General features: G+C 33.3%; 13 protein-coding genes across 30 annotated transcripts; 11 read left to right on the top strand and 2 right to left on the bottom strand.

The window, feature by feature from the left end:
- The first annotated feature begins 2,377 nt into the window (after positions 1-2,377).
- Positions 2,378-9,068, top strand: LOC105318939 (putative ankyrin repeat protein RF_1087). Of its 7 annotated transcripts, none has more exons than XM_066084685.1 (2): positions 2,378-2,482; positions 8,060-9,068. In XM_066084685.1, exons 1-2 carry the CDS (start codon positions 2,480-2,482, stop codon positions 8,669-8,671), a joined length of 615 nt encoding a protein of 204 aa, XP_065940757.1. In that variant the 5' UTR covers positions 2,378-2,479; the 3' UTR covers positions 8,672-9,068. The 7 variants fall into 7 exon arrangements, with proteins under 7 accessions (XP_065940757.1, XP_011414580.3, XP_065940758.1 ...); XM_011416278.4 differs by lacking the exon at positions 2,378-2,482 and adding an exon at positions 5,885-6,076; XM_066084686.1 differs by lacking the exon at positions 2,378-2,482 and adding an exon at positions 6,626-6,797.
- Positions 9,069-13,313: 4,245 nt separating this feature from the next.
- LOC105318976 (bifunctional arginine demethylase and lysyl-hydroxylase JMJD6-like) lies at positions 13,314-18,508 on the bottom strand. Its single transcript, NM_001305303.1, is given in 9 exon segments — positions 13,314-13,443; positions 13,742-13,911; positions 14,090-14,278; positions 14,502-14,649; positions 15,076-15,171; positions 15,305-15,405; positions 15,653-15,805; positions 16,157-16,368; positions 18,454-18,508. Coding segments are annotated over 9 exon segments (1,254 nt in total).
- Positions 18,509-20,210: 1,702 nt separating this feature from the next.
- LOC105318987 (uncharacterized) lies at positions 20,211-23,675 on the bottom strand. 3 transcript variants are annotated; one of them, XM_011416335.4, is made up of 7 exons: positions 23,435-23,661; positions 22,861-22,954; positions 22,264-22,337; positions 21,820-21,960; positions 21,364-21,478; positions 21,204-21,282; positions 20,211-20,829 (listed from the first exon to the last, which is right to left on the bottom strand). In XM_011416335.4, exons 2-7 carry the CDS (start codon positions 22,945-22,947, stop codon positions 20,708-20,710), a joined length of 618 nt encoding a protein of 205 aa, XP_011414637.3. In that variant the 5' UTR covers positions 22,948-22,954; positions 23,435-23,661; the 3' UTR covers positions 20,211-20,707. The 3 variants fall into 3 exon arrangements, with proteins under 3 accessions (XP_011414637.3, XP_011414631.1, XP_065941979.1); XM_011416329.3 differs by having other exon boundaries at positions 22,861-22,958; positions 23,435-23,657; XM_066085907.1 differs by lacking the exon at positions 21,204-21,282 and having other exon boundaries at positions 22,861-22,958; positions 23,435-23,675.
- A 60-nt stretch (positions 23,676-23,735) lies between these two features.
- LOC105319006 (uncharacterized) lies at positions 23,736-29,227 on the top strand. Its single transcript, XM_011416355.4, has 5 exons — positions 23,736-23,900; positions 24,705-24,998; positions 25,301-25,432; positions 25,712-25,852; positions 26,610-29,227. Exons 1-5 carry the CDS (start codon positions 23,843-23,845, stop codon positions 27,764-27,766), a joined length of 1,782 nt encoding a protein of 593 aa, XP_011414657.3. The 5' UTR covers positions 23,736-23,842; the 3' UTR covers positions 27,767-29,227.
- Positions 29,228-29,368: 141 nt separating this feature from the next.
- On the top strand, positions 29,369-36,326 carry LOC105319012 (A disintegrin and metalloproteinase with thrombospondin motifs 16). 3 transcript variants are annotated; one of them, XM_066085904.1, is made up of 16 exons: positions 29,369-31,135; positions 31,287-31,389; positions 31,712-31,805; positions 32,286-32,357; positions 32,493-32,632; positions 32,947-32,984; positions 33,190-33,295; positions 33,382-33,543; positions 33,663-33,789; positions 33,961-34,077; positions 34,200-34,251; positions 34,347-34,493; positions 34,819-34,920; positions 35,152-35,530; positions 35,688-35,818; positions 36,003-36,326. In XM_066085904.1, the coding sequence occupies exons 1-16, from the start codon at positions 31,039-31,041 to the stop codon at positions 36,149-36,151; spliced, it is 2,016 nt and encodes a 671-aa protein (XP_065941976.1). In that variant the 5' UTR covers positions 29,369-31,038; the 3' UTR covers positions 36,152-36,326. The 3 variants fall into 3 exon arrangements, with proteins under 3 accessions (XP_065941976.1, XP_065941975.1, XP_065941974.1); XM_066085903.1 differs by having other exon boundaries at positions 34,819-35,019; positions 35,691-35,818; positions 36,003-36,321; XM_066085902.1 differs by having other exon boundaries at positions 34,819-35,019; positions 36,003-36,321.
- Positions 36,327-39,138: 2,812 nt separating this feature from the next.
- LOC105319020 (proline-rich transmembrane protein 1) lies at positions 39,139-46,739 on the top strand. The gene is made up of 5 exons (XM_066085901.1): positions 39,139-39,529; positions 43,405-43,560; positions 44,034-44,167; positions 44,723-44,848; positions 45,624-46,739. The coding sequence occupies exons 2-5, from the start codon at positions 43,557-43,559 to the stop codon at positions 45,807-45,809; spliced, it is 450 nt and encodes a 149-aa protein (XP_065941973.1). The 5' UTR covers positions 39,139-39,529; positions 43,405-43,556; the 3' UTR covers positions 45,810-46,739.
- On the top strand, positions 40,013-42,890 carry LOC117680370 (proline-rich transmembrane protein 1). The gene is made up of 4 exons (XM_011416400.4): positions 40,013-40,120; positions 40,702-40,832; positions 41,173-41,295; positions 41,743-42,890. Exons 1-4 carry the CDS (start codon positions 40,102-40,104, stop codon positions 41,905-41,907), a joined length of 438 nt encoding a protein of 145 aa, XP_011414702.1. The 5' UTR covers positions 40,013-40,101; the 3' UTR covers positions 41,908-42,890.
- A 147-nt stretch (positions 46,740-46,886) lies between the features above and the next one.
- Positions 46,887-52,245, top strand: LOC136269448 (proline-rich transmembrane protein 1-like). Of its 4 annotated transcripts, none has more exons than XM_066085900.1 (5): positions 46,887-47,271; positions 48,451-48,533; positions 48,918-49,007; positions 50,592-50,714; positions 50,933-51,203. In XM_066085900.1, exons 1-5 carry the CDS (start codon positions 47,268-47,270, stop codon positions 51,083-51,085), a joined length of 453 nt encoding a protein of 150 aa, XP_065941972.1. In that variant the 5' UTR covers positions 46,887-47,267; the 3' UTR covers positions 51,086-51,203. The 4 variants fall into 4 exon arrangements, with proteins under 4 accessions (XP_065941972.1, XP_065941970.1, XP_065941971.1 ...); XM_066085898.1 differs by having other exon boundaries at positions 48,451-48,932; positions 48,969-49,007; XM_066085899.1 differs by lacking the exon at positions 50,933-51,203 and adding an exon at positions 51,598-52,245 and having other exon boundaries at positions 48,451-49,007.
- A 2,752-nt stretch (positions 52,246-54,997) lies between these two features.
- LOC117684855 (trafficking regulator of GLUT4 1) lies at positions 54,998-73,151 on the top strand. Of its 2 annotated transcripts, none has more exons than XR_010713951.1 (4): positions 54,998-55,456; positions 70,555-70,604; positions 71,447-71,575; positions 71,872-73,151. XR_010713951.1 is itself a non-coding variant. In XM_066084455.1 (4 exons), the coding sequence occupies exons 1-4, from the start codon at positions 67,449-67,451 to the stop codon at positions 72,037-72,039; spliced, it is 354 nt and encodes a 117-aa protein (XP_065940527.1). In that variant the 5' UTR covers positions 67,348-67,448; the 3' UTR covers positions 72,040-73,151. The 2 variants fall into 2 exon arrangements, 1 of the variants encoding a protein (XP_065940527.1); XM_066084455.1 differs by lacking the exon at positions 54,998-55,456 and adding an exon at positions 67,348-67,455.
- LOC105345571 (synapse differentiation-inducing gene protein 1-like) lies at positions 56,706-61,287 on the top strand. The gene is made up of 4 exons (XM_066084454.1): positions 56,706-57,640; positions 59,482-59,531; positions 60,270-60,398; positions 60,672-61,287. The coding sequence occupies exons 1-4, from the start codon at positions 57,634-57,636 to the stop codon at positions 60,837-60,839; spliced, it is 354 nt and encodes a 117-aa protein (XP_065940526.1). The 5' UTR covers positions 56,706-57,633; the 3' UTR covers positions 60,840-61,287.
- A 9,380-nt stretch (positions 73,152-82,531) lies between the features above and the next one.
- Positions 82,532-85,984, top strand: LOC105342481 (proline-rich transmembrane protein 1). Its single transcript, XM_011449444.4, has 4 exons — positions 82,532-82,640; positions 83,779-83,816; positions 84,963-85,091; positions 85,754-85,984. The coding sequence occupies exons 1-4, from the start codon at positions 82,634-82,636 to the stop codon at positions 85,907-85,909; spliced, it is 330 nt and encodes a 109-aa protein (XP_011447746.2). The 5' UTR covers positions 82,532-82,633; the 3' UTR covers positions 85,910-85,984.
- A 694-nt stretch (positions 85,985-86,678) lies between these two features.
- LOC105342483 (trafficking regulator of GLUT4 1-like) lies at positions 86,679-89,059 on the top strand. The gene is made up of 4 exons (XM_011449445.4): positions 86,679-86,903; positions 88,137-88,336; positions 88,504-88,626; positions 88,777-89,059. Exons 1-4 carry the CDS (start codon positions 86,888-86,890, stop codon positions 88,954-88,956), a joined length of 519 nt encoding a protein of 172 aa, XP_011447747.2. The 5' UTR covers positions 86,679-86,887; the 3' UTR covers positions 88,957-89,059.
- A 9,505-nt stretch (positions 89,060-98,564) lies between these two features.
- Positions 98,565-115,266, top strand: LOC117686486 (uncharacterized). Of its 4 annotated transcripts, none has more exons than XM_066084874.1 (12): positions 98,565-98,678; positions 100,068-100,200; positions 100,626-100,687; positions 103,550-103,765; positions 104,091-104,195; positions 104,412-104,463; positions 104,635-104,831; positions 106,960-107,034; positions 111,501-111,545; positions 111,749-111,829; positions 112,415-112,465; positions 114,325-115,266. In XM_066084874.1, coding segments are annotated over exons 3-12 (1,221 nt in total). In that variant the 5' UTR covers positions 98,565-98,678; positions 100,068-100,200; positions 100,626-100,686; the 3' UTR covers positions 114,723-115,266. The 4 variants fall into 4 exon arrangements, with proteins under 4 accessions (XP_065940946.1, XP_065940945.1, XP_065940943.1 ...); XM_066084873.1 differs by having other exon boundaries at positions 104,578-104,831; positions 111,749-111,799; XM_066084871.1 differs by having other exon boundaries at positions 104,578-104,831.
- The last annotated feature ends 4,962 nt before the right edge of the window (positions 115,267-120,228 follow it).

Here is a 120,228-nt window from a genome sequence, read left to right as displayed (position 1 = left end):
GTTTTAATGCTATATAAGACTAGCCATGGCCACGAATTTACGGACTTTCATGTATATTATTTTTCTAACACGTTCAAATGTTGGGATAAAAAAATAGACATTTTAAAAGCAAACTGGGTCATCTCTCCACGTTCTTGTTGACTGAAATCGGTTTGATTACCATTAAACCTTATTCAAGACAATATATTATTTAACGAAATTATGGAGCTCAGACTCACTCTATAAAAGAAAAAGCATCGAAGTTCTAAAAACGCCACCATTTTGAGGTTTTGACACGCATTTGCTAGTAAAAATCAACCTATTCCAAATATTTAACATGTAAAGGTTACAAACCGATGTTCTGTTAAATACACATTTTTTTTCAAAAATTTATAGAAAAATTATCAGATTTGCTGATATTCTAATTTTGCAGTATCTTAATTGTCTGTCCCCTTAAAGGCATTTTGCACGCCTTATTCACTCGCCTTCTCTACAAAAATTGGTTATGAATTAATATCGTTAGAGTCGGCTCAGTGAGATCTATCTACCTATGATGTCATATATAAAATTGTTTCGTGAATACAAGAATGTTCATCTCCCTTGACCAATCAAACTGTTTACTAGCGGTCACATGGATAATGATATCTATGTTTAGCAATTCGTAATGTTCTATCAACAAACCCACTTAAATTCCGAGTTCCAGAATTTTCAGATATTTCCATATAAATTGTTCTATGTCCATGTTAACTCTCTTGATTTACATAGTAGATTTAAACAAATTAATGCAATGTTTTAACAACAATTAATGGGATAAATTTTATCGCAGAACAAGTGCCCGTGATCTGGAACTGAAGAAGAGCCGTATATGAATAGGATATATATATAGTATATTCTTCAGTATATTTGATTTTACTTTTGGTGATTTCATTTTGTAAGTGGATGTAATATAGCTTTTTTAAAAATACAGTCTTCTTAAAATCTATACATTTACACTGTAATATCTATAAGTTTACTGACTGTAAGTTAAAAATATTGAGAAAGATAAAATCGGGGATTCAATTTTTATATCCTGCATAATTTGGCAATGTGAAAGAATAATGATTTGACAATAAATAAATTAGTAAAAAAAAAATGACACAAACTGATTTTTGAAAATTTCACTTTTTCTACATCTCTTAATGCATAGGAACAAATATTAAATAAAGTATAATATATAAATAAAAAAAAAACAACAACAACCCCCCACCCCCCCAAAAAAATGTATCAAAAAACACACCAGAAAACCAATATAATATATAAACTACATATAAAACAAATAAGAAAAAAACCCACCAGTAAACCAGAGAAAACCTTGTCATATTGCTTTTAAATAATTGATGTAATTTAACAAATATTTTTATTGTGCAAATAAGTACATAATAAGATTGGACATCAGTCTGTGTTCCTGTGATGTGTGTTAGTCCTCTCCCCAATGATCAAAGTTACAAATGATATTTCAATTACATTTGAATTATATAAGTATATTAGTATAATAGGTATATAATGTTATAAATTCATACTAGTAATATTCAGTTCAATTCATTTATTCTTTTAAAACCACGTAAATGGTACAAGAGGTACATTATAAATATATAACATGTATACATATGTACAAAGTCTGAATGAGCAGTGCTAGCTCATTTTGCTTATTGAGAACAGATCTCATAAAGCTTTGTATATAATGAAAATTAAAAGTTTGGGGTTTTTTTAATTAAAGAATTGGTATTTGTCAATAGATTAACTGAAGACTTTAAGGAGTTGGAATTCATGTAGGATAAAGAACAGAGAGGAAAATAATTGTTTTTAGTGTTATAAAAGTTATTGGATTGAAAGCCAATAGGTATTTCATGATTAGATAAATGGAAAAAAAGAAAAGAAAGCCAAAGCCCTTTAAAAGTAATGAACGGTATATATTGGATTTTATTGCATTCTAGTTTCTTGACGAGATTTCCGCACTAGTAAAAAAAAAGTACGCGTTGTTCTTAATCTTTATACATTCATTTATTGCTTTCATTCTTTTTAGGAAAAAAAATTAGTTTTGCGGATAAAAGAATTTCCTGTTTATGTTGTTTTAATAAAAATATGTGATGATGGATCATGATAAAAAAGGTAACAGGTACGTATGTTTGAAAAATGATTCTCTCGTAGATGTTTTAAAGTATATTTCTAACCAACATTAATTTCAGTGACTTCACAGGTTAAGCATGCCCGATATAGCCATGACAACGTGACCTTTAACAGGAAATTGGGATTCCCGGCGGGATAGGTCAAGATTTCAATTCAATTCAGTGACACGCATGCGTGGATTTGGTTTTTCCCGACTTTTGTAAACAGTGTGTAATTTCGAAATAGTTAGCTATATAGGATGGAACAGTCTATGTAAACGGTTGTCAAATAAATCTATGCATCCTCGTTAATCAACTACATTAAATATATAGGACTGTTATATATAGCAAAATTAATGGTAAGTGAGACTAAGTAAACCATTGAAATTGATCTCAGTTGAAGTTCGATGATAGAATCAATTAATGACATATGTCTGCGTTATCCGTATTTTGGCATCTTAATCAATTATAATGGCAAAAAATGTATCACAAAAATTTAGAATATTAACATTGAAAAAGGCAGGCACAATAATGTACTAGTAATGAGAAGGCGGATGTTTTGTAATACAATGCATGTGTAATCAAAATGATAAATGGGGGGGGGGGGCTATTTTATTTTGAGACGGCCAATTTATGAGGAATTAAGAAAGAAATATATTAAGCAATATTACTATGTAAAACATAACGTGTATAAACTAGTTTTTACTTAGTGTAGACAATACTTGTAAAAGAACTGAATAACTATGGTAAATTCCTAATACAAGCTGTAAGGTTAAGAAGTTTATCACTGTAATATCATAATGTCAAAATGCACTCGTATAATATTTTGTAAAATATAATATAATAGTTATAAAATAATTATATTCCTTCTGTTTTCTGTTCATTCACCGATTGTAATTCACAGTATGTAAATACATTGTATATAATGTTATTTATATTCCGATGAGCTGTACAGTTTGATTAATTTGAAATTGAATGATAGATTAATTAATTACTAGCTACTAAGAAATCTGGTTTTTGTGATCAAAATATAAACATGTTAACCTTGCATTCTGTTTAGTACTGTTATGTCACTTATCATCGTCGGAAATGATGCGCAATTATTATAAAATTGGAGATGCATCTGTCTTCAGATGAGATAAAATTCGAAGGATAAAAAAAAAACAAAACAAAAAAAAAACAAAAAAAAAAACAAAATAGAAAAACTAAATTAACACCGCAGACACCCCCCCCCTCCAAAAAAGCCCCTAAATCCCAAAACAAAAACATCCCAACAGTATTGTTAGGAAACAAAGAAAAAAAATAAACTTCCTAGTGAACGACCAGTATAGCTATGGGGTGCAAAATACCGGTATCCGAACATGCTTTCATGTCTTTCATATTGCACTTTGTATTTGAACAATTTGACAACTCAGAAAAAAAATCTAAAGTAAATGTGAACAAATATATTGTATATATCAGCAGTGGCGTAGATTAATCCATACATGTATATTGCCAAGAGTTATAGGTGAAAAACCTTCTAATGTAGCTTTTCGTGGATTTGAGTTAACACTTTTAATTTACAATCTCGTGTCTATTGTAATACTTTAGCGTCAATGATCTGATGGCTTCTAAGTAATAGAGTTGGAAAGCTTTGTGAACAGGTAACAGATTTAATGTCAATTTTGTTTAATTAAGATTTAAAAGAAGGTGTTGCAGTTCCTATGCTATTTTTCCTAAAGGAGTTGCAGATAAAATGGAAAAATTTTAGTTAGAGAATTCGATATAAATCTTTCAATTTTTTTTGGTATGCAACGCATTGTACATAAAGCAGTGTAGAATTTTATCTGAAATTTTTACTAACTTTTATAAGACCATAAAATAAATTTGAATTTACACAGAAAAATTAAATGTGGCAGATTCTATGCTTTATAAGAGGGGAATCCTCATTGTTCCTCATCATTCCACATGCTGAACTTCAATTTTGTTCGGGCGACAGCGGCAGCATACTTCCGATCCATAACAGTTGCCACTTCCGCTACTACCTGATCCACTTCAAGGCTATTACCCCTATGGGACACTGTAAATAACTTTTTCTCTTGTTTTCATTTTCATCTATGTGTACATGTAATGTGTGTGTGTGTGTGTGTGCGCGCGCGCATATATAAATTGTATATAATCATATGCTAGTTGTATGTTGTCATATCTCTTAACAGAGGAAATAAAGTATGATTGATTGATGGGATGATTATAATTACAACTCTGGCGGTTTTGAAGTGCCAGAATCAGATTTATTCATGTAGCTCCAAAGAGTGATATTATAAACACGTTTGATACACGGGCACCTGACGTTATATATTTTTCACATACATGAATAAAAAAATCATTTATACCCTCTACCTAAAAAGTACACTAATAGGTAAAGGATATATTTTTTTATAATGAGAAAAATACATAACGTCAGGCGGTGCCTGTGGCTGGACAGTAGAAATCAAACTGATATATTTTAACATAAATGTAAGTCTAAGTGTGTTTTTTTTTTAAATGAAAATCAAATAGTGGTCGCCGTGTTCGATAGAAATGCTCGTAAAATGTTTGTGGATTTTGCCCACATACGGAACATACCCGCTTTGTAAATATCGTCGTCTTCGTAAAATGTCTATGTTTAGATATGACTCTTAAAACGATACGAATATTTAAAGGTCCATTCAAATCCCGCTTTTTTGCAAAACCTTCTTTCTACACAAAGAGGGATTTTCAAAACTGAAAAATGCATAAATAATAATGCATCTATTTAATTCTTATTTTAAAAGATTATAAACTGGTTGATAACTTCAACTTGGTATTACTGAAATCTACACTTGATTCAAGAATGTTTTGAACAGCTGATAAATGTTAATTCGAACTTCTTTAATGCTACAATAACATGTTTCATATTATGCTATGAATTTATTATATTCTATATCTATTATACTCATATAATTCAAATGTAATTGAAATATCAGTTGTAACTTTGATCCTTGGGGAGAGGACTAATATAGGCACAGCCTGATGTCCAATCCTTTTATGAACTTATTTATTTCTTCATAATAAAATATTTGTATAATTAAATAAACGAAACAGCTAGTATCATAAGCTAGAACATTGCCGCCTCATAGAATAAAACATTTAATGTTTTATTGTTTTTAACTATTGAGAATTTGTATTATTTAACAATAAAGGAAAAATTATAGATGTTTAATTACAATTTTAATCATTTGTAAAAAAAAAAAAAAAAAACAAACAAAAAAACCAAATCTTTGAATTTTAAAACAAGAAAGAATTAAAATTTATTTGCATGCTTGTCTTAATTATATTACAATTATGTTGAAAAGCTACTATATACACATGTATATAAGCAAATTTTAATAAAAGGATTAAAAAGACCTAAATATACAACATGTTAATTTTCTTATTTCACACATATTCTTTACGGTATAACTATTAAAAAGAGAAAAAGCAGACTAGGGAAGAAAATCGCATAGACAACCTTAGTTTGGCGATGTCAAGAAATATACATGTACATATACATTAACGGAATAAATTCTTATATATTACAACAAAAGAAATTTTTTAAAATAATTAAAAACGTACGTAAAAATTGATCTTTTAATTAATCAGTTTAATCTAAATATAACGTTTGTTAACATGGCATATGCCCTTTAAGTTACGGTAGTAACGCACAGGTATCGACATGCTCATTTTTAGGTCACATATTCGGAAAGTAGGTCATGTATACACTCGCATGTTGGGTTACGGATCATGGTGCTACGCGTGGTTTGTTGTGATTCTGTATGGCCTGATCGGTCGCGTGAGGATATGTGACGTCACAAAGCTTAGAATTTGAAGGTTTTCGTTATAAATCTTAACAATTTCCTGAGAAAACGAACATTACTAAAGAGCTCTAAACATTTTCTATGGATTATGTTATAAAGGTAAGAGTTAAGATATCGACTTCTTCCTTGTTTAACAAGTTGCATTTTTGAAATGTTGATTTGCTACCATCGCGTGTCAGCTAAGGATAACAACACTATACAGAGCAACTTAAAATAAAATTCTATTCCATTCGTTTCGTTTCTCACATATGCAGTTTAGCTAGTCTTTGTGATATCATGCATAAATAGAGTGAACGGTATGTGGAATGTGGTTACAAATGCTGTTATACAATTATAAATGATCATTATAGCAAGCAAATAACAAAACAAAAAATACTGTGATAAATTTAAAAAAGAAAACAACAAAAATTAGTTACAATTAAAGTTCCTTATTTTTTTTTTTTAAATAGCTCTTTTTAGCCTGTACACGCACCTATGAAAATAGTTGCAGTACTTAAGCTCCCGATCTGAAAAAAGGGCGTCCATCCGAATTTCTTCAGACTGGGAGCTACAGACATGTAGCTACTATGCAGGCCCAGAAAATCCCCACGGAGATAATTTTATTTTCCTTTCTTTAAGAAGGCGGTTCGGGACCTCCCACCCCCACCCATCAGGACCGCGCATGCATAAATCATGCATGTATAGCTCAGCTAAAAGCAGATGTTTCGGACAGTGTTCAATGCTACCGTCCAACCACGGAGCTACCGGCGTGAAATAAAGCAAATAATTCACATACCCTGGCTTTTTTTATGAAGAGAAAGCCCCTGTCGATCAATACATGGTACATGTAGCTTATAAAGCTAGTTTTCTCTTTATTTATTGATTTGATTGGGTATTATATAACCAGATTATACACCCCAGTACAGAGTTTGAATATTTTTCAATAATCTGATTCAATGCCTTGTTTGTTCAATATTAATCTGCAAAATATATAAAAATTTAAAATTTCAAACGTTTAAACGGGTCGGGTCTTTAATTATTATGACGTAACAGGCACCTTATAAAATAGGTAATGTATATTATATTCTTCATAAACAATGGTCCTATAGGATATACCTACATGTAGATGCTCCCTACTGACGCGTGTGTGTCGTCTCGGCGACCCCCAGAAAACATGCGTGGACTTTTTTGTACGGGCATTTAAATTAATGCAGGCAACTGTATCGATTATAGAGATTTTGAAACGACCAAAAAAAGTGTACTAGATATTTAACGGTTCTGTCTTGAGCAATGGGAAATATATTTGAAATGCAGCGTTACGACACAGTCAATTAAGTTATTTGTTAATTTCAAGACATTCCAAGGAGCCCCTTCGATAGAATGGAGGTAAGGTTTACTGAAGCTTTCAGATAATGTATAGACATTGGATTCTTTGATGTTTTGGATCGTATATCTGTGATTACTCGAACTGATTGATTCAACAACCTTGACAATAAGGTAATTTCAACGTCGCAAATATTTCATTCACGATATCTGGAATATATTTTTATTTGCGAAGTTTGAATAACACTTTGCTTGAACCATTGCTAAGATTTGATGGACCCCCGTTTAAACATTTTAAGACTTTTAAATTTATTGCTTTTCTCTCAATGTCGAATAAAACCACTTCCAATATTTTTTTAACGCGAAATTCAAAAGCATTGTCAATATTTTGTCAACACGAACAATCCCCTATGCAATCTCCAATGCAACACTGTAAATTAGTTTGGAGGATTAATTTCAAATGATTTCAAAAGTCCCCCGCTGTCCTGGATTGTGAACTTGTTCGATTATAGAAAGATTGGATTAAATAACGCAATCGAAGATTACCCTGATTACATGATATATTTTGTGGTTGGGGTTTCAAACTAGTTACATGCTTTTATTAGGTAAGTAAAGGGGAATCACGAAAATTAAATGGAAGTCATTTTGACTCTGTCACAGTGCAGCCTCTTGTTGGAACGAGTATGTGGTCCCTTACACGTTCATCACATTATATAGCTATCCATTCCCGTTCTTTCAGATCACGTCAATTCAAACTCTTGGGTTTTTTGTTCTTTACAGGTTGGATTAAGAGCTAAGGCAGTGATAGGATATTTTCACAAGAGTCTGTTCATAGAGCGAGCTGGAGCCCAAATGACAGAGAATGACATTCAAGAAAAAGCCGTTGCTTACTTAGCGTTGTTGAAGAAGGACGAGGACGCTTTAGTGAAAGAAGTGAAAACACTGGTGAAATCCAACAAAGACCTCGTAAGGAGTGTGTTCAGTGCAGAGATAGACGGGTGGACTTTGTTCCATGCCTGCGCTTTACGTGGATGTAGAAAGTTGTTGAAGTATGCCATCAGATCGAGTGTGGACGTTAATCTCAGGATGGGCGAGCCCGAGGGAGTGCCCGGGGGGTGTAGCGCTTTACACATGGCGGCCCACAGAGGGGACGTCAGTGTAATCGAGATTTTGACCAGCTCCAGGGCGGATTTAGACCTCCGGGACAAAGAGGAGAGGACCCCCGTGTTTTATGCCCATCGTGCCAATAACTCCTTAGCAGTGAAGACCCTCAGAAAACTAGGGGCCGACATGTCGAGCTGTGATAACGGTACTTTTAAAGAAAGCCAAGAAAGGTCGCTTCTTAACTTCCGGTTGTTGCCATTTCCGGGTTGTTCCGGGTCTAGGAGGTGATAAATATGAACGTTTAGGAATTCCGTCCATTAATCAAAATTCTCACACGTGTTCAAAATACGAGACTTCCAGACAAAGAACATGCATTCTGGTGATACATGCATACACTAGTATTTTTTGCTCTTTAGCCAAAGTGCCTTTTGTAACCGGTAACCGGTATTTTTTATCGCTGAAAGATCTTTTTATGTGTGTTTTATACCCTCATTGCAAAGCATATTTTAAGACAATCCAATATGATTGAAACACTTGTTAATATCAGTATGAGATTGCAAATGAACAAACCCGCTTTAAAGAATGATGACTTGTTTGACAAATATCATTATATTTATTACATGTAGATAATTTGTATTTATACGGCGATTTTTCGCAACAAATAAACCAAAGAAATCCCATGAAATCTTTGATTTTGTTACACTCATTTCCGATTAAGGTTTTACTATATTAATTCACTCTGCTGTGAGATGTTTATTATTTTTGTTAACTGGCTTCTACCACGATTAAATTTGCCACGCAGCATTTTAAAATTTGTATGCACATCTTGGTGTGTTATACAACAGATGTTATCCATTAGTAAACAAAAAGTTATAATGAACCCATATGAATTTTTTTTATTCGACGATTTATCCACAGGGGCCAAGCCCGTTATAACATTAATTTCAATTATGGTTACATTGAAATTAATTTTAAAACGGGCTTGGCCCCTGTGGATTTATCACATGAAAGTGTTTTAAGTTTAAATAGCTAAATTTCAGCACAAAGTATTTTGTTCAAATAATCTCATGTTTTCTTTTCAATTGATCCTCCATTGAAAAATTAATGAAACTTTGAAGCCATGATGTTGTGGATATAGGCGGTAACACGTGTCCGCTGTACTTCTTCTCGCGTTATATGATCATACTATGTGTAGTTACTAGATAGTTGTAATTTATTTAGTTAACAGTCCTTAGAACCATTTTAACAAGAGCTTGGACTTTAGGTAGTTGTGTTAAACAGCAATGTGACGCAGGTCTGTCTATTTCATTGTCAGCCACTCAGCCTAGGCTCTCTGAAATCAACAAGATTTGTCTAGCTTTTGAGCTAAGACTACACAATCGGTGCATATTTCGCTTGAAACCGCGTCATTTTCAACTTGTTTTGACGCAAGAAATAAGCTACGTCCTACTGAAAGTTCAAGGTCTTGTTAAAATGGTTCTAAATCAAGTTATATTGCTGAGATAAAGGTTATTAATTAGTCAAATTTTATTAATTAGTCAAATTTTAAAATTAAGGAAACAAGTGCCTGTTGTCAACGTAGAACACATGGGCCAAGTCCGTTTTTTAGATTTATTTCATTACATTGAAATTAATGGCTTTGTGATATAGAGTATCTCTAATATGCTAAACATTAAATCCATTCTCTCGCCAGGCTCGAATACACATATTTGAATGTGTATTTAAAAAGAACCTCCTGACGAAGCAAATATACTTATAGATCTATTTCATGTTAAAAGCCAACGTCTTGGAGCTCTGAATAACAAGTTGTTCCGAGTAAAGTCCCACAGAGTCAGATTACTGGATGACCTCGCCAAAGGTTTGTTAAATCTATACAGCAAATTGTGAATAAGCCATTCACAGCTGAATGCTCTTTTAATAAATATATTTGAGATCCTTGGCACTATTTACGCAAAGGAAGCACGCTGTGCAGGTCAATTCTGCCATACGTTATGCACGTGTAGTTCTAAATTCTCCCTCGATATACTGTTCAAAGTGTTATAACTACAATTACTGACCAAAGTGTTATAACTACAATTACTGGCCAAAGTGTTATAACTACAATTACTGACCAAAGTGTTATAACTACAATTACTGACCAATCATGGTCTCCAAGGCATTTCAACGTATATAAATTTGAATGGTTTTTTTTTTCAAACTGTGATATATTTTACATATAAATTTGAAAAAGTATGCACGTACATTAATACAATGACAGACATATCTATACTTGGTTCTTTTACCTCTTTCAAAAATTGATTTTCCAAGTGAGCATAATTTTTTTTTATTTTGTACCATGTATCCAATGATACATTCATGTATTAACCTCATGATTAAAAAATATCATACCTAATAAGGCATGATGGTAAATTCGTCATTAAGAGAAAAATATACGACGTCACGTGCATGTTGACACGTTTATGTGAGGACGCAAATGCTAGGGATTGATAAGAGCTGTACGTATCTCCTCAGTGAATAATGTATCATTGGGGAAACAGATCACCGATCAGCTCGACTGGACATACACTTTCCTCTCATCGTCAGAAGTACAGTCAAAGCTCTACGCGAGACCGACCATGGATTTCCGACGATGACCAATGACTCTGAAATCCCCAAACATTTAAGCTTTTTAAAATTAAATATTAGGATTTCATTTTGCATCATGCTGCAAATTATGTTGTGGTTTCACAGGCACTTGTTTCTGAGAAAATTTTTTTTACCCTATAGTCATCCTCACAATGTCAGGGGTCCTGAGTCCACTCGTGTCCGTGGGACGGACACGAGTGGACTCAGGACCCCTGACATTGTGAGGATGCCCTATAGTATAATAATAACAATTATTAGTGTTATTATTATACTATAGGGTAAATTTTTTTTCTCAGAAACAAGTGCCTGTGTGTGGTTTGCCGAATGCTGTACATTTTACTAACACTTCACAATGAAGATGACTATTTTTATAATATTTTGCGTATTTTTTAGAAATGTGTTCTTCTACAAAAAAATAATAGGTACACGTAAAACTAAATATAATACTGTACATGCATGAAATAAGGGCAGCATGTTGAAATTTTAATATCTTGAACAAATGTTGTTCTTAAGTAAACAACCAATTTTTCCTCTTTAGCAAAATCTTTGCACTACTAGTATGTCATATTGTCAACTGCGATCTCAATTTCCCGGGCCCTACTAACCATTAGCTCTGTTTTTTTTTCAAAACAGTGTGTCTACATTTTCATTGATGAGACAATACCTATACACAGATCCAGAAAATGTTTCTAGGGGGGGGGGGGGGTCTGAGTGATAGATATGACATAGGGTGAGTGATCCTAAACCCATTTTTGGTAACTTTATAGTCTTATATTAGTAAATTTGAGTTTCCCAGAGGGGGTGTTGGAGGACACCCTCTCCCCCTTAATTCAATCAGTGCATGATACTCCACTACAAGAAAATAATAAAATGAGGCCAAAGGGTCATGTTGCTCACTTGCAATTGAACAACAAATGTCAACGTTGATTCAAGCAGCCATCTTTCTCTTTGTTTTGTTTATTTGCATATATTATCTGCATATTTTTCTATAAAACTTGAAACTGCTTTGTATAACCTAACTTCCACCCTAAACTCTCTATTGTACATATTTTATAATAATTATTTTATTAAAAAAACTTCTATATGAAATATTTTAAGACACTTTCAGTCTAAGATATATCTAAAAAATATTCATAGTCTCTCTTCAACAGGACCTGCCTCAAGTGAGCTAAAACAACACCATAAACTCATCAATGCCAACAATCCTTTAATCATGGAAAAATAAGTTATAAACATGACCAACTTCTTTACAAACAAACATTGATGTCATTGTAGGTTTCATTCACTGCAAAATACAAAACTCTGATGTATTGATTCAAATAATGCATTTTTTATATAAAGTATTAAATGTATAAAATGATATTTAAGCAAATTCTTCCTTCAGTAATGGGTTTTTGTTGACATGTCCTTTTCCCACTAAATCTAATCCGGCACTCTTCCTGAACATATTTGCAACATTTTTTTAAAAGAAAAAAATTCAATAAACTGAATCAGAAAACCATTGCATGATTCCTACTATAATAACTGATACAAACTAAGATATTCCTGACAACTCTACAAATGGAATCATAGTAATTCATTATAATTTCATTAATAAAAAATTCCAAACACAAAAAGCCCTTCTGTTGTGATAAAAATCAAAAATCATATAATACACATTTCTATATAAATAGAGAAACCACATATTACATATATACATTGTATTTCAAATATTATAATGAACAGAAGCTTTAGTGTGAGAGAAGTCATAAATCTGATAGAGGTTAACAAGAATGAACACTACTTGTGGCTTTGGTTTAACAGCTGACAGCAGACAAGAAATAATTTAGCTTGAAGCCAGTTAATGCTAAGTAAAAGTTTTGTTTATGTTAACATGGCTGGGCGGTTCATCCATTCTATAATAAATTTCTACAAGCAAATAATGAGTTTCATGATTTTTATTAACAACTGGTATATATGGTGTTGAACAAAATTAACAATTCAACAAAATGCAAATGATTTTTACTACGTTATGGTAACAGTTGAAAACAATGCAGTAATTTTAAGTAAGCTTAAGGATGATTGTGTGGACTGAAAGCTGACCTCCAACCCTCCTTTAAAACATTCAATCCACAAGAAAAAGGACATTAATGGAAGAGCAAAAGTATTGCGATACACAATTTTGTTTTTTAAGATTATCATTTTTGATTGGACATAAAGTACTTCTTTTAGAAATCTATCTAAAATGTCAGTGTGTTGGTTTTGCCATTTGATGCTAGAGTTCCTGTAATTGTGGTTCTAAGTAAGGATGCTAGTTCCCTGGGTGTCATCTACAGTTCTTTGGAGTACTGGAAATGCTGCGGTGACTGTGTTTTTCGTCACTCGAGGAAGAAGACGAATGACGACGGCGACGCCCACCATTGGGAGTCATCGATCTCTGCTTGCTGGTTTTCCTTCTGAAATTACAAACATACTGGTATAATTAAATACTTGGGACAAATATGCATGCTTATTAGATTTTTTTCAGCATAGTATAACTATTTTAAATAATGTTGCTGTAAGGTAATGACTGTAAAATAAAAGGATTTATGTTTATTAAATTACACCTGTTCACTATTTGTTTTGAAATACCCGTAAATGTTTTGCAATGTTTTGCATTTTTTCTTTTTTTTCATTTGACATATACTAGTTTATGTCTCTAAGAAGTAATCAATAACTGATGTACATTTGAAATAACAGAGATTTAAGTACCACCTTTTACTTTTGGACTTCTGAGAATCGTCCTCTGAGTCTGAGCTCTCACAGGTGCTGCACTCACTGGAACTCGAGCTAGATGACCCAGAACTTGAACTGTCCGAGTTGAAGCCGGTCGGTTTGTTCAGATCTACTTTATCCGCTATGGCTGCCACATCAGAACGCTCCTTCTATAAAATAAATATTCACACTTTGAAATAAAAAAAGAAAGTTACAGCAAATTAAAATGAAAATTCGATATACAGTGTTTAACATTTCTTGAATTTTCTTGTACATTTGTATGATGTTAGTTGTGTATAATTTTACCTCATTCTCTTTAAAAAGCAAAAATTTAGACATAACTCTCACCTTGAGAACCTTGTACCACTTTTTGGACAGCTTAGGTCTTCCTCTCACTGTTTTGTGCCAAACAATTGGAAAATTCACAACACTACAAAAGTTCTGGGTGACAGCTATTGTACTGTCCAAATTCAGAACCACATGCCACCATCCCCCGGGCACAAACACAGTCTCTCCTGGTCCCTGAAGAATCTCCAACTGTCATTCATAGAAAAAAATCCTGATCAGGGCATTTAATCATGTCCAATTTTAATGTCTTAATTCAATGTTCATTTGAACATTTCCTGAGGACATTTTCTGTGACAAAAAAGGTTAGCATATTCCATGAAGCTCTTTTGTTTCTTAAATTGTTTTCCTTTCTCTCTATGACGATATATTTTTAGACATAATTTTTATATCTTAATTCTAATACATGTCTTACTGGGGCATACTCCTTTGGCCAGGATGGATCCTTGACTCGTGGGTACACATACTTGAACCAGGACACAGCCTCATCTCTCTGCTTCCCTCCCTCCCCAGGCCGGGGTTTCACCAGTTCTTTGGGGGTATTTGTTGGCAGTAAGCACCATCTGTAAAACAATTTAAACTCTGGTTACCTGGTAAGTATTGAGCTCTATAGACCAATTCACTAAACTGTTTTTAAGGCTATATTTATACATGATCATTGTCTCCGAATCATTGTTCACTACCAAATACTCCACATACAGGTACATTATACATAGAACCATATTAAGAGGAGCTTGGACTTTGAGTAGTTGTGTTAAACAGCAATGTGACATAGATCTGTCTATTTCATTGCTGGCCACTCAGCCATAGCTCATTGAAATCAACAAGATTTGTCTGGCTTTTGAGCTAAGACTCAGCAATCTGTGTATATTTCACTTCAAACCAGCATAATTTTTAACTTGTTTTGATGCAAGAAAAGGATAGTTACATACTACAGAAAGTCCAAGGTCTTGTTAAAATGGTTTTAAAGAGAAGTCTCATTAACAAACCTCTTGTGTCCTGAAACAAGGGCATTCCAAGCACTGGTTCCTAGAGGGTCGATGTGTATGCCAGTCCCAGAACGTGCAGGTCCCATCACAAACCAGCTGTAACACAGAGCAGATGGTAGGCTAATCTACAGAATGATTATACACACACCCAAGCCTGATAGGGTTATCAAGAGGACCAAGTCTGATTCTCTCTATAAACCTTTTGTTTGTTTGTGATTTAAAGATTTACCGGTATGGAGGACGTCTTCTCTCCCCAGCAAACTGGAAAAGATCATCAGTGAAGTAGTCAGGCACAGCGTAGTCCTCCAGTAGCTTCTTACGTTTGTGATGCTGTAAAGAAAATCAAATTTGATCATATTTTATCACATTTCAAATGAAAAAATAGGTGTAAGCATTTTTGGTAATTCAGATAAATAATTTTATTTTTTATTTGGATATCTTTAGACCACTGATAATATCAATCAAATACCTTGAGTAATTTCCATTTTACCATTAGAATATTTTAACATCTTTATCATTATAATTTTAATATGCTTCTTAGCATATCAATTTATTCACACTGTTGATTTTGGTTTACCTCCCCATAACTACTATCAAAGATATAGAGGGGGCTGTCATCCTTGTTGTCACTCATGTACTCCACAAAGTACTTCATCTTCAGCTTGACCGAGTACCCCTCATCATCCTCCCCACACTTAAACCGCTGGTTACGGTACTTCTTGGCTAGCCTCTGCAAGCAGGACAGATGCTTGTAAGTTAAACATTTCATGAAAATATCAAAACAACGACATCAGATTTTAATAACATATTGTATAAATATAGAGAAATAGCAGAAAAATTTAATATTACAAATCGGTGCTCGACCTGGGCTTCGGCAGTGGCGATGGCGATTTTTTTTTTTCAATATTGGCAAAAATAAATTTTTGGTGTTGGTCTTATTTATTCAAAACAGCACAAATTCAAAATGACAGGTTTTCTATCTTCAAACATGACTCCCTCTAATCTAGTACGAGTACTTCTAAAGTGTGATTATTTTGACCAGAAATAAAGTTGATGTCTATATATAAGCAGAAAATCATACCCTCTCACTCCATTTTTTGACAGCTCCCCACTCTATCTGTGCATTAGTTATCACCACTGGCTTGTAGAGGCGCTCATACTTCTCAATAAACTCCTCTTTGGATATGAACCTGGCATCTATTCTTTCAACATTATCATGCACTGAAGAGTGGCTCAAGTCAAATGTTTGTGCGTAACGAAACTGTTCCCATCCATTGGTGATATTTTCAAGCTCTGAAATATCATTTACATATATAACAATTACTTACTGACGTTCAACTTAATGTTAGTTGTTTTATTATTGCTGTGTCAAAAGTCGCCTTTTGTATTTGGCACATTCTTGAAGCAGCAGATACAGAAGGAAAGATTTGTATCAATTGCAAATGTAGTGCACTATTTTAGTCAAATTGTGAGTGTACCAAGACATTTAAGGATTTGGAAACGACCGACCCATTTGAGGCAGTCAGTCAGTAGATGGGGGCGATGTTTACCTTGTTTATTACTTAATTAAGGGGCATATTATTTCCATCATCACGATTATGAAAGTTATACTTATTGATAACCAAACATCAGGCGTTTTGAGGTTGAATTGGCCACCTCCATATTGTGAAATACTTCCTATCAAAATAAGCAATAAAATCAAGAATAATTTTATAATTTTTTTCTTTCTCAAAATTGTTACCTAACAGTGAAGCACAAGCGGTTAGTACGAATCTGTAAGTTATGAGTCTGAAACATTCTGAGACTTCTATAATTAAAAGTTACACTGGCATGCGACCAGTTCTCGCCGAGTACCATTTCTCACCAGTACATTGTGACGTCATTTTATCAACACATAAAATTATAGACGAAAATGATGTGACAATGTGCTGGAGAGAAATGGTACTCGGTGAGAACTGGTCACACGCCAGTTAACTTTTCCAAAAATTTTCAGAACATAGTTTTTGGTCAAGTATTGTAATTATAAAACGGTAAAAGTATTTCAAATATAATGTATTTATATCCACATTAATATCGACAGGTACCCCATACCACCTTTAAGTACCAAACTACACCTAGACTTATATTTTTTAAAAGACTAAGTCATAAGATGGCAATTTAAATGTTTTGTTTAACTGTTTGTATCAATCCATTTGGTTGTATATTGTTATTGCTTAATAGGGCCTATAAAAAAAATTGTGTGTTTAGGGTAACACTGATGAAAAAAATTAGGTTAGGTAGGTAGGGATTTTTTTTTATTTTATCATATTTTTTTCTGCATGAATCATAAGAATGTTTGTTTGTGTCATATTTAAAAATGGATTTTTTAATAGAAATATTATAAAATTCACAATCGGAAAAAAACAGACATCTAAAAATAGTAGGATAGGGGCATATCTGTAGGTTAGGTCGGGTTACCCTAAACACACAACTTTTTTTTTTTAGGCCTAAAGTATGTCCCAAGTTATTGCTTCCATCGCTTTTTGATGATTTTTAATAAAAATACACATACCTGTGAAAGAAATACAGTTGAAATCGTTAAAAGGGAATATCCAAGATATCTTCATTGAACAATTACCCCTTTTCACTCAGAAAAATTCACAGGAACGAAAACAGATTCCTTACGGAGATTTATAATGGGGAATAATTACATCTTTTCTCCATTCGGAATTCACTCGGAATACATCGCGCAATTTTTTAACGTTATCATCTGGGCTTATTAATGGCTGTTGCAATGCAAAATCTCCGTAGACTTTCAATTTCGGGATGTGTATTGCAACCTGAAGCGGTAGAGGGGGCGTTTCAAAACAGATAATCTGGACATTTTTTATATTAGTGGATGAACATAGTTTGAGCACAAAGGTATTTACTATTATTGAAATATCAAGCAAAAAGTGGTGGAAGCAAAAACAGAGTATAGTTAAAGTATTGGGCTAGTAAACCGCAGATCATGTTCGAATCCGTCTGCGGCTTTTGTTCATGATTACTGAGTAAAATTTTTGAAAATCTTTAATTTTTTATCCAAATTTGCATATTTTATGTCTATTTGACTTCTATACTTCATATCCATCATGCTGTATAACAAAACCAAGTAATTTCTGCTGATTTGAGAAACTATTTCAATGAGCCACCTTAATCAGCTGTTAATACATTGGTTATTTTTGAACTCCTTTAAACTCCATTATCACATTACATGGAAGGATATTGAAAAATAGTAAATTAGTAATTGAGGTGCAAGTAAAAATAATATTCATGAAAATAAAATAAGTGACAATTCTCAGAATTTTGAAAATAGCATATTTTCCCCATTGCTTCCATCGTATTTGATTTAATAATTACCCGGTCTGGCTTTAGATTTGGCGTCTCGGATTCTTTTTCTCGTTCTGTTGTCCATACACGTGGAATTTAGATTAACAAATATTCATAACCAGTTAACAACAAAGTAAACACAGGACAGAGGACACTTCGCTCGCTTCTCGAAATTTTACAGGAAATAGCGGGAAACCTAATAATACTTAGACCAATTTCGATCACATCCGGAAAATTGTAGACGCGAGAGAGATTGTTTTATATTTTCTGATATCGGAAAAATGTTTTTTTGACATCAGGAAATTCGATTTCTTGATTTAGAAAAATGCATTAATTTTTTCCAAAATCAATTTTCTGGTATAAAAAACAATATCTGATATCTGAAATTCGATTCTTTGATTCTATATCATAAATTCAAACTGATTTTTAGATATCAAGAATTATATTTTTTGACGTCAGAAATTCAAATAAAATGACGAACAAATTTCACAGTTCGATATGCATTCTAAATTTTGTTGTTTTTTAAAAAAAAGATTTATTTAATGTGAGAATTTTAGGAGTATTCCTAATAGTTCCGATCTTATATATTGAAAGCGCTAAGTTAACAGTATATTACAAGGCTATACAATATAAAAAAAAATCGAATTTCTGATACCAGAAAATATAAATGATTTTTTGATATCAATAAACATTTGATCAAAAAATGATTATCTGATATCAGAAAACCTTTTTTTAAATCAAGAATAAAAGTCGAATTTATGATATCAAAGAAGGATTTTTTTAACGGAATATGATGCCTCATTCTTAATATTCAGTAAAGAGTGTGACTCTGAATCAAATTCTCCAGTGTACTCAGTTCACGACCTGCTAAACGCCCCCCCCCCCCCCAAAAAAAAATAAAAATAGAAATCGTATATACTACTGCTTATCTTTATATCGTATCACGAGAAACATAGAAGAAACACGATTTAAAAAATCGTTATTTTTCCTCAGTTTTTAAAATGTCTCAATGTACATGTATTTATCTGATTGACACTGAAGAAGTTTTGACAAACTTTTATTTAATCATGGCTATAAAGTAATGGTTTTACATTAGAAAACGATTGTGCAGTCCATCTCTGTAAGCATGTGCTCAGTAGCTGATGTTTTTAAAGAACTTATAATTGTGAGTAGATGTCGGTCAGAGAAACATACTGTACCGTGGAAAAGCCACAGTATTTCTAAGTATTTTCTGAGAGACATAACTTGAACAAACAGTTATTTGTATAAATGTGTACACATAATCCAATGGAAGGTTCGGGAGATTTAATCCCCTATATTCTTAACATAATGCGGAACAGTAATTAATCATCGTTTGTTTAGGAATTCATTGGATACCTATATATATCAATGATTCTAAACATCTTCACAGTGGCATGATTTTAAAGACTGTAATAATAACAGACTGCACTAAATATATATCTTCTTGCCATTCAATTTCCAGGATAAATTTGCAAACTCAGTATCTGTATATCTGTCAACTCTAGTACTTTTCAAAATCGTAATTACGATAATATAACGATTATATTTATAAGCATATTCACATGATGTGGGTAAATTTTATCTACTCGTCATAAAAATTCATACTTATACTGGTGTGATTGACTAATGATACGTACATATGTATTACTGACAAACGCTGATTCACATTTTGGTTGACATATCGATATTTATCTGCTGGTTAAGGAAAGCAACTACCAGATACATGTATACTCCCTTCTACTGAATCATAATTTGACTCAACAAAATTTAATATCAACCGAGATTTTATTGCATTTCATGTCATATAGCCTGAACAGTAAATTATATGATTGCATGATTTAGATAAAGTATATATCACAGACAAAGAAGAGAAACCCAAAAACGTGCTCTGTCACAGTAATGCAGGGCTCTAAAACAAGCCACCAAACACTAACAAACAGACAAACGGGACATACATGTACACAGAATATAGAAACACGTGTAACTGTACATGTACGAACAGGCAAACGAGACATACACGTACACAGACTATAGAAACATGTTTTATTGTACATGTAAGAACATGCAAATGGGACATACATATACACAGAATAAAGAAACGTGTAATTGTACATGTAAGAACAGGCAAACGGGACATACATGTGTACACACAGAATATGGAAACATGTGTGATTGTACATGTAAGAACAGGCAAACGGGACATCAAGCACAACACAGAATGACGAAGTATGTGTAAATTACATCATATATAATAATACATTATTCAACAGTTGTTGGTGCTAGCATTTTTTGTATACATAACATCCGTTCTAATGGCGTACTTCCGGCCCTCTTCCAAAATTGATCCCTCGTGAAGGATATCGTGCTGGAAAATCAGCACTGATCCTGTAAAAGATTAGAAAACGACCAAAATTTATCAACAGGCGATATACAGGGATATTGCTCGTCTTTCTCCTCTTACCCAATGTACTAAACAAACATGCTAAAGGATACAAAGTGTGCAGGTCTTAAACTCATTATTTAGCGTATAATCAAAGATACTACATGTACTTGTATACAAAGTTGCATTCGATTGATTCTAGAGGGTTTTTACAGTTTTTAAACTCGCTATTCAACTTAAACTAAGTTTCATTATTTTAAAAGACGTGTTCAAATGATTGTAAATTGTAGTTTTAGCTTAAATAAACTATTTCAAAAGTAGGACGTGTTCGATTGATTATTGATTGCATTACACGCTATATATATGTCTCATTTCTTGCCTGTTTTAGGAACAACCTCTAACCCGCCGTCCTTGCTGTCGAATTTGTTCAGAAACGTTGTACTGCCGCCTTTGAATCCCTTGGCGAGAGAAATAATTCAGATAACAATAAGACATTCTAGAGATTGATCAGATAACGACTCTAAATATAGATGACTTACTTCGTTTAGGTAGATCTGGACAGTGATGTAACTTACATCCCCATTGGTCCTCATGTAAGAACCGTCAAAATGAGGTTTGAAGTATTCACCTGGGTTGTATCGCAAAAACCGCAACCTTTACAATCAAAGCGCAAGGAGTATCAATAATTTCAATAATTTGTTGGTGAAATAATAGCTATTAGATTAACTATCATATTTTTACTCGGGACAGAGGAAATATTAAACTGAAATTAATGTAAGTAAAGTTTTGTTTAATTCATGACGCAATACTGGGTCATTCCTTGAAGGATGGAAAGAACGTTAATGAAGTAAATTTTAAAAACACTCAATACATTTTCTCATCTTCGCTAGCCAAGGGTTTTCGGTCCACTTTGCTCCCCATAAACCCCTGTTTATGGGGAGCAAAGTGGACCGCAAAACCCTTGGCTAGCGAAGATGACATTTTCTCAGCCATACCTTTCATTAAGTTCCACAAGCTTTCTTCCCTTCCACTCTTTGGGAAGGTAATCTTGGATTCTTTGAAGGATATTAGCGGCCTCCTCTCTGGAATCCCAGATGTTTCTGGCGTTGTTTCGCACGTCCGTGGCTTCCATTTGTCTGTGATTAAAGAATTAGAAAACTCCTCAGAACATAGTCTGTAAAGTTGGAATAAACTCCAAATTATACAGTCAAATATTTAACTATACATGTACTTATATATGGTCTGCAAAAACGAAGTTGTTTGAACCACGCGTAGAGTTCCCATTGATAGACAAGGTACCAAGCAAAAGTAAAATATATACCGTACATTTCCAAAATTGATACCCTAATTTATTGTACAGGTAAATAGATCTTACATGTATATTTGTAACGTTAACTGTGCATAGATGTGTAGAAAGGCAGTAGTGGGAATGCACATACCTTCCTCCGCCGATATTGACCAGGGCCAGTTCGTAGCCCCGCCTCTCTGAGTCCTCAATGTACTTCTTACATTCCTGTCAAATTCAGACATGTCCAAGCAATAAGGAAGGCTCCATTTTGTTTTATTCAATGGCCAGTATAGATTCATTATTCTGTATATTGATTTATTTAATATAGAATTCTTCCCTTATTTAGAGATATCTTATTTTATGCATTACATATAAGCGTCAGCTAGCCCATCCCCTCCCAAATTGACAAAATGAACTTTTTTTTATCTTGGGTTGTCATACTTCACGTTTGGTACAAGCCCCCCCCCCCCCCCCCCCCCAAAAAAAAGGAATCTTAAACTGTATCGGAATCGTGATATATCATCAATCCATTGAGTCTGACAACATCTGACCATGAATTTTTTATCTATCTAAATATATCATTGTGCGCATCTCTACCTGCATCTCGTTTGTAATATCTACATGTACAATTCAAACTACATCATAACAGGGACGTATATACATGTACTAACCTGTTATATATGTCTCTGATCAATACGATATTTAAAATATACATCTATATCAAATTGTTGTTGTTACGGCAACTCACTTCTTCTGTGAACACGTCGTACAGGACAAAGGCCAGCTTTCCCTTGGAGTTTCCCGGAAGACTCAGCTCCTGCTTTGTGATCCCCATTGTCCTCCTATCTTAAAATTACACCATATAGTATGTCACTGTTTTAAATATAGATAACATACATGTATGTGATAGGATCGTAAGTCTAGATCTGTCACTGTCTGAAATAACATACTTGTGATATAGGACAAGTATGATATAAAAGTAATATAAAAAGTAATATAAAATAAAAATATGACTCGGACCCTCCTTGACAAACATGGATATCCCCCCCCCCCCTCCCCCCCCCCCCCTGACATTCTGGATCCGCGCATGATCTTCAAAGACAAAACCATATTTATAGATCATATAGATTTTTGATAAAAAAAAATCTTCTTTAAATAAAAAGAAATAAGACAAATTGTCGTTGATTGCCATAATGAATTATAGAGTACAGCTGAGAGGGAGGGAGGGAGAGAGAGAGAGAGAGAGAGAGAGAGAGAGAGAGAGAGAGAGAGAGAGAGAGAGAGAGAGAGAGAGAGAGAGAGAGAGAGAAATATTTACTCACCTAATTTTCAGGAATTGTCCAAATGACCAATTCGTAACTTTGCTTTCATTTTATATAGGAATATATGTAATTTCTATTTATAAGATATCTTCCGTAAAACAAAAATAACCTCAAAACAACAGTCATCTCATCTATAATTTTATAAATTAATTTAACAAACTGAATTTCAGTACGCATTTTAAAAGTATTATTTATGGTGACATTAACGAATGTTTACTTAATATTTACTTAAAATAAACATACAATTTTACAATATCCCTACTTTTACCCCACCCTATGATGTTCTCCGATAGGGGTCGCACTAATTATAACTTCCGCTTTATGGTGTGGACATAATTTGTCTCTTGGCCTGGCTATTATTGTAAACAATATGATGAATTGCATGCTGATAGAGGAGGGAAGCAAGATATGACAACTTTCTCTAATGTTTTGTTTATATCTGTGCTTTGGACATGTATGCATCATGGTAAATACGTCTATAGAGTATAGTGCAGTAAGATCTGTCATATTCAGATATTATCGATGACGATGTATTATCGTTTATATAGTAAATCTGATCTCTTCATTATAAATTGTCAGAGTTCACTTTGGCATTTTAAGTCTGGTATCATCTGGCTTTTTTTTCAACTTCCCTGAATATAAACGATGAGCAGTAAAATGTTTTATTTATTTTACGTTTTTTGTGCATGAAATTTTCAGAATACATTTTTACTTGTTCTGTAAATGTGAAATTGGAATCTATATGCAATTAACACAGAATTGTGACTGCAATTCTGGTTACTGAAAATTTAATAGGTCAAAGAGAGCAGTAGCTTGAAATTTCTATTCATTGTTCGCACAGGCAAGCTTTTATGCTCGCTAATATACCAAAAGAAAAGAATATAACTTGTCTATTTTCCCTATCTTTTTGAGCTCATTTAACTTTAAAGTTTTTGATTTGAATTTGTGTATTAATTGTTTACTGCTAACTTAGTATCATAAAACAATATTCTTTTTAAATTTATTACCATGCTTTATAATAATTCATAAGACATGCAGAGATTGAATTACCAAAAATTATGTAGATCAAATTGTTAGGGCAATACTTATCTGCTCTGTCTGTGTGCTTGTATAGTTGTACATCTATTTTGGTAAATTATAAGAAAGCTTAAAATTTCGGGTTGAAATATTATTGTGCTTATAAACCACATGTACATTTCTTTAAGTCATACTAAAACTATGGTCAGCTATTTCAAATAATCTTTATTTATTTGTTGTATCATTTTGATAGTGTCCACCCAGAGCTACCCAATCATCCACTCAAGTAAGAGCATTGAGGTAGAAGAAGGACATAACTTAGAAGTAAGGTGCAGTGTCAGTGCCAATGGGGGCCCCCCTAAAGCACTGTACTGGCGAGGGGTGTGGAAATCAGAGGATGAGATCCACCAAGAGTGGGCAGACAACTTCACCAGGACACTGATTATCAAGAATATCACCGGGAAAGATGCTGGCATCTACCAGTGTTTCTACAATAGCTCCACACTGCAAACAAAGAAAGGACTCTCCATACGAGTCATCTCAAAGTGTAAGTTTTTACTAGACCATGTAGACAGGAGTTCATCACTTTATGCCCATAAGATGAAAGGTTAGGTGGTATATTGATTATTTTTGTTAGTGATGTTACTATAATCCAACCCATGCTTCAGTTTGACATCTGTCTGTACAGTGAGCAGGTTTACAAAATAAAATCATTGTATTACAGCATTCAGAAAATATGATATTCAATAAAACCAAACAGCTTTAAGATGTTGTAGAAAATTAGAAAATAAACACATCTCGATGATTATACCCTGGATTCTTGATATGTATGTATTCATTTTATTTCAGTGGCTACAGGTGCCAGGTGTCATAGTAAACAGTTTTTATGCGAGTCTGATAAAGTCTGTATTCCCATGGAACAACGTTGCAATAAACATCCAGACTGTATTGACGGATCAGATGAAAGAAACTGTCAGTACGGTGAGGCTGAGCTTGTTCTATTCTCAGGACACATTGTACACTGACATATAACTCCCTCATCAATCCTAATGATTGAAAATACACTCACAACAGATGAAAGTCAGTTTAGCTATTCTTGAGAAAAATGTGGTTATATAATTTATATAGATGTTTGCAGTCTTTCAACATTCAACAGAGAATATTTGATAAAAAAAACCCCAAAAGGTTTGTAATGTACTTGCATGTAGGTTTGGTATTAATAATTTAATTAATTCCTATTAATTTCTTTGTCTATTGCAGCCAAGTGTGAGGACATGTTTATTTGTCAGAACCAGCGGTGCATCAACAAGACGTTGGTGTGTGACAGCCAGCACATAGACCACTGTGGAGACTGGTCAGATGAGTATTGTCTCATCACAGATGACCAGTACCCCCAAACAGGTGATTAGCAATACCTAATGAACATGGAGAAGTGTGGACAATACTCCAAAGTGATCTCATCAGAAATACATATGGGTACACTTAGCTTTACATTAGGACAGACACTTCAACAAACCACTTGGATAGTCCTTCATCACTCATGTCCAGAAATTTTGCACAAATTTCAGTCAATTGGAGCTGTTAAAATATAGATATCTGTTTGCCTTTCCTGCTTCAATTTTGCAGCTCAAACATCCTTCAAATCATTTGTTAATATTAGAAGTACAATTCTTGCCATTACAGAGGGTAATTTTAACATTTTATCAATCTGGTTTTTTGTTTTGATGCTAACTGCATTTTTTGGACCTTTTAAATTGGAGCCATTAGAGTCATTTCTAAGCTTTTTGTTTTTTTGTGCATCAGCATCAGACTTCAAAGGATGAAGGTAAAATTGGACACAAAATCAAACCAATTACACCAGCTAGATAAATTATAGAGATGCTACTGCTTTAAGATGAATATTTAATTGCAATTGATAATTAGAAGGATGATTTCCTGGCATGCATTTAAGAGATCGAGTTAGTGCATACATCAAGTAATAAAGCCGCTCTTTATTTGAAGTTTAATGGGGGGGGGGGGGGGGTGTAATGTAACATGCATGTAAAAAGCAATACATTTGTTTTATATACTACTGTTACTGACTACTGTATACCAGTTTATAGTGGTCCAGATTGTAAGTCATCCTGAGATGTTAAAGTTTGTGTTGATGCTTTTGTAGAGGTGATCAATGCCACATCAAACCTGCCCAGTGACAAGACACAGATGTCGTGGCTGAAGACCACGGTCTACGCTGTGATTGGGTGTACCGTCGGCACAGTTCTCCTGATCTCCGTCATCGTGGTGATTGTATTCAGGTTCAGAATGAAGAGCTTCCCACGCTCTGCTGAAAGAATGTTACGACAGTACCATAGGACAGTCAGCAGTCAGAATCAACAAGACAATAATCAGAATGCCATAGAGATGGACCCTTTTCTGTCTGCGTCTTCTACTTACGGAAACATTATTGTGAATGTGAACAATGGCATTCAGTACATACCAAGGAGTGAGATTTCTCCCATTGGTGTGCCACCTTCATATTCTGATGTAGAAAGGGAGATAAATATGGGCAGAGGATCTCCCCCACCGCTATATAGTACCATAGACAGGAATCCTGCTCGTGAAGTGATTAATTTCAATAATTACATTATTCATGAATCTTCAATAGCCAGTGCGTGTGCCACTTGCTTGCCATCCTTATCTCGTGATTCTTCCATTTTATCAGAAGGAGAACTGTATGTTCAGCAAACACGACCCACCTCAAATACGTGTAGCGTTTCTGTTCAGACCTCTTCTGATGAACCAGAGGGTCGTACCAGGGAGAATTCTCGCTCCTGTCAATGCCAGTCTATAACAGTTCAAAACGGGGCCATATTACTAACAGATTTATGTTCTCCACATGAAAATTGTGAATCTCTTCAATCAGAATCCATTCATACAGACAATGCGTCATGCGGTAGAGTGTGTCAGTTAAATGTTCAAGACGGTGCCATAGTGTTGACCAGCGATACTGTTCACAGTAACCCACCTTGTGTGGATAGTCAAGAGATCCAACGAGAGAACCAGGACAATGTCAATGCATCTATCAGGGCTGAGGGCAATAATCATAATGAGGTCCAGGGCAATGTTAATAGTGAGATCCAGGGCAATAATAGCAGTGAAGAGTGCCCTTCCTCTATGGAGTCAGGCCCAGCCCAAATTCAAGTAGAGGGAGGGCAGATAGTGTTAAGAGGAAACATTGTCCCTACAGAGACTGTGTCTGTGTCACAGCAGACAGGGGGTACAACCTCTTCACCCCCACATATTGCTATTCAGGAGGGACAGGTTGTCCTTCAATGAGTATAAACTATACTGGGGTGCGACCAGTTCTTGCCGAGTACCATTCTTGCCAGTACATTGTGAAGTCATTTTATCAAGACATAAAATTATAGACGTCACAATGTACTGGCGAGAAATGGTACTCGGTGAGAACTGGTCGCATGCCAGTACAGCGTAAAGAAGGAAGTTTAAAGATCTGTGTTTTAACTGTTTTTTTTGTGAAAAATTTAGGAAATAGAAAAAAGGGAATTTAGAACTGCACAGTATCAATATCAATGTTTTGAAATATATTCTTAGAATGAATTTAATGTATATTAAGTAAACATTTTTGAAAAAATATGTAGATACATGTACACTTAAATAATTTTGAAAGAGCACATGAGTTTTCATATACGTGTTTGTTTTTGGTTGTGTATAAAGAAAAGGTTGTTACATATGAGAGACTTTGGTTTGCATTAGATGAGAGTTGTTGTTCTTTGGACTTGTTATCCATTGCCAGTGTTTTCCAGTATTTCAATGTGCCAAAATATGGATGGTACAATACATAAGATAAAGAGAATTTATGTCAACTAATGATGTTATTGCATGTGTTTAAAAAAATCCAATCCCTTTAATTAAGTTCATGTAATCTTATTTTATATACAAGTTTGGTGAAATTTTGTGGTTTATTTCACTTCTTACAAAAAGACATTTCTTGGGTGTATATTTTCAAAGTAAACACAATCATCACCTTGGAATCAATGTTTTGAATTCGGAAATCAAATGTATTTAAGAAATGAACTCAATGTCTACCCAAGTTATACGAGTATAACCTGGGTTAAAGCAATTTACAGTTTTTTATTATCCGCTTCGCGAATTATGAAGCGTAAACTGCCCCAACCCAGGTTATACTCGTTTATTAGTTATAATTTAATTTTCTGTAATTTACTGTACAAAGTGAGTGTGTTTTACTTTTAAAAATGATATTAATCTGTTCAAAATTCAAACATAACATCAAGCGGATTAGTATGTTTTTGACATTGGTGCATTGTGACCTGTCTAATGAGGTCCAAACCAGGTTATACAAATTTAACTAAATTTTTCTATCCAATCAAATGCCGTGTTACATCCAGAATTAAATTATTGTTGATTATTTCAAGTACCTGCTGTTTTTTTAGAACTCAACTTTTAGGTACCCTACCTACTATTTCCGCTATTTATTTTTAAGTTTTAACTGGCCGCTACAAGTATATGTCATTTTTCTCTCATTTTACTCTCTTAGATAATATGTGGATGAAATTATCAATTTGAAAGGGCATATGGTTTTGTTATAACTGTAATTTGTCAAATAGTAATGTAGTTTGTGTTATCAAAACCCATGTTATGGTCAGTTTTGAATGAATCTGCCAGTAGCTCAACAAGTGCTGATCTATTAGGATTTGTAAGGCATTGAGTATTTATTATGTGTTTTTTTTTTTATTATTTTTATAATACATTATACAATAGATACATTTTGAAGATTAAGGCCCATTTGTTATACAGCAATGCAATTTACACAACATATTTTCACAGATGCTTCCATGTAATTTTCAAACACAAGATACAAACTATTGAAAATTATATGCTCTACTTTGATTTTGTTATAATTTGATTTTTTTTTCAAATGAAAGATTGCTGCTGATGAGTTTTATAGATAGTTTAATAATTTATGCTTCAGTTTGATTTAAATGAATCAGAATTGAGTATGAAGAAATTTTTTGAATCTAATTTGATTGAAATCAATGCATTTTGGGTAGCAATCTAAGTTAAAAAGATCTACCATTGATTGTTATCATATATACTTGGTACTATGAATTTTTATCAGTAACATTAACAACCCTAAGATCATGAAATTAATTTGTTTTTGGCAATTATCAAATGTAGCTCATAATTTAATCCATTATATATAGTACAGTGATATATGACAATAATGTCTACCTCAAATTGTTTAATTTATACAAAAATGACAAGACTGTCTGAATTTGCAGTGTTCTGTCGATATGTATTTTACAGACTAACTACTGAGTATTAGGTATTAAGACATCTCTTAACCTTAGGGTATACTTTGTGGGAGTTTAACCTTGACCTTCATTTGAATATTAATCTTGACAATTATGTATGTGTTTCTTTAGAAGGTTTTTTAAAAAAAATTGTATGTCGCTCAGACAGTAATTTACGGGGCGTTGTCTGCGTCTCCTGTTTAAGGCCCAGTGGAGGTAAAATCTCAAAGAGCTCCTCTGGTATTTATTTGGTTGTACCCTTTACCAATTTCAAACAAATTTAGCAATGTTAAAATAACATAAAAATATAAGGTCGGACCTGTTGTTTGTAACTGAACGTATAGAATTTTGGTAAGGCAATTAAAATAAAATTTCAAGTAGGAATATGTTGGAAGAATAAGAATTTGAACCCAAATCCTGACGAGGCTGTCTTGATGCTGAGGGCATTAATATTGCCATTAGGTCATGTGTAGAATAAATAGACCTTTTATTCTCTATGTTATATCTCTGTTAGATTCCAGATTGAGATGCCTGGTAGTAGTGATGTTTCATTGTTAACACTTCCTTATAAGGAATGTTTTATCTTGTTCCTGCAATGTCCTTTGTTATAGATCATGTCTCAGTTATAACATTTGAGTTGTGTTAATAACACTTTAATATAACGGCAATGATATAATTAAAATTAGAAACAAATTGTTGTTTTTATTTGGTTGTTTAAAACTCCATATTTGATAACCCTACCTAGTCCTCTATTACAGAATACAAACTTAGCCTACGTGCAGATATTTAGAAATTGGAACTGTAAATTCAGTTTCTAATTCAAATAAAATATTAGTATATCTCTGTTTCATGGGAACAACCTATTACATACACGTATAGGTCTGTAAAGGGATTTTGAAGAAGTGAACAAAAACTACAAAAAGCTATCAGCATTCATTGATATGTTGGACACTGTACCGCGGTAGATTTGATTTTGAGGGTCCGGAGCAGTGGTTCCCACCTAGTCCTGTAATGCGATGCTTGGACTTCTACCGAAGCATTGTGTACCGAACACGTCTTTTACGTGTTCAACATGACGTAGACAGGGGTTTCCCTGTTCAGCCTGACACTAACCAGGGTGTTCTGAAGACCCTACATGTTTGCTGTCAGTCTCCCGTCGTTTTGTCCTTTTAATGCAGTTTTCTTTAAATGGGCGCATAGTAGACAATTAAATGCAAGGGACCAGTGTTTGAAATAAACGTATTTGAAAAAGCAAGAAGTACGAGGTTTGTGAAGATGAAATCGTTTGGAGTCGTTACTTTCATATTTTGTGTTGTTCTCATCTGCCTGATCTTCGATTTTGAAAAGGATAGACTATCTATGACAGAAGCTGGTAATTCACATAAGCATAGATAGCGTAATAATTTTTAAAATGAAATGACAAGTATTATAATTTTTAAAACTTATAATGTACTATTATTCTACCGTTCTTTATTTTAAAAGTTGGTGTGATTTAGTTTTGTTGCTTGTTTCCTTTGGTATAGAAGCTGGTCATCAGTTATCGCGACAGAGGAGACAGACCCCCGCGGGGGACTACCTATACACCCTGGAGGTCCTGTTTGTCGTGGACCCAGCGGTGGTCAGCTGGTTAGTATACCCCTCCCCTCATCCCTTTACGACCTAGTGATAATTGGCGAGTACCACCCCTCCGCCCAAATTAGTTTCCTAAAAACCCAGTGATAGTTAGCTGGTAAGGATCCCCCTACACACACACAACTCCATGCTGTCTCCCAACGACCCAGTGATAGTTAGCTGGTGAGGACCCCCCCCCCCCCCCCCCGACCTCCGTGCTGTCTCCTAACGTGACCCATACAGTCATAGTTAGCGGGTGAGTACATTTCTCCCCCATATCCATTCCCCTTACGAAGATGTCATGTTTCCATAACATCTGATTTCTGAAATGTTTTAGGTTTAAATCTCAGAGTAGACCTGGATTAGATGAAAAAGTTCTCCTGGAAGCGACCAACAGAACAAAACTCCATTCTCAGCGAATATTTAAGAGTGTAAGTTTGTGAACATCACTACATATGGTAGTTTAACAATCTCTAGTAAAACTTGCAAGTAATTGCAAATTTGTGTTGAACGTATGAACAAAATTACAATACAAAAAATATAGGTTAGGTATTTTTATGATTTATTAGCTATACCTGCTGTGGCACCAATTACCATCTACATATTTGTACTATCTTTGGAGCCAAAGATCACGTACTTTTTATGGTTTATATTACGGCTTATATTGAGAAGAAAAATAGCGTATGTAATGCTTACATCAATTCCATGGGAATATGTAATCTTTACATCAATTCCATGGGAATATGTAATGCCTACATCAATTCCATGGGAATGGTGGGTGGTAGGGACGAATTTGGCAAACATTGAGCCAAATCGCAATAGTCATGATTTAAATGTTCACGTTATAAATTTATTGCCATAGTACTACAGTACTGTTACGGGTGTATGACGATTTCTCATTTTCACTTCAGATTAAAACAAGGTTCACCACATCGACAGAGTTAAATCTGAACATAGTACTGGTGGACGTAATTATAGCAGAGGTGGGTGCCATCTATACTACATACAAAATCTACTTAAACTTGAATTAGAGCTCTGTTATGATTTGAAAGATTTCAACATTCTGTATTCCAGAAATATATATATGTAGCTATATACTTTCCTTTTTCTTTTGCTAGAATCTGAGTTTTCCATCGCCGTTATCTTTTACGCCCAACCCTAGGTCTTTGATCCCCGCCCCTGAGGTCTTGGACACTTTCAGGAACTGGGTCAACTCAACGGAACTACCCAATCATGACCACGCTTTGCTTTTTACGGGGTTTGTGCCTTTTAAGGTTTCTTGTGCAAGGTGCTTTGGTTATTACAGTGCTTTAATTGGTAATTAGCGATAAAGATTTTTTTATGATGTCAATTAAACCATTTAGGTTACTTTACAATGCGTTTTAATTATGTCAGTTGTCATCTCCATCTTTGCATTTTAATTAGAATTTTGGAGATTTTCTGTGGAATTAATACGTTTTGGAGATTTTCTGTGGAATTAATACGTTTAAGTATATATTCAATGTGCTATAAACTATTGTAGATGATGTATACTTAACATGCATATTAATTAATGGTGTTTTATGAGTTTAGGTTTAATTTAACGTACGGAGGCTCGGCATCTTCAACGGGTTAGTTTTGTTTCACAGTATCATCAAATCATGCTTAAATTTCGCTACGAAAAGCAACCCTTCCAACCTATTCCCAATACAGTTTTTATATTTTCTCAATACAACTTTACGGAATTATCATACTGTAAATTTTGAATTCATTGGGATTGTGTATAAATACATTAAATTAGAGAGCTCTATAATATTACAATGGTCTCGATGGCAGGGCTATCCTATCCGGATTCTGTCTGCACGGCCCTGGCGATGTCGGTGGTGGAAGATTTCTACGATGAACGGACAGCGATATTCGCCGCTCAGGAGCTTGGAAGAAGGTACAAAGTAAATATACAACATACCAATAATACTATATATTTACATTTAGCCGTATATTTATCTTAAACCCCTTTTCCCCTCTAAGCCTCGGTTCAAGGTTGGACATGGATGGGAACTTTTGCCGAGCAACCAATCTTAACATCATGTCGACCAAGTTTGCTTTCAACAGCCCCAAGACGCCGAATCTTTGGAAGTTTTCACGATGTTCCATATCATACATCAAAAATTTCCTTCAAAAGTTGGACAGGTATGACTATGTGCCGAGTGTCATCTGCATCTCCTTGTACTGACCAATGCTTGCTAACGTACAACATGTTTAACTTACATTTTAGAGAAAAAAGGTTATACCAATGTTTGGTTTTACAGTGACGGGACAGAATGCTTGAGGTCCCACACAGCCACCGGAGTGCCATTGTTATCAGAGGTGGCCAAATCCCCGGATGCTGACGCACAATGTAGAACTGCCTTTGGTCTTGAGTCGTTTTTATGTAGGGTAAGTGTCGCTATCCAAATCAAAATTGGGAGAGGGCGGTTTAAGTTATCGAACTTGTGCCCAATCCCAAATGTACTTTTGTACAATGAAGATATGTTCCAATCAAATCAAAATTAGAATGTGGATTATTGTCGGAAGTAACTGTATGTTAGAATGACTGCACGTTGACAGGCCCTGACCGGTCCGGACTACAGCACCCTGTGCGGAGGAATGTCCTGTTATTCGCCCGAGTCCACTACGTGCTCCAGTATCCTGCCTCTAGACGGCACTATTTGTGGCAACTTCACGGTAGGAACCATTGTTAGGAATGTATTATTGATTTCTTTAAGATTTATTTCTGTTTACCACAGCTTCTAGTGTTAGATTTGAACATGAACTGTTTCTAAACACTCTAGGTTTTATATTTCTAGACTTGCAATGGGGGTGAATGTGTGTTGTCGGATGAAGGTGAAAACGTACCAGGTAATGTCTTTTCTCCAAACTCTGTACTTTCATATTTTAGAATTTCAAAAAACAGTTGTTCAGAATTCACGTCACCAGTTGGGTGTATGTTGTAGACAGGTGCCCGTTTGGTGACCAGCCGGTGGTCCCGGGCGGCGTGGGGTGCGCCGACAGAGTTTACGGACGGCCGTACGACTGTTATCTCCCGTCCGTCAACGCTGCCTGTTGTTTGTCGTGTGAGGAGATCAAAACTGACATCACAGGCAAGTACTCCGACATTTCTAAAAGGCAAGATTCAAAGTTATTGATGAAAACATCGTCCTACAAATACATACAAAGGAAGTTTTCTATTTTGAAAATCGTGTTCGAGTAGCTAGCGTGATGCTGTTGTTTAATGGTCATCTCTTTCCAAAATAGCAGTTCCATGACAAAGAAAAAGCGTAAATGACTTAGTTGAACTCAAAATTAGGTGCAGACTTTCCTATTGTAGCCACATGTATTTTATACTTGTATCCTGTGACTGAACCACTTATTAATAAGTGGGTCTATAAGTAGATATAATACGTGTTTGATTTTGTCCTTTTGAAGGCTGTGAATACGGGGATCGAAGAGACGGGTGTCAGTTTTCCAAATGTCCCACCTACAACAACTTCACCCGTGAAAACCTCTGCTGTTTGACCTGTATAAACGGTAAATTGCCATACTCCGTTTCGACTGTCCTCCCGTTAACGTCTACGTCATCGGAATCTGTTTTCAACGTCAGTGATGATGCAATCACTACTGAGAATGGTTAGGGATTACCATAACTCATTTCTCTATGTCTTGAGTAATTTACAATCAATCAAATAATACAGTATAGGCTGTTGCCATGAAATATTTTCTTCTTGCTATAAATGACAACATAAATATTCAATAATTTAGGTACTTCACTCATCAGAACTACGACACCTTCTGAAAGATCGTCCTCCGTATCAATTTTATCCACAACTGATTCTACCAGGGTTACACAAACTTCGACAACGTCAGAACTTCAGACTACAAGGATATCATCAACAGGACCGGATATGTCCTCCGTGTTAAGTACTGGTAGAACAGCTGGATCCTCAACTTCTTTGGTTACTACGGAAACGGTTACAATTCGAACTAAAAACTCGACACCAACAAGCATAACATCTGCAATTCCATCTGACATCACGTTGCCCTCCACATCCACTTCAAAAGATATTACGTCATCAAGACTGACATCAGAAGCAACCACCGATTCATCAACGCTTCATACCACATTGCTAATCAGCACAAGGTAGTGATATCATACGATATGAAAGCAGTTCATGCAAATCAATACTCATAATCAGCTCGACGCATATATATATATATATATATATATATATATATATATATATATATATATATATATATATATATATATATATATATATATATTATATACTTTGAAGCAGTGAATCAACTCATTCTGAGTCCACAACACCTCGGACTACGTCTGGAGTTACAACAACTCAGACAACTACGTCATCGGCCAGTGATGAAGAGAGTAGTTCTAGTGAAGATAGCAGCGAGAAAAAGAAAAGTACTAGTCAAATTTTAAATTATTGCAATACTCGATACCTTCAGAAGATTATGCTTAAAGATTTTTATTACACTATCTATACTGTCATACAATAGCACTTGGAACTCAAACTCTTCCATATTACGTTTTATTTTTCAACGATGATATTGCAACTAAATACCTAACTGACTGATTTGAATTTCAGAAAAAGATTGGAAGAAAAAGCAGAAACAGCTAGAGAAAGAGAGAAAGAGAAATGAAAAACGGATTAAGGCACTGAAGAAAAGATACGATAAGATGATGAAAAGACTGAGAAAGTATTTGGAGCTTCCATTTTTTAAAAATATCCTCTGATTTAATGTTACATCAACAGTGTTCATTTTCATTAAATTCCCATTGAACCCTTTTGGTATTTGGATTTTTTTTTAAAACTATGATAGATTGTGTCTTCCTTTGGGACTTCACTATCTCTTGGTCAATAGTGACTATTTCCCACAAGTGATTGACTAGATAAATGTGACACCCCCTCCCCTCCATATAAACTTTTTTTTTTCATGATGGGTATAATTTTGTAAAACGTTTGTATATTTCTGACTGGGGGTATAAATTAGAACAGAATTATGTCATTAAATGGTGCTTTATTAACAGAATAGTGCCGAACCGTTGTACAGTAAGACACGCTTATAACGAAGTGTCAGGGACGTGCGATTTTACTTAAGGAATGAATTCAATATTTATTTGTTTTATACGATATAAAATGGTTTGGGGCAGTTTACGCTTTATAAACGCGAAGCGATTTATAAAAAAGCGTAAACTGTTTGTTATATAATCGTGTTTACTGTATATCGGGTGTGGGATCGCTGTCTAGGCACCTTTGCGTTTTCTTATACACAGAAACTTATTAATAACAAGTAACACCCCCTTCACACACAGATAAAACTAACAGGGTAGCCCTGCCCACTACTACCATATGATAAAATATCATCGCAAAACAGAGCCTGGAGTGGTATGGAGACTAACTGGGAATCAATGCAAGACAAATCTATGCATGTTCAGAGTAGGTGATAGAAAATGAATAAGAACAAGTTGCTGTCCTTTAAAAAAGGACTACAATACGTGGACCATTTGCATGTGTTTCCAACGAAAACGTGAAAGCCTTAAGATTATTAGAGATTCCACCGACTCTAGCCCTCTGCTTTTAACCACTAAATTTGTACGTTATATTACGTATACATGTATGTATAACCCTGAGTTTTAATCTCAGAATTTAAAGGGTTCTTACTTCTAAAATAAGTTTGATCTATCTATGAATGAAGTTTGCATGTATAGTATCAGGCATTCGGTGAATTCTACTATTTGCGCACACATTGCATATTCGCACTACTTTGTTAACTATGCAGTGACAGCTTTGTGTAAATTAAAAATTTCATAATTTGATGCAGTTTTCTTGAAATTTAAACTTTTATACAGTGACATAATTATACAATCATACTTAAATGCGTAAAATAAACAGCAAGTTCAAAAGTTCACCGGAATATGAACTTGGTTGTTCACGCGATGAAATCCTGTGACGCCCTAAGGGCTTCTCAGATGATTTGATTTTGACCATCCAAGTTCAGAATTGTTTAAATTACCGATATTTTATATTGACAATAATACAATAATCCAAGCGTCAAGTGATAAGGGCGTGCTATGTTCGCACATAATTGAACGTTTTTGCTATTTGCAAATGTTAAAGGGGCATGGTCACGATTTCGGTCAATTTTTTTTTTATTATTTACAATGCTTAAGAAATGCATTTCTAACGATCAAATAAAATTTGGGTGCCAGTGGATGAGTTTTAAGCAAGATATAGAGCTCACAATTCTTCGTCATGTAAACAAGGTTCGTGCCCTGTTTATGTTTACATAGGTTCAATATACCAGTGAAAAATCCTTTTCAAGCTGATTTGTTTATCTTCTTATTCAATTCAAGCATAAAAAAAACAGTTCCCAAACATTTAACACATTCATTTTAGGTCTAAAACTGGAATTTTCACTTCAACATTCAAAATGTAAACAAAAGCTTTGTTTACATAGCGAAAAATTGTAAGCTCTGTAACTGGCTTATAACTTAACAAATGGCACTTAAATTTTGGTTGCCTATTAAAAATGCTTTACTGAAGCATTGTAAACATTAAAATCGAAAAAACAAGTTTTAACCAAAATCATGACCACGCCCCTTTATTAGTATGTCATGTACACTATGCCGGATAATTATGCCAGTGCCAAGGTGGCATTTTTGCACCCATCTAAACTGCATGTATCGAAATATTCAAATATGCCATGATAGACCATTGCTGAAGGAGTTTATAACCACCTTTGTTATTAATGTATCTCACATGTCAGGTGATATAATGACCTTTGAAAAATAAATTCCTACAGGAAAATAATTTTCCCGTAGGAGAAACGATTTTCCTACAGAACATTTGCAAATTCCTGCCGGAATAAAAGAACTTCTTTTAGGAATTTAAAGTCCGACTGGATTTGAACAAAACTTCCATAGTATTTTAAAATCCGATATAAAATATTAATTAACTTATGTAGGAAAACTACATGTACATCATTGAATCAAATTCCTTCAGGAATTATTTTCCTCCTATAAGAAATTTTATTCCTATAGGAGTTTTAGAAAATTCTATAGGATTTTAAATATTTCATGTAGGAAGGTTATTTCTTCTTTGTGAATTATTGTTTTCCTATGGGGTATTATTTTTTAAAGGTAAATATCACCTGTCAGGTGAGACCTTCTAAACAAAATTGGTTATATATAGTGTACATGTACTTTCTAACAAAAGATCTATCTTTTGGTATATATGGATTTTTACGGAAATGCATCTTAAGCGGGTGCAATTTAAATGCCACCTTGGCATTGGCATATAATTATCCGGCACAGTGTTCCTAACTAAAATCTAAACATTAAGAAAAGATTTATATTCACGAGTAAATTTACTCGTGTTACGTAAAGCCTACAACCGATCCAGTAAAATACATGTACATTGTAATAGTGAATACAGATTAGTTGAAAATTCAACTGTGTTCTTGGGAGCAATAAAAGAGTATGTGCGCATGTAATGAATTTCAAAAGAAGAAAAGACGGTAACAATTCTAACATCGATTCTAATGCTAGTGTGAAACTGTACATATGAAGCTTTCAGATGAGAAAAAAAATTGGATGGGCGTCTCAGATTGTCCATATTTTTTTTTTCAGACTGGGGGCTACAGACCTGCAGCTATACTCTGATAAAAGAAGAAACTAAATAGCAATAAAAGAACAATAGTCTGTCCCAAGTTATTGCTTCCATCACATTTTATTGATTTTTAATGAAAGTACGCATACCTGTGAAAGAAGTACAGTTGAAATTGACGAAATGGAAAGTAATTATCCAAAATATCGTTATTGAACAATTATCACTTTTCACTCATAAAAGTTTACAGGAACGAAAACAAATGTCTTACGGGGATTTATAATGGGAAATGTTTACATCTTTTCTCCATTCGGACTTACTCTGGATACCTCGTGAAATTTTTCAACGTTATCATCCGGGCTTATTAATGGCTGACGCAATGCAAAATCCCAGTAGACTTTCTATTTTTGGATGTGTATTGAAAGCTGAAGCGGTAGAGGGGCGTTTCAAAACAGATAATCTGGACATTTTTCATATTAGTGGAGGAACATAGTTTGAGCATAAAGGTATTTATTATTATCGAAATATTTAAGCGAAAAGTGGTGGAAGCAAAAACTCGGGACAGAGTATAGTAATGGATCAGATACTTAATTTTTCTCTGTTGATGAATATCCACTGCATTTGATTTTGCCTATATAACTTCATTTTCAACCGTCAAATGCTGTAATTTATCCATTGAATAAAATGATACTCTTTCACACTGTTAATTCATTGTTTTGTAGTTGGATACGGAAGTTATCTCGTGATTTACTCCATGATTTACTCATGGTAATTTTTTTTTTTTGGATATTTTCACTCGCGCTCCTCACTTGTGAAAATATAAGAGAGTATCCAACTACAAAGCATTTAATATCCTCTATATACATGTATAGTTATAACAATTAAACAGAATGAGATCCCCACCCCCTGAAAAAATTGAAAGCAAGTATTATCAATTAAAGATTAAAAGCACATTTATTCGTTTTGGGCATTGTATTTCCGGAAAATACTTTCAGTTTCGGTTTTTCCAGTTGTTGATCACGAAGAATGCAATCTTGATCATTTAAACGTTTGAAATCAATATTGTGGAACAATCAAGATGTCGGGAGAGAAAAAAGGTAAATATTATTGTAGAATATACCCATTGTTCATCTCTTTTCTATTGATTTCATTTCATCTTAGGTGTTGAGGCAATATGATCGTAACATTTCGTAGAAGACTGTAAAATCAGACCATTGTTTTCCGCGCACCTGTGAACCAGTGAACTGTCATATAAAGAAAATCTATCCCAGTTATCGATAACTAGGGAGGTATATACTATTATATACGTCCCTGCAATAACATGCGTTTGGTTTAGCACAGTAAATGAAAAAATTATATTTAAATTACCACCATTTTCGTTCTATAATTTAGCTTTACAGGGCTTAACCAATTTTGGTTAGTTAATCAGTTGAAATTAACTCTCTCTCTCTCTCTCTCTCTCTCTCTCTCTCTCTCTCTTCTTGGTGTTTGATATGTTTTTCTGCTTTTTATCATTTGTGTTATTTACAGCAAGGCTAAATCTTTATTATAATATGAATGTAAAGAAACAAGTCTTGAAATTTTGATATAAATTGAATATAGTCATGATAGTGATATTCTAATTTCAGTGTTTTTTAATAATGTACATTGTATTGAATATTGAAAAATCTGATTCTAGATTATAGAGATGAACCGCCCCCTCAGTATCAGCCCAGCGCGGGGTATGGATACCCTCCCCAGTACCCCCCTCAGCAGTACACAGACCACCCAGGGTTTCCTCCAGGAGGCTATTCCACTAACGCAGTCATTGTAAGTATATCCATTATCCATAAACCATAATTCACATTTTTGATCAAACTATTAAACCTATTTTATTGTACGGGCCGGAAATTTGGGGCATTTTAATCCATTTGCAAAAAAAATCCAGATCCCTTGTTGTGCAATGGACAATATTCATTCCAACACTTTGTAACAAATTGCATTTAAAGTTTTGCAAATCAATACTTGGTGTGCATAAATCTGCAACAAACTTGAAAAAAATTCTTTATACATGTATTCTATTTAGTGACCCTATATACAAACCTGTTGTATAGTTCATACTGAAAATTCCAGTTGTAACGATTCTTTAACTGTTATGATGTTATGATAGGTGGCCCCTGGACCAATGACCATGAATGAGCCACCTCCCCCTGACTACATGAACAGAGCTATCTTCGTGACCATTTGCTGTTTCTGGCCCACTGGAATATTTGCTATCATGAAAGCCAGTGAGGTATGTAAAACTTCTATTTAAGATTTCATCAAACACATTTTATAGTGAAAAGATGAATATACTATCTATGCATAAATGTAGATATTTGAAAATGTATTTTCTGTACTTCCAGGTATGAAATCTTTAAAATGTACATATAATCTCCCAGGTACTTCATATAGCACCAGCTACTTGCTATTGCTTAATTGAAATTTTTAATGTAGACAAAAAAACCCAATGAAACTAGAATTATTGAACGATAATTTTGACCTTCTGTATATTTCTCAATGGTAATTTTACTTTTTCACCTACCCTGATGAAACTTGCAATTCAGACAGGACTATGAAAAGCTCACTGCACTGGCTATAATAATTTTTATTTGTTTTTACAGTACATTATAGCAATAAATAAACTGGATTTAATTCATATATAGTGTTTCAATACATACATGTATTTTACTTTTTCCAGTCACGGAGCTCGTATGCTAGAGGAGACATGCAATCTGCCCGAAGTAATTCCAACTCGGCTCGACAGCTGTCCAACATATCGATAATGGCTGGTGTGGCTTCCATCCTTGTGGCCGTCATCTTTGTTGGGGTGTATGTGGGTCTGGTTTTGAGGAGTATTACCTAGAATGGACCCAGAACCACTGAATGGCTCTGTGTGATGTAGAAATTGAAGAAAATTCTACAGCAGAAATATTTGGGTTTTTTTTATATAACTTTAAAACAGCATCAATTTATCAGTCAGGAATTATGAAACAAGTATTTTTTGGGGAATCTTATACCTTTTATACAATTATAAGACAAAGATCAAATATATATTTTGTAACCTTTGCATTTACCAGGGCACATTCATGTTGTTGATATACGCAGATTGTTCAATGAAATGGACTGAATTTGGATAAAACAAGTAATTAATGTCATGGAAATCGTTGTTTTGATGTTAAATTATCATCATGTTGTGTACAGGTCATTAGCATTTGATTTCTTTTGAATTCGAAAATTTAACGTAATATTTTTAAAACTCTATTTGCTATAAATTGATATTTCATGTTGAACAATACCTGTTTCAGGGATATATATATATATACACATATCAGTAGCCTTCTGTTTCATTATCTCATCTTAATATTTTATACATCATTTAATATGGAACTCTTGCCATTAGTTTGCGGATAAATACGATGAAAGAAAGATGGGGGGGGGGGGATTCTCTTCTGGGCTTTTCATTATTATCAATCAGAATTGAAATGTTATTCTCATGTTGTGCATTCTTTATTTTACATGGATGGGGGGATGGGGGCTGTTATAACATAGGGATGGGGCTGTTATTACGAACTGTTTCGTGTTTTTATTGTGATATATATACAAAAAGTTATTCTATCAGGGGAAGAAATTTCATGCATTAAAGATATCCTAAATAATTTGGATCGAAAAAATGTTCCAGTTTGTGAAGTTAACATTTACAAAAGAAAACAGAATGTATTATTTTACAATGGTTTTATTTATCACCCATGTTTTATATAAAAATATGTATATGGTGTTTTATCTTCAGTGTACATACCACTACATTGTGTAGTTGTTGTTAAAATAAACAATCAAGATTAACAAAAATACTCACTTTTCATTGACCACTGTATGGACCAATAACTCTTAACAATACCATGTGTCGTAGGAATTTCGACCTATAACAACCACTTTTGACACGTATTCATCTGAAAATGAGTTGAGAATTCACAATGTTTCCGTTATTTGAAGGAATAAAATTAAAAAAAAAAAATCATTTCCAACCTATTTACAATCTGAATGGAGTTGGAAGGAGGCTTGTATCATAATTGGAATTTTCTTCTGACATTAGTATAGAATTTTTGTTTGTAAAGTTGATTACATGACAACTCCCCCCCCCCCCCCCCCCCCGCTTGAATAAAAAATGTGAACTCTCCATCTGTGAAAAAAAATGATCAAGAGAAACGTCAAAGTTACTAACTTTCTCAGCTTCGATCATTGTCTTTTTATTGTATTAAAATCGACACTTCCAAGCAAGATAATAGATAGGAACTCATCATCAAAAATACCTTTACACAGTATGTCAACACATAAAAATAAAGTGTGACAATGTCTTTGTCAGCTGTTTGCCTACCAGACAGATTCACTGACACGTGACGCTATTTCATCTGTTTACGTGTTCACGGACCATTGAGCACGCACCTTATAAAACCCGGAAATATACGCACGTCTATTTTGAGGAAGGGACAAACGTTGAAGATGTAGAGGAAAACCATGGGTAAATAACACGCTATACATGCTATAACGAACAGTTTATTTTGTTTCGCATAAGTGGAAAGCACAATTAGCTACGGACCAACAGCTGATCTGGTGGACATGGTGGACGGATGTGGATGACACTGTTAACTATATGTGTGAAGTCCCCTTTACCAGGAATAGCTTCGTAATCTATACTTCTGCACACCTCCTTGAATATTGGTTATTTTACCTCGGTCAAAAATAATTAATGAGATATTGATACAGCTTCACTCCTCCAATGTCAAACTTTGTAAATTTACATACATGTAATCATGTTATTATCTAATTGGTTGACATTCTTATATAAACATATAATGAACGTTTTGTTTGAAATGAAGCCCTATCAATATGATATATCAAGACGGATTTATTATTTTCTTTTAAATTTGTAAAACGAGGAAGATAAATTCCCCAAATGAAAAAAATAAGAAAATATTATTACACTATTCCTAGATCACTTCGGAGATGAACCACCCCCGCCGTACCAACCCAGCCCGGGGAACGGAAACCCCCCTTACTACCCCCCGCCAAAGTACACCGACCAGCCATGCGTCACTTCGGAACAAAGTTTTACAAATCCATCCATTGTAAGAATTAACATCCTCTTTATGTTTTTCACTGTTCACATTTTTAATAAAATTGAAAAAAATGTATGGCGATAACCATACATAATCATGTGGACATGTAATGCCGGATTTGAAATGGTATATACATGTTGAACATATAATGTTCCCTATATATTAAAGTTGAATCGCTATATGTTCTTCGAAATTTTGAGATCCAAACCCTTTTCAATGGTATAAAATTTTAGTTTGAAATTTGTATGTAATTTTACACTTGATCATACATTGATTTCATCAATGTTTATCGAAGGCTTAGTCTCCACACTAGTAATCAACAACATGATAATATAGCTAAAATTACATTGTACATGTATGACGACGAAATAAAAAAAAAGTTTTAGTAACACGGATAATTATACTTCATCATTTTGGTGGTATTTATGGGTAGCGTTTTAGATATGTCTTTCAAGAGCCTGATGCAATTAGTACCAATTAACTTACTCGTTTCGAAAATTTAAGAAAATAAAATATTCTTTTATCACCATAGTCATATATTTATATGAGATGTAATGATAATAGGTTGCCCCCGGGCCAGTTAGGATGAACGAGCCCCCACCTCCCCCTGACTACATGAACAGAGCTATTTTTGTGACCATGTGCTGTTTCTGGCCAACAGGAATTTTTGCTATCATGAAAGCCAGTGAGGTATGAGTTACTGATCAAATACATCATTGTAATAATGATTTGATTATTACTTGATGTAATCAAACTCAATATTTCAACCCTCCTGAAACGTCTAGTATTATGTTTTGTTATACTTTCATGTTAAATACTGAAATCTGATTGGTTAAGACGCAGTTAATAATATTTTCTATTACCCTCAGCGTTATCAACGCACTTAGCAACGGGTAACATGAAAAAATGTTACATGCGCGAAAATTATGCGCGTACGGTTCGCTGTATAATTCACGTTATTCCTATATAAAAGCAGTAACATTTTCTTAAAAATTAAGACATTCAGTATAACAAAATAAATAGTGCCTGTTTGGGAGGATAACAGTTGAAATTGACACCCCTCGAAAACCATTGTCAACCTCCGCTTCGCGTCGGTTGACAATGGTTTTCTCGGGGTGTAAATTTCAACTGTTACCCTCCCAAACAGGCACTATTTATATAGAATCATGCATTGCATGAAATAGTCTCTGAAGCATTAAACATGACACGTACAACTATTCACGTCTCTCAATGATAAGAAAATAGCAACCACGGGACTAATAACTAGATATTGTCCAAAACACATTTTTTAAAGATAATTTCTTTAAGGTATGCTGAAATTATTTATGCTTAACTGGTTATTTTTTATATTTCTATAAGACCACAAAAAATAGTTACGCGAGTACACTCAGGTTGGCGAACCTTTATAATATTCAATAAATTGCTATACCGGAAGTTCCACCACTTGCTTGTTTACCATTTCCAGTCACGCAGTGCCATTGCTAGAGGAGACATGGAATCAGCCCGGAGCCATTCCAGCACTGCCCGGCAGCTGTCCAATATCTCCGTGATAGCTGGGGTGGCCTTTTTGTTGGTGGGCATGCTGATTGCGGGTCTGTACTGGTTCTTTGGAGTGATTCCGAACATGTCATCCGGCCCCCAGGAATATTAAGACTGATCGGTGCCATATTGGAAATCTGTCGAGAAACCAAACAATGCAAAAATGATTTACTTTTTAATAGGTTGTTCCTAACCTTTAAACTTGTTTATGTTTCTGCTGCTCGTAATTTTGCACTATTGGCTGCGATAGTTCATTAGTTTTCCTTTCAGTATATAAGTGGTTAATATTTACTTAATACTAACAGAAATACATTGGAATTTCTATTAATCTAATCTTTACACTAATGGTATTTATTTAAAATTAAATTCATGCACATTTTATCGGTATTTCACGGCCATCATTTTATAGTCAGTATTATTCTTATTCCAGTAATACAATCTTAATACCTTTGATAGTGCATACGTACTTAGACTAAATTAATCGTTACTGTCTTTCAGTATAACAGCTTTTTCAAAGATCAGAATTCAGTTTATGATTAACACCAGAACTTAAGCATTACTAACTTAGCACCAGAACTATAGCATTGCTAATGTAGCATCAGAACTATAGCATTTCTAATGTAGCTTCAACGACATTTTTGTTATACGTCCTAATTTGTCTACCCAGCACCATATTTCATTGTTATTTGCTTATGTCCTACAAAGCTCCACCAACTTTACTCAGGGAATTAACATTTTGTTTTGACAATATTTATGTATGATTTGTATAATGTTTATTTTAGTTTTATTATGATATACTGATACGCTATTACAATGTAACATGTATTTTTATTATAGGGCAGTATGTTAAATTTCTGAAGTTTAAATTTAATGTTTGATTTATTCATTTATGCAGTGTCATTTTGTTTATCGTATTTTATTACATGGAGTTCAGTTACAATTTGAGATACATGTATCTAAATTATTATTTTTCTCTAACACACATGTACTAATTGTGTGAATTACTGCAAACATGTTTTTCATAATAAAACTCTTGAGAAGAGGTCTTCGTAATACCGTATTTTACAATCAATATTTCATTATAATAATGAATTAAGACTAAAGCTTTCAACAATATACTACAATCCTATAACAGAAGATTTTTGATAGCACATGTTTTAGGGGTAAGGGGAAATGTTAACGAACCAAAGGGTGCTATTAATTTGAAGAAAAAGCGCCATAACTGTAAACTCCCAGCGAAAATTTTTAATTTCAAACACTAATTTAAGAAATAAGACAAGGCGTCTGATTTAATTCACGAATGTTATAGACTTACAATTGAAAATTCACCGAGTGATGAGAGTTTTCTTCTTAAACTGTGTTTCGGACGGACTCAAAACACGGCGGCAACTGCGCAGTATTTAAAAACCGTAATTGATATCTCAGGGCGCTGGATTTAGTGAAACAGAACGCAGATATCTGTACATGTTTACGTGTTTAAGGGCCACAGAGCATTAACCCCCTAGAATCCGGAAGAACTTTTGGAGTTTTCTACAAGAAAGGACAACCACAGAAGATATTGGGAGAGATAATGGGTAAGATTCTTGAATGACATATATAAAGAAATAAATGTACAATATACAAAACAATTGAACTGGAGATCCCAGAGTGACCTTACAAGGATAAATCTAGGCCACGAGTATATAAGGTACGTGTTTTTCGTCTTATAAGGGTGGGACTTGGTGTTTTACTCTCTTATATGTGTATATTATGTGTATTACAAATTAGAATGAATTCGTAGGAGAGGGTCATGACAGTCGACATGAATACGTTATCTTAAATCCAGACACCTTATTTACATACTAGTATACGTGCATTCAAAATCTGCCAAAGAGAATATTTTAACAGGCACGTAATAAAACTAACAATCTCTATCTCTGGGCGAGTGAATGTATATAAACCCATTAATATAACCCCCCTCCCCCCAACCACCCCACCCCGCCAAAAAAACCGCTCCAGAACAATTTGAATTTAAAATTAACAGTTATTTTATAACAGATCATTGATCGTGTGTGCTGATTTAAGGGACAAAATAAAGGTAAGAACCCAGGAAAAGACTTTTTTGTACACAATATGTACTAGTTTACGCTTGTTTTGTTTTCATTGGGTCGCACTGAAATTCTCTTGTCGTCCATGAAACTTTTTTTCAAACCACTGTTTTTCAAATCTGCGACTATATCGTGCATTACACTAGGTGATCAACGCATATTAAGAACAGACGAGATGTTCCTCAGTTTTATATAATTTTCCTTGATATTTTATTCCTTATTTATTAACAATTAAACATGTTAATTCCCCAAAATGCAGGGTACATTACCAGGTTCGTTTCGGAGCTAGAATATTTCAAATTTTCCTTAAAATAACGCACAAAATGCATTTGAATGCTTAAAAGTAAAGTCATACTATACATTTTCAATTAAACACTTTATATCTAAATGAAAAAAAAGGAATCATATTTTATAAAAACATAATTGTGAAATTACGAAGTGGAAATCTCTACATTGTGGAGATTGGAAAAAATAGAAAAAATGGAAAATAGATCGCGTCTGACTTTAAATGATAATCAAACAATGTTAAAATATCCAGTCTTGTGATCCTTTTTTTTAAGGACAATTCATTAACGTGGAATATTGATTAGTTTTTTGGGCGGTTACTACAGCATGTCAGTAACCAATGATGAAATGTATATAAAATTGAGAAACATTCAATTGTAGATGATGAAGATAAACCAAACTCAGAGTACCAAAGCAATCCAAGTGTATGGACAACCTCTCCAGCAGCTTTACCACAGAAATTGGGAGAATTTAAAGCGAACTCAAACCAGCAATTGAGAGATTTTGAAGCAAAATCAAACCAGCAATCAAGAGATTTCGAGGCTAGATCAATTCAGCAATTACGAGATTTCGAAGCGAGTTCAAATCTGCAATTGAGAGGTTCCGAGACAAATTCAAAGCAGCAATCGGGAAGATTCGAAGCGAATCCAACACATCAATCACCAATAATAAAAAATAAAACTGAGAAACATACAATTGTAGATGATGAGGATAAACCATACTCAGAGTACCAAAGCAATCCAAATGTATGGACAACCTCTTCAGCTCCTTTACAACAAATTACAGTCCATCAGGAATTTAGTGGATTCGAAGGAAATACAAAGCAGCAATGGGGCAGATCTGAAGAGAATTCAAACCAGCAACTGAGTGGATTCAAAGAGTATCCTCAAAACCAGCAATTGGACGGGTTCATAGCGAATCCTCAAAACCCATACATGGTACGAATAACATATAAGCTGTACGTTCTTTCTCGCTAAAATAAATCTATACCACTTAAAAGTTTTATTTTCACATCACATACATATTCTTCATAATTTTTAAAATGTATGATGTATTTTATCATACAAAGAGATGAACAAAGGACCTAACTTCTAATAGATCGACATCTATTTCAAATTTGATCGTAAAATTATGGAGATTCAAAACTTTGATACTAATCAATCACTACTTATATATCTTACTTATCTTATCTTTTACCCATTTTAATAACTTTTTAGGTATTAGATAAAGAAGATGGGTGGATAAGGCGTGTAAAATGCCCATACGCGGTCGGACAGGCTACTGAAAAATTAAAGTATCAATAAATCTGATGGGTTTTTTTTAAATCATTGAAAACAATATATATTTAACGAATCATTGATTTTTAACCTATAGGTATGTTCAATACTTGGAATATGTTGACTCAAACAGGCGTGTACGTATCAAAACCTGCAAATACTGTCATTTTTAGAACTTCAGGGCATTTTCTTTTATAGAGTGGGTCTGTGCTCCATATTTTTCTCATAGTCTAATTAAGGTCTATTGGAAAACAAACCGATTTCAATCAACAAAAAAGTGGAGAGATGACCCACTATACATTAAAAATATCATTTTGTATCCCACCAATTGAACGTTTTAAAAAAATAATACAAGTCCGGTAGTTCGTGACCTTAGTCACACATAATATTTAAAAAGGCCACTTTGTTGTGTCAGAAATGGCTCAGTGGTTAGAGCACCTGGTATAAGCTAACCTTATATATCTAGGGTTTTTATGTTACGGGTTCGATACCACCATAATTTCCGACAATATTTTTTTTTCTTATTTTTTGTTAAATATATCAAAAACTGACTATAGTTAGAAATTTTGCTTTTGCAAAGATTTATTATAATATATTTGAATAGATTGAATTGGGGAAAAATAAATTCAAAATTGTATTTCACTACTAAACCGAATGGGCATTTGCGCCATCTTATTCCCCCATCTTCTTTACAGTTTACTGGTACTACCGAAGTAAGTTTTCAGTGTCTGTTAAATTCTAGTAAGATAATTGGTTTATATTTATATATATATATATATATATATATATATATATATATATATATATATATATATATATATATATATATATATATATATATATATATATATATATATATATAAAGACGTGTTGTCCAACCTTTTGCCCAACTGCTTAATTTTCCTAATCTTTCCGATTTCATTATATCATTTTAACGGATATCATCGTTAAGAAAATAAAACAAATTGCTTGACAAACGCATGATCAGCACCTTGAGATGGTAAAAGAGATTAGTCATACGACCACTGCGAATATTGGTCAACATCATAACAAGCTAACAATTCCTCAAAGAGTAACACAATTTCTTTTGACAGTCTGCATTTACTAGCCAAGGATTGTTTAGGCACTTTGTAAATACAGTTCAGCCATTCACTGAAAGAATACTGTAATTTTGTTATAGTTAATTCATTTCTATTTGTTTGAAACTTTTTAAAGACAAAGAAGCCTTGTTTTACTTTACACCAGGTTGCTCCAGAACAAATGACAATGGACGAGCGACCACCCCATGACTTTATGCATAGAGCTATTTGTGTGACCATTTGCTGTTTCTGGCCCACCGGTATAGTTGCAATTTTGAAAGCCAGTGAGGTATGGACTATTTTTAATTGTATTTTTATCTAAGAATTTATTTGCTTAAATTAGAATGTACTAGTAATTTCAGACAATTCCCAGAAACAGTTGTGTTGTTTTTTACGGTATTACATTGTTTGTAAAGCATGTAAAGCCGATTTGAATTTGATTAAATGGATATAGGCCTAAAATCTAATGGTGTTACGGAAGTTCCCCCATATTTTTGCCTCTTCCAGGCTCGAAATGCCTATGCTAGAGGGGATATCGAAGCTGCCAAGAGGAGTACACACGAGGCTCACCAAATGTCCAACATCTCCATATTAATAGGGCTGGCCTCATTTCTACTAGTCTTGATCATTGTGGGTATTTTAATCGGTACTGGTAACTGAAAGTGACTCCACTCGGGGTTCTGAGGAAAACTGCGGCCCATATAATCATCTAAATTAAATATAATTACAGGATTGAGGAGAAAAGTGATATATATATATATATATATATATATATATATATATATATATATATATATATATATATATATATATATATATATATATATATATATATTTCTCCGATTATTAAATGGATATAAAGTAGACTAAGAGACATGGATCTGAAAAAAAAAACTACAGAACAATAAAAAGCCTACTGTTATGCCTTAAGAGTGAATAAGATTTAAATACTTTTGCTAATTTTTCTTTTTACAAAGCCTTACAATTATATGATATAAAATATTTTAATGGGAATATGATCTACAGATCTTGAGAATGTGGAAAAATGGTGCATTTTTGTTATTATTGATAACAATTCTTATATCTTTAGATAATATTAATGGTTACTTATGAATAGAATGACAAGAAAATATTATCAATCATTTAAGTGTTAATGCTAATTATTTCAACAGCTCTCATAAAGAATATGTAGCATTAAATGACATTGAACTGTATTTTCTTGACACCAGTGGATATTTTAATGCATTGTTGTAATTTCAAATAGAACAAACAGTTGCCAGGACTACCTCTAAATTTTGTTATTGTTATAAGTAGTTAAAGTATGTATGTGAAATGTTGAAAGCATTACTTGTTTTATATTGTTTTGTTAACGTTCTATTGTATAGAATTTTAAGATAAATTGGACGATCCATTTAATGCTTTTCATACCCCCGATCCGAAGAAGAGTGGGTATACTGTTTTACCCTTGTGTGTTTGTCTGTCTGTCCGTCCGTCCTTTCTGTCCGTCTCAGCAACTACTAATCGCAGATGCTTGAAATTTTACGACACTCTTTGTTTAGGCATAACATACGTATGATGGGATGTTTTTCTTTCCGTTAATTGACGATTTTTGATTATTTTAGCCTATATTTTCAAAGAAATTTTCGTCAGAGATTACTCAGCAGCTGTTTATTGCATATGCTTGAAATTTCATCACACTCTTTGTTTAGACATGCCATATGTTGGGAATTATTTTTGTTCCAATCAGACGTCAACTTTCTGTTAAATGATGACTTTGTTTATTTTTAGCTTCTTATTATCAAAGAAATTTTCGTCAAAGATTTGGCTTGAAATTTTATCACAATCTTTATATAATTTGGATGTCAACTTCCTATAAAATGTAGACTTTGCTTATTTTGTATATTCACATCATTGCGGGGTTATCACTAGTGAGCATCTTGCTATTTTATGTTATTGCCAGTATTTTATATGTGTTATATCATTTGCTAATCAATGTTCACAGAATTGTGTATTCTTTTAATTAGATGACGTATTTTGCCATATAATAAAAAGAAATAAATTATTTAATTACCTGTGTTTATTATCTACCCAAAATGAAGATTTTCTTATATATACAAAGTTTATATATATCCACTGTTCATCGAGTAAATAGGAGGATTGGGCCTATGATAAATAAATAGCAATAGGGAGTAAAATCGTCGATTGAGAAACAACCACAACACACAAAATCAAAAACAAGAATAGAGACTTTGATAATTATTACACAGATTAAAGCTTTCAATAGACACGTTACATCTATTTGTTATGTAGCTACCTTCATATTTGGGCTTCTTGGAGTGGGGGGTAATTATTTTTATTCCAATAAAGTTGTATGAAAATAATGAAATTAAACTGCATAGGTATACAGTGTACTCGGTTTTCAGTTTCAGTTCTTTATTAACTTTAAGCTGTACAGCTTATCAGTGCAATAAATCTTGTCTAATGTTCAAGCTAAAGTGAATAAAGTTTCCCAAATTACATAGTTCTTTTACATTTTCAACAAAAATTTGGACATTGAAGGTTTTTTCCAGTCATAGAGCTTAATGCATTTTTTGCGATCGCCTTCGTGTATGGGACATATCAAAATAAAATGAAATTCATTTTCAATAGAATTTAAACATAGAAAACAATTTCTATTATGTCTTTCAGTATCATAAAATCGACCTCTTTGTTTTGCTTATTGAAGCGAAGACAACCTTAATCTTGAAATACATGATATTTTATTTGAATAGGTTTTCTTAAATAAAGTTGTAAATTATGAGTTGCAATTAAGTATTAAAAAAAGCATTTACTAAAACTATCTAGTTGAGAAAAAATATTCTGTGTAGCTTGGTCAAATATACGTTGTTTAACAACAAAAAGATATGAAGCACTTATATTTTGTTTTCCCCACAATTTAAACATACCCAGATTGCATAAAAATCATTGCATTATGTTTTTCGACTCAGTCATAATTGTATTATTATGGTACAGTATTTTTTCCAGAACTTAACTATGTTCAACATTCTTTGGTACAACAGAGGAAAGCGTCCTAATTCTGAATAAACTGTTACATAAGTTGACCTTTAACACCAAAGATATGTATACAGAAATCAAGATGAAGTTTCTCAATATAAGGTGCTTTGAGTGAACCCCCTACCTTAGAGGCATAGTTAATAACACTGCCAACAAAACAATCAAACAATGATAGCAAAGTATTATGATAAAAATACGTGTTTCAAATATTTTTTCACTACAAAAATTGACGTCTTACCTTGCCCAGCAAGTTGTTTCTCAACTCTAGAGAATTTATTATTGTAATAAAATACTAATACTCGCACACAGCAAGTTGAGCTGAAAACCCACCTACAGCATTGTTTATTTGAGACCTTTTTGACCTTATTTTAAATGTATTGTTTGATCTAAAATTCATGTACGTGCTTTTAAGACGATCGCTATTTCAGGTTACCTCGATCAAAGTATAACGTTGTAGTTGTACTAAAATACTGATGTGTTTTACAGAAATCGTAATTGGCAGAAATCATAACTTTATAAATATTTTGGGATTGTCATCAAATGAATGTTTATGCATAACTTCCTGCAAATGCTTTATTTAAACAAATTATTTTCTTTGGTTATTCATGCAGGATATGAAGGTATAATCTTTTTGTCGTTGTTATATCTCTCTCTTATCACGGATGTTCCCTTCCAGTCTTAGTTTCCATATATGCAGAAGGAACTCTCTGTCGATCTATTATTGTGACTTTTAAATTGTTATACCAAGTCAAATGTGCTAGTACTCATTTATAGATAATAAAATCAAATACTTTAAAAAGGATTATCTCGTTATCTTTATAAAGCCCCTTTTAACGAAAATCCTTGCACCAGTATTTCAATTGCAAAGCTATTGAAACTTCTTTTTAAAAAATCTTTACAGCCATGTAGATAGGGTTTTCTTTTCTTTTTTCTTAAAGAAAAATGACAAGCAGAATAATAAGAATTAAATACAAATCCAAATTGAATAAAGAAATCATTAAAACATATAAAATCAACGAAATAGCGGTATAATATTATCATTTTTTCTTTTGTCAAATCAATTAAATATCACCAGATTTTTTTTAAAATGTCATATTAGAAATGTTTGTTTCGTCAAGTTCATCAGTTGTTTACATATTTACATAAAATTTAAACCAACCTTCAGTTTTCTATATAATTTAAGGCGGATATTTGCATTTTGACAGACAAGCAGATATTTAGATAATTACATCAAAACATTTTTTGGCTGAATTCCTATAATCTTAAAGAAATATAATGCTAACGATTCAAGTCTTCTCTAATTTCGGGAGGACTTTTATAGTTTGATTAAATTAATGAACAATGAATAGATTTATTTGTGTACCTTGGTTTTCCTGTAATGTTCATTGAATCAGGATTTCCCGTGATAAAGTTTGGCGTCAATATTAAAAGGGAGTGTTACTGTGTGAAATAAATATATAGTGTACTTAAACTGCATACTAATTTCTCCCCAACATGAATCTAAGGAGATTAACACAAACCCGTTTAAAGATGTGGTTTTTCCTTTCACCATCACATGTTGAACTTCAGTGACACCACAGCAGATCTATTAACAGCCTATGAACGGATAGCACTCACTGATGTCTTCCTTGTTGACTTCCGCTGTACGCCGAGTATATAATGCTACTCCTTCCTTCTTTATTGAGCAAGAAAAGAAAAAAAAAATGAATTTATGCACACAAGTTTGAACTGTTCATATTAGTTTAAACGTAATCGCATATATGTAGTAGTGGATTTAGTTTCTTGTTCATATTATCAACTCATTTACTACAGTGTGTATAATGGTCATACCTTTACCAAAACCTTTAGTGATTGCAGCCGAATTATCGGTGTACATCCCATTCCACCTCTGGAGAATGATTTACATCTATTCAGCTGACAGAGAATTTCTTCGTGGTTCGCAGCATGAGAAGAAACCTCATCTTTATGGAGGTTGAGGTAGGAGAATTATTTTTGAAGGTCTGAAAACTGCAGTGTTATGAATGGCATGATAAGCTGTAAGATTTTAATCAATGCAAGGAGAAGTAAAGATATATAGGGGTTATTTTGAAGTAGGAAATTTGTATCCTTATAGTGTGCGTTTTTCTTGGACAATAAAGTCCCGCCTAAGGTAAAAATAATTTTTGGAAAGTGGGTGGGGTAAGTTTAATACCAAAAACAACAGTGTTTTCTGCACTTTCTGTGTAACATTGCACGATTAAAAAAAATGTTGTATGATTAATCAGTTGACAGAAAATTAATTCGTGTTTACACCTTTGAACATATCTTAGCTTCGTGTGGTGATAAAAAAATCAAAGTACTGAAGAACTGACGGGAGTTGATTTTGTCGATGTTTATTTATTTTAGAATCAATGATATGTTATTTTGCATAACAATATATGTAGTTTCTAATTTGTATTTGAATTACGCACATTTTTATAATATGAAGTTTTGGACTTTTTCGACAAGAATGTCGAGATACCCCCATATGAATCATGTTAAATAATATTTAAAGATAAAATTAATTCAATCAAACTATGTATCACTAATAGAAATATTTCTCGAAAATTGTATGGATCCAAGCAACATTGAACTAGCTCTAGTCTCGTTCAACCAAACGCTCTGCTGACACCGTAAATCTCCGACAAGCAAGAGAGACTCTCTGCTTGTCGGAGATTTACGGAGACAGCTGAGTGTCGAGTTAAACGAGACTATATTGAGCTATGGCGTTGGAATACATACGACTACAAAAATATCTAAATTGTTCGTATCATTTAAATTCTGACTATTTTCAAGGTATTTATAAATAAGTTTTATTGAAAAACAATGATTTAGCATACATTACTTCGAATTTATCAATTGTTTTCGAGAACTTAGTCTTGTCAGTAGTGATGATTTGTGCTGAGGTCCAAACACTGTTTCACTTTCGGTTTGTCCGAGTAACTGCATAGGAGAGTTGATTAAAATCAACTCCCAAAAAGTGGCCTGTGCTACATTGTTAAAGTAATACAAATTGAAGGATGGGTATTAATTTTGAAGTTCTTATCTTTTATAAATGCACTCTATTATTTTCATATAAATATATATATATATATATATATATATATATATATATATATATATATATATATATATATATATATATATATGTGTGTGTGTGTGTGTGTGTGTGTGTGTGTGTGTGTGTGTGTGTGTTAAGTCCATCATAATTGATTCTTCACCGAAGTCATCGAAGTGCATTTCAAAAAGCATCTAATTTTGTATAACTTCGGAATAAGTGAAACAATATTTCAATTTTTAGAAAATGATAAACAGATGTAAAATTGCGTGAATCAGATTTGAAGGATTAAAAAAACCCTGTGATATTTAATTCTATCATTGAAATATTAACTTGTAACTAAAATGTAATAATGAATTGATATTGTATGTTATATGTTATACTAGACTAAGTATATAAAGAAATAATTACCTTTTTGAGGGCAGTAAACATCCATGTGCACTTGCAATCGTCATAAAATACGTTAATTATAATTTAATTTAAGTAAAATAAGTTAATTTCATTTCAATAACATACATTATCCTACATTTATTTTAACAACAGTTGTACAAGTACATTGTATAATCATGTTTTTATCTTATATCTCTTAACAAATATCACCTGATATAAAATAAAAATATTTTTGTGGTGTTGACATACTAACTGTCGAAAAATTCTGATGTAATAATTTCTTTTTACTCTTTTATACATATGCATGGGAGCTATAGGAAACATAGTCTATTGTTTCATTTGCAATCTGAAGTTTAATTTTTCTAAATGCTGTCCATTATACAAAAACGGACTCGTTCGCATAACTTTACATTTTAACAAGAATACGCATTATTCTTTTTTTGTTTAGACATTCGAAGCATTTTAGATTGGTAATTGAAGAATATCCCTTAAAAGAATAATTAAATTGCATACAATAGTTGACTTGAACGATTTTTAAAGATCGTCGCTGTTCAAGTGATTCAGAATTTATCGATCGCGGGCGGTTCAGTACCTACATATTGACCTACATCGGGAAGAAAGTTTGGGTATTTTAAAGACGGAGTTTTAATATTGTCAACGGGCTTGTAATACAGGAATTCAAATCAACATGGCAGGTAAAAAACCGAGTATGAAAATGTTAATGTTGTTAAGCTATTTTTTCAATTTAAGAACAAATAAATGTTTATTTTGTAAAATCATTTAATAATTTAGAGTTTCCTGATAATTTTGTTTGTTAACAAATCGTATTTATCAATGCACTGCTTAGTTAACCTGATTTCACTATATGCCAGTACTAGACAAAAACGTTGTCACAAATTAAAAGAACGTTTAGCATTAATGTTGTATAGAATTTTCAAAAATTGAAAATAAACGAAGTTAAACGAGCCATTATCAAATATTGTACCGAAATACGATGTCAAATACGTCATTAACAACTCATATAGTACATACACTTAATGTAAACACACGCTGTTGAATGAAATTGATGTCAAAAACATCATACAAATCATTGTTAAGTAAGGTAATGCCTACATAATGTCATTAATTTGATAAGATGTGTCGAAGAGGATTTCAATATATCGTTATCCAACATTTCGAAATACGAATTTCTTAATCAAGGTTCAATTTAAATCGTTTTGACAATGATTTATAAGTGTCTGGGCCATTACACACTCAGGGTATTTAATCCTAATATTAGCTGAAATGATATGGAAATAGTCATCTTAAAATATTGGTTAAAAAGATAAGTAAAGAACAAAGTAAATAATGCACAGACATTGATTGTAAATCGGAACTCGGTTTATTTTTTTAAAATAAAAAATATGATTAAAACTATTATTATTTATATCGATTGATATGAATTATGAATCATATTACATGTAGTTATGACGTAGGCATGAAGTTGCTAATCCCTTTTTCCTGTTATACGTGCAGAATCTCTTTTTAGCTCACTTGAGCTGACAGGTAGTGTAGATTCCAGTTTCTTTAGTATGATTCCCGGGGGTAAGGTGAAGCCTATAGAGGTCAAATCTTTACATAGGAATGTATGAAGAAAAATCTACTTTTCGAAAATCAATTTACCAGAAAAGCTGTAATTTGTGTGTTAGTATCTTTAGGTAGTGTAATATATAAAGCGAAATCTTTAAGGAAAAAAATTGACATAGTAAATAAATTTGATCGTTCTAAAACAAATTGTATATAGTATAACTAATATATGCAAGCAAATTAACAACTGCTTATTTTTAATTGTTTAAATTGTGGCCCTTGATAAGTCTTGGGCCACACACAAGTGGTTCAAAGTTTGTTGTAAGTTTATTTTTATATGAACAGTTATTAATGATCTTTCTGAGAATGTCAATGCTCAATACATATGATATATATAAACATCATCTAGTTACAAAAGGGGCTCAACATAAGAACATCTGGAATTTATATAATTAAAAAGAAAAATCTTCCAATGCAGGATTTTGTTATATATTCATTGTTCCGTTATTTTGAATATGACTTCCTTAAACTGATTTTATTATGTTTATTGTTGCTCAGGTAAGCTTTGTGGCCCATGGGCCTTTTGTTAATATTTATCACAGTCTTACGTTTTAAAAAGGTCTGTTTCATATAAAAGAAAGAAACAAGTTCATGTATCTGTATGGACTTTTTTTATATGTAGAATCTCTCTTTTAGGCATTTCTATCTAATATCTGTAATCTTGTATGCCCTCTGGGCCCAAAATTGGAAATGAACTATTATTATTATTATTATCATTATAATTATTATTATTATATAAAAGAAAGGTGAGATATAAATCAAAACCCAGCTCGTTCAAATTAAATAGCATCATACCATTTTTCTAACTTTTTCTTATTAAGAAAAAAAAAAGAGCAATAAAGATAATAGATTAAAAAAATCATCGTGTTTCTTTTATTATTTTTTTTTCTATATTTAATTGTTGTTTCAGGTTATGGAACTGGACAATCTACACAGTATACAACATGGTCAACGAATGTTGTATGTACCTTAATCTTCCATTTACTCTTCATCTTTATGTTTAATTGTTCTATAATAGTATAAATATTTCAGGTTTGTTCCCGTTTTGCACACATTTAAAAATCTATTACAGAAAAAATCTGTGTAAAATTGGAATTTGTCCAGGTATGTTAATTACTTAACTGTTAAAGTCTGTATCATAGTAAATAGTTAGATTTTAGTTACCAGTTCAAGAGCTACAAAACGCAAGGAAAATTTGATTTGTCAATATATTCATGATGTACCTATTTTTGGTCTTAAGTTAATTTGATGTGTCAGTGCCAGGGATTAGTATGTTTCAGAAGCTGAATATAGCAATATTATTGTTTCATAAAATGAATTCAAATGAACAGTGTAAAGAATTAAGATATTTTAAATCATCGATCTTAAAAAAGTTCATCACTAGGTTACATGTGCATAATACACTTAACTCTTCTTTGAAATGCATTTGAAAAATACAGGTAAAATAAAACCAGACTAAAAGTGTTATCTAAACACAATTCACTTCTATTATGTTTTACCTAATATCAAATGTGTGCAATATGGGAATACACGAATACACCTAATATTATGATACAAATGCAAGTTGTGTGCTCTTTGTGAACAGATGCACAGTATCACTGTAATAATGGCGTGTGTATATTGTACAATAACTATAAATAATATAAAAAAATCAATTTTTTCATTACGTTTAACTATATTGTCTAATTTTGACTGCAGATTGCTCCACAGGCAATGACGATGACCCACGTGCCCCCACCCCCCGAAGACTACACAGGTAGAGCATTGTTTGCTCTATTCTGCTGTTTCTGGCCTCTGGGGTTGTGCGCCTTATTAAAAGCGTCAGAGGTATGTTAGTTATACCAAACAAAGCAGCGCATTGGTAAAAAATAAAATTAAGAAAGAACTGAAATCATTTTTTGTGCCTTTTCTACATATCTTGATCTAATCGAAACATTTGGTGGGTTTTTCTTTCTTATATTTAAATAACTAAAAAAAAACTTTTACCGATTATATATGTGAAAAACCTTGGTAACAAATGATACCAAAACTATCTCTTGTCATTACCTTTTTTTTTTAAATGCGGTTCTTATATATGAATTAAAATTACGTGAATTTCAGGCAAAAAAGAGCTATCAAATGGGAGACAGTGAGACGGCTCGATCTCAAGCTGACCAAGCACGACAATTGTCCAACATTTCGATCGCAGTGGGAGGCGTTTCTTTTGTCGTCCTGTTTATATTCATCATTATCTACTACGTCGTTATTATCAGTTCATTGTCTGACTGAGGTTCATGAACGAACTGCCCAATATGTTATCATGATACGCAATATTACCACTATAGTAATTTATTCATGATATTTTTAGTTCATTACAATTAAGATCAATGTTTATGAACGTATCGTGAACATGTTTGCATGATACATTAGTAACCATTGTTGACATCAAACTGCATTTGCACTTGCCTGTAACAGATCAGGTTTTGTGGGTGTAAAAGCTTTGAGACATGTTTTTTATGTTGAACAAAAACGTTCAGTACCTTACTATTCACAACTAGGCATTCGTCGGAATCCTAAGTATATGTTGATACAATCATGTAACGACTATTATTTGCATGTATTTGTTATTCTATCTAACTTGTCTTTGACTTATCAATGTATATTTACTTGTTTTTGTTGGCATAGTCATTGTGTATATACAACGTATATGGTGTAATAAAACCATTTTTGAAACAGTTATTGTTTTGTGAGTTTTCTAACGAAATTTATGTTTTGTAGGGCAAATATAAGTATTAGATTATGCTTAAGGTGGGCTAATCTTACATCAGCAGTTGCTTACCTTAACTAATTTGCGACATGTATTGATGATACCTATTGACAAGTTGTACGCCATTAAACTTGATAATATTTAATACACTAGTTTTATTGTGTACTCTTATTAATATAATGACTTCATTTGTGATAAGTTTGTAAATACGATCGGTAATAGATCTTCTAATTTTTAATTTAGGTACTTTTCTTTTTGTCTTATTACTGGTGACGTCTTTTTCCTCTAAACATAGATTTCACAATAGTTTGCTATGACCTTGACCTCAAGTATTTGGTTGAAGATTACTGCGCACCCTTTACCATCTAGACGAGGGTAAAGGTGACCAAGTCATTGGAATTGAAAGTACAGAGGCTTCTCTATATTCCAGCCAAAATAATTTTGCAATTTCTTCACTAGAATATTGAAAATCGGAGGGAAATGAACGATTTTCATTTGTTATATCTGATTTCCTCTAAATGTCTTAATTAAGAGTCATTGTTTACATGCCAAATGAAAATGGTGACATGTCTACAGAGCTAGCTTTTTAGGAATAGCCCAAAATATGTAATCACATTTTAATTTCATTTTCTAGATGAAACAGATGCGCCTTCAACTGAATTTAATCTTCAGAAAGAGTAAAGGTTTTGAAATATATAAAAAAATATATTAAAAATTGGGTTACAGGAAAAATTGACAGAAAATGTGCAGTTCGTTAAGAAACGTCCGCATGCTTTTTTCAAGGTAATATCAGCCCCGTTTTATTTTCCCCTTTCGCCCTCGCTGTCAGCCGGCGAATTTTAGACTGGTCGATTTCCAATATATCATATTATCTCTCTCTAACAAACAATTGTGTCTGAGCGAATTCAAGACGGGGCGAAACTGTTTGCAAATGTAAAAGGGCGAAAATTACACTGGACAAAATAACCCTGCATACAGTATATATACATGTACTGTACCTAAACGTTTATCATAGAAGATACATGTATCACATTGCAATCTGTGTTGAATTTGGGCGCAAGCTTATGGTCAAGGTTTGAAATAAGCGAAGCACTTGAATTTACAACTTTTCATCCTTGTTAAGCAATGTAATGTTTCAAACTCATATTCATTTTAGAATAATCATCAAAATATTTCTAATAATGTATGAATGTACTAATGATAACAGAAAGGTTTAATTACATATTTCACCTGAGAAAAATAAATTTTTATGTGTGAAAATTGCAAAACTTTCAAAGTTGTTTCTTGTCATGATGGGATGATATGCTTGCCAGTGCTTCAGTTTTATCCTTAAGACCATGTCGGTCTGAAAATTAATATATGGTTTACTGGGTACTTGGTACTCAATAAAAGAGAATGACTTCTACTACTACTCTGCTTATTCTGTATAAAATATCAATAAAATTCCCAAGTTCATTCTGTTTTATCACCACCACATCTCACCTAACCTCTTCTAGCCCGCTGGCACCAAAGGCCCGATTGGGTGTCCGTAATCATAAAGGTTTTACACTGTCTGTTGATTAGCCATGCAGCACCCCCTGGACTTGGAGGGTCGGTGGTTTTCTGTTGGGGTTTCCTTCCCCTGTCTACATGTTCCAGCTATATAAAGGCGTCGAAGGCTCGCCTCTCACCACTGTCACTCAGCTACCGCAGTATTTCCAGGGTCACCAGCGAGGAGGTGTGACAAGGGATATGCTGGCAGAACCTGTGTGAGACAGTTGGGCATTAACTCAAGGTTTTAAATGGTAAGACATAGTGACATAAGTATAACCCCTTGAGACCATCACCAACTTTTTATTCCCTCTATTTTATGCCGATATGATATTTTCATTTTTATTGCTTATACTAAATATTAACTTTCTTAGGCAGGAAGTGTCTAGAAGAATCAAGAAAATCACACTAAGGTTGTTAGTAAATGTAATAAACTTAATAGCTTCATGTATCACCTCAAAACCACAAACATTTTTTGTGTGGGGTTCAAATGCAGAAATAAGTTTTAGCATTGTGTAAAAAATTTCTCTTTATCAAGAATTATTTATCAAATAGGACTTACGGTAGATTTGAAAGAGAACGATTGATATCCCCATGAAGTCAAAGATATTTTTCTTCATTTATAAAAAGGCAATTAAGTCTGCAAAATGTACCTGACAGTGTGAATGTATTAGAAGGATAAATAATAAGAAAAAAGGAGGTTTAAAAAATCTTCTTATCAAGAACCAATGGATTAGTAATCTGTACATTTTATATTGGCCTCCTTTATATGGTTGATTTACGTTTGTTAAAATATTATCCGATAGGTATTTTATTAGAGAAACAAATAAAAAAAACCTTTTAAAATCCTCTTTAATGAGCAGAATGATTTGCGCTAGTGAAATAATAGCAGAATATAATTATAAAAGGTAATACTAGAATATACAAGTAGAAGTTTTTGATTTGTTTTTGCCATGGGGTCATATTTGGGTCAACATTATGAAAGAAGTCAATTTCACCAAAACAAAAGTTCTTCTAAAGGAAATGGAGGCTTTGGTTTGTAAAAACAAACATAAAATAAAAGATAGAACAGTTATCAAATTCATTGATATATACCAGAAAAAAATATGCTTTTATTAGTGATTTGATTCTTTAAATTATAAAATGCACACTGTAGGTGAATACCATCATTAGCATCACGTCTTAAGGTATTTTGCATAGATTATAATCTGATAAAATTGATTTAAATACAAATACTCTCTTAAAAATATATTTTAAATTTTTAAACAAATAGTTTTGTGATCGAAAGCATATTATTTAAAATATAAATCAAAATTTTACAGTTGATGTACTCTCTCTCTCTCTCTCTCTCTCTCTCTCTCTCTCTCTCTCTCTCTCTCTCTCTCAAGATATCAAAGTTACTAGTAATTCAATGGAGACTGAGCATATAAGGTTTAATTTTCAATTTTAATCCTTTATCTTTACATTTTATAGCAATGACATCATTCTAGTCTTCCATATTACATTGACATTCTGATGGATTAGTTTTGACATTAAAAGTTGGTAAAATATCAGTAAAACGTATGCCTAAAAAGATGTCTTTTGCTGTTATAAGGTAGTAAGGAACTACATGTAGCTTTTTCCCATTGTTTACACCGGAAAAAGGATAAAATATATCGGTGACTTATGTAAAGTTTAGCAGACAAGGAATTTTATTCACGTTATAATTTTCATATTACTATTAGGACGTATTTATTTATAGAACAATAAGTTTTAATTGTATTCCAGGGGACGTTGCTGGTGGACATAACATACCACGACATATGAAGCAAAGTCCATCATATCCTAATGTTAAAGAAAAAAAATGTTACAGCAGGCAAAGAAATCATTTAAAGAAAAAACAGGTGGACAAATATGCGAAGATAGTTTTTGGCTCAAAGTATGTGTTTTGATGGACAATGTCGCACTACCAGAAACATAAACGAGAGGAGCAAGCGTCAGTGTTGGTGAAAAACTTTTTTAAAAAGATTGCTAGTGCTGACAAAATTTCAAAGAACTTAGTTTCCGCTGTTTTTGTTGTTAACATAACAACAACAACAACGGCGGCAACGAAGTTCTTAAACTGTATACATGTATGTACAACGTTTTATCTAGGAAGATCATAAGATTTCTGTTGGAAGAACAGATTCATGTATTTAATTTATTAAGCTTTATAGCTTGTTTATCTCTCTGATTTTACTTTACATTATGGTACATAAGTAATAAGTTTATCATGACTTCAAATATTATCAAGTTTTTGTATGTAAAATTGTATTTGTTTTTACTGATGGGTGTTTGCAAGAAAGAATTGTTGACTTTTGCAGTCGACGGTAATCTCTGTCATTTGTAAACAGATAGCCATGCTATGACCTTGAATTGCTAGTATTACATAATGGTCACTATGATATTTATGTGTACCTAGATGCTGCGCACTGAATGGTGTTAATGATAATTAACAGAATGAACTCTGTGACTCTTGTAGCACTGTGTAGTATTCCTAAATGATGTTATTAAACCAGGCGAATAATACGGGCATAATAATATCCAAATTGAGAGTTTAAAAACAAGTGTCATATTTGGCGATTCTGTGTCTGCAACGATAGCTCTAGTACTCTATATTGACTCATGTATTGTGTATTCTATATATTAACCTTTGTAACCTTTTATGCCGTGTATGAATGAACGTATTATGAGTAAGTGATGCCTCATACTAGGTGGGGGACTCCGAGACCCAGGACTCGGAGACTCAAATCCTGCATCCGTACTCTTTGATTGGCAGTTTTGACGGTTTTGTTACTTTATTTAGAAATAAAATATCAATCTTAATTTTGAATACGAAATGTTCACTCATGATCGGCGTAAATGGGCCGAACTAGTCAGAACTGTCCATCATATGTAAAATGTTATATATACCCATGTAAAATGATGTTGAGCAGATAGATTTAGATAGATTTAGAGATAGATTCAGCTTATAGAGATTATGAGACTCCTGATTTGGGCTGCTATTAGCTGATGTAATTGTAACTATACGATCACGCTTAATAAAACCGCTTGAGAAAGAAATACTGGACTTGTCATCACTAAGTTTGAGCTGACCCTCAATTGGATCCGTAAGACAGAATGCTTACACATTGAAATCTGCGGTACGTAAATTCAGGTTATCGAAAATATTCTTCCATTATAATACGTTAGTCAAACTAAACAACATTCTAAGGTAGCAAAGGTAAGTTTCGGATAAAGTACCCGGTCAATATTTTTGAAAAATTGAGAACTGCTGTACTTGAAGGCTTATGAGTGTTGCTAAAATTTATGAAATGATTTTTGGGAGTTGATTTTAATCAACTCTCCTATGCAGTTACTCTGGCAAACCGAAAGTGAAACAGTGTTTGGACCTAAGCACAAATCATCACCGCTGACAAGACGTAGATCTTGAAAATAGTAGAAAAATTCGATGTAATGTATGCTGAAGCATTTCTTTTCAAGGAAACTTATCTATAAGCACTTTGAAAATAGTCAGATTTTATATAATACGAACAATTTAGATATTTTTGTAGTCTCATGTGTTCCTACGCCAGAGTGTAATATAGTCTCGTTAAGCCAGACGCTCGGCTGTCTCCGTAAATCTTCGACAAGCAGAGAGGCTCTCTTGCTTGTCGGAGATTATCGCAGACAGCCGAGCGTCTGGTTGAACGAGACTAGAGTTCGATATCAATAGTGCTTGGATCCATACGAGTTTTTGGAGTTGATTTTAATCAACTTTCCCATGCACTCATTCGGGCAAAGCGAAAGTGAAACAGTGTTTGGACCTATGTACAAATCAACACTTAGTTCTTGAAAATAATCAATAAATTCGATGATATGTATTCTGAAGCATTGTTTTTTAAGAAGACTTATTTATTAATACCATGAAAATAGTAAGATTTTGAATTGTACAAACGGTTTAGATATGTTTAAAGTCGTATGTATTCCTACGCTAGAGTTCAATGTAGTCTCGTTCAACCAGACGCTTGGCTGTCTCCGTTAATATCCGACAAAACAGAGTCTCTCTTGCTTGTGGGAGATAAACGGAGACAGCCGAGCGTTTGGTTGCCAAGACAAGAGTTCAATCTTGCCTGGATCCATACAATTTCTCAGAAATATTTCGACTACTGATACTACTTGCCATGCAAAATCACATATCGTTGATTTTGAATAAATGATAATCGATAAAATCAACTCCCGTCAGTACTTCAGTACTTTGATGAGAATTGTTTACTAATACATAGTTTGAAATCTATCTTTCAATATGTCTAAAAAATCATATAATAAAATGTGCGAAATTCAAATACAGACTATAGTCTGTCACAAGATATTTATGCAGCACATTTGGACGATTTTTAATAAAAATTCACATACCTGTGAAATAAATGCAATTTAGATAGTTGAGCCCCCCCCCCCCCCCTAGCCCCCCGGTTCCTACGCCTATGATCGCGGGCGGTTCAGTACCTACATATTGACCTACATCGGAATTTTTTTTTTTGGGTATTTTAAAGACGGGGTTTTAATATTGTCAACAGTCTTGTAATACAGGAATTCAAATCAACATGGAAGGTAAAAAAACTGAGTATGAAAATGTTAATGTTGTAAGCAATTTTTCAAATTAAGAACAAATAAATGGTTATTTTGTAAAATAATTTAATTATTTAGAGTTTCCTAATAATTTTGTTTGTTAACAAATCGTATTTATCAATGCACTGCTTAGTTAACCTGATTTCACAATATGTCAGTACTAGACAAAAACGTTGTCAAAAATTAAAAGAACGTTTAGCATTAATGTTGTACAGAATTTTCAAAAATTGAAAATAAACGAAATTGAACGAGCCATTAGCAAATATTGTACAGAAATACGATGTCAAATACGTCATTAACAACTCATATAGTACTTAGTATATGCACTTTATGTAAACAAGTTAAAATCTATACACGCCGTGAAATTAAATTGATGTCAAAAACATCATACAAATCATTGTTAAGTAAGGTAATGTCTACATAATGTCCTTAATGTGATAAGATGTGTCGAAGAGGATTTCGATATGTCGTTAACCAAAATTTCGAAATTCTGTGTTCTTAATTAAGGTTCAATTTAAGGAGGCCGACTTTAGTTTGCATTGCGCATGTTTTTGCGCATTCTAATAAAATACAGTTGATTTATACTTCTTATGAATTTTTTTCGATATCATTTATAAAATCGAACACAATAAACAAAATACAGATAAAAATATTAAGATTTTTAAAGGAAATTTTGATTTTTAACACGATTTTTACGTTGTGCGGTAGGGGAGCATTGCCATTGCGCTTTTATGACGTTATGATAAAATGAAGCTTTGTAGGAGTACGTTATAAGAAATTACATAAAAGAAAAAGTAAAAATTGTATGCTGTTGAAATTTTAAATACAGAATGATGCTATCCTCGAGGACATTTTCCTCCTTTTTGGAATGAATCCATTATACCAATCATCATTCGTGATGATCCAAATATATAGCAAAATTTGGTGCATTTTAATATTTTGAGATGGCCCCCACTAAAAACCAGACGGTAGAATTTTGTGTTTTTTACATATAAGGTAGGAAATGATATTACTAATCATATATAACAATTTGAGAAAAAAAGCTATTGTAGTATTTTTTTAAACTGCTTTGATGTGCGGAAAATGACAGTTTCCTATATATTCCTATAGTAAATGTACCTCTATTTTGAGATGGTCCCTAAAAAGAACCAGACGGTCGATTTTCATGAACCTTCGCAAATAAAGTAGAGATGGTTTAAATAACATATGGTTTAAAAATAAAGAGTTTTGCTATTGTAGTTTTTCCGCAAAAAAACCCAAATCGGCCTCCTTAAATCTTTTTGACAGTGATTTATTTGTGTCTGGGCCATTACACACTCGGGATATTTAATTCTAATAATTGCTGAAATGATCTGGAAATAGTCATAGCTGCAGGACTGTAGCTCCCGGTCTGAAAAAATTCGGATGGACGACCTGGGAGCTACAGTGCCTCCCATAGTAAAAAACTGCAATTTACAGCGCACAAAAAAAAAGTTTTGACTGATTAATCTCATCTACGATCACATTCTGTACAAATATTTAATCCCAAAAAATTCCTCGGACATTTTACTTCAGATATTGTCACTTCACTTGCCTCTGATATTCTTTTAAACACCATCCCCAGCCCTGTCAATTAAAGTGGTGCATGTTTGTTTACATTTAAAAATGGCGACTCTCGATCTCGACGTAAATTAACATACTTCATTTTCCGAGGTCGGTTATCATGTTTAAGAGAAGGTCTGAGGCAAGTAAAGTGATGATATCAGTAGTACATTTGCTGAAGAATTTTATGGTTCTAATTATTTTTACAGAATTTGTGTGAAAATAAGGTTAATAAGTCCAAACTTAGCGCAATTTTTTGTGCGCCGTAAATTGCAGTTTTTTACTATGGGAGGCACTGTAGCTCCCAGGTCGTCCATCCGAATTTTTTCAGACCGGGAGCTACAGTCCTGCAGCTACTTAAAGTATTGGTTAAAAAAATAAGTAAAGAACAAGGTAAATAATACACAGACATTGATTGTATATCGGAACTCGGTTTTTTTTTCTATTGAAATATTATTAAAACTATTAGTATTTATATGGATTTGTATGAATTATGATTCATATGAATTATAACGTAGACATAAAGTAGCTCATACTTTCCCCCTGATATACGTGCAGAAGCTCTTTTTAGCTCACTTGAGCTTACAGGTAGCGTAGATTCCAGTTTCTTTCGTATGATTCCCGGGGGTAAGGTGAAGCCCATAGAGGTCAAATCTTTACATAAGAATGTATGGAGAAAAATCTACTTTTCGAAAATCAATTAACCAGAAAAGCTGTAACTTGTGTGTTAGTATCTTTAGGTAGTGTAATATATATAGCGAAATCTTCAAAGAAAAAATTGACATACTAAATAAATTTGATCATTCTAAAATAAATTGTATATACTAAAACAAATATATGCAAGCAAATTGACAACTTTTTATTTTCAATTGTTTAAACTGTGGCTCTTGATAAGTCTTGGGCCATACACAAGTGGTTCAAAGTTTGATGTAATTTTTTTTTTTGGAACAGTTATTTATGATCTTTCTGAGAATGGCAATGCTCAATACTTGATATAAATATGAAATCATCTAGTTACAAAAGGGGCTCAACATAAGAACATTTGGAATTTAAAAAAAAAAATCTTTCAATGCAGGATGTCTATTGTTGCTCAGGTAAGCTTTGTGGCCCATGGGCCTTTTGTTTATTTTTATCACAGTCTTACTTTTTAAAAAGGCCTCTTTCATATAAAAGAAAGAAACAAGTTCATGTATCTGAATGGACTTTTTTTAATATGTAGAATCTCTCTTTTAGGCATTTCTATCTAATATCTGTAATCTTGTATGCCCTCTGGGCCCAAAATTGGAAATGAACTATTATTATTATTATTATTGTTATTATTATTATTATATAAAAGAAAGGTGAGATATAATTCAAAACCCAGCTCGTTCAAATTAAATAGCATCGTACCATTTTTCTAACTCTCTCTTATTAAGAATAAAAAGAGCAATAAAGATAATAGATTAAAAAAATCATCGTGTTTCTTTTATTTTTTTTTTCTATATTTAATTGTTGTTTCAGGGTATGGAATTGGACAATCTACACAGTATACAACATGGTCAACGAATGTTGTATGTACCTTAATCCTCCATTTACTTTCCGTCTTTATGTTTAATTGTTCTATAAAAGAATAAATATTTCAGGTTTGTTCCCGTTTTGCATACATTTAAAAATCTATTATAGAAAACAGGAATTTGTCCAGGTATGTAAATTACTGAATCGTTATAGTCTGTATCATAGTAAATTGTTAGATTTTAGTTTAATACCAGTTCAAGAGCTACAAAAAGCAAAGCAAATTTGACACACACAGTGGAATAAATAAAATCATTGACTTTTACAAGTGTGTTACTAGTATTGTCATGAACAATGTTACAGTAGATTTTGGAAGATATCCTAATGTTTTTCACATGAATTTTAAGTTTCCAGTTTTAACATTGTAAATTCATTAGTGCAAGTAGCTAGTGAATAGTATGTTTCAGAAGCTGAACATAGCAATATTATTGTATCATAAAATGAATTTAAAGGAACAGTTTAAAGAATTAAGATATTTTAAATCATCGATCTTAAAAAAGTGCATCACTACGTTACATGTGCATAATACTCTTAACTCTTCTTTGAAATGCATTTGAAAAATACAGGTAAAATAAAACCAGACTATAATTGTTATCTAAACACAATTCACTTCTATTATTTTTTACCTAATATCAAATGTGTGCAATATGGGAATACACGAATACACTATATATTATGAAACAAATGCAAGTTGGTCTTTGTGAACAGATGCGCAGTGTCACTGTAATGATTGTGTGTGTGTATTGCACAATTGGTATTTGCGGTATTTAAATGCAAATAATGCATAAAAGCAATAATTTTTTTCATTACGTTTAACAAGATTTTCAAACCTTGACTTCAGGTTGCTCCACAGGCAATGACGATGACCCACGTGCCCCCACCCTACGAAGACTACACAGGTAGAGCATTGTTTGCCTTATTCTGCTGTTGCTGGCCTCTGGGGTTGTGGGCCTTATTAAACGCTTCAGAGGTATGTTAGTTAAACCAAACAAAAGAACACATAGTTAGAAAATAAAATAAAAAAAGAATTGAAATCGTTTTTGTGTGCTTTTTCTACATATCTTGATCTAATCAAACATTTGGTGGTCACATTGGATTTCTTAAAATTTTGGTTTTTTTTAAGATATTAAAATAACTAAAAATAACTTTAACCGATTATATATATGAAAAGCCATGGTAACAAATGATGCTAAAATTATCTCTTGTCATAACATCTTTTTTTTATATGCGGTTCTTATATATGAATTAAAATTACGTGAATTTCAGGCAAAAAAGAGCTATCAGATGGGAGACAGTGAGACGGCTCGATCTCAAGCTGACCAAGCACGACAATTGATCAACATTTCGATCGTAGTGGGAGGCCTTTCTTTTGCCCTCACGTTTATCTTTATCACGATGTATTACGTGATTATTCTCAGTTCATCGTCTGACTGAGGTTCATGAAAAAACTGTCCAATATGTTATCACGATACGTAAGATTACCACTATAGTAATTTATTCATGATATTGTTAGTTCATTACAATTAAGAGCAAGGTTTGTGAACGTTTCGTGAACATGTTTGCATGATACATTAGTTACCATTGTTGACATCAAACTGCATTAGCACTTGCCTGTTAGAGATCGTAATATAATTTTTGGGAGTTGATTTTAATCAACTCTCCTATGCAGTTACTCAGACAAACCGAAAGTGAAACAGTGTTTGGACCTCAGCACAAATCATTGTTGCTGACAAGACTTAGTTCTTGAAAATAATTGATAAATTCGATGTAATGTATGCTAAAGCCTTGTATTTCAAGGAAACTTATTTATAAATACCTTGAAAATAGCCAGATTTTAAATGGTACGGACAATTTAAATATTTTTTGTAGTCGTATGTATTCCTACGCCAGAGTTCAATATAGTCTCGTTCAACTCGACACTCAGCTGTCTCCGTAAATCCTTGTCGGAGATTTACGGTGTCAGCCGTGCGTTTGGTTGAACGAGACTAGAGTTCAATATTGCTTGGATCCATACATTTTTCGAGAAATATTTCTATTACTGATACATAACTTGATTGAATTAATTTTTTCTTAAAATATTATTTAACATGATTCATATGGGGGTTTCTCGACATTCTTGTCGAAAAAGTCCAAAAATTCATATTATAAAAATGTGCGTAATTCAAATTAGAAACTACATGTACTTGTCATGCAAAATAACATTTCATTGATTTTAAAATAAATCAAATTCGACAAATTCAACTCCCGTCAGTTCATCAGTACTTTGATTTTATTTTATTGTTCGGTTGACTTTTTGTGGGTGTAAAAGCTTTGAGACATGTTTTTTTATGTTGAACAAAAACGTTCAGTACCTTACTATTCACAACTAAGCATTCGTCGGAATCCTAAGTATATGTTGAAACAATCATGTACCGACTATCACTTGCATGTATTTGTTATTCTATTTGATTTGTCTCTGACTTATCAATTTATATTTACATGCTTTTGTTGGCACAGTCATTGTGTATATACAACGTATATGGTGTAATAAAACCATTTTTGAAACAGTTATTGTTTTGTGAGTTTTCTAACGAAATTTGATTTGTAAGGCAAATATAAGTATTAGATTATGCTTAAAGTGGGCTAATCTTACATCAGCAGTTGTTTACCTTAACTAATTTGCGACATGTATAGATGATACTTATTGACAGGTTTGCGTTGTACGCCATTATCAAAGGACGTTAGTTAAACTTGATGATATTTAATACTCTAGTTTTATTGTGTACTCTTATTAATATAATGACTTCATTTGTGATAAGTTTGTAAATACGATCGGTAATAGATCTTCTAAGTTTTTGATTTAGGTACTTTCTTTTTTGTCTTATTACTGGTGACGTCTTTTTCCTCTAAACATAATTTTCACAGTAGTTTGCTATGACCTTGACCTCAAGTATTTGGTTGAAGATTACTGCACACCCTTTACCATCTAGACGAGGGTAAAGGTGACCAAGTCATTGGAATTGAAAGTACAGAGGCTTCTTTATATTCCAGCCAAAATTATTTTGCAATTTCTTCACTAGAACATTGAAAATCGGAGGGAAATGAACGATTTTCATTTGTTATATCTGATTTCCTCTAAATGTCTTAAGAGTCATTGTTTACATGCCAAATGAAAATGGTTACATGTCTACAGAGCTAGCTTTTTAGGAATAGCCCAAAATATGTAATAATATTTTAATTTCATTTTCTAGATGAAACAGATGCTCCTTCAACTGAATTCAATCTTCAGAAAGAGTAAAGGTTTTGAAATATATAAAAAAATATATTAAAAATTGGTTTACAGGAAAAACTGACAGAAAATGTGCAGTTCGTTTAGAAACGTCCGCATGCTTTTTTCAAGGCAATATCAGCCCCGTTTTATTTTCCCCTTTCGCCCTCGCTGTCAGCCGGCGAATTTTAGACAGGTCGAATTCCAATATATCATATTATCTCTCTCTAACAAACAATTGTGTCTCAGCGAATTCAAGACAGGGCGAAACTGTTTGCAAATGTAAAAGGGCGAAAATTACACTGGGCAAAATAACCCTGCATACAGTATATAATTATGCACATAAACCTTAACGTTTATCATAGAAGATACATGTATCACATTGTAATCTGTGTTGAATTTGGGCGCAAGCTTATGGTCAAGGTTTGAAATAAGCGAAGCACTTGAATTTACAACTTTTCATTCTTGTTTAGCAATGTAATGTTTCAAACTCATATTCATTTTAGAATAATCATCAAAAGATTTCTAATAATGTATGAATGTACTAATGTTAACAGAAAGGTTTAATTACATATTTCACCTGAGAAAAAATCAATTTTTATGTGACTGTGCGAAAATTGCAAAACTTTTAAAGTTGTTTCTTGTCATGATGGGATGATATGCTTGCCAGTGCTTCAGTTTTATCCTTAAGACCATGTCTTTCTGAAAAATTAATGTATGGTTTACTGGGTACTTGGTACTCAATAAAAGAGAATGACTTCTGCTACTACTCTACTAATTCTGTATAAAATATTAATAAAATTCCCAAGTTCATTCTTTTTTATCACCACCACATCTCACCTAACCTCTTCTAGCCCGCTGGCACCAAAGGCCCGATTGGGTGTCCGTAATCATAAAGGTTTTACACTGCCTGTTGATTAGCCATGCAGCACCCCCTGGACTTGGAGGGTCGGTGGTTTTCTGTTGGGGTTTCCTTCCCCTGTCTACATGTTCCAGCTATTTAAAGGCGTCGAAGGCTCGCCTCTCACCACTGTCACTCAGCTACCGGAGTATTTCCAGAGTCACCAGCGAGGAGGTGTGACAAGTGATATGCTGGCAGAACCTGTGTGAGACAGTTGGGCATTAACTCAAGGTTTTAAATGGTAAGACATAAGTGACATAAGTATAACCCCTTGTGTAAGCCTTCTGTCTTACGGATCCTATTGAGGGTCAGCTCAAACTTAGTGATGACAAGTCCAGTATTTCTTTCTCAAGCGGTTTTATTAAGCGTGATCGTATAGTTACAATTACATCAGCTAATAGCAGCCCAAATCAAGAGTCTGCTCAATCTCATTTCATATGGGTATATATAAGGTTTTACTTATGATGGACAGTTTTGACGAGTTCGGCCCATATACGACGATCATAAGTGAACATTTAGTGTTCAAAATTAAGATTAATATTTTATTCCTAAATAAAGTAACAAAACCGTCAAACTGCTAATCAAAGAGTCTGGATGCAGGATGTGAGTCTCCGAGTCCTGGGTCTCGGAGTCCCCCACCTAGTATGAGGCATCACTTACTCATAATACGTTCATTCATACACGGCATAAAAGGTTACAAAGGTTAATATATAGAATACACAATACATGAGTCAATATAGAGTACTAGAGCTATCGTTGCAGACACAGAATCGCCAAATATGACACTTGTTTTTAAACTCTCAATTTGGATATTATTATGCCCGTATTATTCGCCTGGTTTTATAACATCATTTAGGAATACTACGCAGTGCTACAAGATTCACAGAGTTCATTCTATTAATTATCCTTAGCACCATTCAGTGCGCAGCACCTAGGTACACTCAAATATCATAGTGACCATTATTTATTACGAGCAATTTAAGGTCATAGCATGGCTATCTGTTTACACTTGAAACCATCACCAGCTTTTTATCCCCTCTGTTTTATGCCTATATGATATTTTCATTTTTATTGCTTATACTAAATATTAACTTTCTTAGGCATGAAGTGTCTAGAAGAATCAAGAAAATCACACTAAGGTTGTAGTAAATGTAATATACATGCTAGCTTCATGAATCACCTCAAAACCACAAACATTTTTTGTGTGGGGTTCAAATGCAGAAATAAGTTTTAGCATTGTGTAAAAAATTTTTCTCTTTATCAAGAATTATTTATCAAATAGGACTTACGGTAGATTTGAAAGAGAAAGATTGATATCCCCATGAAGTGAAAGAAAATTTTATAATTTCTTATATTTTTTTCATTAAAAATTTTATAAAAAGGCAATGAAGTCTGCAAAATGTACCTGTGAATGTATTAGAAGGATAAATAATAAGAATGAAAGGATGTTTTAAAAATCATCAAGAATCAATGGAACAGTAATCTGTACATTTATATTGGCGTCCTATATATGATTGATTCAAGTTTGTTAAAATATAAAAAAATATGATCCGACTGGTATATTATTAGAGAAACAAATGAAAAAAACCCTTTGAAATCGTCTTTTAATGAGCAGAATGATTTGAGCTAGTGAAATAATAGCAGAATATAATAACAAAAGGTAATACTAGAATATACAAGTAGAAGTTTTTGATTTGTTTTTGCCATGGGGTCATATTTGGGTCAACATTATGAAAAAAGTCCATTTTCACCAAAACAAAAGTTCTTCTAAAGGAAATGGAGGCTTTGGTTTGTAAAAACAAACATAAAATAAAAGATAGAACAGTTATCAAATTCATTGATATATACCAGAAAAAATATGCTTTTATTAGTGATTTGATTCTTTAAATTATAAAATGCACACTGTAGGTGAATCATCATTAGCATCACGTCTTAAGGTATTTTGCATAGATTAAAATCTGATAAAATTGATTTAAATACACATACACTGTACTCCTCTTTAAAAATATCTTTTAAATTTTTAAACATATAGTTTTGTGTTCTAAAGCATATTATTTAAAATCTAAATCAAAATTTTACAGTTGATGTACTCTCTCTCTCTCTCTCTCTCTCTCTCTCTCCCTCTCTCTCTCTCTCTCTCTCTCTCTCTCTCTCTCTCTCTCTCTCTCTCTCTCTCTCTCTCTCTGAAGATATCCACGTTACTAGTAATTCAATGGAGACTGAGAATATTAGGTTTAATTTTGAATTTTAATCATTTATCTTTACATTTTATAGCAATGACATCATTCTAGTCTTCCATATTACATTGACATTCTGATGGATTAATTTTGACATTAAAAGTTGGTAAAATATCAGTAAAACGTAAGCTTTTGCTGTTATAAGGTATTAGGAACTACATGTAGCTTTTTCCCATTGTTTACACCGGAAAAAGGATAAAATATATTGGTGACTTATGTAAAGTTTAGCAGACAAGCAATTTTATTCATGTTATTGCGTGGACCCTGAGGTCCACGCAGAAAATATATAAGCGATGTTAAACCGGATGCTATGGGGAAAATTCAGCCTGCGCATGAGCTAGCCTGGTTCCTGTGCGTAATGGGTAGCTCAGAGAACCAGGCTAACACGCGTTTATCTGAATCGGGATCGGGACACATATGCACACATAAGTTCAAAGGCGCTGTAAAGTTGTCGGTAAACAGTACAGAAACAAAGTATTCCTTTTAAAGAAATGATTGGTATGTGATATGAACTATCAGAATTACGAAATAAGCCGAAACTACAACATGCATCAAATAGCATAATTAGCAATGTTTTGTTGTTTTTCCGAATACACATGTAACTTAACTTTACTTTTATAGAAGGCGAAGCTAGGGTACTTCCCGATTAAATTTTTTTAAGCATTAAAGTATGATTGAATTATTATGTCCCTGTATAAAAGTTAAAATCTCAAGAAAAATGCATCAAAATATGAAATTTTTAATTTACAAAAAGCTGTCTCTGCATAGTCAACAAAGTAGTGCGAATCATAATGTGTGCGCAAATACTAAAATTCACCGAATGCCTGATACTATACATGCAAACTTCATTCATAGATAGATCATAATTATTTTTAGTAGTATGAATCCTTTAAATTCTGAGATAAAAAGTCAGGGCTATAAATATATGTATACGTAATACAACGTACAAATTTAGTGATTAAAAGCAGAGGGCTAGAGTCGGTGGAATCTCTGATAGTCTTAAGGCTTTCACGTTTTCGTTGGAAACACATGCAAATGGTCCACGTATTGTAGTCCTTTTTTAAAGGACAGCAACTTGTAATTTTCATATTAATATTAAGACGTATTTATTTATACAACAATAAGTTTCAATTGTATTCAGTGGACGTTGTTGGTGGACATAACATACCACGACATACTGAGCAAAGTCCAACAAATCCTAATGTTAAAAAAAAAGAAGTTATAGCAGGCAAAGAAATCATTTAAAGAAACAAGAGGTCCAATGGGCCACATCGCTCACCTGAGCAACACTGGCTTTAAATGGGCGTTCAAAGGATATTGTGCCATGTGCCCCCTCGGTAGATCAACCAAAAATGAATATCCGAATTTTCACATATTTTTGCATATCTTTGGCATATTTACCTTCATGAATACCATTTTTACCGAAAATTAGATCATATGCAATATAAATAACTAGATTTTCAGTTGGTGTTCACGGTTAACTTCCAGTTCCCTTTATTTTAGCCCTCCCCCCCCCCCCCGATCACTTTATAAAACGATTAAAATACATGAGAGCATAAAGGTACATTTTCTCCCTCCACTACTTGCTAGTTATTGAATTTAAAAAAATTCTATATGTGAAAGAAGAAAAGTGTACCTCAATGCACCAGAATGAATATGCTCAATTCCTCAAATTAAAAACATTGAAAAATTTAATCTGCCTTCTCCATTATAGACGATTGTCATTTACCAGGCATGAATTCATTTCGTATGACCTTTCATAACCTTACTCGCTTGATTGAAGAAAATAAACTTAACTGAAAATGTTGTCACATATGTTAAAAAGCTATAATTCAAATTAATGTATTGGCAGGCATGTCGCTCTATTGTACCAAGGCCCTTCCATTATTTTCATCTTTATTAAAAAACAACAAATGTGTACAAACAAAGATGATTTTCCATTGCAATAATTTTTTAAGAACACCGATAATGCTTTGATCCTCAGGCCTATGAAAACTGTTTAAAAGGCATTGTTTTCATTTACTTGTGTTCGAAAAACTATCAAAAATTTGTGTAGATTTTATGCAATTCATCGTTGAAGAAGAGGCAACAGAAAGTAATTACAGTATATCATCCTTTTAGCAAGACATTTCTATTGATCAACCAAAATTTCAGTGTCGATCGTAGAATCATAAGCAAGATTCATAGCTTGTTTTGAGTCATGTTTTTGTTCACATGAGTTTACCGTATCACATTAAACTTAAAAATTTTAAACTTGGTATTTCCTATTCAGCATAGCTGCATTTAAAATATAAACAAACTAAAGCATGACCTCAGCTTTGTGTACAAACAAATAGTAGCATTGTGCGCAAAGCTCTGTATCTTGCTTATAACTCGAAGCTTGACTCTCAGGTTAGTAAAATTATAGGAATTTGTAAACAATTAAAACAAGAGAAAACTGCACTAAAACAAAGAGAAAACTCAATTTATTTTTCATTATATATATATCTATTCAAGTAATGTCGATCACGGGGAAAGACTTGGGTCGCAGCGGTGATCAGCGAGTGCACTTTAAAACATTTTATATCTACATGTATTTTTTTATTCATTAAATGAGTTCTTTAAATGTATTTAAGAGAAATGACCAAAGAGAAATTTCTCGAGGCGAAATAAGATATTTTGGTGAAGCGTTTATTATCGGGTATATAATTATCAATCAAATTCATTGATAACAAAGAATTGTCAGCGATGAATGTGCCAAGATTAATTTATATGTAACCCCATCGAATATACAAAATAGTATACAAAATTCTGTATTAGCATAATTACACCTTCCTTTTATTTCTCCCGCTTTTTATTAAATAATAATAAATTGTAACAATCAAGTCCTTTTTATTAAAAAAAAAGAAAGGAATATGAATTAATATTCATTAATTCTCTCAATCATATTTCCCGTATGAGAAGAAATTGGGGGAGGTAACTCGCGTTAAAAAAAACAAGAATAGTTTTCACCTGGGACTGGTTTCACAGTACCGCGACGGTGTGGCCAAGGTGAGAAGCTGTACCGCGAGGATGCGCGGTTTTACCTGAGTTACCTGTGCTAAACCGCGATCAATTTCACACCACGAGGACTCGCGGTAAATACGTAAACCGCGTTGGCCGTAGTGTGTATATATATATATATATATATATATATATATATATATATATATATATATATATATATATATATATATATACATACTTTAGTTATATATTTCTAGCAGCGAGAATAATCTCCATTTAGATTGAAATTGTTGAACATCTTAATAGAACATGTTGATTAATCAACTATTACGTAAAGATAATACCGAATTACACGCACCACCATAATTTGACCCCCATGGTGCCCCCCCCCCATCCCCTGAAATTATGGTTTGAAAAAACTAGAATGAATCAACACTACCTGAGGATGCTTCCACACAAGTTACAACTTTTCTGGCCAATTGGTTTTTGAGAAGAAATTTTTTTAAAGGTTTTTCGCTATGTGTTCCGTTGTAAAATTCGACCCACCCACTGTGGCCGCACCCTACCCCGGGGATCATGGTTTGAACAAATTTGAATCTACACTACCTGAGGATGCCTCCAAACAAGTTACAGCTTTTATGGCCTACTGGTATTTGTTGAGAAGATTTTTCTCTATGTATTCCTATGTAAAAATTTCGACCCCCCATTGTGGCCCCACCTACCCCCGGGGATCGTGATTTGAAAAAATTTGAATCTACACTACCTTTCACAGTTCCAGCTTTTCTGGCTAACTGGTTTTTGCAAAGAAGATTTTAATGACTTTTCTCTATACATTGGTATCTAAAAATTTGATCCCCCGTTGGAGCCCCACCGTACCCCCGGGGATCATGGTTTGGACAAGCTTGAATCTACACTACTTGAGGATGCTTCCACACAAGTTACAGCTTTTCTGGCCGATTGAGTTTTGAGAAGATGTTCATCTATATATTTCACCTCAGGTGAGCTAACAATTATTTATGTTTCTGCTACATGTACACACACTTAGTATTTCCATCAGCAATATTAATCTCCGTTTAGACTGCATAGACGAGAAAAGACGGACGACGGACAAAATGTTATCAGAATAGCTCACTTGAGCTTTCAGCTCAGGTGAGCTAAAAACAGATGGACAAACATGCAAAGAGAGTTTTTGGCTCAAAGTATGTGTTTTGATGGACAATGTCGCACTACCAGAAACATAAACGAGAGGAGCAAGCGTCAGTGTTGGTGAAAAACTTTTTTAAAAAGATTGCTAGTGCTGACAAAATTTCAAAGAACTGAGTTGCCGCCGTTTTTGTTATTAAAATAACAACAGCAACGGCGGCAACGAAGTTCTTGAACTATAAACATGTTTGTACAACGATTTATCTAGGAAGATAATAAGATTTATGTTGGAAGAACAGATTCATGTATTTAATTTATTAAGCGTTATAGCTTGTTTATTTCTCTGATTTTACTTTACATTATGAAACATAAGTTATAAGTTTATCATGACTTCAAATATTGTCCAATTTTTGTATGTAAAATTGTATTTGTTTGTACTGGTTGGTGTTTGCAAGAAAGAATTGTTGACTTTTGCAGTCGACGGTAATCTCTATCATTGAAATCTGCGGTACGTACATTCAGGTTATCGAAAATAGTCTTCCATTACAATACGTTAGTCAAACTAAACAACATTCTAAGGTAGCAAGGGTAAGTTTCGGTTAAAGTACCCGGTCAATATTTTTGTAAAATTGAGAATTGCTGTACTTGATGGCTTATGAGTGTTGCTAAAATTCATGAAATGATTTTTGGGAGTTGATTTTAATCGACTCTCCTATGCAGTTCCTCTGGCAAACCGAAAGTGAAACAGTGTTTGGACCTAAGTACAAATCATCACCGCTGACAAGACGTAGATCTTGAAAATAATAGATAAATTCGGTGTACTGTACACTGTACCATTGTTTTTCAAAAGAAACTTATTTTTAAATACCTTGAAAATAGTCCGATTTTATTTAGTACGAACAATTTAATTGTTTTTTGTAGTTATATGTATCCCTACGCCAGAGTTCAATATAGTCTCGTTCAACCAGACGCTCGGCTGTCTCCGTAAATCTCCGACAAGCAGAGAGTCTCTCTTGGTAGTCGGAGAAAAACGGAGACAGTCGAGCGTCTGGATGAACGAGACTAGAGTTCAATATTGCTTGGATCCAGACGTGTACAATTTTTAGACACATTTCGATAACTGATACACAGTTTGATGGAATTAATTCTATAATTAAATATTACACAACATGATTCATATGGGTTCTCGTTGTTAAGACAGTGGGGGCATTTTCTAGTGTTCATTTAAGCACAGCGTTGAGAAGATAATTACCATAGATGATTGAAATATACATTACTTCACTTCTATAAATAAAGAGGTCGTCGAATGACATTGAATGTCTCCAAAGGAGTGCAACATGCTTAATTTAAACTTATCTTTAAGAAGCATCGTTGTTTCCAAGTGATTAATTATTTATCGGTCGCAGTTCATTACCTATTTGTTTTAACTGGAGGAGAATTTGGGTATTTAAAGAAAGAGATTGAATATTGTCATTAGTTGCGTCGTTGTCTCGTATTAGAGGATTTAAAATCAACATGGCAGGTAAAAAAATGAGTACCGAAATTATTAATAATGTTAACAAAATTTATGTTGTTAACGAAAATTTTATTTTTGAACTGTAAATTTTATAACATAGTAATTATATTATTTTAAAAAAAAAATAAATTAATGGTAATGAAGAGTTACGTGTAAAATTATTTGTCAATATTTTTTTTTCGCTTTCTTTTATACATCAACCAAAAGATGTGTTCTACAACTTATAATTGTTTTATATATTTTGATATGCACTACACCCTCCCTCCCTTTTACCTTTTCTGCCATTATGACTTTTTGGCAATTTCAATTTTCTAAGCTAGTTGATTAATTTGATGGAAGTTGTTTGCAAATTTTATTCAATAATTTTAAGAGAAGAAATAAATAAATTGCATGAAAAAATTAATTACAACATTGGCCTTTTTCATAGCAATATCATAATATTACGAAAATACTTATAAAATCAACCCCTCATTTTTTTTTTTTAATTTTATTCTTAATTTGAACAGAACATGGTGGTTTTTACAAATACTCAATGAAAATTTTCAAAAGTTCATGTATTAACCGTAGCGTGTGCTCTGTTACATATAAAAGAATTCATTGGCATTCTCTTGGCATTCAACGGAGATAACTGAATAAGCATCAACCATACCCCATTCCTGGCATTGTGACTGTCTTAACATCTTTGGGGAATTCTTAGCAATATTTACTGAAATATGGTATTATAAAAGTTTCGAAAAATGTAAAAAGTAATTCAAAAGAAGTAAGTAATGCGTAGTTTTTGACTGTATATGAGCTCTGTTGTTTTTTGTAATTTAAAAAAAAATGATTTATATCATAAATATTATTAATGATAAACATTAGTAAGCCATGACGAAGCGATTATTTTTTTCTTGATAAACATGGAAAAGGGTTAACATTGATAAAGAATTCAAACAAACTTAAGGGTATTGTGCCACAAAGCTAACGTTCTCTTTTTAATTTTGTACACCAATTTTGAAAAGTGTCTACAACAAAAAAATCAAACCAAGCTCTATAAATTTTAATAGACTTGCAATTTTTAAAATAAAGATAAAAATAGCAATTTACATGCGAGTTTGAAAAAAAATGACCATGTGAAAAAAGTTATTTTATTGTTGTTGTAAAGGTAATGGAAATGGACAATCTAGCTGGTCAACCAATGTGGTACGTATCTTAATCCTGCATTTAATCTCTGTCTTGATGTTTAATTGCTCTATAAAAGTAAATAAATTCAAATGTAAGTTTTATAATTGTATACTGTAAATTGCTTATTATTCGCGAGGAATTAATTCCTCGCGAATTTTAAAATCTCGCTTTTATTTTTCAGACAGTTTTGAACTATATGAATTAAAAGAAAAAATTGGTGCTTTCGATTTAATATTCTCGCGATTTGATGCATAACAACGGAATCGCAAAATTAAGTAGTCGCGTAAAATAAGAACTTACAGCACTAGATTAATAGCCACATATTCTAACGGAATTATGATTCGCAATCAGTAGTCTTAATTTGATATTCATCATTTAAAAAATAAACAGCAAGTTAAAACGTTCAATGGAATATGAACGTGACGTGAACCAATCCTGTAGAGCCCGAAGGGCTTCTCAGAAGATTTGTTTACGTACCAACCAAGTTGGTTAACATTGCTGTTTATTACTTATATTTACGTTTGAAAAAGACGAATCGTTCAGGACTGCGTTTTACAAAAGAACTTACGACTTACGACCAAATTAATGAATGTTAATTAATCACTAACTTTTCAATTTTTTATTTGGATTGTTTTAAAATATAGTTATAGAAATCAAAATAGTTGTGAATAATGAACTCGCCAATTCTTGCCTCGTGTTTATTTGCCCTCCTACTCTTGCAAAAGTTTTGGCTTTGAATTCACCGAGACATAGAATAGATATAGATATTCTTTCTAATTAACACAGCTGTTTAAAAATTGTTTTAAATTCGACCAACTAAAAACGAGAGGGAAAGGGCAAAAGATTTAAAGGGGCGAATTTTTTCCTGTACACAGTATTTATAAATGAAAGAGTCAATTACATGTGTCAGACCCAGACCCTGTTTACTTGCTTTGTCTTTGTACATCGCCAACAAAAAAAATTCATTGCACTCCTATATATCATACAAATAGATGCTGTGTCTGTGTGAACAGGTGTACAATGTCTTTGTTGTAATAATGGCTCGTGCGTGTGTGTTGTACAATAAGAATAGGTATTTACAATATCAAAATATAACTAATAAAAACCCATATATTTTATTATATTAAGTTTATCAAGCTTAAGATCGTCAAACTTTGACTTCAGGTTGCCCCACAAGCAATGACGATGACCCACGTACCCCCACCCCCCGAAGACTACACCTTCAGAGCGCTGATTGCCACGTTCTTGTGTTTCTGGCCTCTGGGGCTGTACGCCTATCTAAAAGCATCGGAGGTAAAGAAAGAATTGAAATAGGATTTTGAATGTTAAAAGGAATTCCAGGTTAACACAAAAAAAAAAATTTGACAAAAGTTGAGAACTGTTTATTGATGTTCAAAACGAATTAGCAGATATAGATATCAGCTTTAAAAAAACCCTTTAACCGGCATATCGAACCTATGTAAACAAAAGCATGGCACGAGCCTTGTTTACAAAATAAAGAATTGTGAGCTCTGTATCTTTAAGTTACTTCAAACTCTATGACTGATATTCACTCAATTGTGGTTGATCATTAGAAATGCATTAATTAAGCGTTGTAAACAACAAAAATAGAAAAATAAAATTCGAGAAAACCATGACCACCCCCTTTAAAGGCATAAGCAATGTTCCTGGTTTCTGTACAAAAATTCTTTAAGTGATTATGTTGTGAATTTATTTGTGTCTATAAAGGCATCTACAGACACTACAGCCCCCCTTTTTCCATCCTAATATTAAAAATGAATCCAAATATATATATCGCAATATTTAACATTGATATCAATGTACATGTAATTAAAAAGATAAATTAATAATTAATATTTTAAAGGATATTTTTTAAAATTATTGAGATCTGTGATTATGAATTAGAAGATACTCATTATTTGTAAATGAATTGATATAGGCTATGTAAATTTCAGGCAAAAAAGAGCTACCAAATGGGAGACAATGAGACGGCCCACGCTCTGGCTGACCAGGCGCGACAGTTTACCAATTTTTCGATCATCGTGGGAATCGTTTCCTATGTCTTTCTGTTTATCTTTCTCATTATTTACTACACGGTTATCTTATTTTAATTTTAATTTGTTTCAACAATTTTTATTTTAATTGTTTTTATTAGTGCAGTCATTGTGTATATACAATGTACATGTATATGAAAAAATAAAATCATTTTTGAAAAAAAAGTTTTTGTTTTGTAAATTGTCTAAAGGAATTCAATTTTTGTAAGGCAATTAGATATCAGCTGTTGCTTACCTAAATTGATTTGCGAAATTTATTGATACATTGTATTAATAACATCATTACTGTGGTTTCATTAATATTCAAGGGTGTTTTCACAGTTTCAAGGATACGTAAATTCGTGGGTAATGACCCTATCAATACAAATTATTAACAGAAATTGCACTTCAATGAACATTTAATTTCATGGATAAACTGAACAACGAAATCCACGAAAATTAGTATTCAACGAATATTGATTAAACCACAGTATGAAGGAAAGTTTGTTAAACTTGATTTCATCCAATACACTTGTTTTGATTGTCTACTCTTTTAGATATAAGAGCTACGTTTGTATTGAGTTCGTAAATATGATTCAGTAATGGATCGTCCTGCTTTTTACCTTTCTTGTTGCTTTTACTTACTGTCCGTGACATCTTTGGTGTCTAGGGTAGTAAGAAATTTTACAATACAACTAGATTTTCCTGGTGTTTTTTTTGCGATATACAGAGAGAGAGAGAGAGAGAGAGAGAGAGAGAGAGAGAGAGAGAGAGAGAGAGAGAGAGAGAGAGCTATTATTATTATAGCCTTTTCAATCTTTATGAGACCATACACAGTATATGAATGAAACGCTAAAAAAATAATGTTTTAAGGAAATCGCTGTTTGAATTCTATATTTACAAACCATCCTGGTTTAAAGGTTTAAATGCCCATAAGTGTTTCAAATGCTTTTATTTACATATGTAGCTTCGATTTTTTACTATGCATATTTAATAAATGGACCTCAAGACCGTTCGTATTTCAATATGGTTGTGTGCTGTTAAACTGGACCTAAAATGAACCAAAAATCAGGTAAAAATTATTCATTATTGACCACTTTGGAATATTCCAAGCAATATGTGTGTTTTCATTTGATCATCAGGAATAAATAACTTTAATAATGTCAACCTGATCTGAACGTTTTATATAATTTTGCAATACATTTATTTTGCTTTATTCAATGTGCCAATAATTTCCTTAAATATAAGTATTTGTGTCAAATTGAAAACGTTTGTAGAAATGTATTATAAGAGTTTGTAGAAGAACCGTATTTCAATGTTTTTATGACCATTGGAGTTATTGATTACTAGTACATGATTGTTCGATCTTGACCTTCAATTGTAAACTATGTTTAATTGTTGAGTTGCAAGCGAATAAAACGCTTTCTAAAGTTGAACAAAACCCCCAACAATTCAGAAAAATCACAGAAGGTGTATTTTGTTGTTGAAACAATTACATATAGTTACACTTACATCAAGAATCAAAACACACATGTAACTCAGCATTGGTCTATTGAGAGAAACGTCAATATTGGGAAGTATTATAAAAATCAATACATTTTCCAAAGGTTTTGTCTGCGGTGACGTGCACACCTATTTCTGTTGCTTAAGAATTTTATTATGGATCTCCGTTTGCATGATGCAGCCATTTTTCTCTATTCATTTCAAAGACGACTTTCTAAACATCGTCAGTGCTCTCTCTCTCTCTCTCTCTCTCTCTCTCTCTCTCTCTCTCTCTCTCTCTCTCTTTATATTTTGCATTTCACAATTGCCGGATTTCGCAAGTTATTTGAAGCAACCATTGATCATATGTTAATAGAATATACATTAAATTCATGAACATGGGGATATTGCTGTTTAAAACGAGCTACAATTCGAATTAACAAAACAAAATATTTGCTATTAATAACCAAGTACTATAGTATATCTATAAACAATATTGTCTTTCCATAAAAGTGTATACAATAATAAATGTTGGTGTTATGGCTAGCAATTCTCATGAAGAGACATAAATATTTAGAGCGCATCAAATATCTGATTTTTGACGCCGGATTATATAAAACATGTTAGGCAAACCAGAATGAAATGCTAAAAAAATGTTTTTCTTAATAACAAAAGACGATCCTTATCCGTGGGATTATTGCTCAAGTTTAACTTAAACTGTATACAATAACTTTAAATATACACTAACAGTGTTAAAAATGACCGTATTTATCAAGTAATGCAAGAAAACACTTTATTGTACCTTTGCCATTTCTCGTTCTAGGTAATCACCCACCCCCGGAGTACCGTCCTCCGCTGGGGCTGGGGTTCGAGTACTCCAATTTCGCCACTCAACAGAATCCGCAGTTACCGAACCAACCACCCCCAAACTACTCATCTCTCCAGAACCCCGGGGTGTCGAACCAATACCCACCACTTGGTGGGCAACCAAGCTCGTCCACCATGATCTGGTCAAGCAATGTGGTAAGCTTTACATATTATGTAAATGTCGTTTGAAAACGACACAGTCACTGAAGGCGGAACAAATTACAAGCGGGGTGGGGGGGGGACAGACGGACAAACATTACACTACTATACTTGTTTTACATGTAATGTGTCCATTTACATGTAATTGTTGTCGTCTGTGTCAGGTGGCGCCAGCTCCAATGTCCATGAACGAGCCCCCTCCACAAGACTATACAAAAAGAGCACTCTTTGCAACCCTATGCTGTTGTTTCCCAATCGGACTATGCGCTCTAATGAACGCAAATGCGGTACGTACATGTATTTACACTCATGACTGCAAGTGCGGTACATAAAGCTTTCTCTAACATACGCAAATACCGTACATAAAGCAAAGTATCTTAATTAAATTACCGAACGATAGGTATTTGTTGAGACAATTACCGTTTTTTGTGTTTTAGTCGAAGAAGGCCCTGGCAAGAGGAGACCTGAACGCGGCTCGAAATAGCGCCAACTCAGCGCGCACCTTGTCTACAGTGGCCTTTATAGTGGGAATAGTCACCATCCTGGGCACTGCTGTCGTAGTGGGCGTGTACGTGTACTTTATTCTGTCCATCACCAACACAGATGATGAATATTAAACAGTGTGGTGTTCTGAACGTACTGTGGGGGAAGAACAAATCTGATAGTTGATTGGATCAAAACTTTTAATTGCATCACCATGTTAATGATATATATATATATATATATATATATATATATATATATATATATATATATATATATATATATATATATATATATATATATATATATATATATATAGCAGTCAGCCACCTAATGTTGAAAAAAAATAAAGAGTGTGGTGTTCTGAGCGCGTAAAAGAGGATATCGAGGTCATTTGATAGAGCTCAGAGCTTGAGCTTATATAGCAACAATTTATAGATTGCCACTACTCACTGCTGATTATAATAAAGGGTATGGTGTCCCAGTGGTAACAGTGGGGTATATTAAATCAAACCTTTAACTATACATGTTATCAAAACAGTTCTCATAGACTACTACTAGTATTATAGCATGTATAATGCTTGTCTATCGAGCACTCACCTTTTAATGTAAACATATGTCTGTTGTTTTACGGGTTCCTTACCTTCACAGAACATGGTAGCGTATAAATTGATTGGACACAATCATTATTCTGAGACGGTAGACCTATGATTCTTGACCTGGACTCTTTTATTGTAGGATGAATAATTATCGCTGATGTACCTCTTTATTTATCTTGTTTTGTTGTGTGTTAAGTTTGAAGCTGAATAAATCTGTTCTAAAATTTGTTTCCTTTTCTTCATTTTAAAGATTCTACATATTGAAGTTATTCGTGCATGCCAACTTCATTATAGACATGGGTCGAGTTGCAAACAAGAGGCCTTCAGGCCTTGACGGTCACCTGAGTCCCATATCCTTCAGACTGACATGTCAGAGAGTCCCAATTTTGCATTTTAACCGTCATTTTGAAGTCTCAATTATCCTTACCTGAGATTTTGCTGACTGTTACCCTGCTTATATTAAAATTCACAAAAAGGGCAGGGAAGGGGGTAGTCAAGAGTAGGGGGAATCTTGGATTATCTATACCTTAGCTTCAGGGGTCAACAATTTGAAGCTTTTTGTAATAAGAGACCTGCAGGTCTTTAATGGTCAATCTTTTATCATACTCACTGTTTCCGATTTATAATGCACACAAAATGCATACCGCTTATTTCTACAAGAATACAATGTACAGGATATTGAACTAGATTTCCTAAAAAAGAATAAATACATGTATGTTGTCAAGTGACAATTAACCAAATAGCTTTCAAGATGAAGTTCAAATTGTTAATGTTTGACACACAGCAATTACCCTAAGTAAAAATACATGTTCAATATATGGCCATATTTACCCCCCTCCGATAAAAAGCGTCAACTTCTGCCCATGGCCTGGGCAGTGAATTTCACAATTTAACAGCAAGACATTATGAACATACTTAATAACAATTATATAACTTTATCTCACATGACTGTGATTGTACAGAAAAAAAATTAAAATCAATACATTTTCACTATTCCTACATTGGCCCCGTCCTAGGGCCTGAACCCCTGACGCAGGAGCCATAAATTTCACAATTGATGTGAAGGACTTCATGGACATCATAACCATGCAATAAGTTTTTCACAAACATGTATGGGAGAAGAGACGAAGATTTTTAAAGACCTAATATATTTACACTTTTCGGCCGCTATATTGGCCCCGCCATAGGGTCTGAACCCCTGACCCAGGGGTCATGAATATCACAATTTTGGTCGAGGGCCTCATGATCATGGACATCATTACAATGCATTTAGTTTTCCTCATACATACATTGGATTAGAGAAGAAAATTTTCTAAGATTTAATAAATTTTACTGTATGGCCATATTTGTCCAACCCCAGAGCCTGAAACCCTGATCTAGGGGCCATAAATTTCATAATTTTGGTAAAGAGGGCTTCATGGACATCATAAGCATGCATTTAGTTTTTTCCCACATGTGTGGGGGTAAAGAAGAAGATTTTTTAAAAATGTTGCTTTTTTGCATAGTAGGCCCCGCCTATGGCGCCCTGAGGGTGGTAAAGCCATGAATTTCACAAATTAGATTCCTCTTGCCAAAGAGATGCTTTTTTCCACCAAAAATGGTAACAATTAGCCGAGTGTAGTTTTTAAGAAGATATCATAAATGTAAAATTTTAAATGCACGATCGACGATGTACTATTACTACGAAAATATTTTTGATAAAAGGACACATAATAAGCAGAGAAAATGAACTAGGGAGGAGGACACGGTCTTTTTTGATCGGTTTTGGCATTTGTTGCGACATTTGCAACGTTTCGTATCATCCTCATTGCGAGAGTTTGAACCTGCAAGAGTTTGAGATGTTTAAAATTTCAAATTCCCTTAAATATACGTGCTTTGGCTGTTTTTCCGGAGAAAACGACCCATATTCTTTTACAGCAGATTTGTTGAGATTGGATGAGGTATGTACAAAACTATTTATGATAAGTTATCTTTTACAGTAAATATCATTTGAAATTCTGAAGTCTAAATCAGCGCGGTAACATGTAAAAATACATGGCAAATAAACTTTATAATTGTTTCGATAAAAAATATTGATAAAAATGAAAATAAATAATTGTTTAATTTTTTAAATCTCTTTAAAATATCCCCCCCCCAAAAAAAAAATGTAATATAAACAAAGCCGACGACATCGGACTCTCTTTTTGTGAAACCATACATCAATCAAAGTACCGAAGTACTGTCGGGAATTGACTTTATTGATTATTATAAATTTTAAAATCAACGATATGTTATGCAATTTTTTATAATATGAATTCTCGAACTTTTCCGACAAGAATTTCGAGAAAACCCCATATGAATCATATGTGTAATATCTAAAGATAGAATTAATTCCATCAAACTGTGTATCAGTAATCGAAATGTATCTAAAAATTGTACACGTCTGGATCCAAGCAATTTTGAACTCTAGTCTCGTTCAACCCGACGCTCGGATGTCACCGTTAATCTCCGACTACCAAGAGAGACTCTCCGCTTGTCGGGGATTTACGGAAACAGCCGAGCGTTTGGTTGAACGAGACTATACTGAACTCTAGCGTAGGAATACATGCAACTACAAAAATCAATTGAATTGTTCGTACACTGACTATTTTCAAGGTATTAATAGATACTTTTCTTTTGAAAAAGATGGTACATCATACAATACACCGAATTTATCTATTATTTTTAAGATTTACGTCTTGTCAGTGGTGATGATTTGTGCTTAGGTCCAAACATTGTTTCAGTTTCGGTTTGCCAGAGTAACTGCATAGGAGAGTTGATTAAAATCAACTCCCAAAAACGGATCCATCAAGTAAAATTTTGGTGTGTCAAGGAACCTTAATAACATACACATTTATTATATGTTCGTTAGAATTAAACGAATTATTGCAGACAATGGGACAAGCAATATCATGATATTTCACAAAAAAGATTAACCGATGCATGTTTAAAATGTCAGCATTTACGTTCATAATTGATGAACATGTTATATGGCATGTAATAACAACAGCGAGCAAGAGTTTTCAAGTAAAAGGGACGGTCACCATGCAGAGCAAATGTGTGTAATCCTGCTTTAAAAATAGATCAGCATTCCACTATATTTGAACGGTGAAAAAGGTGGAGGGGGTCATCGCAACAAGTTGTAGTATATTGTCTGTTACGGTACAATGTAAGAAATAATTGGTGTTGGATTATCATTATTACAAGAGAGTCATCAGTATGGATTAAAACAAATATATATTTATACAGCTGGAATGTTTACTGGAGGAACTAAATCGCCAAAGCGGGGTGTGACCCCATTTTCGTTTAGTTGGGCAATTTCATCAATCTTGAAAAGGGAATATAACTCGCTTGTCTTACTAAATGTACGTTACCACATTTAAAAATTACTATTCAAGTGTGTTTCTTAATTCGATAGATTTCTTCCAAAACATCCGATCCAAAGTATAATACACATATATGCAGCTGTTACAAAACAAATATCAAAAAATTCATCTACCCCCCCCCCCCCCCCCCCATGGATCTCTGCCAATGGATGAGTTCATTCGTAAAGCAGGAATTCGCGCCAAAATGTCTCATTCATAGTTTTTGTGCGTCGATTAGTTAACGAGTCTGTTGGGATCATGCAAATACCCCAGAGCACACCATGTGTTTACATCACAGGCACGTAGCATCGGGGGTTGGGTGAGGGAGGCTGCTTCCCCTCCCCTCTTTTTTGACAGCTGGCACTTACTTAACTTTATAGGATAAAAGGAAATATCATGGATTTGCCCCGCCCCCCCCCCCACTTTTGTAGGAGCATGCAATAATAAAAAGTTCTGCAAATGAGGAATTCTAATTGAATTGGAGTTACAGTTAGGGTTTTTTTCATGAATTTGAGAATTCACCCTTTTTTAATTGCTTGTCAAGATGATTTTAATGAAACTGCCCACACACATTCAAACACAATACGTGTTTGTATACCCTCTCATATTTCATAAGGTTGGAATTTTTAAAAAATGCCTTTCAGTTGATTTTGCAATTAATATAACAAATACAATTTGAAAAAAACGACTATTTACTCTCCAGCTTTCAAACTTACATGTACTTATATGATATGTGTGCATTCCTAAAAAAATTTTAAGTGATATATATGTACATGTTCTAGATCGAAGAAAAGACTAACATTTCGTCTTAAATTTGCACGTTCCATTTATAAATTTATGATCAGCAGCGAAAATAAAAATTCATTTCTGATAAGATAGCCTAATTGATTCATGCATGCTTCCATTGAATAATTTTGTTTAGTCAGGCAAGCTTTTTGGAAAGCTATTACTTGTAGCTAACTTTATTTTTTCTCTATTTTTAACGACTTGACTCCTATCTTAATGCATTTATTGTAATTCAGGCTTCAAGGGGGAGTCTAGACAACTTAAAGTTTGTATGCAGGAGAGAACTGAAAATTCTACCTAAAATTGAAATCCGCCATCGTGCCTCGGATGACCAACTTTCAGCTTGTACTAAAGACTTCGTTTCCGAAGCTATACTGGGGCGATGTGGAATGACAGATAGAGGTAAATATAATTTATCATAAATTGATTTAAAGATAATTTTAACAATATGAAATGTGGTACAAATTATTGTTTATTTTAAACTTACTGCCACCCGATATATATGTGTATAATATTGGACACGAAAATTTCAAGTCAGCCACGTTGCTTGGAATACAAAGAGTGCTGAGGAAAAGGACGCACTGATGAAGAAATTTCAAAGATTCACCTTTAGGAAGGAAAAAGAAATCTCATCAGATGGAAACCTTAAGATCCCTAAAACGCCAACTACTGCCAGAAAGCCAAACCAGAAGAAGCGGATACGAAGTACCAAGACCACTACAATTAAATTTGAGTGACGTTCCACTAAGGTATGTAAACAATTTATTGTATATAGTGAAATGTTTGTAGATATTTATATTAAAATAACGCAACTTATTACAAATTCCATTTATTGTATATAATGAAATGTTTGTAAATAAATGTATTCATATTAAAATAACGCGACGTACTTCAAATTCAATGAAGTTTGTACATAGTATGTCTAATAAACATTTTTTTTTTCAAATTAAGTGTTTTTTAATTTTTTTTCAATGATTTAGTTAATTATATAAAATATAACGATTTTTTTTTCAATTTATATAATAGCAAGCCTTATTTTTTTCCTAATTTTTCATAGATCAACGTTTTATTCTCTATTTTTAGTCCTAATTTTTAAATCATCTTTATTTCTTTAAAATTATTTGGTTTTATTTTAATTTTTGTAAAATTATATTTTTTTAACTGGTATTTAGAAAATATTTTATTTATCCAACGCAATCTTTGGCTTTAATATTTTTTTATTCAAAATTATGGCTCTTAACGAGGCGGCCTCCACGTGGCAAGAGCTGGGCAACGGTATCTAAATTAAAATCTTGTTTTAAAAAATGTAAACAGATACCGGCAAACAACCTCATCCCTAGATTAAAATTGTTTGTAACGTTTTTTGTTAATGTAAAATTTCCATGAGACATTGGGGTATTTCTGCTAGCCGTGTATATTTTTATACTGGAATTTATGGAGGGTAATCGTGTTCAAAAATCCAGACATGTAAACTTGTAAATCCGAATATGCAATCGTGTTGATGTGTGAGCCTGAGCATGAATATGTGTAATTCTGATCGTGTAACCTATAAAACTCGGGCATAAACACGTGTAAGATTTGACTCAGTTCCTTCGCATGATGCACATTTTGCAACTTTATTGTTTACATTAGTTAATTAAACCTTCAACTTTGCACACTTTCAATCCGTAGTTTCTGCGTTTGTAACTTAAGGCTCGGCAATAATGTAAAGTCTACAAGTTTGTCGAATTTTGACATGACCTTATATGGCAACTGCCTTGCTGCGGGAAAAGGCATGCCGTAACCGCCGGACCGGAATGAACGAAAAATAAACATAATATTCAGCTAAATTGTTGCAATAAGCTTTTAATGAACGACACCTTTTCTATCGAAAACACGGGTATTATTTTTAGAAAAGAAAAAAGATTGAGGTATGATTGAAACTGGACCAAACAGGAAGAGGTTCGTGTAGAAAAAAAAATCGTTGCCGATGTGACGAATGCGCTAATTTCCGTAATATAATTCTCATGGTATTATAAAAGGAAATGCCTAATATCTTATATCTCTAAAAAAAAAACCCCATGTATTAAACTGGAATATAAGTAAATGCGTACTCTCTTCTAGAAATGAGACGGATCAAGAAATTTCCTAAGGGGGTAAATATATTTTGAGCGGCATGGGGTTCGAAGACCGCCGTGAGGTCCCATGTAACTCCATTGCTTCTGAATTCTAAGAATTTTGAGAGTGAATTTTTAACCGGGTTTCCGATTATTGAAATAGTAAAAATTGCAGACGGGCGAGTGGCTGTCAAAAAGGCACCCTTATTGTACCGATAACTCCTCGAACAGTTTTCAAGATAGGATGTTGTTCTTTTGCAGATCATTTATACATATATATCAGAAGTATGCAAATTGCTAGGATTTTGATTTCTGATAATTTATAAAAATATCAGCTGTTGAACTTAGTCATTTTTGGGCAAAAACATTGCATATAGAGTACCCCATTTTTACTCTTGTTATTTTTCTGTATTAGTTAGAATAAACGACCTGCAAGGATTTGGTAATTTTTCGTGGAAAAATTTATGTTACTTTACATGTATTTATACTTTTTGTTGTTGTGTAAGTGAAAGATAAATAATAACGCATTCTTCAATAATAATAATAAAAAACTAGCGCATATTTTTTGTGCGCCGTAAATTGTGTATTTTTAGACAGGGAGCTACAGACCTGCAGCTAGTTCACAAGTGGCTGTAAAGCTGTATTATACTAGCTCTCCAGAAATTTTTTATCAGCCAACTTCACAAAGTGAGTCTGTATTGAACCGACATTCAGGACGTCATACTCAATCCCGTAATAATTGCTTAAAATAATTTTTAAAAAATGTCAATTTTTACCTGCATGATAGACTTTTTTTGCTATATATTGCCGACAATGCAAAGAAACATTTCTTAAAATAATTTATACACATTTTAATTTCACGACAGTTAACCTTATCTTTGGAATTTTTATTCATTTTTTTAAAGAGGATGTCGCTTCTTATGTCTCATATTACCGGGTAATCACAATCTCAAAACCAATGTCTTTAAATAGTTTGTTTTTCTTATCGATAACTTTGCAACTCAGCTGACGGACCCCGTGTAATTTTTCGCATGGGGGGGGGGGGGGGGGGGGGTTCTTGTCACAACTTTGTGGTAGCAATAAGGATGCATTTGGAGATATTTTCTAAATTCAGCCGAGGCCTATACTTTAACAATTTGTTGCATGTACTCTAATAACAGTGGCGTCGGAAGCAAATTGAAAGGGGGGGGGGGGGCTAAACTAATCATGAAAAATATTGACAAGAATTCCCATAATCATGAAAATTCTAATCCGTGGGGGAGGGTATACCAATAACTCCAATCTTACCTGCCCAATTCCCCCCCCCCCCCCCCAAATCCTGAAATTCCTAATCCGTGGTGGTGGTGGTGGGGGAGGGGGGAGTGCTAGTATACCTACTATGACTCTAATTTTCAATATCACTATTAATATTTCATTCTCTTTAAGGTCTTTTAAGGAACAATTTTGTTTGTTGCGAGGAAAAAGTGGGGGGGGGGGGGTGAATCCTCCCTGTTGCTATGTTCCTAATGGTTAGGTCTAACTTGGCAAAAAAGTGGGTGGGGGGGGGCTAAGTCCCCCCCCCCCCCCCCCAGCCCCCTCACCCTCCCGGTTCAGACGCCTAGGAATAAAAATGCGTATATATCTTTATTCACGTGTATTCAAACAGTCATTAAATGTAATTTTTTTTCAGTTCTAAGAGGATATCTGAAGCCGATCGAATTCTTTACTCGCATCTTTTATACATCCTCTTGATAAAATGTACACCATGTCGGATGTGCTATTGCCGAGCCTTTAGTAACAAACGCAGAAACTACGGATTGAAAGTGTGCAAAGTTGAAGGTTTAATTAACTAATGTAAACAATAAAGTTGCAAAATGTGCATCATGCGAAGGAACTGAGTCAAATCTTACACGTGTTTATGCCCGAGTTTTATAGGTTACACGATCAGAATTACACATATTCATGCTCAGGCTCACACATCAACAGTACACGATTGCATATTCGGATTTACAAGTTTACATGTCTGGATTTTTGAACATGATTACCCTCCATAGGAATTATCGTTCTTCTTTCGCTCACTCGGTTACATAATGTAAGCAAATGTGAAATAATAGTAATTTCTTAACATATTTCTATTAAACTAACATAAATAATCTCCCGGGCGCCCATTTTTGCTCCTCGGGCGCTCCCGGACGCTATTTTATTATCCCGGGCGCTCTCGGGCGCTCCCGGGCGCTTTTTAGTGAGACCCTATTTGTGTCCGTATGAGGCATTCAGCAAATTTCAGTATCTGCACACACGTGCATCGCGCCTTATGATTGTACTACTTTGTAAAGCAGTGACAGCTAGCTTCATGTAAAATGATATTATTTACATGTTCAGTACTATAAGAAACACCCTTTTTATGCATTTGTCTTCAAAATTTTCCTTTACATGCGTATGCCATTGAATTAATTGACTTTGCCTACTAAAAGTAAAACATTAATTTTATGATATTAACAAATGATACCATAAATGATGTCGATCATTCTTTGCTATCTGCTCCTCTTTGAACTGAAACGAGTGATGACGTACATGTACAGGCACGTAGCATCGATTTTGAAAAAAAAGGGGGGGGGGGGGGCTCGTCCAAAAAATCTTGTCAAACCCAGATGAACTTGTAACTTCCCTTTCACTGTTCGTTTCCTTATTTTTACGTCAATTATTCACCTGGTCTCAGAAAAGTGGGGGACAACTCCTTGATAATTCACTTTTAAGAAAAATCTTTGCTGCGACAAAAATGGGGGGGGGGGGGGGGTAGGGGTGTGGGAGATAGCCCCCCCCCCCCCGGGTTAATTCAAAATGGTTTTCATTGCAGTATGATTGTATAAGTTTAAGTTGAAATTCGTTTTCATTTTTAAAAGACCAAAACTATACAGTACACGAACCTGGAAAGGAGATGCTTTGGTGAATTTTCAAGATTTAATGCCGAAACTGCTCACCATACCCGTAGCCCTATCGGGGAAATTGAAAGGTGGGTTTGCATTGGAAAGTAATAGCATGCACAAACATGCACACTGTAACACTGTATTATATACTATCATAAGATGCGGTTTTAAATATATTTACTGATTCAGTTTAACGTTCGTTACAGTGTTTATTTGAACAAGGTCGAAAGCGAAAGTAGATAGGGATATGGCGCAAATAGCATAATTATGCCTCTGAATTTCTATCAATAAACCGTTCAATGTATAGGAAGACATATATATAAACCCTATCTATATATAAATACACCAGGTGTATATATAGATACTCGAGTAGGGAATATATCTCTCTTCCCGTACATTTATTGATACAAAATTCAGAGGCCTGTGCTTTGTCGATGTATTAAAATACTGAAATTTTCTAAAAGAATGAAAGTAATTTCTTTATTAACAGTTAGACTATGTTAAAATCAGACTGATCACAAATGGTATGCATTACAAATATTTGAAGATCGAATGCAAACGAATTTTAAGATAGTTTAAAACGATGTATACTGCAGGTTTTTTAAGTCTATAATTATCAGAATTAACAGTCACTTACAGTGATCAATCTAAGGCCCATACAGTATATATGTATGTATTATAAACAGGTCCAGTACAATCACTAGACTTAGCTAATTTGTACCTTGAATTACTTGCATAGCTTTATTTACATACCTGAAGTATGTTTAATTCAAAGCTACAGTAGTTGGCCATAAATGAGTTCGCAAAATGGCCATGTTTACTCAGACTCGTCATCACCAGAATTTTTTGGACAAATTATTTTTAACAACAAAGTAAAAATGGCTTAAACTTTTAATGTTGTGCAATATTGCTTTTTTATTTAAAACATTAACAGACAAAAAGTGGCATGGTCAAGGAACTAGCTGCCAACCTATATTTGTACTGTGTAATTTTGAATAAGCAACCCAGAAGGATTGTAGTTATAAAACAACACTGCATTTCTGCAAACGTGCATTTCTAACATTATTGTTTGGGTATGCACAGGTGTCTGCAGTCTTATCAATAAATGAGAAATAAGGTCAAAACCAAGACATTAGTTTTGCTCACAAAGAGGTTGTGGGTGAAACTTAAGGCTAGGTTTTACTTATCTTGACTTGATTTCTCATTCTCATTTATTGATTGATATATTGAAGTTGAAAATTGCTGCATTTTTAAAGTGCAACTTTTTGTACCTGCAATGCTCAATTAAAAAAAGGTATGATTGAGTAGGTAAATAAGCCTTCTTCAGGAGGTACAAGTCTGTAATTAAAGCTATGTAGGTAATTCAAGCTATGTAGCTAAACCCAATGATTGCATTGGACCTGATAAATGCATGTATATATGCAGCTTGATGAATGAAATGTACTCAAAATGTCAACATAACATTATTTTTCCAGTTCAACTTATTTATGATGACTGAGTTGCACCGTCCCATGACAGTTTCTGAAAACTATCAGCATACTGTACCAACATACTTAATATATATAAGTAACATGTACTCGCTGATTTGATTCATTTGGCTAACTAAAGGTATGTTTTATTTCAAACAATCAGATCTTTATATTAGTTACTGTGCATGGGAATAGAATATTATTGATATATTTTTAGACAATAAGAACCTTTAATTGCATAATTGTTTTGATTTATATGCTCATCAAATAAACTTTTTTTAACCTAACTTTATTTCTCTCTCTCTCTCTCTCTCTCTCTCTCTCTCTCTCTCTCTCCAAGGCAATTTATTAAAGTACGTAGTAAAATTTCTAGAACTAATATCCTAAAATAAATCAATAAATATTTGGGTTAAATTATTTATTACTTTGTATTTATGTACTAGCTACATATAAAAGACATGTATATACATGACTGAAAGATATGTTACTGTACAAAATCCAGTATTAAACATGAAATAGGGACATTCAATGTTGATTGAGTAATTGTCTTTCTTCCGATTTCAGTTCTTGTTCATTCATTTGGATCATTTGTTTGCTGTATTTGTACCAGCTGATTTAATATTCAAGTGAGTAAGGTCTTGTACTTAATTGCAATTTGGATAACATTTATTGATCAGTCTATTTAGATCTGAAAAATGCATGAATAAAATTAATATAATTATATATTCATGATATTAGGGATGACAATTTTACTAAGTTGGCTTATAGTCGTTAATTGGAGCCTTTGGTCGAGCGATAGTGGAGTGCTCATTGATTTGTTTGAAACTCTGTGTACTTTTTAAAATCAAATAATGCTACTGTCACATACACCATATCTTAAACTCATCACCATTTAAAAACTAATGATAATAAGCATTAGAAGTATCTGATTTCAAATAAATAAAAGAAATATAACCAGGTATATCTAAATATCCGTTATCTAATATCTGAGCTTTTTCTTTCCCTTGTGTCTCTTAATTAAGCTCCATATCATCTTATCAAAATCAGCAAATCAAATGTGACATGTTTCATGGTAAGTCATTGTCCCATGCCAAATCAACATTCAAATTTAATGATTATAAAAACAAACGCTTATAGGTGATTACTGATTTGATTAAACTTTTGATTATACAAACATCTAACTTAATAAAAAAAAACTCATTATAAGAACCACAAATTGATCTCTTCATAAATATGTCAGCCTAAGTACATGTACTTCTATTCAGAATAATAATTTGATCTACAACATCTAAAGAGATAAATTTTTAGCTGCTTAAAATAGCACCAGGGACACCCATTTGATGGAATAGAGAGTGTAACATGATCAAAAATGCCAAGAGGAGAAAATTATTCTTTTCATTTGAAGCCAAAAAGTACCGCATGAAGATAAAGATTATTTTGAATATTTTTCTTCAATTTATAACAAGTAATCGACTAAGAAAATTTTAATTAATGTTCGATGTGGCCGAGCAATAGTCAAGTACTCATCGAGTATTCGTTGACATCCCTAATAAATATACTATTACAGTAAAACTCGTTTAGTAAGAACATGGATATACAGTAAAACACCGTTATAACGAAGTGCCAGGGACAGGCGATTTTGCTTCATTATAAGCGTAATTTGTTATATCCATCAAGTCTTGTTTTACTTAGCGAATTCTAGGATAAAGCATAGTTTTTCTTAATCCCTGGTAAAAATTTTTGCAAAATTTTACGGTTATAACGAATTTGGATATTACAAATTTACTGATATAGCGAACTGATTTAGAGTACTGTAGAGTTGAATAGTAACAAAATTTAACACTTTTTAGCCCACCTGAGCTGAAAGCTCAAGTGAGCTATTCTGATCACATTTTGTCTGTCGTCCGTCTGTCCGTCCGTCTGTCCGTAAACTTTTCACATTTTCAACATCTTCTCAAGAACTACTCAGCCAATTTCAACCAAACTTGGCACAAATCATCCTTAGGCAAAGGACATTTAAAGTTGTGAAAATTAAGGGCCACACCCGTTTTCAAGGGGAGATAATTAGAAATTAATGAAAAATTTCGAGAATTTTTCAAAAATCTTCTTCTCAAGAACCAGAAAGCCAGGAAAGCTGAAACTTGTGTGGAAGCATCCTCAGGTAGTGTAGATTCAAAGTTCATGACCCCCGGGGTAGGGTGGGGCCCACAATGGGGGGGTCGAAGTTTTACATAGGAATATATAGAGTAAATCTTTAAAAATCTTCTTCTCAGAAACTAATCAGCCAGGAAAGCTGAAACTTGTGTGGAAGTATCCTCAGGTAGTGTAGATTCAAAGTTGTGAAAATCATGATCCCTGGGGTAAGGTGAGGCCACATGGGGGTGTTGGGTGTTAGAGTTTTACATAGGAATATATAAAGTAAATCTTTAAAAATCTTCTTCTCTGAAACTAATCAGCCAGATGATTTTTTATAATTGTTAAGACTTTGGCTCCAGGACAATTCTTCCGCCTCACAAGAAGGTTCAGAGTTTGATGTAGCTTTATATCCCATATATAAACAATTGTTAAGGATCTTTTTGAGAACTGCAATACTCAACATGTGATATGACTATAAAATCATCCTGTTAGAAAAGGGACTAATGATTATAAACATAAGAATATGCAGGGGGAAAAATGGATTTTATTTATACAGTATCTACATGTATTATTGTACATTGTCCAGATTGTTTGTATTACGAGTCCATTAAGCTGATTTTATCATACCTATTGTTCCTCAGGTGAGCGATGTGGCCCATGGGCCTCTTGTTTAATGATTTTCTTTACAGTTTTAAAGGTTTGCAATACCATTTAGCATAATAGTTTGAATGAATTTATTTTTGCATAAATTCCTCAATTTAAGGTGGAATAACACATCATCACAAAATGGCTAACCGCTGATCGAAACGACATTTTGTTTTATCAAAAGGAATTTATGAACTGAAACTTAACTTATTCCATAGCCCAGTGGATAAAGTGTCAGACTTGTGATCCGTACGTCCCGAGTTCGAATCCCGCAGTGGCTGTTGTTGTTACTTACTAGAATAATTATTTTAGATATTAATTTTTTTATCCCTAAACTGCAAATTTTTGCTTATTTGACATTTGTACAGTTTATTTAATATCATTATATCTTTCATTATTAAAAACTTTCCTGTTAATTTGAGTGACTTTTTCCAGGTGTGTTATTCCACCTTAAGATTCGATTTTTAAATGTATCAATGTATTTTCCTTCTAAGCCTCAATTAGCAAAAATTGTATTCTGGATAAATGAAACTTGTATACAGTGAATTCGCTTTAGTTATTATTAAGAATTCGTTTTATGGATATAACGAATTACAAAAATATAATGACGTAAATCCATTGGTCCCTTGGACTTCGCTATAACCGAGTTTTATTGTATATACATATATATGGTTTCAGGAATCTTTTCTGTTCATTGCATGTCCCAGTGAATATGGATAGAGGGTTGTATTGGTTCACCTTTGTAACTGTGACATCATTGACTTATGATGTCACAGTATCCCTCCAGTGCCCCACTTCTGCAGATGCTTGGGAAAGGGCCTCACTGGCACTTCAATGTAAATTACCAAACTCCTACCATTGTCTGAAGGATGAACAAAATGTGATAACAGAACAATGTCTGGCCAAAGTATGGATAGAAGGAGGTATGGATAAGTCTCATTAGAATGTAGAAAGAGATCTAGAATATGTAGAATTGCATGTTTCCTCTTTAAATTTGAAATCCAACTTTCCAAATTTAGGAACAGATTAAAACAAACCGTCCACGATCCATCAACCCAATGTATTAAAGGTCATATAAACGTGATGCATGTTCCTCATACAAACACTGTTAATGAAAATATGTTATGACTTCCTTAAAGTTTTGAGAAAAAATGTGTTAAATGTGTTTCTGGCCAGTTATTAGTTTTGTGTATTCCTATCAGTTTTTAGAGCTAATAGCTTTAATACCGTATTTCATGATTCTTGCAGAAATGTGCCCTGTATACAGTTCCCGGATATCCAAAATTGACGTGATTGAGTGTTCAACACCCTCTTGTCCACAATCTACTTACTGGTCCAACTCTGTGTTCCTATGTAAGACAGCCAAATAAGGGCTCCACTTGTTGAAGAACTTTTAGTATGATATGAAACTCAGAATATTGTGTATGGATAAGATCAAGTTACAAAACATCTCAAAAGCTGTAAAAATGTCATGATACAGCTTTGGAATAAAAATAAAATAATGGTCATCATTCAAACTTAATAAACACATTGAAGTGCATAAATCTTTTTCTTTCTGAAATATTGTAGATCCAGTTTGTTTTGAAACAAAAATGGAAACACTGCCAACAACAACACTAAGGTGAAGTATAGTTCTGTCCCTTTACCTGTGTGCATTTTACATATCTTATAATCTTGTTGCAATGTGACATATAGCATTAATTTAATTGTGAAAAATACTGTATAATTATTTCAGATCAACTATCATTGAGCAAGCATTAACAACAGATTACAGTATGCCATTCATTTATAGCCCCAAAGACAAGACAGGAGGAAATAAATCAACTGTTGGTGGCACCACCTCAATGAAGGGCAGTGGAAAGGATGCAGACCATGGCAATACAACGATATACATCATCGGTGGAATCTGTTCAGCCCTGGTATTGATTTTAGGAATCACTGTACTTGTAGTGTGCAGAAGGAGAAAGCGAGGTCAATCACGTAACCATGGTAAGTAGAAGAAGACAGTCATCCCAATCCACTGATGGCTATGATGACCATGCATACATTTTTGATATTTAACTTAAATAATAATATCTTTATACAGTTGAACTTTGATATCACGAACACTGATATCTCGAATACAATGGATATTTAGAAGTGATTTGTAAGTCCCAACCACTGATTTTTAAAGTATTTTAACCTCAATATCTCAAATACTTGGATATCTCAAAAGTTTTAAACAGTCCCATCTACTTCGAGATAACGAAGTTTGACTGTATTTAGAAATGGGTAAGGAGGATTTGGACAACACAGATGATACAAAACTACTGTGATGTAGAATCCCTAGAGTTCATGGTGGCTCAATTAATATGGTATTTTGTGGGTACCCCTCCCCTATGAGTTTACATCCTTGATGATAACAAATCAATGAAGAGTTTTGTTTCATACTGGAACTTAAAACCAACCAATCTGCAAAATTACATCGGATCCCCACAATTAAGCAAACAAAACACAATCCACCAAAAATTGCCCCCACGAATTTAAGTGATACCATAGTAGTTAACGTTATGTCTGTTTTTACCTGTATTAGAGTATTTATATCTTAATTTTAATTAAATCATTACCTTTTTTAAAATCAGATGTATAATGTGTGATGAAAGTTTGATGGAAAATTCAAATAACAAACATAGGAATCTCTGGCAAAAGTTTAATGCAATTGCATAGTTGATATGAGAAAGATGATAAAAAGAAACTCAATTTGTGTTTTGATTCGACAGGTTGAGATATTTCCAAGACAGTAAGAAAATCTGTGACATTTTTGGTCTTCGGATTTGATAAGCATGATATGAATTTCAAGATATAAAAATTTTAGATGTGTGGGGTGTTAAATATTTTCAATGAACAGGCTTTGCTGTTGATCCTTTCGACACACTGCATATTAATATACACTTGCACATTTAACTGACTCTCGATGAAATCTATCTATTAATAAACATGTACTTAAGAAGGCTTGATGGTCGTGGCCATTTTTAGACTATATTTACCTCCTTTAGACTTAGAGCTCTGTATAAAAATATAGCAAAACGTTCAAATTACAAAGCTCAAGTATTTGGTTTTTTCTTTACTAAATGATAGTTTATGGCCCAAAATATAATGTTTTAAAATTTAAGGCAGATCTGATTGTTAATCTGTAGACCATACAGCCTTCTTAAACTACTTAAACATTTCAAAGAACTACTTAAAATGGTATCTTCAAAATTTATAGTGATTGTAATCGCCTTTCATAAAAAAATCAACCATATTTCTCTTTATAAGTAGAAGTAAAGAAAACAGAACCTCACTCATATATTTTTATTTTCTGAATTTTTTTTATTAAAAATTTGTAATTGTCTTGTATGTTTAAAGTGAAATTTAAAGTCTTGTCATCACTCTGACAATCAAAGTGCATTTTACTATTATACATGTACAGCTGTATCATCATTTAAATCTTAAATCATTGACATTCTTTTCATCAGCCAACTTGAATATCTACGCTCTATTATTTCATCCTTTTTTAATTCAGTTTTTTTAAAAGTATGTTTTTGTGATTTAAAAGTAGTTTTTGTAAAGTCACTTAGAACTGCAAAAATAACTGCCAGACTTGTGTCATGTGAAACAGTTGAAGTGTTGTGAATCACAAATGTAAATGTTATATATTATCATTCAAAACTACTTTTTAAAGCAATATGAGCTGCATTTTTCATGTTGAATTTCTTTTTTTTTACTAAAATGTTCTTTTCTACTAAGATGACAAAAATATCATGGTTTTTAAATTTCTGTTAACCATATTTTTGTGGAAAAGGCCTTTAAGAAGCCTTATTTGGACCAAAATTGAATTATTGTCATCCTGTACAAAAATGAATTTGCTATATATTCCTTAGAAGAGAAATATTTCCTTTGACAAAAACTAATGATTTTTTCAATTCTTATTTATCATAAAAGTTTAAGTTATATGCAGTATTATCACACTAGCAGGTTTTTGCAGCAAAATAAAATCCTAAAAAATACAGCTCATGTTGCTTTAAAATATAATAATTATTGGTTTTCATTAAATATTTCTTTATTTGTACATTCCTTTCACTTTTATTCCTTTTAGACATGTTAGAAAATTATTTAAATGATCGTGTTGAACAAAAGGTTAACATAAATCGAGAACAAGAAGAAGTTCTAGGTGAGTACAATATTTAATTACTAGTATTCATATATTAATGTTTTGAAGTAACATGAGGGTGCGAAAACCACCCATACCAAAATATATTTTTAAAAAATTCCCACATAATGTATTGTCTCTAGACAAAGATTTCACAGTAATTTGCTATGACATTGACCTCAAGTTATGGACTTAGTTTAAGATTACTGGTACTGTACGTCCTTTACCCACCAGATGACGGTAAAGGTGACAACCTGGTAGGTCATATGAATTGAAAAGCAAAGAGGGTTCAATATATCCCAGCCAAAATAATTTCAACAACCCCTCTACTTCAATATTGATAATCAGAGGGAAATGAATGACATTTATTGATTTAAGTTTTTTTCATTAATATGTCTTCAGAGTCATTGTTTACAAGCCAAATAAAATAGTTACAGGTCTACATGTCTAGCTATTTACGCAGTACCAGAGACATAAATAATAAATGTTATTTATGTCTCCGGCAATACCCCCAAATATGTCATCGCATTTTAATTTCATTTTCTGGTTGATAAAGATTGTGAAAATACTCCTTTAGATGAATTTAGTCTAAAAAGTGGGTAAATATTTGTGACATTGTTTTATAGTAATTTAAAAAAAAATTGTTTGCTCGAAAAATTTCAGATATAGTTTTAACCTGGTTTTCCAACGGAAAAATCCGGTTATTTAAATGGTGAAAATGGCGGGCGGGCGGGCGGGTGGGCGGGTGGGTGGCTGCCAAAAGGGTACCCTCATTGTACGGATAACTCCTCCTACAGTTTTCAAGATAGGAAGTTGTTCTTTTGCAGATCAATTGTACATATATCAGAGGTGTGCATATTGCAAGGATTTTGATTTCTGATAATTTATTGAAAAAATACCAGGTTTTGAACTTAGTCATTTTTTGGCAAAATTTTGCATATAGGGTACCCTCATTGTACGGATAACTCCTCCTACAGTTTTTAAGATAGGAAGTTCTTCTTTTGCTGATCAATTGTACATATATCAGAGGTGTGCATATTGCAAGGATTTTGATTTCCAATTATTTATCGAAAAAATACCAAGTTTTGAACTTAGTCATTTTTTGGCAAAATTTTGCATATAGGGTACCCTCATTGTACGGATAACTCCTCCTACAGTTTTTAAGATAGGAAATTATTCTTTTGCTGATCAATTGTACATATATTAGAGGTGTGCATATTGCTAGGATTTTGATTTCTGATTATTTATGAAAAAAATACCAGCTTTTGAACTTGGTCATTTTTTGGCAAAATATTGCTTATAGGGTACCCTCATTGTACGGATAACTCCTCCTACAGTTCTCAAGATAGGAAGTTGTTCTTTTGCAGATCAATTGTACATATATCAGAGGAGTGCATATTGCTAGGATTTTGATTTCTGATAATTTATGAAAAAAATACCAGCTTTTGAACTTGGTCATTTTTTTGCAAAATGTTGCATATAGGGTACTCCATTTCACTAGATACGTGTTGACATGGATTATGGATACAATTCACATAAAAGAAAACCCGGTTTGCTGTCACAAAGCCAAATTATCTGTATTTATGATTAATTTTTTGCTAACAAAGTAATCCTGCCATAACCAGATTGCAACAACTATTGGTACAAGCTCCAAGAATGTAATGTCTCTGCGGACTTCAAGTGACCATGAGTTAGGCCACTTAATTACTGTCCAGTGATTGTTAAAAAATGCACCCCCACCGCAGGAACCACAACTGTCAGTGAAAAGATTGAGTGCATCATTACTGGACCAGGCTAACTCAGGGAATGGGGTTTTACCATTATAGTTTTCAAGAAACTGGATCCATATTCTAGCATCCTCCTTAATTGCATTGGTCACTTTAATTAGAAAATGTGATTTCTTTATGCCAATAGTAGCATTATAAAAGCGGCGACAAAATGCCCTGCCACCAGGAAGTGCCTTAGCAAAAAAATTGAGTGAGCCGCAGAGTGATTGCATTTGTTTCAAGGTAACCTTTTTTGCTTGAAGGAGTGATGTTAGTGCAGTCTGAAGCTCGGAGCATTTATGGGTTGGGATGAAAATAGTTTGTGTAACAGTGTCTATACCCAAACCCAGGAAAGTTAGTTTAGTAGTAGGGCCCTCAGTTTTGCTAGAATTGATAGGTATACCGAACTGTTGACACAATGTTTGAAAAGACTGTGCCAACTGGGTACAATGAGATGTTTCCCTACTACCCGCGAACAGGAAGTCGTCTAGGTAGTGAATAATGTTTGGACTATTGCAGTTCTTAGATAGTACCCAATGAAGGAATGATGAGAATTTTTCAAATGTAGAACATGCTATGGCACATCCAAAGGGCATGCACTTGTCAAAATAGTATTTACCCTCAATACACATGCCCAATAGACAGAAATCCGAAGGGTGAATTGGCAGTAAGCGAAAGGCGTTTGACAGGTCCATTTTACATAACAATGTACCTTTACCCAAAGAACTGATCATAGTTATTGCTTGATCGAAGGATGCATATGAAACTGAACATAATGCGGGATCAATGAAATCATTGACACTGTTACCAGTAGGGGCAGACAGGTTAGTAATAAGTCTCCAGCCCCCATCTTTTTTAGGGAGAATGCCTACAGGATTACATCTAAGATTGAACATTGGTAAATTGTTAAAAGGCCCTGCCATGCGACCAAGACGTATTTCCTTATTGATAATTGCAAGTAGTTCAGCACTATGAACCTGGGCTGATTTCATATTCTTGGGTTTCAGAGGAAGCCTTAAACCAGTGTAATTTAAATGAAAACCAATACAGAAACCAAGTGATAAGTATTCAGCAGTATCTTTGTCAGGGTAATTATCCAAATAACTTTGCATAATTTGAATCTTAACTGGAGTTGAACCTAGGTCCCATAAACCTTTGTCTGGCTTGAAATGTTTGTCGAGGGCGGAGGGGTAGCTGGTGCAAGTTGGGACGAAAGGGAGAGTTGTTTGTTTGGTTTATTTGAGTGGGGGTATGTCGTGTGCTAGATGATTGCGATGACCAACAATGTATGCGAGGATGATTTTTATGGCAGTACATGCATAAATGTTGGTAGAGACATGATTGTCTGCTACAGGAGCCTTTGAAATTATAGTCGTAACATTTAGAGTTTGATTGAGTGTTGTGGACTACAGCTGGATTGGACATAAACATAAGCCATAGCTCAGCGTCTACAGAACCCCAGGTGATAGATGTGTTGGTAGAGATTTTTAGCCTAAACTGTCTATCATACTCCAGCCAACTTGCATTTGGATTTCTGCTAGCCCCTAACCTGATAGTTTGCATGTACTTTAGAATGCCCTGAATGTCTGCAGGGTGTCTCAACAAATAAATGCTGGAAAAAATTAGAAATGCGTCAGTCCAAGAATCAACTGTTGTGATTTTCTTGGGATTTGTTTTTGGAGACATAATTAACTGACCGTCGACAATTGATAATTTTTGGTCTGGCTTGTCAGTATCAAGGTCGGTGTGCAAAAGTTTGGCTAGATCAATATAATCTTTGGACCAAATTTTTTCTTTAATGGATTGGGGAACGAAATTACCAAGATTGTCTGACACGCTAATAAGGGGTGTTGGGTTTGAAATAGCAGATGACAACAAGCTGCTTGTGGGTAAAACAGTACCTGAAGTTGCAAGTACTGGAAATTGCTGATTGGTGGGCGTTGAGATGGTGACAACTGGCACAGGAATTTCCACTGGTTGTAAAGGAGCCTCAGGGGTGGACAAAGCAGGTGGTGGTTGCGGCTGAGTTCTTGAACCCCGTCCTAGTCTTGTGGCTGCAGGATTGGATGCCGCATATGGGGAGGATGAATTCCTCTTAGACTTCTTTGCTCGCAACATTTCAATGCGTAAGGAACCGTTATGTTTCCTACAAAAATAACTTACGAACTTTGTTGGTATTTGGCTATATTTAAAGAGGGATGGATCCTGATTGTTGGAGATTTTGAATGAATGACTACCGCTTGAAGGCGAAATCCAAAAAGGAAGCTGACTGTTGCGCATGAACGATTGTGCGATGAACTAGGAACGATAACTCTAAATTATACATGTGAAACCAATAAGTAATTGAGAGTTATCTTTCTTGGATCGGCTACTATTCTATTCATCTCAATAACTGGACTTAACTCATATTGAGTTAAGTCTGATTATGGATACAATTCACATAAAAGAAAACCCGGTTTGCTGTCACATTGACAGCTTTTCTCTTCTTTTAAAACTATTGCACCTCGATCCTGATAAAATAATGAACTTGCGTTGGAAACCTTTATCAAATTTTGAAAAGCTTTATAGTTTTTTTTATATTAAAAGGTATAAAAGTAAAGATCTTAATGTTCTTCACACATGCATGCAGGTTTGAAAGCTTTATTTTCTTACTATTTAATGAGCTGAAGAAGTTATGTTGCCTCCTCCTGATTTTGTGTCATTTACATGTACTTTTTTCAGATGAAAAAATTGAAAATGCTTCTACAGAAAAATCTAGCCTTATGAGTGAGTAATTTTTAATGCCATATTTACACATGTATTAAACATTCAAATTTTTTTTTCTTAGTTTTCTTTCCCATGGTTATTAGACATAAAAAATGATAAACATTCCTCGCTATCACAGGTCACTGTACTGTACTGTGTAATTTATATGTACCTATATCATAGTTTATGTCTCATTGCACATAGTCAATATTTATATTTTTTAGGCAAGGAGTGTTCTGAAGAATCAAGAAAACAAATATTGGAAGACACTAAAGGTAATGCAAGCCATCATCTCAAAGATACAGGTATGTTGAGTGTTGTTCAAATGATGAGATATTTTGTTTATAAATCTGAAGAAAAATAGAATTTTTTAAGGTTTATGTGATTGCAATTGTATCATGATTTTAACGACTGCAAAACATCTGAAAATGAAATGAAAACGCTTACGTTTTGCAATTAGTGTTGATTTTTTTCACACGCATAATATTATATATATAAAAGAATTGGCTAGACAGCCTTAAATGATTCTTCTGTGGTATATATATTTCAGGGAATATCATTGAATTTAATGAAGTCTAGCTCACATCTCTCTGATAGTAAAATGGGTTGTATTTATATCAAGTTTTACATGTATAAACATGGGGGTTGTTAGGATGCCAATGTAATACATTCGAGATGTTTTTTCTGAGCGCTGCCAGAAAGGCCCGAGAAATGCGATTGATACCGACTCATACATGTAATACTCTTTCATGATAGTAGTATTATAGTACTAGTTGAAATTAGATGTATTAATGTATGTATCATCATGACAACTAAAAAATGTAAATATCCCTTTGAAATGCATCCAAATTTTACTTTGATAACATTTTTGGTGTGGTTTGATTTGACAGGTAGTGGTATTTTTGAAGAGGGAGTAAAGTCTGCAAAATGCAGATGTGAAGGTAATTGATTTTCATAAATACATTCAGGAAAATAGTCATTTAGTATCAGCTTATTAAAACGTCCTTATATTAGTGAACATTGATATTTGTAGATTAAAAATAAATGCACAGTTTTCATGACTTGATAAGGATCATATCTACTAAACTTGCAGCCATAATCCCTTATGCTAGGAAAATTTGATTCCTTGATCAGCTTAACAGCGAAGGCATTTAAAATTGATGTTCAAAATTAAATATGAAACCTCAGTTTACATGTATAATTCTTATGAGTGATAAAATAATGATTTTTTAAGTGTGAATTTTTGAGTTTGTAAGCTCACCTAAGCTGGAGACTAATGCTTATTTGTGTTGGCCTATTAGTCAGTAAATGTTACAATTTTGACTTCTCCTGAACCACCAAAAATTTAAACAAACACAGCCATGAAGCCTATTAGAGTTACATGTATATTATAAGAATGAAAAAGGCTTTAAAATAGTTTTTTTTTACACAACCTAACTTTACATTTTTATGGTAGATTCAATTTAAACAAAACATCATGATCACATCAGGTAAGGAAGAGGTCCCAATGACATTTGAAATATTGGAGAAACAAAAAATAACCCTATTAAGGTGGTTCTAAACACCACTTTTTGATGACGCAGTACGCAAATACTAGTAAGTAAATTTGGAAGCATGCAATTCGAGTACTGGCTGATTTAAACTGAGGCGAATTGTTAATGGCTTTGAATTTCTCTCAGGTTGGGATATATAAATCCTAATAGTTAATTTTCCTCTTTGTTTATTTGACTTAGTTTTGCATTAAAGCGATTAAATTCACTTATATAGGCCTATAATGAAATATGTATGTATTTATCATTCCATCGTGATATTAAGGAAATTTTCTTTAACTCAGAAATGAAAAGTCCCCAAGATGTTTGGGCCTTCGGACTTAAGAACGATAACTCTTACCTGAGGAACTTTCATACCAAATAAAATTTAAAATATTTTTTGTGTCTATTTGCAATGAATTTTATTCAAATTTTTTATGTCACAGTTATTAAAATACATTTTGTTATAACATCAAGCAGCTTTTGCAGATTATTTGTCAACAGAGTAAGAAAATATAAAAAATTATGTTAAGGGGAAATACTAAAAAAAATGCAATAATAAAATTTTGGAATGTTAAGAAGTACCGTATTATATTTTTTTTTAGGTGTCCGAAGGAAATATCCATCATATGACAAAAAATTTCTCTCAATTTCTCAAAAGTAAACTTTTTAAAAGTTATTTTACAAAAACATGAAAAAACATTTGAAAATTCTTTAAAAATACCCATAGTATCCCCATCATCATTTTAATATTTGATAAGTATATGTTTTGTGGTCTTCTAATGAAAATTGGAATAAACTGTGGGTGTATAGAGCCACCTAAAATATTAAAGAGGGGTATATGGTCATGCCCATTCCCATTTCTAGATTATAATAATCTCCATTAGAAAGAGAATATATATATATATATATATATATATATATATATATATATATATATATATATATTATTTACATATTGACATATTACAATAAGTGAATGTCAGTACATGTAAATAAATAAATATTGTTGATAATCGATAGAATTAGTCGTTGAATGACTGGTATTTGCCACAGTAAGCGATTTTAAAATATCTTCTGTAATCATCGTCCTGGGAGAAATATAAGAAAAGGTTACATTGATCTGAGCTAGGTCAAATTTGAGGTTTGTTAAGTTATGAGTAATGTGATCCATGGTCCTCTTATCTCATATAATGAAAGAAATAAGGTTTTCATCTACGCTAGTAAAAGACATAATTATTTATAGCATATATAATTGAATTTTATTCTAGTCTATGTTGCTAGTGGACCTAACCTACCACGAAAGGCTGAGCAAAGTGATGCTCCACAGATACTACTGTTAGTGCGAAAGAATCCTTTAGAGAAAAAACAGATTGACGAACATGCTAAGAGAGTTTTTGGTTCAGAGTATGTGTTTTGTTGGAAAATGTTTTACTACCAGCAACATAAACAAGAAGAGCAAGCGTCAGTGTTGTTGAAAAACTTCGATTTTAAGACTGCTAGTGTAGAGGAAATTTTGAAAAAGTTACTTGCCGTCATTGCTGTCGTTGAGATTAGAGTGGCATTCGTTTTGGCCATGCCACTGGAGACGTGGTCACTCAATAGAGAAAATATTGCAAAAATTGAAGATGGAGATGGAAAGTTAATCTTTCAGACAGCGTTTGTTTAGTGATATAAGTTTTTTCAATGTAGTTACATATAGGTTTAATGACGGTTGTTGTTTAATAGTGGCGTAAACGTTATATGTGTTCTTTGAAAATAAAAAAACGATGGACGTTTTTTAAATTGGGTTTACATAGAAGTATCTTGAGTTTTATGTTTGAGGATAAGTTTCATGTGTTCAATTTTACGTTTTAACTTGTCTGGTTTCTTCCAGATTTCATTTTACCTTTGCGTATACAAGTAGTAAATTTACTATGACCTCAAATATTGTCCTTTTATTTTATACAAAATGTACATGTATTTACCAGTACCAGTGGATTTTAAAGAGAAAGTGTTATTTTTTTACAGTCGACGGCTATTTACGTAATTTTAATCTGCGCTACATACAGAAGCAACATGATAATAACCGTCGTTCATTACATTTCTTCGGTCTCACTATAGAACCTCCGTATATTCGCTAATGTTTATAATAAGTTAGTCGTTGACTGTAAAAGTTCTTTTTTCACGAAAATCGGTTTGTCATATTTTAATGTTAATAAATTTTTGTTCATGCATATCTGCTCTTTAATGATTTTGAATTCAGAAAATAAACCTGTGAAAGTATAATTGTGTGTTTTGTTTAAAATGCTTTACATCATATTGAAGGTTTTTTCTTAACTTGTCAATTGACAATCAGACCATCTTCTGACGTACGTGTGATAATTAGATATCTGTGTAGTATAGGATTGTGTTCCGCTGTTCCAGGTGCAAATCACATAACGTTATACTTGGGTATAAAGCAAGTTTTTACCGTAAGTAAAATTATTGCGCTCCAAATTTAATGAATTAATGAAACATGCTTTCCTCATAGACAAAATAGAAGGTAGCTAACTTAGACTAGCTTCCTGCAGCGTGGGATAATCGAGAAGACCTCAGTAATTTGACTAATAGCTGTAATACTTCTCCTTACCATACATTATTAACTATTGAATATATACACATAAGGATGTATTTAACCCCATTATCATTTGAGTAGAATTGCTTTCTTAATGCCAATAAGAATTGCTGTCCAACATTAAACCTTACGATGTGTTGCCATGGCTTTATTGTGATGATAATATTTAAATAAAAAAGAAAAACTCAAAAAATAATGCATAAATGCAGGGAACGAAATGCAATGAATTAGATGATCCTTTTTATATGTCTATGTCATTATGGAGGGATAAGAAATTTTCAGCCTTAAAATTATTTTTGAATTACATGAATAAATTAACAAAGGTGTGAAATTCACAAGTTGGAGTACTATATCGCCTTTTTCTATTCACCATTCGGATAGCGAAAAGTATTCTATGGTCGGTCAACTATTCAAAATATACTGTAAATATTTCAATTAAGGTAAATTCAATAACTTAAATCCAGATAAACTTCCTAATATTATCGAAAGAAACAGTGATACATTAAAAATTGCACCTGCTAAACTGACCTGAACATTGACATACATATAACTAGCTAGCCTGATGAGAATTTAAGTATAACATGATATGCAGTTATAATGGAAAGAGTATTAAAGGAGCTGGCAAGCATTTAAGCTTTAATATTTGGTCAAGATAAGGCCCCGGGAATGTTCAGTCGACCCCTAAAAGAAATTGGGCCATTAACAGGCGTATATGAAATTGTATTTTACCTACTTGTATTTTAACAGGTGAGCGTGGATTAATATATGCTAGTTAAAAGAGAATGGAATGTCAATGCCATTGGCAAGACTAAGTATTATCTGTATGTACAGACAATCGACCTTTTTGCAATTGGTTTTCGTCCGTCGTCATGCTTTTCGCGACGTGCGTCGTTTGTATACAACTTTACTTTTTTAACTTCTTCTGGAAAACTTGAAGTCCAATTACTATTTACCATGTTTAGTGTAAAGCATCTCTAGGATTAGAGGAATCAAAATTGTGAAATTTTTAACTCTATCACCCACGGGACCTCCCAGGCGGGGCCAAATATGCAAAAAAGCTAATTTAAAAAATCTTCTTTACTCCCACACGTGTGCAAACTAAATGCATGGCAATAATTGGTCCATCTACCAAAATTGTAAAATTCAAGGTTCTTTAAATTTATAATTGAGAAAAACTACAAATTCATGATTTGATGTCCATGAAGCCCTCTACATAAATTGCCAAATTAATAGCCCATGTATCAGGGGTTCGGGCCCTAGGGCGGGGCCAGTATAGCCAAATAGTGAAAATGTATTAAAGTTTAGAAAATCTTCTTTTCCACTTCCACAATAGTTGGAGATAAACTGAATGCATGGCTATGATGTACATGTAACTGAAGCCCTTTACCTAAGTTGTGAATTTCATGACCCTTGGGACATAGGTTCAGGCCCTAGGGCGGATTCAATATGGCAACGTAGTGGAAATGTATTAATTTAATAGTATTTTCGTTTGTACTACCTCATTCATGGAAGAAAAAATTATTGCATATATATTGTAAATGAAATCGAATACGTGTGTTATAAAAATTGATTATTTAAGGCCTGCAGCTCCCTTTAAACCAAACTTTTATAATTTTTTCTAAGGTATAGATAATGGGAGATTTCTCTAACTTTTGAAACACCTCATCCCTAAAAATGAAATGGTAAATGTTTTTCAAACATAAAAAAATAAATGGGGGCCACTTGTTCTAACATACAACAGGTATAAGTGTTGTACATGCAAACGTGCTTACGTCAAAGAACCTGATTCTTGGTTTGTGTGTGTCGTATTATATGTTTACCGAGTACCCATGCCTCTGATTTAACTGTTTAATAAAAATTGTAAGTTTTGTTAAAGGATACATTACATGCATTTTTTTCACATTGAAGGTTGAGAATATGAATAACTACAGCCCAAATCAAATGTAATAAAAGAATCAAACAAACCCCCACTTTATGAACTTATTATAAATATCTAATACCTTTAATATGTTTTACGGTGCTACCGTTCTGGCGAGCGCAGCAAGAATTACACTTATCTTGCATCATTGTCAACTTATAGTTTTATTTAGGTAGCAACGAACGTCAAAATTTTTTTGAGAGAGTATTGCTCTACAATAAGTATGCCAAAAATACTAATTTTAATGGTTATGATACACACAGCGCAACCCCCGAAAGAGAGAGAGAGAGAGAGAGAGAGAGAGAGAGAGAGAGAGAGAGAGAGCCCGGTACCTGTTTGTAGGTGTGTAATTTCCCACTTTTAAATTTAATGGTCTGACTATATGCAATATTTTTAACTGTTTATTTTTTCATTTTATTCCTTTTTATTTAGTTCAAAATGTCCTATTGTTTATTTCCTCCCTACTCATATACTTACCTGCCTACTGTACATGCATGCACAATTAGCTTAAAAAAGGATCGATATGACAGTAAAGTATGGCTCTTGGTAGTGTATTTATAAAATCTCTATATTAAAAAAATTAAAAACAAATCATATTTCAATGAGGCAGGTATCGCAGTCTATATCAGTACACTCATTACAGATGTTTGATCCACCTCTAAATTTATCGCGGGAAATATAGCGCGAGTGCACTGTGACGTCATCCATGACTTCGTTCGTCTTTGTTTACGTTTCTCGACTCAATTCGAAGGTATGGAAGCGTGTGACAAATCTTTTGAGTTTCGCCAAAGCATATGCGGTACTCAAAACGTGTCTTCAAACTTTAAGTCACCGTAAATTACGAGTTAAAAGTCGGCCATTTTTGGCATAGCACCACGGGTGAAAACATTAGAGAGCATTATGGGACGTAGACAAAAAATTTGTTTGATGAACTGTCATTCGGATAACGCTCGCCCTTTTCCGTAACCGATTTATTTGCGGTGACGGAAATGACCGAGTAGTTACGATTGGATGAACTGTAGGTTTAGCTCGTTCTTTTTCCCGCGCACACTGGTTCTTAGAGCTCGCTTCGCTCGCTATAGGTATCACAACACTATTTTTTCGAAGGTTCACGTCAAAACATGGCTGAGTGAACATGGCTGAGTGAAAATAATTCCCGAATTCCCCTTCGTTTTTAGGAGTTTACCGCCAGCGACAGGGACTGTACTTTTTATGAGATAAAAAACAACATGTAAAATGCCTGATTTTCCCACCTATGTAAAAATACGAGGTCACTTGAATTTTTGATGCCAGTTGTTTAGGCAGGGGGGTGAAAGGGCTCGGACATGATTTTCAAGCACATGTGTAACTTTGATGTAAACAAACTCTCGTGCCTTTGTGGATGGCTGTGTGTTTTTTGCTACTAAATTGGTTAGGAACAATTGTTTTAAAAGTTGTAAAGAGGAATTTTCCCAGAAGTTTGTTATAAACTTGCTACCCGTATCTAAAGTTGCGTAATTTTGGTAAGAATATATAGTAAAAATTTATAGTGTTGTGCAACCTGAAAGTACTATGATAGTAATATATTGAGGTCGATAATTTGATACCATTGTCTGTAGAGATAAATATTTATCATTTCCCGAACCAGAAAAGACGTTGCTTTTAAATGTTACGAACAGTTTCTGGATATCTAAAATAATATGCAGACTTTATTAAAGGAATGAGGAATCAGTCTTTAAGTATTATGAGGTGATAATTTTGGTCGGGCGAGATCAATTATATCCCCATCGAAGTTATCGCCTCATAATATTCAAAGAATGATTACTTATTACATGTACCTATATTGATATAATTTTCAGCAATTGTTCGATTAAATATTTGAATATAAATAATAAGCAAACCCAGCTTGTGTCCCAAATATACGTCATTTACATTAATTGGACTGTAAGAAGAAAACCGATCCGTAGTGCTACTACAGGGTAAGACACTGAAAATGTAATTAAATTGTATTAAAGCATGACAGTTTATTATGTATTTACTATACCCTTCAGATGAAATATTGATCAGCACATTATTTCTTTCCGAATGCCTTTTATTAAACGCATTGCTGGATTGTATCTCGGTCACCTGATCTACATGTATACGAAAGCCGAGAAGGATCATTCGAGATTCGAGATTCGAAATACGAGATTCGAAATACGAGATTCGAGATTCGAAATTAGAGATTCAATATCTAAATTAACCAATCAAATCATAGATCTGAAACCTGTATCCTAGCAACATCAACCTGTTCTAAATAAAGATCATTCGTACATGCTCTTTCCTACAAATAAATGTCTTAATAGCTCTTATATAGTGGTTATAAAATGGTTAAATCAACATTGATGAATTAACCCCACACAGTATAAACAATTAAATTAGAAATAACACTGTTGGCTTTGCGAATCTAAGTGGTTTTGTTTGCACTGTATGTATTTCCCCCCGAACAATTTTAACCCGAAGTGTATTCGCCCCAACTGTGTAAAAATCGGCTCGCGAAGAAAGATCTGTTTAATCTAAATGTTTTAGCTATGAAATGAAACTCAATGAAATAATCGACATGTCAAAATATAGGTTATGATAAAGTTTTAAACCATAGAAGATATAATGATTTACACCCTCAAAGACAAATATAGATAAGAA

This window comes from Magallana gigas, chromosome 5, assembly GCF_963853765.1.
Source record: "Magallana gigas chromosome 5, xbMagGiga1.1, whole genome shotgun sequence".
In the NCBI taxonomy this organism is placed as follows: Eukaryota; Metazoa; Mollusca; class Bivalvia; order Ostreida; family Ostreidae; genus Magallana; species Magallana gigas.
Note: the sequence above shows the minus strand (reverse complement) of the source record. Positions and strands in the feature narration are given on the sequence as shown.

What these genes read in the sequence shown, in the direction of transcription:
- LOC105318939 (XM_066084684.1), top strand. Translation starts at nt 7,913, where the DNA reads ATGGAAGTCATTTTGACTCTGTCACAGTGCAGCCTCTTGTTGGAACGA. An exon ending in GCAGCCTCTTGTTGGAACGA is followed by an intron (nt 7,961 to 8,059) that starts GTATGTGGTCCC and finishes TGTTCTTTACAG; the next exon opens with GTTGGATTAAGAGCTAAGGC.
- LOC105318987 (XM_011416335.4), bottom strand. Translation starts at nt 22,947, where the DNA reads ATGGGGATCACAAAGCAGGAGCTGAGTCTTCCGGGAAACTCCAAGGGA. An exon ending in ACGACGTGTTCACAGAAGAA is followed by an intron (nt 22,338 to 22,860) that starts GTGAGTTGCCGT and finishes TGAATTTGACAG; the next exon opens with GAATGTAAGAAGTACATTGA. An exon ending in CTTGTGGAACTTAATGAAAG is followed by an intron (nt 21,479 to 21,819) that starts GTATGGCTGAGA and finishes TTGATTGTAAAG; the next exon opens with GTTGCGGTTTTTGCGATACA.
- LOC105319006 (XM_011416355.4), top strand. Translation starts at nt 23,843, where the DNA reads ATGACAACTTTCTCTAATGTTTTGTTTATATCTGTGCTTTGGACATGT. An exon ending in TGAAAGAAACTGTCAGTACG is followed by an intron (nt 25,433 to 25,711) that starts GTGAGGCTGAGC and finishes TGTCTATTGCAG; the next exon opens with CCAAGTGTGAGGACATGTTT. An exon ending in TGACCAGTACCCCCAAACAG is followed by an intron (nt 25,853 to 26,609) that starts GTGATTAGCAAT and finishes ATGCTTTTGTAG; the next exon opens with AGGTGATCAATGCCACATCA.
- LOC105319012 (XM_066085902.1), top strand. Translation starts at nt 31,039, where the DNA reads ATGAAATCGTTTGGAGTCGTTACTTTCATATTTTGTGTTGTTCTCATC. An exon ending in CACGCTTTGCTTTTTACGGG is followed by an intron (nt 32,633 to 32,946) that starts GTTTGTGCCTTT and finishes TTATGAGTTTAG; the next exon opens with GTTTAATTTAACGTACGGAG. An exon ending in ACATTGCTAATCAGCACAAG is followed by an intron (nt 35,531 to 35,687) that starts GTAGTGATATCA and finishes TATACTTTGAAG; the next exon opens with CAGTGAATCAACTCATTCTG.
- LOC117680370 (XM_011416400.4), top strand. An exon ending in ATTCCACTAACGCAGTCATT is followed by an intron (nt 40,833 to 41,172) that starts GTAAGTATATCC and finishes ATGTTATGATAG; the next exon opens with GTGGCCCCTGGACCAATGAC. An exon ending in CTATCATGAAAGCCAGTGAG is followed by an intron (nt 41,296 to 41,742) that starts GTATGTAAAACT and finishes TACTTTTTCCAG; the next exon opens with TCACGGAGCTCGTATGCTAG.
- LOC105319020 (XM_066085901.1), top strand. An exon ending in GTTTTACAAATCCATCCATT is followed by an intron (nt 44,168 to 44,722) that starts GTAAGAATTAAC and finishes TAATGATAATAG; the next exon opens with GTTGCCCCCGGGCCAGTTAG. An exon ending in CTATCATGAAAGCCAGTGAG is followed by an intron (nt 44,849 to 45,623) that starts GTATGAGTTACT and finishes TACCATTTCCAG; the next exon opens with TCACGCAGTGCCATTGCTAG.
- LOC136269448 (XM_011416412.4), top strand. An exon ending in ATCCTCAAAACCCATACATG is followed by an intron (nt 49,008 to 50,591) that starts GTACGAATAACA and finishes ACTTTACACCAG; the next exon opens with GTTGCTCCAGAACAAATGAC. An exon ending in CAATTTTGAAAGCCAGTGAG is followed by an intron (nt 50,715 to 50,932) that starts GTATGGACTATT and finishes TGCCTCTTCCAG; the next exon opens with GCTCGAAATGCCTATGCTAG.
- LOC105345571 (XM_066084454.1), top strand. An exon ending in CAACATGGTCAACGAATGTT is followed by an intron (nt 59,532 to 60,269) that starts GTATGTACCTTA and finishes TTTTGACTGCAG; the next exon opens with ATTGCTCCACAGGCAATGAC. An exon ending in CCTTATTAAAAGCGTCAGAG is followed by an intron (nt 60,399 to 60,671) that starts GTATGTTAGTTA and finishes CGTGAATTTCAG; the next exon opens with GCAAAAAAGAGCTATCAAAT.
- LOC117684855 (XM_066084455.1), top strand. An exon ending in CAACATGGTCAACGAATGTT is followed by an intron (nt 70,605 to 71,446) that starts GTATGTACCTTA and finishes CCTTGACTTCAG; the next exon opens with GTTGCTCCACAGGCAATGAC. An exon ending in CCTTATTAAACGCTTCAGAG is followed by an intron (nt 71,576 to 71,871) that starts GTATGTTAGTTA and finishes CGTGAATTTCAG; the next exon opens with GCAAAAAAGAGCTATCAGAT.
- LOC105342481 (XM_011449444.4), top strand. An exon ending in CTAGCTGGTCAACCAATGTG is followed by an intron (nt 83,817 to 84,962) that starts GTACGTATCTTA and finishes CTTTGACTTCAG; the next exon opens with GTTGCCCCACAAGCAATGAC. An exon ending in CCTATCTAAAAGCATCGGAG is followed by an intron (nt 85,092 to 85,753) that starts GTAAAGAAAGAA and finishes TGTAAATTTCAG; the next exon opens with GCAAAAAAGAGCTACCAAAT.
- LOC105342483 (XM_011449445.4), top strand. An exon ending in TGATCTGGTCAAGCAATGTG is followed by an intron (nt 88,337 to 88,503) that starts GTAAGCTTTACA and finishes CGTCTGTGTCAG; the next exon opens with GTGGCGCCAGCTCCAATGTC. An exon ending in CTCTAATGAACGCAAATGCG is followed by an intron (nt 88,627 to 88,776) that starts GTACGTACATGT and finishes TTTGTGTTTTAG; the next exon opens with TCGAAGAAGGCCCTGGCAAG.
- LOC117686486 (XM_066084871.1), top strand. An exon ending in CAAAGTATGGATAGAAGGAG is followed by an intron (nt 103,766 to 104,090) that starts GTATGGATAAGT and finishes TGATTCTTGCAG; the next exon opens with AAATGTGCCCTGTATACAGT. An exon ending in AGGTCAATCACGTAACCATG is followed by an intron (nt 104,832 to 106,959) that starts GTAAGTAGAAGA and finishes TATTCCTTTTAG; the next exon opens with ACATGTTAGAAAATTATTTA.